Source organism: Eleutherodactylus coqui, chromosome 11 (assembly GCF_035609145.1).
Source record: "Eleutherodactylus coqui strain aEleCoq1 chromosome 11, aEleCoq1.hap1, whole genome shotgun sequence".
In the NCBI taxonomy this organism is placed as follows: domain Eukaryota; kingdom Metazoa; phylum Chordata; class Amphibia; order Anura; family Eleutherodactylidae; genus Eleutherodactylus; species Eleutherodactylus coqui.
In genome coordinates this window covers 121552685-121696863 of record NC_089847.1, presented here as the reverse complement: position 1 = coordinate 121696863, position 144179 = coordinate 121552685, and the positions used below count along the sequence as shown (strand labels likewise).

Here is a 144179-nt window from a genome sequence, read left to right as displayed (position 1 = left end):
TAGCGCTGTCACCCGTGTGAAGGAGGGCTTACTGCATGGAGATAATCCTAAGGAATGTTCTCAGTTTGTTTAGTGGCTCAGATATGTCGCCTTGTGATACGTCTGCAATATATAATGATCCTGTTATCTCTACGGAGGTCAGTGAGAGGGAAAACGTCATGTACCAAGCAGAAAGCATGCAACAGTAGCAAATGAAAGTGTCAAGGATCGGACTTTATATCTCACAGGAGGTACGAGGGATTAGGAATATCGGGCAGGGAAATCTATCTGGCATAACATGTTCAACAATGTGTTCAGATCAACAAGCTGAGTACCTGAGGAGTAGTATTATAGTAGTTATATTCTTGTACGTAGGGGGCAGTATTATAGTAGTTATATTCTTGTACATAGGGAGCAGTATTATAGTAGTTATATTCTTGTACATAGCAGTATTATAGTAGTTATATTCTTGTACATAGGGGGCAGTATTATAGTAGTTATATTCTTGTACATAGGGGGCAGTATTATAGTAGTTATATTCTTGTATATGGGGTCAGTATTATAGTAGTTATATTCTTGTACATAGGAGGCAGTATTATAGTAATTATATTCTTGTATATAGGAGGCAGTATTATAGTAGTTATATTCTTGTATATGGGGTCAGTATTATAGTAGTTATATTCTTGTACATAGGAGGCAGTATTATAGTAGTTATATTCTTGTACATAGGGGGCAGTATTATAGTAGTTATATTCTTGTATATGGGGTCAGTATTATAGTAGTTATATTCTTGTACATAGGAGGCAGTATTATAGTAGTTATATTCTTGTATATAGGAGGCAGTATTATAGTAGTTATATTCTTGTATATGGGGTCAGTATTATAGTAGTTATATTCTTGTACATAGGAGGCAGTATTATAGTAGTTATATTCTTGTACATAGGAGGCAGTATTATAGTAGTTACATTCTTGTGCATAGGGGGCAGTATTATAGTAGTTATATTCTTGTACATAGGGGGCAGTATTATAGTAGTTACATTCTTGTACATAGGGAGCAGTATTATAGTAGTTATATTCTTGTACATAGGAGGCAGTATTATAGTAGTTATATTCTTGTACATAGGAGCAGTATTATAGTAGTTATATTCCTGTACATAGGGGGCAGTATTATAGTAGTTATATTCTTGTACATAGGGGGCAGTATTATAGTAGTTATATTCTTGTACATAGGAGGCAGTATTATAGTAGTTATATTCTTGTACATAGGAGCAGTATTATAGTAGTTATATTCCTGTACATAGGGGGCAGTATTATAGTAGTTATATTCTTGTACATAGGGGGCAGTATTATAGTAGTTATATTCTTGTACATAGGGGGCAGTATTATAGTAGTTATATTCTTGTACATAGGAGGCAGTATTATAGTAGTTATATTCTTGTACATAGGGGGCAGTATTATAGTAGTTATATTCTTGTACATAGGGGGCAGTATTATAGTAGTTATATTCTTGTACATAGGGGGCAGTATTATAGTAGTTATATTCTTATATATAGGGGGCAGTATTATAGTAGTTATATTCTTGTACATAGGGGGCAGTATTATAGTAGTTATATTCTTGTACATAGGGGGCAGTATTATAGTAGTTATATTCTTGTACATAGGGGGCAGTATTATAGTAGTTATATTCTTTTACACAGGGGGCAGTATTATAGTAGTTATATTCTGGTACATAGGGGCAGTATTATAGTAGTTATATTCTTGTACATAGGGGGCAGTATTATAGTAGTTATATTCTTGTACACAGGGGGGCAGTATTATAGTAGTTATATTCTTGTACACAGGGGGGCAGTATTATAGTAGTTATATTCTTGTACATAGGTGCAATATTACGGTATTTATATGTTTGTCCAGAGGCCATATGATAAAAAGATTTTTTTCGGTAGGTTTACAGCACAAGCTATTGGGGTGGTGAGAGAAGTAAGTTGGATTTAATGATAAGCAGTGCGCAACGCATCACGTAACACAACAGTATGTATGTGGTTGGGTGGAACTAGGATTGCAGAATGTGAATAGCGTATTGTAGCTGACACCAGGTCATTGGCATTTATAGCGTGTTAAAGAGACAGCTGCACAATTCAAACTGTGTGACACAACCCATTGTGTTGTCTGCGTCAACGGATGACCGTGAGGACCGTGGAGCAGGACACAGCTAGCCTGCGAATTCATTCTGCTAGATAATATGCTGGAGGAAACCACAATGAACAGAATACTTCCTGAGTCAGCTAGGTGTCACCCGTAGCTCTGACTTCACTTTCACACCTCCAGTACCCGGGTAGGGGCATGTAGTCACCATAATAAAGAGAGTAATAAAAGTAGTAATACTGGGGCATTATTGGAGCTGCTGGCAGTTCTAATATTGGACTTTGCTGATCACAAATTCATATGGTCACCATAATTGTCTACAGCTCAGATTGCCCATTTTTGCTGGCACCTTAAGCAGCTCCCCCATATCAGAGGGAACATTAACCTGTTGGCATTCCTGCGATTCCCTCTGCTTTTGGACACCACTCAGTCAGGATGTTGCTTATGGCAGTGCCCAAGCCTGGAGGAGGTGCAGGTACAGGGAGAAGTGAGTATCTGGGGCCTCCAGAAGATATTCGGATTCTCCCAGGCTATCTCATTTTCTAGGATTCTTCCAAACAATCAAGGAGTCTTGGTAGAATGTTGACTGATTTAGACGATGTTCCTGGAACTACTTCAATGGGAAACCACAGTTCCAAGTTTTACATATGGTTTTATCTCAGTCGGGAAGGGAGGGGGCGCTACTAAAACAACAGAAATTTGGCATATTTTAATCATTTTGATTTTTCCTTTGACTACAAAAAAATATCTGTCCACTGCCGATGTCACAAAGCTGATAATATAAGACAAAATCCAGGATCAATGATGCGTGCAGAAATCCGGATAATCAGATACATTGAACTGCTGGATGGTCATTGAAAAAGTACACTACCCTACCAGTAACTGGATACCTGAGCAAGAATCAAAAGTAGTATTTATTTCTATATGTTAATACTTAGTGGGGCTCTTTTGGCCCTAATGACATCAGATACTCTCCGTGGGATACTTTCTACTAATGTCTGATACATTTCAGCTGGTATTTCCCTCCATTTACCCTGCAAATGCCTGATGAAGTTCTCTCAAAGAAGATGGACTCTGTTCTGTTCTGTGCTGACTTCCCAGTTTGTCCCAGAAACGTTCAGTAGCTTTCAGGTCCGGACTCTGTGCAGCCAGTCCAATCGTGGGACATCCATATCCTCAAATCAAGGCAGAACAGCATTGGATTTGTTGCAAGGCACGTTGTCTTGTTGGAACTATGGCCGACCATTACCGGAGTATCACCACATTGTCAGCAGCACATTATGGTCTAGAATGTCAGGGTCACCTCCGTGTTCATGGTTCTTGTCACTACAACTAACAGCCCGAGTCCATGCCACGTAAAACATCTCCAGACCATAACAGAACCTCCGCCGTACTTACCTGTTGGCATAACACACTCCAGTAAGAGGTGTTCCCCGGGATCCTCCACACCCAGGTACAGCCATCTGATGTGAAGCTGGAGTAGTATGATGCATCACGCCATTGAACAGCCAACTGTCAAGTAACAAAGCTCCTTGCACCATTGTAGACAGGTCCATGCATCTTCTTTGAGAGAACTCACCAGATATTTGAAGGATGAATGGAAGGAAATACCAGCTGAAGTGTATTAGATATTAGTATAAAGTATGCCGCAGGCGTATCCAATGCCAATGGAGTCCCACTAAGTATTGACTTATGGAAATCAATACTACTTGCTTTATTCTTGCTCAGGTGTCCTATTCCTTTGGGTCGGATGGTGTATATACAATTACAAGGGGTCAGATGTTGCGCTAGGACTCATTTACGCCAGTTTTACACATCCATAGAACAGCCACAATATCTAAACAGTCATGCTAAAAATGAAGCTGCATTATCGCCATCTTTAGATGGCCTTATACAGAGGGGACATTAGCGCCCCCTCATGGCACTACTTTATACAACCATATCCTTAGTAATTCTTTTGTGCACATAAAGAAAGCAAGATGCTGCAAGTTTCAGCCTTTCTGAGCAGCGCCCCCCTCCTTCCACAGGCTGCATAGCACATATATGTTCTCCGCTTCTGAGAATTGGCGGCAGACAGATTGTATATAGGAGTCATGTCGGATCTGGGCTGCACTGCAAGCATCGCAACACGATGCGATTCAACATTCAACCAGAACCCATCGGTGGTGTATAATAGCATTTATTACAGAGCTGATATATCTGGATTACGGCACAACCCGGCTTTATCCATTCATCTGGAGCAGGATGAATGGGCTCCGTGCCCTGGATAACCACATGGTACCATCAATCTTGGCTGGTGCCACTCTTCCGTATTTTGGCCCGTTTTTGTACGTAATACAGAAATGCACCCCGGGCTGACCACAGGGCTCCTGGCCCGAACTCTGAATAACATAGGAATGCTTGATGCTCGGAGTTTGGATCAGGAGACTCGATCAGGCAGGGACACAACTCTGTATTACAGACGCAAAAGGGGGGCCAAAATATGGTCGTGTGTCACCAGCCTAAGGCCCAATGCCCACGTCTGTATTTGCACTGCTGCATCCAGAGTGAGCTTTGACCTCTGGATCCCGCAGCCAACACTCCCCATAGCACATGCAAGGAAAACGCTTTTCCACACCCACGAGCGGAAATCAAATGCGATTTTCCACTTGCATGGGAAAATCGCAGCATGTCCTATTCTAGGGCGAGGCTCGCACGGACACCTTCCATTGCACGTGTGGCGCCACACCAGCTGGCATATCCGCAGAGCAGAGAGAGAAAACATCGCACATGGTACGAGGTGGTCAATGTCGGGGCACAGCGTCTGATTCCGCTGCGGGATTTCGAAGTTGGAATCTGACCTGGCCGTGGGCCTCAGGCCTCATGTCCACGGGGAAAATCAGGCCAGCTACGGATTCTTCATGTAGAATCTGCAGCGGGTCCCTCCGGCCCCGCGGACATGAGGGCTGAAAAATAAGAATAAACTCACCTGCTGCGGCCGGTGCAGGTCTTTCCTTCTTCGCGGCCGGATCTTCTTTCTTCGGCCCCGCGGTTGTGCTCGGCCCACCGGCTGTGGGCCACGCGCAGGGCCGAAGAAGAAGATCCGGCCGCGAAGAAGGGAAGAACCGCACCGTCCGGAGCAGGTGAGTTTAATTCTGCCGCGGGTCTCCCGTGGATCTGGACGGCTTCCATAGGCTTCAATAGAAGCCTGCGGGAGACCCGCACGAAAATGGAGCATGTCCAGATTTTTTCCTGAACGCGGGATCCGCGCCTGACGGGAAAAATGACATCCGCACGTATTTATCTACTGCGGGTGTCTAATGCATCCCTATGGGGCGCGGATCCGCGTGCGGGAGAACTGCTCCGGATTTTAGTTCTTAATTTCCCCGTGGCCACGAGGCCTTATTATAGTTACATTTTCTTGTAAGTGAAGCCTTTGGAAGCATCTGAAATTCTGCAGTGATTACTAATAAATTGTGTTCCAAGTCACAATTATAGATAAACACAATCTAAATTAGTGACACAAAAACATTTATACTGTTCATGTCTTTTTACTAAGCATGCTGAGTAATCATCCACAGCGCAGAGAGAAGTAAGTGAACCTCTACACTAATGACTTCTCCAAGGACTAACTGGGAAAAGGTGGTTCAATGAAGGACATGAGATTAGAGATGTGAAATTCACAGGTGCTTTGCCCGTTAAATAAAGGCATATAAAGCCTGGTTACTAACAAACCTGTTCTCAAGAAAGCTTGTTTAGCTTTAACCATGTCTATTCACACCGTAGCTGTGTTGTTACACCTGTAAAAGTCAGGCTCAGAACTATCTGGACTCTGGTCTTGTGCTCTCTGATGGTCACAGAGGCCCACTGCCGTATGCCCTATTCTTGTCGATGGAAACAGATGAGAATAGGGCATGGTGTGATTTTTTTTTTTCACAGAGATCATCAGGCCATGTGAAAAATCACCTATTTCAGTAGCTTTATTGATAATCAATGGGAACCACCACTGATTGTGAGCCAAGTAAAAAAAAATTGCACTTTATTATTTATTTTTATGCCTTTGTTTTAAACAATAAAAGACAATTTTTACTGGAAATGTACTTGGCATTACTATCTCTGGGACCATAGGAGTAGCACCTCGATTAGTGGTTCCCATGGCTGCTCCATGGTGCCACTTTAAAAAGTCACTTATTCTTTGTTACAATGGAAGCCAGCAATAACAGTGGAAGAAGCATCAGAGATGATCTTACTGGCCGGGTGACTACTGTGGGAAGGTGACCAGCATTAGCCTGTAATCACCTGCACACAATGCAATCAGGAAATGACTCCTTCTCATCCAAGAACCAAGTATGTGCAGGATTAATGAAATAGGACGGTGCGGCCAATGTACATATTGACTCAGGTTGTAAGAAATTGTACCTACATTGTGTCTAAGGAATGATAAGCTCATACCGGCATGAAGCCTCCTTGCCAACAGCCACAGACTCCATCGGTATTATTTAAAGGGGAGTTGGCAGAATGCACTACCAGTAGATGATATTGGCAACTGATCACTCAACCCACAACCCCTTACCTATCAGGGCCTAATTAATATCTTAGCCAATATAAACTAAAGGCTGCAAACTGCAGTGCCATCTGGTGTTTGCAACTGAAACTGCACGTAGGAGCAGATTTGGCTCTACTTCTGTTTGGGGTGAAATCACGTTCAGTGGAATCCACATACGGAATTCTGTTGAGTTGTGTATTTAATGTGTGGCCCGAGAAAAAACTGTTTTTCTGCCACTATGGGCCAGATACTCCAAAAGGTTGGACATTTCTGCTCTAGACAATATGTTGCCATCACTGTTGCAATACTTTGGGAATGGTCGGCCATACTTTCAAGAAGACACTGCAAGTTACCTCAAATCCAACACTATTTGACATTGGTTTGAGGATAATGGTCCATGATTGGACCGGCTGCACAGAGTCCGACCCGAACTCTACTGAACGCCTCTGGGACAAACTGGAACGTTGGGTCAGGAAATATGAACAGCATCCATCTACTAGTCTACTTTGATAGATCGCACCAGACGTTTGCAGGATGAATGGAGGGAAATGGCAGCTGAAATTTATCAGAAGGCAGTAGAAAGTATCTGACGGGGAGTATCTGATGTCATTAGGGCCAAATGAGCCCCACTAACTATTACCATTTGAAAAGAAATACTACTTTTGGTAGGATAGTGCATTTCTCCCATGAAGTTAAAAGTCTATGCAGCCACTTGTTATAAGATTCTAGGACAGCTGGGTGACAACTAATGCGCCAATCAGCACAGCTTCCATAGAGCTACCCAACTTTCCTAACAAGTAAAGCTGCCTCATTATCTAGTGAAAACGAGCGAGATATATGGGAGCGGTGAGGATTTTCATACGAGATGTCACCCAGACTCTCTATGGGCCTGGAGGGCAAATCCTGCCTCATCAACACATGACACATGTGCAAAGGATGTGGAAGCAGTAATGGTGGCTGTATTGGTACCTAAAGCAGGACGAATCAAGACACTTAAAAAAAAAATTGGACTCAAAAACAATGATTTAAAAGGGAATCTGATTGCCATAGTGACCACCACCTTTTTGGGTCAGAGCAGAGACCATCTGAATGACAGGTATGTAATGCTACATTTTACCTCTAGGGGCCACAGCGGGGAAAATAAGCCACTTAAAGGGGTTGTCTGAAACTTTTACCATTGATGACCTATTGATCAGAGGGGTCCGCCGCTCACGCTCCCTTTTGATCAGCTAATCCTTCGGCCCGCTGTCACTGTGGGCAGCACTGGAAGTACAGTGCACCGTCCCCAATGCAACAGGCTGGTTTGGTACTCCAGGCACAGCTGCCATTGAATTCAAAGTTGACAGTGTTATCTGCTTCCAGGGCTGTCCACTTTGACAGCAGGACTGAGGATCAGGTGATTGGCAGGGATCCTAAAGCAGTAGATCCCCAAAGCTCATTAAAGGGGTTTTGCAGGGTTAGAAAAAACCATGGCTGCCCCCTTCCAAACACAGCTCCACCCTTGTCTGTGGGCTAGGACTGGTATTGCAGCTCAGCTCCTACTCACTTCAATAGAGCAGAGTAATAGCACACCCTATAGTGAACAGTAATAAGAGGATTGTTACACTTGTCACTTACGGGTTAATACAACTTTAAAGCTGAAACTTTTACAGCAGCAGATCCTGACAGCTCCTCTTGGTGGAGACCATACTTGGTCATTGTGTCCACATGTCTGTGGGCAACGGGTCACAGAATTCTTCATTAAAGGGTTATGATTTAAGTTCAGGAAGCTGGCCCACCACGACAGGCCGCTGGACTTTATAATGTGAGCAAGCTTAAAACTGGGCTGGACTCTTTAGAACGCGCCCAGCAGTGACTGCATCCTGCGGATGGCGCTGGCTCCCTCTCCGATGAGAGAACTCAGATCCTAGTAACCTCATTAGCAAGTCTAAATTTAAAGGGTTACTCCAACACTATGGACAAGGGTGGTGCTGTGTTTAGAACAAAGCAGCCATGTTTTTCTAACATTAGATAACCTCTTAATTTTAACCATTCCCTGCCCCCTCTAACTTTTTCGTTTCTTTAAACTCAACGCTGTTTGCAGGCTTGGAAGCGTCGGCTCATATTAAAGTGACGAGATAACCCCTTTAACCCATTCCCGCTGCAGGGCGTAAGTTTACGTCCTGGGAGCGGGGTACTTCCCGCAACAGGGCGTAAACTTACGTCCTGGAGATAGCGCGGGATCACATATGATCCAGCGGTATCCCGCAGCGGGAGCCGGCTGTCAGTCACAGCCGGCGTCTCGCTGCAGCAGCGGGGGGGGCATCGGAGATGCGCCCGCCACTTTTAACCCCTTCCCTGCCGCGATCTAAGTAGATCGCGGCAGGGGAAGAGTTCACAGCGGGAGCGCGGCTCCCTCTGTGTCTCCGGCCGGAACTCGCGATGTCATCGCGAGAGCCCGGCCTGTCACCATGGCAACAGGACGCCAGACACTGGCGTCCTGTATTGCCTATGCCTGAGATCGCTGTATGAGCGATAAGGCATGGGAGAGCAGTAGCTCTGCCATGCCTTATGACAGCGATCATCAGGGCAGTGGTTAAAGTCCCTCCGAGGGACGCAAACAGTGTAAAAAAAAGAAAGATTTAAAACATGAATTAAAAAAAAAATGTAAAAAAAAAAAAGAGTAAAAAAACCATTTTTTATGTTTTTTCTCAGATTAGCATAAAAAAAAGGTAAAAAAAAAATAAAACCCCACATATTTGGTATTGTCGCGTCCGTAACGATGCGTACAATAAGTTGCACATGCTTTTGACTGTGCACCGAAAAAACGCTAAAAAAAAAAAAGCTAAAAAACTGAGGCAAAATGCTCATTTTTAGCATTTTGCCTCACTAAAAACGCAATAAAAGTGATCAAAAAAGTCGTATGTACGCCAAAATGGTACCAATAAAATCTACAGCTCGTCTCGCAAAAAATAAGCCCTCATAGAGCACCGTACATCAAAAAATAAAAAAGTTACGTGACTTTGAATGCAGCAATTTAGAATAGAAAAAAGGTTTCCAAAAAAAAGGGTTTTTATTGCAGAAAAGTGGGAAAACCTAAAAAAATGTTAGAATTTTGGCATCGTTGTAACCGTACCGGTCTGCAGAAAAAATGGAAAGTCTCATTTATGCTGCATGATTAACGGTGTAAAAAAAAAAATAAAAAAATCTATGGCAGAATTGATGCGTTTTCTCTCTCTGCTATCATTAAAAAAAAAAAAAATTTTACGATATTGTCTATGTACCCAAAATTGGCACCGAGAAAAACTACAGTTCGCCACGCAAAAAACAAGCCCTCATACGGCCGCGTCCACGGAAAAATAAAAAAGTTATGGCTTTTGAAAAATGGAGATGGAAAAATACCAAAAAAAAAAAAAAAAAAATCGCTTGGTCCTCAACGCCAAAATAGGCCGTGTCATGTAGGGGTTAAAGAAGAACTACAAGTATCTAGAGTACCGTGCAAACGTTTTAGGAAATTGTTTGCGATAAAAACGCTGCAAAGTAAGAATGCTTTCAAAAATAGAAGTTCTCTGAACAGTAAGATGGGTACCCGGGTCCCACTGGTCTGACTGTTCGGATGGCACATATGGCCCTCAACGTTTTTGTGTTCCTTCAAAAAGGAACTTGAACAGCACATTGTGAAACCGTAGTCTACTTTGAAATCTTTGCCTAGACCTCATTGATACAATACAACTACCTTGTGTCTTATTGTTGTGCTCAGTCTTGCCATGGTGTATGACCTGTGACATAGAACTGTCTTCCACAACCTCACCACCAGTTTTAAGCCTCCTACACAGCTGTTTCAGCCAACATATGAAAATGATAGATATATTAACCCAGAGATAAAGGGTTAATCATACACCTGACTATAATCCTACAAGATCCCTGACTTTGCCTTGAGAACAGCATCAGTTCTTCTAGGTACACCTGCGCAAAGGGCGTCAGATTGGATTTACATTTCTCTTTTGTTCACTTTGCATTTCTTCCACGACAGCCTAAGACTTTTGCACAGTTCTGTACATTTCTCAGATTTTACTACTAAATAATTGTGAATCACAGACAGATCAGAAGGTTGAGTCATTTTTCGTTTTCGCCTTTATTAATATCTTGATGTTTGTCCTTGAAAAACAAAAGTGAGAAATTCTAAAAACACAAAAAGACGTAAGAAACTGACGGATCAATAAATAACAAAGCCAACAGAAAACGGCAGATTCTAACCCAGGATACTGGACATAAACATTACTTTAGCAGGAGCTGAAGACCCCTTCTAGTGGCCAACTGCCCGACACATACAATGTATGATGAATTGAAACGCCATCATCTCCAGAAGGCTAAAGCAATGCCGGAAGAGTTATTGCATAAAACGATGAAACCCCATCAGTGACCTGCAGCCAATAACCCCACAGGGAAGCGGACGGCTGGGTGACATCCCAAAATGTGCCGCATCAGCCGGAGTTCCTTGTATTGGCACCAAGAGTGGTTCAGACAGGTGTGCACCTACTTTAACCCTTTATGGGCGGCTTATACAAACCATAAATGGCTAAAGCATCAGTGTTTTATTCACAGTCGCACTGAATCTTCTGCAAAGTCTCAAACAAGGAACCGAGGTTGCAGCTCTATTTGCATCTCATAGAAGTCAATGGAAACCACCTGCACCCTGTTATAGTGGAGTCGGCTTCTCTTGACTTCCATGGCATGTAAAGAAAATGTGCAAATCAAAACTGGAAACCGGTTGCATTGGCTTGTTCACCCTAGGCATCTTATAAAAGCTGCAGTCCTCAGGACATTGGGGTGCTTCTTATACCGGATGACTGTCAGACACAGGGCGCTGGAGAGCTTTCAGCTGCCCACTTCCATTCACAGTAAACAGGCAGTTGTTCATAGCCGAGTTGACCATTTACAAGGGCCAATAGTGGCTTGGTTTTTAGGCGAGCCAAGAACCAAGCAACTCCAGCAAGTAGGCCATTCTCGCTCACTTGACCTGTCGGGTTTCATGTTTAAAAGGAGACCATCGGCCCATGTCGACTTACCCTTACTCTTGCCCTCTACGGGTTTTTTTTCTGTCCTAAGCTTCCATTCTTAGTCAGTGTATACATACATCTTAATTAAAAGGGGTTGCACCAGAATCCACTTTTAGCACCCATCTCTAGGATAGGGGATAAATCAGATTGGTGGGGGTCTCACTGCCAAGACCCCCACCGATCTGAGAATAGGGATCCTGTGTTTCCTCTCCTCACTGCTCAATGAGAAGACTGCATGAACCAATGATTGGTGCCACTCCATTAATTCTCAATGGGAATGCTAGAGATATCAGAATACAAGCACTCCGCCCCAATCAAATGAACAGAGCAGCGGCAGTGCATGCGCAGCCGCTGCTCCGTTCAATCTAACATTACTACGTGCGGATGAAGCAACCCTACAGTGATTAGAAGAGTGTGAGATGGGACCTGTTCTCTGGATTGGTGGGGGTCTCAAGGGCAAGACCCCCACCGATTATGCTCTTCTCACCTATTCAACAGATATGTGATAAAAGTGGATTCTGGTACATGCCCTTTCAGTGGGCAGCGCTGAAAAAGATTCCTCCTCCCTCTATGAAGCAGCATTACTCATGTCCATGGCTGTTTAACTTTGCAGCTCAGTTCCATTTACTGCAGAACAAGGTAGCAATACGAGCCCCAACCCATGGGCAGACGTGGCAAGGTCTCCGCGCAAAATAAAGCCGATCATTTTCTCAGGAGCCAGAAGAGCCCCTTTAAAAACACCGCACTGGGCTAGATGGCCCAGGATGGAATTCTGGAGAGCCACCCGCTGGTACACCAAGTCAACAGAAGACTGCATGTAGAAAGAGAAGAGGATGTGCGATAGTCTGCAGGCCATTTCCCCTCTATGTAACAGCGACTATAAATATCTGTATGTGGAAAGTTCAGTCATTCCGTATTTTATTGCGTCTTAAATACACTGTACAATTTAAATAAGTAGAACATCTATAAACCTTAAAGTTTTCACCTTCAGACATCTGCAATTCATATCTGTGCGCCATGTTTACACCCGATAGAGGAAGCCATTTACGTGGACTTCAAGGAATAAACCGCCTGCCCCGATTTAGAAGTGTCCTGCACAGGAACAGTAGCTTCATTGGGAATACAGCAGTGGTGGAGCAGTTGCTTTATTCATGCACAGGCCGTGTCTAAGGGTATTCCGGATTTGTATTTTGGCCACAACCCCTCTAGGGATCAAAGAGCAGGATAGGGCACTCCATTTATCAATACTATATCCCATGAACTGGGAATTCCCACTGCCTATGAACTGGGAATTCGCACTGCCTATTAAGGTTGGTTGGGTCATGATTAGGACCCTCTTGGTATGCAAATGATGGGTTCATGCCCATAGATGCAGTTATAAAGGGGCCCTACGGGCTGAGCAAACAAGGATAACCGTACCGCCTCTCTGACTACCTGATGCACGGTGGGCATTAGTATGCATCATTAGTCTAAGAGGCTACACCTGCTTTAATTGACCAGTGCTAGCCAGTCAGATCAGCATTTAGGGTCTTAGACTATTGATACATAACGTATAGCATACATCAGGTAGTCAAAAAAGTGGTGCGGCCATCTTTGTTTGTCCAGGCCCGGCGGGTTGCTTTAAGCAAATTAGGAGAATTGATTATTTGCATGCCATGAATGAAAATATTGAGAAGTCCAAAACTTCAAGTATCAGAACCAGAGAACTCCTTAAAAGTTACAATGAACAAACTAGGAAAAAAGAAACAATCTGAACAAAATCAAGAACCAATAAACAAACTTCCCATTTTGCAAACAGCCAGTGACGTTACTGAGACAAGAGGTACTCTGCGCCTCTGCAAGGTCAATAGTATCGAGTGAACACTAAAATAGACACCTCCATGGTGTAAAGTCAATGATTCGCAAACTCATGAAAACTACAACTCCCAGCATGCCCTGACACATACTAGGGGCTGCTGTCTCAACAGCTGGAGGGCTGCAGACCTGCAGACCAGTGGTGGAAACATTAACTGCTCAACTTTTTTTTTGTCTTAGTTGCATTTGGTTAGTTCATAAAGTAGCTGCATATTCCAATGAAGAAAAAAAACTAAAGAAAAAACACACACAGCGTGTAGCCTTAGACTGTGCTTCTGCTCCACCTGCACCCAACACCAAAGAGTTCTAAGAACACATCTGTAGAAATCGGGCTAAAAAAGTGGGGGAAAATGAAAAGAAAGAAAGAAAAAAAAAACAAAAAAAAAAAAACGAGAAGAGGGTGGAGGAAAAAAAAAAAAAAAAAAAAAGTGTAAAAGTCGTGCATAAAAAAAAAGTTAAGCCTTGACATAAAAATCTGCTGCAGCACGGTAGAATCCTGAATATTTGGAAAGGTTTTGCTCTAGAAACGCATCCGGCTCCCGTCACTGCTGTTTGCACTCGGCAGGCTGGACTGCTTCTTTCTGCCCAGAAGAAAAGGATAAACATGGAGACATTAGAGACATTAACAGATACAATGGTGACACAAAAAAGTTACCTAAGGGGGCGCAAGTAACTCTGGCCATAGTAGTCTGCCAACATACTTCCATCAGTCTTTACAGGAAGCACTACTGTTCTCTACAAGGCCTAAGGCCCATTTACATGGAACGACGATCGCTCAAAATTCGTTCCAAGACAGTTTGAGTGACTGTTTTGAGCGATCATCTTTGCATAACGCTAAGTAGCTAATTAGCTACTTAAGACTTCATGCAAGCGGAACGGGATACCGCTGTGATAGCTCCGAGAACAATGCAACTGTTTTGTACATGCTCTAGGCGCTTTCAGCTAGTGTCCCGCTGAGAACTGCCAGAGGGATGCCAGCTGAAAGAATGCTATCAGCACCACCTGCTGAGATATCAGCATGCGGTTCTGATAAGGCTCATCGCTCATTTCTAGCTGGCTAGAAATGAGCGATGAACGAATAGTGCACGATGGCCGCGCTTAGACGCAACTATCGCTTAAAAGTTGCCTATTGAGCAATAATCGTGTCTAAATTGGCCTAGATGTTGACGCTCTAGAGGCTCCTGTCACACAGTTATAATGGAGATCAAAAGCTCTTTCTCCTAACTGTATATTCATCTAAATAAGTTAGACCATAATTATACAGGAGTAGTGATAATCCGTGTTCTCTCTGCAGGCAGGGATGGTACTGGCTCTAGCTGGTCATGGGATGCTGTGCTGATGCGGATTGACAGCACAGAATAGTAAAAAAAGACCACAGGAGAAATCTCCACATCAAGATGATGCCTGATAAGCATCAGTCTATAGGCTACACTGCATGGAAGTGACTAGAATATACATAGGAGACCCCCAGAGTATGACAGGCAACCGGGTGATGGGGCAGGAACCGAAAAAGAGCAACTTTTTAAAATGTAACTGAGGTAAACTTCTAATTTTGTCTGCAATTCCAACATTAAACATTATCCGCCTCCCCAAAGTTTACACTCCCTTCTAGGATTCTAAAGACGGAGGCATCAACAATGAAGAAAGCGGCAGGCCTGTAACTGAGAAGAATCCACGGAATTTTACAATTCTTCACAAAAAGTGTTTTAATGGAGAAACGGTTTTAGATTATAAGTATTGTGAGTATTTTTCTACATTTGGTGTTAAAAGGGATCATGTGACCAGGTTCATGAAGTTTGTCTCGGAGCTGAGCTCCAGGGGTCACTGGGGTGGGCTGTGCTGGCTTCTTCCCACCTCCATCATGCAAACTGACAGCTCTTCCCTTTTCTGTCCCTGCATGCTGTGGGTGGGGAGGGGCCGGTGCGGACCACCTCGGAGCATAGCTTCGACTCCAACTTCATGAACCCGGTCACATAATCTCTTTCGGCTTCATCTAGTTCTGCTACTTGATATGGCCAGCCGAATTGTGATCACAGTGGAGTTACAAGTAAATTAATTCAGCATGTGAACAGCCATATGGTGCAAAACTGAAGACGAGGCAAGAACACAGCGCGCGGCATGATAAGCACGTGTTACGTGAAGGGCATGATCATTTACAAGCCAAAATTAAAATCTGTTAATTTTACAGCACAGCAATTAATAGGCTGGAGAGGTGGTATGTACAAGCGGGGCCACTTCCCAAACATTTCCTATGCTAAGCGGACCATTAAATGTCTTGGTGCAACTAATTCAGCTGCTCAACAAGTACGAGGTCTGATAAAAGTATGCCAGCCACCCATGGATAAGGCTGACCACATATGGCCTCACATAATGGGGAGGTGAGGGGGAAGGGGTGTCAAGAGTCCATTTAAAAGGCGGGGGGAGCTTACGGTTTTTGCAGATCATAAATTTCCCAGTGCTGCGCACCCAAGGATTTAAAGCAGACACCTGTGTGGGGCCGACTTTAAAAAGGCTTGTCTGAGTGTTTCTTCCCAACCCCTGCCCTCTTAAAAATTCATGCACCTCATAGCCCCCCCAAAAATTTGAGCACCAAAGCCTGCGATTGGCTGCAGCAGCCTGTTAAAAAACAAAAACCACCACCAGCTACTCAGAAAACCGCTTTAAGGTTATGTCCAGACGCAGCTCAATATTGTTACATACAGATTCTGCTATGGACTCACCGCGGATTTTACCTCCACTTCATTGAAAGTGTGAAATCTGTGGTAAATATCCACAGCGTTTAGGCAAAAGAACGAGCATGCGGCTGGAAATCCCGAAGCATGAATGGTTGGAGGCGCTGCCGTACAGGGAAAGACCATGAACGCAACTAAAGCGGCGCTGTTCTTCCCTCACAACTTCTGGATATATAGTCATGACTAGTGAGATACCAACACTGCATAAGATGGGAGCACCCACTTAAAAGGGGTTGTCCAAATTAGAAAAACATGGTTGCTATAATTTAACACAAAATGGCCCACATGTTCATAGGTTGGGTCTAGTATTAAAGGGAATGGGCAAAAGTGATGGGCCACGTCTCACGTAACCTACGGACCGGGGTGGCGCTTCTGTTTTTTTTGGGTAGAAAGAAGCATTCTTTGGTACAACCCCTTAAAATGGGGTTTCTGGAGTTGTATAAATACTGTTCTCCAATCAAATATATAAAATTACTACAAAAGTAACACAAATTATTCAACATTGAAAGATTTCAGTGAAAAGCAGCAGACATGGAAAGAAAAAAAAAAAAAAAAAAAAAGTAAAGTGTTTCCCGCTATAAAGCCCCGCACAAGTAGGATACGTGATCATGACGAGTAAGAGGAAACAAACTGAAGAAAGAAATTACACGGGGGGAAGGGAGTTGACACGAATGGCGATCCACCTTACCTAGGATTGTATGAATGACAAACAAGAAAAAAAAAAAATTACACCTAAACAGAAAAAAAAAAATGGAAGAGATCAATCAAAGCGAACATGGAGTGGGAAAAAAAATGTGATCACATGATTCAAGTCAAATGGATGGAGCTACACCAAGCAAAAAAATATATTCTATTGGTATGCATATTGAGAGTTTCCCTTTAAACCTGGCAGAGGCGGAGTTCATGGAGCGCACTGCAATACTACCACTAGAGGCCCCCATACACATTAGCATTTGGTCATCTGACCCCACCCAGGGTTCGAACGACTCAAGTCCCCCCCCCCCCCCCCACACACCCACAGATGAGGGGAAGAACAAATCGACATTCAATTTCAAAGCCTGACCCTTTCGTTCCCTGGGGTATAAGCTGTTGTCAGAGCTGTCCGACTGCAGCTTATCTCCCTAAAATATATGAATGTCCAGCCAAGCTGAACATTCCTGTGTGAGGAGGGAGGTGAAAGGGGGGTGTGGAAAAAAAAAAAAAAAAAAAAAAGTCAAATAAACGATTGCTCAAACAGTTATGGAAGGCGTTATCTTTGCTAATTCTTTACATGCAACAGCTTGTGCATAAATCAAGATAGATTCCCCAAACGGCAGTCCTCACGATCCCCCAACAGGTTATGATTTTAGGAGAGAGATCTATGGCAATGACAATTACATCACCTGTGAAAATCCTGAAAACATGACCTGTTGGGGGGTCGTGAGGACTTGGGGAAACACTGGGACAGATGTTAGGTTGGGCATTCAGAGCTGAAATCCTACAGCATCTCCTCCTATTTCACTGTCTGCATTGTACAGGTTGATGCATGAAGAACTGTCGTCCTGTATGATGGGAGCTCAACTACACTGTTAGAGGAGACTTGCTGACTGTTTCCAACAAATCAGAAGCAGTGTGACCGTACATAAATGCATTTATGTGATAGATGTCCAGATCTGAATGGCCGTGACCCACAGAAAGCAATCTATAGAGCCACGCCCGCTCCCGCAGCAATGCTCTGTGGTTAGTCCTTAGGTTTTGGGTGTTTTTAACTGGAGTCATATTTTTTTCTTAAAGTATAGTTCCACCCTACAGACTGAAAAAGTTTGTTGTAAATCAAGAGTTCATGATTTCAGACAGCGCCACCTTATGGGCAAAGCGGTAAACAGCTCACAGGTAGGCCGCTCATGCAGTACAAAGCATATGCCAATGTTTAAAAGAAGTTGTCCAGTTGTAAACTACTGATGGCCTATTCTCAGGCTAGGACACCAATAGTAGAGCACCAGGGGTCTGTCACACAGGACTCCCACCAATCAAGCAGTTTGCTTGGCCAATGTGTTCGTGCATTGAATTGATTTCTGCAGGAAGCAAGTGGCTCCGTTTATACTGCAGTGGCCTTGTTGGGCATTGTATGCCGAGTTACCATTCACATCAAATAGGGAACTTTGCCTGCAATTCCAATTCAGGCCACTATAGAAAGCACAGAGCTGCGAGTTTCCTGTAACACATCGCCAGCAGTCAGATGACTGGCCAGGATGCAGGTTGGCAGACCCTAGCTGATCTACTACTGATAGCTCATCAATGGTTCAGATGTGGAAAACCCCTTTAACATATCAAAGCCAATTAGTTGGATTAGAAAATTACCATTGGCAGAAACAGCCATTTATGACAAATACACACTGCAGACTAATGCGGTTTGGTGCAAAGTGGTCTACAAAGAACCAAAAAGGTATATTGGAGTCTATAAATTATGTGTAGCGCTATGACAAGTTGTACTGAGCAGCTAGAGAGACATCATAGTGTGGGGGGTTGGGGGGGGATGTCACAAATATAATGTGCACTACAGGCACCATTCACTGATGACCAGATCTGTTGATGGATGTGGTGCATTATATTCGGAGTTCCCCCCACCTCAGCGTATGTTATGCCGTCTGTCCCGTAACATCGTGTGTAATAATCCCCGCGGGAATTAAAAACCTTACAAATGCTGAAGGAAGCAATGATACGATCGCCGATCGGCAGAACCTACTTTGTCAGCGTTTGGCTCATCATCTTCTTCCTCACATTCCTCTTCACCTTCCATTTCCTAAATGCAGAAGACACATGAAAACCAACGTCTTGAACATAAAGTATTGCTATAGTTACACGCTGCAGAAACCGCGGATAATTCCCTTACTGAAGTCCGGAAACTCTCCAACTATTACCAGAATCAGGAAATCACATTCAAACTCCCCCTCTAACTTCAATAAGGACATAAATGTCTTATTACTGGAGGTCCAACCGTGGGACCCCCCGCAATCCCAAGCCGGCACAATAGCCCATGTAAATGAAGCAGTGGTGCGCAGGCTCAGCCTCCACTTCATTCACTTCTATGGGACTGAGGGAGATTGCCAAGTGTATCCAACTCTGCCTGTCCTAAAGAAGTGAATGGAGCAGCGGTTCAGCATGTGCAGCACCACCCCATTCATATGGGGCATTTAGATACTCGGGTCTCAAGATGGATGGGGGTCCCAGCATTTGGATCAGGCCCCACTTTTTACCCAAAAGGAGGCCAACAAGTGCCCTTTCGGCCTCCGGACGGCGGGTTTCTTTTTTCAGTTTGCATTATATGCAGCAGTGTAGTTGACTCTGCTGTTCTATACACTGGTTCCAGTGAAAGTTAAAGTGTGGCGCGCACTACACACTTAGCGTATGGGTGAATGCCCACAGATGGATTTGCACTGCGTTTCCCACGGTGGAAATCCACACGTGAATTCCGCAGTGGCGAGGTTCTATTGAAGCTGATCGCTTTCTGCCCTTAAGGGACATTGCTATGGAAAGCACCGGCACCTGTCCACGTGCGGAGAATCATTGCGATTCGCCGCTCGCGGCGGGCAATGCGCACCCCGATTCTCCGCGGTCAGCCTATCAATTAGATAGGACTGACCGGCAGAGATTTGGCGGCGAATCCTGCGGTGGAGCTTCGCCGCGGGATACCGCATCGCCCGTGGACAGCTGGCCTTCGTGTGCAAAACTAATGTGAAATGTGAACTCACCTCCTCTTCTCCTTCCTCGCCCTCTTCAAACTGTAAAAGAAATAAAATAATGTAATAGTAATTTAGACAGAAAACTAACCTGGGCGATCGCCGAGGTATTAAACATGTTCTGAGATGCAGGACACCATTAACCTACGGGATGCTAGCTCTACCACACAGACAGAATAGTCATGGCTGTTCTTTAAAGGGGTTGTCCCATGGCTTACAACTGCTTCACAACCACTCCTGTCCTTCCTAATTGCTGCTGACCAGGACATGTGACCGCTGCAGCCAATCACTAGCCACGACAGAAACCTGCAACAGTCTCATGTCCTGTCGGCAGGGGAAAAAGACAAAAAAAACCCACACACCTTTCTTCCTCTACTAAAAAATAATAGTTTCACATGTGGTATTGCTGCATTTGTAATGACGGAGAAAAACAAAACAAAAAAATGCCCGGGGGCCTTTGAATGCAGCGATTCAGACCCTTTTGCACAAAATAAATAAATTTCAATCTGGTATTGACATAAAAATCGTACTGAACTGCAGAATTAAGCTCACATGTAGGGCTTATTCAGACGAACGCATATCGGCCAGGTATTCACGCCGGCTGTTTTACGGCGTCCCTCTCTGCAGGGGGAGGAGTCTGGAAGAGTCGGGAGCAGTACACTGAGCTCCTGCCCCCTCTCCGCCCCTCACCACTATTTGCAATGAGAGGAGGCGGGACAGGGGCTAAGTTCAGTGACTTAGGTCCGCCCCTTCCCATTGCAAATAGTGCCAAGGGGTGGAGAGGCTAGGCTGCAGCAGGGAGAAGGAATTTCCCTGCAGATGCTGAGGTTCCCATGTAGGGGAGAAGGAATTCCTCCGTAATGGGGGAGAACGGGGTCCCCCTGCAGAGGAGAAAGAGGAATTCCCCAGCAGCAGGGAGAAAGTGGTCCCCCAACCCCCCCCCCCCCCCCCCCCACTACGGAGGAATTCCTTCTCTCCTGCTTGGGAACCCCAGCATCTGCACTGCTGCGGAATTACATTACCCTTTGCTGTCCGCCTCGCATAGACTCCCATTCTGCAATTTTTTGCAACAAGATCGGTTAAGACCTATTTTTTTCCGCAGCAGGAAGTTTCAGTGGCCGAATTCTGCTGCTGATGTCCTGCCCTTTTTGGTGCAATTTTTTGGCACAGCTACCAAAACAAAAAAAATAAATAAATCGCTCATCTGAAGATTTCCATCGGAGACCACTGCTTTTATTAGACGCGATTTTTTTGACGCAAGTAACTTTGCTGCAGAGAATCATACATGTGAAGGAGGCCTCCGGGACTAATTGGAAACGCTGGAATATTTTCTTGTGGCGTTTAAAGCAGTGGCTCTCTGCTTCGGTGCACTTAGTGGGATTAATTAAGCGGGCGATGGGTGAGCTGACATTTCCTTGGTGTGTAGAATTAGAAGTTGTAAGGTTTAATTCACGATATCAAAGGGTATGCTAACTAGCAATAACTTCTGGCAACATGCCCTGTTAGGGCACAGACAGTAAAGAGTGAGGTAAGCACTCCATCTATAAGAGCAGCTCCCATTCTAGTGTCCTTTCATTACATGATTAACCATTCAGTTGAGTGGACATCATTCAGTCCTACATTGTCCAGGAAACGCCTGGCTACTAGTAGCCATTAGCCAGAGGTGCCGGGAGCAGCGGTCATATTCAGACTAATTTGGCCTCTGGTGACGTAAAACCAATAAGGGGGTTAGGGCCAGGATCACATGCTTCTTTTTAAAAGCCCTTCATATCCTTAACCCATTACAGCACACGGTCACATTTCCCGATGATGCAATTTCCTGTGTTTCTGGTTTCACCAAACTTCCTTTCTTGCTCAGCGAACAAGCTGAGCGGATTCTCATTTTATGCATTTAAACTACACTTACCACCGCCTACGTTTTTGCCCCGACAGTTGGCACCGTTGGTTGGTCTAGGGTAAATACAGGGGAGAGGCTTGCAGAAAGACAGTGTTCTTCCCTGCACACGCTTGGCCTGTTCAGTGACAACGATACGGTATATGCGTAGATGCGAGCTAGCGCTACCACGATAAGTAGTAGACACAACTGCTCATGCCCGTGCCAAGGGAAGGATGTTTCTAGTAGCAATGAGTTTGGAATGTGGCATTTAAAAAAAGATGGTTACTAAGACAATACATTACAGAAGATGGCTTGCCTTTGCAGAGACTATAGTTTGGGCACATAGGACACAATGAACCATCGGTGATATCTTGCTATACCCTTTTAATAAATACTTCACAGTAGTAAATGGAGAAACATTTGGTACACATCAACATACGCTATCCTCATCCTCAATGGCTTCTCCGGTGAAATACAGAACGGCTCGCGGAACTATTCTTTCCCGGAAAAAGTGGCCAAGCTCAAAGTCAGCTGCTAAGGAATTCTCCATCTCTTCATCCTGCAAAGAAAAGCAACGGTTGACATGTTGGCAGTAAAAAAAAAAAACAAAAAAAAAACAACCCAATAATTTAAAAAAAAAATTAAAGACTGTTCTCATTTGCATATACTACATCCACTTTTAACCCAATATACGGGAAAAAAAAACCAGACAAACTGCTCCCCTCCAGAGAGAGGCTTAAGCTCTGGGACAGTTAGATTACAACTACAGATCCATTTCATTCATCTACATCACACAACATGCATATTCCTCACTTACCAATTCTTCTCCATCTCCCGATACTGAGGGAAAAAGGAAAAAAAAACAGATGAAACACATGTACATGCAGACTGGAGTTTGACATGTTTGAGCAGCATGGTGCTCTTAAAGGACAGTAAGGTAAGTTTACTTTAGCCACTGCCAGTGCAAGAGGAGAACAGAGCAAGCAAACCGTATTCAGTAATAAGATGGTTGACAATAAGGAGTCTCAGTACAGTCAGGTTTAGGTCTGCACTACTGAAACATCAGATTTCTAGTAGGTGCAGAAATAAAACAGTCCACCAGAAGGGTATAAGCCAAGAACAGAGGTGGAGGGGAGATAACTTGGCGATTCACCTTTGATTGGACTGAAGAAGTTGAAGAAGGACTCATTAGGAACCTGCTTTGTTATAGTCCGTACGGTGCCCCGTCCCTTGTGCTTCTGCTTCTTTTTTATGGTTTTGACTGTAACATTCTTGCCTTTTTTCCAGTCGATAGTGCACCTATTATCAGAAGAGAGAATTGGGTAAAACGCTTCCCACCTATAGTGATATAATAACCGATGTGAACGGCTAAACAGAAGACGCTTCTAGGAACTACAGAAACAGCAGTCGGCTCGGCTGTTTCCATAATGGCAACATCCTTTATTTTACCAGCAACTACCTCAATAAGCAGAATGGGGGTCAGGGAACCCCTATTCTGGAGATAAAGGTTTATTAGGGACCCACATCTATTGCAGATCTTGTGAATAGGCTATTGGAATATAATACTTCGAGTTTGGGTCCAGACACCTGCAGTCAGGCCAGGACACAGTTCGGTTTTCCGTGCATTAAGCAGATGAGAATACCCCTTTAAGAATCCACTCAGGAATGAAGGGAGAAGCAGCTGCTGCCAAGCCTGCCTGACTTCGCCATATTAGCAAGATTTGGCCATGTGCATGCTCTCTATTATAGGGAACCTGTTACTAGGTCCATGCTACCCAAACCACAGACAGTATAAACAGTGGATATGTACAGTATGTACATTGCAGACACGTAGGTCTCAGAGACACTGTGGCGTTTCAGAACACTTTGAGGATCTAGTCTGAATGGAGCTTGGCGTCATGGGGCAGGTGCCGTGCCAGCCTCTACCTGGTCGCATTATCTGGAGTGACAGAGCTGTCACTTAGAAGGGATAAATATCACTTCACCTTGGGGGGGGGGGGGGGGGGGGGAAGAGAGAAAAAAGAAAAAAAAACAACAAAAAAAAAAAACACTTGCCATAAAACATCTTACCCCTCACAATCAACAATTTCAGGGCCTTCGAATGAAAAAGGATCGGTAGAGTCCGGCTCAGACTTCATCTTGTAGGTTTTCGTCAGGACGATGTTTGTGAAATATTCATTAGCTTCGAAGTGAAACTCTAATGTGAAAGACTGTAAAGTAAATAAGGTGAAAAATCTGAATTGGTAATCTTACAGACCTGCGAAACGGCACGGGGTAGATGGGGCATCTGTCAGATGCAATCTAATGCACTGCAGCCTTCGACATGGAAGGCTTTTTAGGGCCCAAGGATTCTGTTACTAATATCAATACCCCATGTACTAGAAATCAGTTGAGAGAAGGTCAAGAAACTCCCAATCTACTCACCATCGGCTGCCCTGGCTCAGAGAACTTCACTTTTACATCCTGCAAGTGCTTTAATATTGGCTCGTCATATTCCTGTAAGAACAACAAGTCTGTAAATAACTACAATGAAGGTAAACAAATCATTAACGGTGTTGTGTAGTTGTAAATTACTAATTGCCTTTCCTTAGGCTAGGCCATTAATAGCAGATTTGGCGGGTGTTTGCCATCCAGGACCCCCAGCAATCAGCTGCTCACTGAGCCGATTTCTGACAGCTTTATTACTACTACAAAAGGCCAGGTGTGGTATTGCAGGCCAAGTTACCATTCATTACAATTCAAGCTGGGCCTGCAATACCAAGTCTGGCCACTGAAGTGGGAACGGGGCTGTCTGCTTCTTGCAGAAGTCAGCTCAGTGAATGAGCGCAGCACCATAGAGAACAGCTGATCACTGGAGGTCCAAGGCAGCGGACCTCACCGATTTCCTATTGATGGCCTATCATGTAGGTGAACAATCAATACTTTACAGCTAGATGACACCTTTAAAAGGGATTAAATGCTGCTAGCCATTTTAAAATTAACTCAGCATTTACAATTATAAATTTGGATTAACTCATTCACGGTGGCTATGGGAAGAGGGACTGAGCATGTGTGTCCTCCAGCACTCCACTCATCAGATGCATGTGCACACAACTATATGCTGTTACCACTAAGAGGTGCTATATTATGCAAGAAAATGGCAGAACTAGTCAGATAGCAAGTCCTCTTTTACGATCTACACAACATATAGGGGCAAATTACTAAACCTCGTCTCCCCTGATTGCAGGTGAATGTGTCAGAAGTTGCCATCTGCGGTCTATGAGCTCGAGCCGCTACCAATTCTCAAAACAATGGTGTCACAGCGACAAAGCCCAAAGATCACCGATTGAACAATATGAACCGCAAACGTCATATAAAGTGTGCAGATCTATTTGTGGACTTCTTACCTGCAAAGATATATTAATCATGTCTACATTCCTAAATATTGTGAGCCAGAAGTCTGGGATTCCCGTGGGCTCTTCTGTATTTGGGGCGTCCGATATGGTCATTTTCTTTTTTACATCTTCCTAAAAAGACAATAGAGATTTAGGCCACCGAGTCAAACAGATAACATTGTTATAGTCATACTGAAGTCTCTGTAATGTGTTCATAAATATGCAAGCCTCAAAAGAGCAACTTCTCAATGAACATTGAGCCAGCCAGGAGTACTGGGAGATTTCAGCTCTGAAGGCCACAGAATTGTAAATGCAGCTCTGTAGCATAATACAGGCTATAACTGACAATCAGTATATAGGATAAGTAATGTATGTACACAGTGACCCCTACCAGCAGAATAGAGAGTGCAGCTCTGGAGTATAATACAGGGTGTAACTCAGGGTCAGTACAGGATAAGTAACGTATGTACACAGTGACTCCACCAGCAGAATACTGAGTACAGCTCTGGAGTATAATACAGGATGTAACTCAGGATCAGTACAGGATAAGTAATGTTTGTACACAGTGACTCCACCAGCATTTTTTACTTCAACATATTTATATATTTTTGTTTAAGCACAAAGAAAATCACTTTTGGAAAATGGAATTTCATGGGTTTGTTTTGAAGAAGCCCCACACAAACCCTAAAAACATAAAAGGCTGTGTGAAGGAAGCCTTAAGGCCCATTTAGATGGGATGAATGTCAGACAAACAATGCGGGACACTCGTCCCCGCACATACTGCACAGGAGCTTGTATTGCTGGCTCACACCAGGGAGGCTGCAGATTTCTTTCCTTGCGCTCCCCCGTCCCTCTCCATTCACTTAACATAGCGGCCGTTCAATACTGAACAGCTGCTATTTACACTGAGCGATCTCCTCATCGTCCATGCTGTATAAACAATGAGCTGAACGCTGATCATTCAGTGTAAATAGCAGACTTCAGTACTGAACGGCCGCTATATTAAGTGAATGGAGAGGAGCGCGAGAAGAGAACTCTCCTGCACTGCCCCGCCCCCTGCTGGCCGCTCTGTGAGCGAGCCAGCGATACTAGCTCCCGTGAGTGAGTGTAGGCAGGGACGAGTGTCGGGCATTTATCCTAGTAGAACATAAGCAAGATACAAGACATACTACATTCAGGGTTTGTACAGGAAGTTTACACTTTGTACTTCTATACTTAAATACAAATATCTCGTTACTTACTGATAATTTGTCTTTGTCTTCCTCCTCACCAGCGCTGTGCCATTCGCACTCTGCGTCTGACGGCTCTTCTGTTCCGGTAACAACGAGTCTCCTCTGGAAAGAAGTTCACAGGATCAGTGCCGAAAATGTTTTTAAAGAGTACCATTTGAAAAACTTCTCATAGTGACATAAGAGACGTTTTGATCAGTGGTGGCACAAATACCAAGAGCTCCTTTGGCTGTGATTGGCTCTACTTTGAGCCCTATTTAGATCCATAGGAGGACACCACTTTGTGTACCTCTACCAGGAGAGCCAAGCAAAAGGTGATCAGAGCAGCAGTCACTCTTCAGCCCTTGTTTTATTAGTCAATTGATATCTTGGCACTGGGACCCACACTGATCAAAACTTCTGACATGTCGCCAAGATATGTCAGAACTTTTCAAAATGCCCCAGAAATGCAGGCATTGCAAGGACACTTGTCTGTGCCGTCTGACCTGCCCGGACGATGCCCACTGCATGCGCTATTCCTGTTTGAAGATGAAGGAGAATAGGACATGACTTTTCTTTTAACGCGATCAAACAGTATGTGGAAAATAAATGCCGCGCACGCGAATAGCCTAATACGCCATAACGAGGTCGTGTTGTGAACTACATCTCGCATTGGACAGCACAGACAACCATTTGTGTGCTGTCCGGTCTACACGGCCCCCGCACACCGCTTGTACCATTCTTGGTCATGAAAGAATGCAATTTGTTTTATTTGTATTGCTCCAAAGTGGTGGTGGGCATCCAATCCGATTGTTCCGTAATTTGCTGCATATTCGCAGTGTGGAATCCGCACCATAAATTTAGAATGTGTAGATTTCCCCAAGTGTACTAAAATCTTTCCTTTTTAGTCATTTAAAGCCAGTCTGTACCCAGTGTTGGGAGAGGAGAACCCTCTTAAACACACCGACATGTAACCAGGGCTTCAATGCTCGTCGGCCGTACAGTAGAGCGTAACGCACGCTGCATACCTTCTCAAACAGGGGGTAGTACAGGGCTGCATATTTTCTCTCCAGCTCATGCACCTCCTCGTAGAATTTCGCTTCTATGTGCGCACATTTCTCCTGGAGTTGCTTCAAAGCATTGATTCTTCTCTTCACTGCCTTCGGTAAACTGTTTGGGAGAAGATGAAACCCATTTAGTTGTACTTCATCTCACATTTATCCAAACACCCCAATGAGAGGTCGTGTGAAGCATTTTACTGCACAGTTCTCATGGATGGGTTTCTGGGAAAGGTGTGTGACAACTTTAATGTCTGTGGTCACCCAAGTTTCCCAACTTCACATACAGCAAGTCAGCAGAACTTCTGTAGCCATGGCAACGGCACAACATCTCTTGTTCAACAAGGATCTCAATACCACAAGCTATATTTGCCATTCAGTCACCTGCATGTCTTCTGGAAGAGGTTGGGAGACCGGCACGCGCCACCGCCAGACATCCGGGAGACCGGCACGCGCCACCGCCAGACAGCCGGGAGACCGGCACGCGCCACCGCCAGACAGCCGGGAGACCGGCACGCGCCACCGCCAGACAGCCGGGAGACCGGCACGCGCCACCGCCAGACAGCCGGGAGACCGGCACGCGCCACCGCCAGACAGCCGGGAGACCGGCACGCGCCACCGTCAGACAGCCGGGAGACCGGCACGCGCCACCGCCAGACAGCCGGGAGACCGGCACGCGCCACCGCCAGACATCCGGGAGACCGGCACGCGCCACCGCCAGACATCCGGGAGACCGGCACGCGCCACCGCCAGACATCCGGGAGACCGGCACGCGCCACCGCTAGAGATTTGGGGATTGTCGCTAAGCTTTTCCAATTTTTAACTTGATATTAAACTGTGAGCTCCTGGGGCAAGCAATGATTCCAATCTGTGACAGCGCTGCAGAACACATGGGTGCTATATGGGTAAACTAAAGCTTAACTCCCTCCGTACTTGTCAGTCGTGTTCTCCTCCGCAGCTCCTTGCTCACGGTTCTGGGTAACTTACGTTTCAATATAACTTGATGGTGTCTGAGAGACGCTGTCAAGCCTTTCCTGAAGGGCAGCGAGAACCTGAGGATTCTGCATTATCTGATCTGCCAGTTTTTCTGGGGACACAAAGAGACACATCAGTAAATATGGCTGCAATATTACATGTTCGTAGCAACCAAGTCCATCCCCACCTCAAGGGGGTTTAGATTAGTAGTCAAAACTAGAAATGGAACCAAAAAAAAAACCAAAAAACTTTTAGTTATACTTTCTCCATTTTCAAAACAGTCCTTTTCCCTCCAAACGCTCATCCGCAATCAGTACATGGAAAAGGCCCAGGGATCGTTCGTCATCTGATCACTACTCGCCGATTGGCTGCACCCACACCGTGCGAACAGGGAGATGCACAGCCAGTCTAAGGGGTCGGACAGTCGTAGTAGCAATCGTCATCCCCATTGGCAGATTTACCACCTGCCAAGAAGTAAAACGACCACCAACAGACACGCATGTAACTGCAAGATGTGAACTGGGCCAACGGGATATTAAATCATATGCACTGGGAAACAAAGAGAGACCAAGCGGTGCGCCTGGTAAACGGTTTGGGGCTTATTCACACGGGTGAGAATCTCTTGAGAGTTTCGCACGACTATGAATTCCGGTCTTTTGAACGGACTTCTTCACATGAGCGACTGCAGCCATACTGCGAGGATGAAAAGGTCAGCATGTTCTCTCTCAACGCCTCGCCCATTGTTTTCAATGGGATCCTAAAAGACGTCACATGACGCGCGAAGTGCATGCAAGTGAAACGCGATTCTTCTCAATGGGAAACCTTTGATTTTTTAAAAACAAATTAAAAATACTACATAAAATTTGGCGCCATGAAACAAAGTGGATGTTATTTTTACTGCACTGTTAACGCTGTAAAAACTAAATTCACCAGAAATGGCGCAATTTAGTTTTTCCTCTCTGTTTCTCCCCATTTAAGTGTTTAAAAAGTTTTTCGGTACATTAAATAATAAGGCTCATCCCACACGGAAAAAGCCCTCATACGGCTATATCAAATGGAAAAGTTCAGAAGTTGTGGCCCCTGGAGGGCGGAGATGAAACATCTCTGGTCTTTCAGTGGTAGAACGAGGCGACGTCTTCAGACACCGATGAGGTCGTTCAGTCCTTTCTGTAAGCTAATCTCCTTGCTTGTTGTGCGTCTCTCTTCATAGGGTACATAATATTAAATGTCGACGTAGCGTAAGGCCTCCTGCATTGCGGGCAAATACCGCTCATAGCATGCTATGGAAAAGCGGTTTTCCCTGCTCACGGGCGGAATCAATAGCGATTTTTCACTCGCGGAGGTGGAGGAGGAAATCACAGCATGCTCTATTTTGAGGCGGATTCTGTGCGGACGGCTTCCACTGAAGTCAATGGAAGCCGTCCGACCCGCGACCCTTCCTCGATCATTGTGGGAAGTCTGCGAGATCAGCGGCATAATCTGCACTGCGCACGTGCCCCGGAGCGACGGCCGGCACATCCGCAGTGCAGATGAAGACGACTGCGGACAAATACGTGGGGGTCACCGTCCATGTACAGGCGGCCTTAAAGGGGTTGTCCCGCGCCGAAACTGTTTTTTTTTTTATTCAATAGGCCCCCCAACGGCGCGAGACAAACCCAATGCATGTGTTAAAAAAAAACAAAAACGTTTAGTACTTACCCGAATCCCCGCGCTGCGGCGACTTCTTCCTTACCTTAGCAAGATGGCCGCCGGGATCTTCACCCACGATGCACCGTGGGCTCTGTGCGGTCCATTGCCGATTCCAGCCTCCTGATTGGCTGGAATCGGCACACGTGACGGGGCGGAGCTACGAGGACCAGCTCTCCGGCACGAGCGGCCCCATTCACCAGGGAGAAGACCGGACTGCGCAAGCGCGTCTAATTGGGCGATTAGACGCTGAAATTAGACGGCACCATGGAGACGAGGACGCCAGCAACGGAACAGGTAAGTGAATAACTTCTGTATGGCTCATAATTAATGCACGATGTACATTACAAAGTGCATTAATATGGCCATACAGAAGTGTATACCCCCACTTGCTTTCGCGGGACAACCCCTTTAAGCAATTCTGGATCCACACTAATAACTAAGACAGTCCATGATCCTCCCCTGCGGCGCTCACCTTTCTTATCACCTGCATGTTTATTCCCGTCCATGGGCGCTCCGGTTGTCAGCCTCGCTGCAGAACAGAAAGAGGTCAGTTTTCATACAAACACACCAACTTGCAACACTAATAACCCCTGAGAGCGAAGGGACACTGTTGGCATCTACTGAGCCCGTTGGCATATGCCAACACTGAATCCTGTCAATGCAGAAGCATTGTGCAGCACCCTGCAGTGAATGGATGTGATGTGACCAACCATAGACTGAGGGACTTTGCTGTAGCGCTCCGTGGGGTCACGCCATCAATGAGAGGTCACTTTAAGACTACACCGAGTATTAGAAGGGTTCGTTCTATTAGAGGTTATGAAACAAGGCGGCTCCCAGAGGCGCAGCACCCTGAATCCAGCGCAGAGAGGAGTGCGGCACACGGAGGGGGAGCTGTTCAGACCTGTAGGGAGTCATGTACACAGCGTGTGCCGAGGACAAACCTGTCCGACCCGTTTGGGAGCCTGACCTGAAAACCACTCATCTCTTCACGTGACCCCGGACTTACCCTGCACCGCAGAGCCGCCACGGAGCAGCTTACTAACATACTTGGAGGGTATGCAGACGTTGGCAGCTTCGCTCTCGTTTCAACATATTGAAGAGTAGAAATTGAAACAACTTTGCAAAAAGTAGCCATTATGTTGACCAACCCAACTTCTCTGCACAGCTATGAATCTCCATGGCAACAGACTACGACCAAACTCCCTGTAGTCAGCTCCTGGGAGAGGAAGGAGGAGGTCGGGAGTCAAAAGGGGGCTGTGTTGTATTATATATATCACATGCAGCTGATATCACTGACGCACCAGGGGCATTATACGGAGCGAGAAAGGTGACCAAGACACCGTTCTCAGGATCATGGGGGTCTCATGCACGAGACCCCCACCAGTCAGCAAGTTGTCCCCTACCTTCTGATTGGGGGTAAATTGTAATTGTGGAAGAACCGCTCAAAGAATATTTATCTGCTCAAAATCATAAACCGACCTGGAAAGGCACTGAACCCTCCTCCCAGTTATATGGGGTCCTCCAGTAACCACTCCTGGCAGAACCCTGACCCAGCTTGCCACAGAAGTAGCATGGTATGTACATATGTAATTGCAGCCATCCGCTTCCCACTTCTACTATTACTTAGCATGTGTGTCAGTCTTCACTTTCATTCTAGCATGTTATTCATGCAACAGGAGTTCTTGGGTGTGCCGTTCCCTTCCGTATAGCGCAGGAGATTGTGGAAGGAAAGGATAAAAGTCAAGTGGGAGGTCCTACAAAAACGTGTCCCCACCTAATCACACACTGCACAAAGTAACAGCGGGGCTCGGGAACATCCAGAACCATCGCCCCGGGTGGGGGAAACACGCTGGGACATACAGAGGGGCCTCATAGGATAACACTAAGGGTGCGAGGCGCATCCGCACAAAAAAAAGACCCCATCGGCAGCTGAAGATGGATGCATAGAAGTCAGCAGACAGATATGGTCGTCTTCAGCTGCCAAGAAGAGACGACAAGAAGCTGGGGCAGCTGAGAGGGCACAGCGCTCAGGTGGGCACGGTAGCCCCTTCATTTCAGCATGCAGACCCCGCTGATCAAGATTTTTGAAGAGTCACTCTGCCATGTCAAAAGTTTCTTACAAGTGCGGGGGTAACTCTCCAGGGATTCAGGCGCCTTTTATGCCACGAGGTTGAGAACTGATAAAAAACCTCGCCGGCCCGAGCCGCGCGGCCGGAAAACTCATAAAAACTGCAGCATCTCCCTGTAAAACCCCGTGCAGCCGCTCCCCACACGCTACATATATGGAGAACGTCATGTCAATCACATCCATGTAGAGGACAACGCTGTGAGCGAACCGCTGATACATTGTAGCAAACCATCAGGACGGGAGACAGTACCCTGCTCATCTCAGAGGATGGGCCATGTCTGATACATTGTAACAAACCCCCAGCTGTGAGACTTCTAGGCCTGAACAGGTTTCTGGGTGTAAATATGACAGCAAGCAGAGATCCTGAAACATTGAGGACCCAGTCCACCGCGTGCAGCAGAAAGTTGTACAAAATGGTTAAACTTTATTTATAGTAGAAGCAGGAACACGGCGGAGTGACCGCAGCGGGGAATCCGGACTCCGACAAACATCTCTATATACGGCGTTCGGCTACAGAGAGGCTTTCAATGCAGACAAAGGAGCAGTGTTACCCGCAGGCGGCGCCGCGTGTCTGTAGTCAGGGGGCCGCCTCTGATGGAGGGTCTGCGCTCCGCCGATGGCCAGCTGTTCCACTGCTACAGCTCCAAGCACGATGGGAGTTATGGGTCCCAACAGCTGAAGGCACTAAGGGGAGTCTATGCTATAGGCTGGGTCGGCCGCGGCGCACGCGCTAACGCAGCGTTACGTGCGGACCCTCCACCAACATATTACATTACAGACCTGGCAGATCTCGCGCCCACGCTGCAGGGGAAAATACACGGCGGAAACTGACCGTCAAATACGGACGTATTTACAGAGCCAATAAAATTGCGCAAGTTCTGTGCGTTTGCACGATGCACAGAACTCGCACATCGTTCTCAGTGGGTTAATTACAGAATGGTGCGAGACGGATAAACGGAGGCATGTCCCATTTCCGTGCGATTCACGTAAGATAATAGGACATATAATGTTCAGCGTCTCGCACAACGCACGGACGGCGTGTCCGACTGCTGTACAATGCAAGTCTCAGTCACAACTCGCTAGTGGCCACGTTCATGCGGCCTGAGGCCGGTCTCACATGATGGGATTTCTATTGCGGACTTCACAATAGCGAGCCGCGGTATTCCGCACACATCGCGAGAACAGAACATTGGCGCGTCCCCTCAGCTGAGCGGATTGAGATTTCCGTGAGCGGTCAGTCAGTCCAACCTGGAAAGAGGCTAAGGTAATAGTCGCTCAGAAGAATGATTATAGGTGGCAGTCGCCCGCGTACACAACCCCGACGGGGCAGCAAGTCAGAAGTCCCTCAGTAGTCCCCTTACAGCTCAATAAAACGGACCGACTACTCGGCGGCTTCTCGCTCCCTCTCCAAGCGTCTGCCGGTCCGCAGTGAACGGAGGCGGCCGAGGAGATGCCCGCTGCACTCCGTCTCCGTTCCCTGACGGGCTACCGCTCCTATAGTCGCTGGAACGGCTGGCGAGCGCTCGCGCATCTGACAGTTCTACCGTGTAAACAGGCCAGCAACTGAGTGATGCGCTACAGTTTGCCTACACGCCGCTAGTTGCTGCAGCTCACCTGGTTCTCTAAAGTAGTCTGCTGTGAAGTCGCAGGCGTTCACACGCAACTGACTTGCGGAGGAGTTGGCATGGGCACCCCTCTACGTACGACGGGTCAGCAGACAACCAATGAACAGTCAGCGCTTCGTGTAAAAGCAAATGACTCTCGTTGGTAGACTTGAACTACTTCCGGGGTGACAGCTGCTCCGTGAATAGTCGTGTTCTTCAACGGGCCACTCTATCGGAACGTAATCGTTTCCCCCGGGTGTAATTGGCACTCGGGGCACATCAGGGCAAATAACTTTGGGTACTTTTACGCAGGACAACTTTTGGCAGCTGAAGCACCCGACAGCCGGCCCTGCGATGACTCCTGCGCCGTCACATGGTAGCGGTAACCGCTCGCCAATGGAAGCGGAGCGCGCTGGTGATCTCTTCCGGCTGTTCGCCTCCAATCAGACTAAGGCTGCCCGCCTCCAGATTCCGCAGCAAATATGGCATCACGCGGTTTCCTGCACACGAGCGGAAATAGAATGCGATTTTCCGCTCGCAGAGAAGAATCCGCAGCATGGACGGATTAAACTGAAGTCAATGGAAGCCGTCCGATCTGCGACCCTTCCGTAATTCCATCGCACATTCAACAGCTCGCCGTGCGGACGATCCGCAGTATAGAGACTTCAGGACTGGCACGGGTGGATGCCCGCTGGGCACAGGGTCGGATTCCACATGGTCAGAGATGACCAACTGCCCGATTAAATGGCCGACAGCCGCTTGGTGGTCGGGCGTGATCCTCCCTCTCGCCCCATTGGGTCCTGTGTTCACGCAGAACGACAGCCGCCCGTAATCGCTCTTTCCAGGCGCCTCTCGGGCACGTAAAAAGTGCGCTTACTTACCGATCGCTTGATTACTAGAGCGGCTCCGATGCCCGCTGTCACATCCTCCAGCAGACCGGCGGAATCCACCCTGGATTTTGCCTCAAACTGTGGATCTCCGCCCGGCTTGGCACGCAGGTAAGCCCTCGCCTGTGGGGCATATCGGGCGCAGGTTGTGACCCGGATCGTCCAGCCCAGTCAGATCCGCAACATCGCAGACTGAAGGCGCTAGTCAAGGGTGAAGGTCATGGAGGACGACCGGGGGGGGCCGCAGCGGCTCAAAGCAATATGCCCTGGATGCCAACTGCAACCCGGGCAAACAAACCCCCCCATCCTTCATGATAGCACCCCCAGCACTTGTTCCGGCTGCAGCAGTCACCCAGCTTTCCCAGAGTCACCTAATCCTGGAGGAGTGGATTAGTGGCCATGCAGGAATCTGGGCGAGCAGAGAGTGGCACTGGCTATAACAGATGCCACCCAGCTTTCCTGGGCGCAGATACAGTAACCAAGAAAGGCCGACACGAGGTAAGAGGTGACTGCAGCTCCTCCGGGCACTCAAATGTTTCAGGTTGGCATCAGAGGCACAAATCGGCATCACCACTCATAGCGATGCCAGTCATCGGCCTGTAGTACCACATGGCCGCTGTTGTAAATGCCATGTGTGCCCGCTGTGCCAGTACAGCTCTATTAATAACTCCACACACTTCCGCCTGCAGCATATGTAGGATTCCAGGGGTCACCAACATGACAGCTGCCAGCGCGGGCATACAGGAAGCTGCAACCAGGGCTGCCCGACGGGCACGGTGAGGAAAGGGCTGCTGTGCCATGCTGGATCAACACTTAATAAGTGGGTGCGATGGCATGATGGGCACACTGTGTCACCTCGCCCTGCTAGCAAGGCCTAGGATGGCTCCATACTACCCACTGCATGCCAGCTCTATAAGGATAAAGCATGGTAACATTGTGGATCCCACTGGGTACCGTGCCACCTCTCCTGCCCAGGAGTGTGCCCACAACTACAGCATAGTCCCTGTGCCAGGCATGGGCACAGACAAGGGGGTCAGAGAAGTGGGCACGTGTCACGCAGGAGGCCCCCGTGCCAGCCTGACACATGGGTGCACATTAGAAGGCCCCCGTGCCAGCTGTGGGCAGGAGGAGGCCTTGTGGGCACATGTCAGGAAGGCACACTCACTAGCTCCCCCGAGTGGCCGGCTCCAGTGTGGCAGCCTGCAGTCGGGACTCCGTGGAGTTGGCAGGAGAGTCCCGCGTGACGCCCGGCTCCGGCCTACACATGACGCCGCCGTCACCCCTCACACACCCGGTCCGTCCCGCCGGACACCCCGGCTCGCCCGGCAACAACCGCCGCCCGTTACCTTCCTCTCCCCACAGCCGCCGTCCGCTTACCAGCCGCCTCAGATAGCCGCACTCCGCTCTACAGCCCTCGCCAGGCACGGCTCAACCACCGCCTCACTGATTGGTTTAAGCTGCAATGACGCAGGCACGTAGCTTCTATCTGATTGGCGCAGGCAACGTCACTCTGTGCAATCACGTGACCAGTAGTCTGACAGCCGCTGCCCATGCTGGAGTGCTGGTCGTGTCCATGCGGCCGTCTATACAGATACCGTCATGTATTATATACTAGAGCGTAATATGTCAGTACTGCAATACTGCTGTAATATATACTATATGTTATATACAGTACTACACTGCAATACTGCTATAATATATACTATATGTTATATACAATACTACACTGCAATACTGCTGTAATATATACTATATGTTATATACAGTACTACACTGCAATACTGCTATAATATATACTATATGTTATATACAGTACTACACTGCAATACTGCTGTAATATATACTATATGTTATATACAGTACTACACTGCAATACTGCTGTAATATATAATGTTATATACAGTACTACACTGCAATACTGCTTTACTATATACTATATGTTATATACAATACTACACTGCAATACTGCTGTAATATATACTGTTATATACAGTACTACACTACAATACTGCTTTACTATATACTATATCTTATATACAATACTACACTGCAATACTGCTTTACTATATACTATATGTTATATGCAATACTGCTGTGATATATACTGTTATATACAGTACTACACTACAATACTGCTTTACTATATACTATATCTTATATACAATACTACACTGCAATACTGCTTTACTATATACTATATGTTATATACAATACTACACTGCAATACTGCTGTAATATATACTGTTATATACAGTACTACACTACAATACTGCTTTACTATATACTATATGTTATATACAATACTACACTGCAATACTGCTGTGATATATACTGTTATATACAGTACTACACTACAATACTACTTTACTATATACTATATCTTATATACAATACTACACTGCAATACTGCTTTACTATATACTATATGTTATATACAGTACTACACTACAATACTGCTTTACTATATACTATATGTTATATACTGTACTACACTGCAATACTGCTTTACTATATACTATATGTTATATACAATACTACACTGCAATACTGCTGTAATATATACTGTTGTATACAGTACAATACTGCTTTACTATATACTATATGTTATATACAATACTACACTGCAATACTGCTGTAATATATACTATATGTTATATACAATACTACACTGCAATACTGCTGTAATATATACTATATGTTATATACAATACTACACTGCAATACTGCTGTAATATATACTGTTATATATAGTACAATACTGCTTTACTATATACTATATGTTATATACAATACTACACTGCAATACTGCTGTAATATATACTATATGTTATATACAGTACTACACTGCAATACTGCTATAATATATACTATATGTTATATACAATACTACACTGCAATACTGCTATAATATATACTATATGTTATATACAATACTACACTGCAATACTGCTATAATATATACTATATGTTATATACAATACTACACTGCAATACTGCTATAATATATACTATATGTTATATACAGTACTACACTGCAATACTGCTATAATATATACTATATGTTATATACAATACTACACTGCAATACTGCTATAATATATACTATATGTTATATACAATACTACACTGCAATACTGCTATAATATATACTATATGTTATATACAATACTACACTGCAATACTGCTGTAATATATACTATATGTTATATACAGTACTACACTGCAATACTGCCGTAATATATAATGTTATATACAGTACTACACTGCAATACTGCTTTACTATATACTATACTATAATATATACTATATGTTATATACAGTACTACACTGCAATACTGCTGTAATATATAAGGGGGGGGGGTAATAAATAAGTTACCTGAAAGCGCTGTGGAATAAGTTGGCACTATACAAGCCGGTCAGCCCCCGCGTCGCCGCCGCCACTGTTGTGCAGTACTCAGCGATCCGTGGGGATGAAGTAACAAGCGCCAGCGCTCAGCGGTGCAGCCCACTGCAGCGGCGTTTACGGAACTGCGAAGCTCACCACTCCGGCCCACTGCATAGCTTTGTGCAGTTCGCAATGGGCGGCGGTCACCGCTCCCTCTCACGTTTGCGCTGCAGAGTCTACACCGACTGCTCTCTGTTTCCTCTGGGCCCCTACAATGCCCCTCCAGGGCCTCGTCCGATAACCCCCAGCGCTTATATCTCCGGAGCGCCGCATCTGACCTTCGTCCACCGCGGCCGACTGTGGCTACAGGACCTGTGTGAGGTCGAGCACACCCACAATGCTGGACACTAGAGATGAGCGAGCGTACTCCCTAAGGGCAAATACTTGAGCGAGTAGTGCCTTATGCGAGTACCTGCCCGCTCGTCTCAAAAGATTCAGGTGCCAACAGGATCTCTCTCTCACTCCCGCAACTCACCGCTCTCCCCCGCCGGCACTCGAATCCTTTGAGACGAGCGGGCAGGTACTCGCATAAGGCACTACTCGCTCGAGTATTTGCCCTTAGGGAGTACGCTCGCTCATCTCTACTGGACACCCAATCAGTAATAGGGGACGTCAACCCCCCTGTCAAAGTCCTTCTATCCTGACTCCACCTGTACTTATGGTGGCGTCAAGATACAGTAATACCATATTGCTCTACTATATACTATACCGTAATATATATACGATACTGGAGTTCAAACTCTGGGATCCATGGACAACATTTGCCAGCATTGTAAGGCCATGCACTTTCAGGCTGAATGGAACCGTGAATCAGTCAGAATCAAATGAACCTTTCTCTATGTGATTACAATATCAGAGCAAAGGCATCATTTATTGTGGAGAACCGACCCCTTGTAGGGAGGCTCTAGTACCCTGTTGTACCGCCTCTAGCTTGGATACAAGATGTGATACAGGTGGGCATGGAGGCTCTAGTACCCTGTTGTACCGCCTCTAGCTTGGATACAAGATGTGATACAGGTGGGCATGGAGGCTCTAGTACCCTGTTGTACCACCTCTAGCTTGGACACAAGATGTGATACAGGTGGGCATGGAGGCTCTAGTACCCTGTTGTACCGCCTCTAGCTTGGATACAAGATGTGATACAGGTGGGCATGGAGGCTCTAGTACCCTGTTGTACCGCCTCTAGCTTGGACACAAGATGTGATACAGGTGGGCATGGAGGCTCTAGTACCCTGTTGTACCGCCTCTAGCTTGGATACAAGATGTGATACAGGTGGGCATGGAGGCTCTAGTACCCTGTTGTACCGCCTCTAGCTTGGATACAAGATGTGATACAGGTGGGCATGGAGGCTCTAGTACCCTGTTGTACCGCCTCTAGCTTGGACACAAGATGTGATACAGGTGGGCATGGAGGCTCTAGTACCCTGTTGTACCGCCTCTAGCTTGGATACAAGATGTGATACAGGTGGGCATGGAGGCTCTAGTACCCTGTTGTACCGCCTCTAGCTTGGACACAAGATGTGATACAGGTGGGCATGGAGGCTCTAGTACCCTGTTGTACCACCTCTAGCTTGGATACAAGGTGTGACACGGGCGGCATGGTGGCTCTAGTACCCCGTTGTACTGCCTCTAGCTTGGATACAAGATGTGATACAGGCAGGCATAGAGGCCCTAGTACCCTGTTGTACCGCCTCTAGCTTAGATACAAGATGTGATACAGGCGGGCATGCAGGCTCTAGTACCCTGTTGTATGGCCTCTAGCTTGGATACAAGATGTGATACAATGGGCATGGATGCCCTAGTACCCTGTTGTACCTCCTCTAGCTTGGATACAAGATGTGATACAGGCGGACATGGAGGCTCTAGTACCCTGTTGTACCGTCTCTAGCTTGGATACAAGATGTGATACAATGGGCATGGATGCCCTAGTACCCTGTTGTACCTCCTCTAGCTTGGATACAAGGTGTGACACGGGCGGGCATGGTGGCTCTAGTACCCCATTGTACTGCCTTCAGCTTAAGTAAAAGGTGTGATACGGGCGGGCATGGAGACCCTAGTACCCTGTTGTACAACCTCTAGCTTGGATACAAGATGTGATACAGGCAGGTATGGAGGCTCTAGTACCCTGTTGTACTGCCTCTAGCTTGGATACAAGTTGTGATACGGGCGGGCGTGGAGGCTCTAGTACCCTGTTGTGCTGCTCCTAGCTTGGATACAAGTTGTGATACGGGCGGGCGTGGAGGCTCTAGTACCCTGCTGTACCGCCTCTAGCTTGGATACAAGATGTGATACAGACAGGCATGGAGGCTCTAGTACCCTGTTGTACTGACTCTAGCTTGGATACAAAGTGTGATACGGGCAGGCATGGAGGCTCTAGTACCCTGTTGTACACCCTCTAGCTTGGATACAAGCTGTGATATAGGTGGGCATGGAGGCTCTAATACCCTGTTGTACCACCTCTAGCTTGGATACAAGATGTGATACAGGCGGGCATGGAGGCTCTAGTACCCTGTTGTACCACCTCTAGCTTGGATACAAGATGTGATACAGGCGGGCATGGAGGCTCTAGTACCCTGCTGTACCGCCCCTAGCTTGGATACAAGATGTGATACGGACCGGCATGGAGACATACAGGATTCATATGGTATCCTGCAGCATATTAGTCCACATTTGCTGTAACTGAGCCTCTGGATCCTGCAAACTCGTTGGCTGTCGAAGTTGGTGTCCCATACATGTTCTATTGGTGATAATTCTGCTGACTGGGCAGCCACAGAGGAAGGGTGACAATGTTGTGGGGGATTCCTGTGACCCCCTTGTGTGTGCGGCCGGGCATTATCCTGCTGGAAGCCGCCATGAGAGGAACACATGTGGCTGCAGGATGTCCTGAACATATCGCTGAGCTGTCATTGTCCCTCGTACCTCTACTAGGGGACACCGACTGTCATATGTGATGGTCCCCAGACCATCACAGCAGCAGGGGGCAGTGTGCTGCTCCTCAGCAAAGGCGGGATTAAGACACTCAACCCCAGGTCTCCGGCCACAGGCTGTCTTCAGCACCCAAACTAAACCCGGATCAATCACTGAAGACAACCCGGTTCCACTCTTTAGCGTCCAGTTTCATTGTTTACGACACCAGTGCAAACAGAGGCTGAACTCATGTTCCGTCTATGATCTATTAGTATACCCAAGTCGTTTTCACATGTGCCGCTACTTAGCCCAATCCCTCCCATTCTGTATGTACTTTCTTCATTTTTCTTGCCCAGATGTAGGACTTTGCATTTCTCCTTATTAAATATCATTCTGTTAGTCGTCGCCCGCTGTCCACGCTTGTCTAGATCCTTTTGAATCCTCACTCTCTTCCCTAGTGTTAGCTATCCCTCCTAGCTTTATGTCATCAGCAAATTTGATCCGTTTCCCATCAATTTCCTCCTACAAATAATTTATAAAAACGTTGACCACCACTGGGCCTAGGACAGTCCTTGTGGTCCCCACGTGATACATTCTCCCACTTGGATGTGCAGACATTTATGACCACTCTTTGAGTACGATCACTCAGCCAGTTGTGAATCCACCTAACAGTTGCCTTGTTAATCCCATAGTTGGTCATTGTTTCAATAAGTATGGTATGAGATACTTTGTCGAATGCTTTACTAGGTCAAGATAAACTATATCCACACATTTCCCAGTCAGTGATTCTGTCATAGAAGGAAATTAGATTAGTCTGGCATGTGGCTAATTACTCCATTCTCATCTAAGTTCTTGCATAAAGGTAAAGTCCCATGGTGCAAGCACCGAGTCATGACCGACTCCTCGAATCGTGTTACTATGTGATGTTTTCTCAGCAGACTGTTTTTGCGTGGTGGTTTGCTATTGCCTTCCCAGTCATATTTACCCCCCCAGCAAGCTGGGTACTTATTTTACCGACCTCAGAAGGGTGGAAGAGGGAGTCAACCTTGAGCCGCCTACCTGAACCATGCAAGGATTTAACTCACAACCTTCAGGTCTTGGGACTGCATTTCTGCTTCCTTAGCACATTGTGCCACTTGCATTCATGCTGTTTAATAATTTGCTCAAATATCTTTCGTGGTATAGAAGTCAGGCTCACAGGCCTGTAGTTTCCTTGTCTCACCTCCTTCCCTTTTTTGAAGATAGGGACAACATTTGCCTTTTTCCAATCTTCTGGGACTTCTCCTGTTCTCAGAGATTATGGCAAGTGGTTCTGCAATTACTTCTGTGGCTTCCTTCAGTATCCTAGGATGTAATTCATCTGGACCTGAGGACTTGAATTCATTTAAGTTAGCCAAGTGTTCTCTCACCATCTCTCTGCTTATAAATACCCTGCATGCTTTTATTCCCCCAATAGCGCAGGGAAGATCAGTTGATGTTCCATCTACTTTCTGAGAGAAAACAGATACAAAATAGGAATTTAAAAGTTCACCTTTCTCAATATCATTTTTAACCAATTCGCCTTTTTCTTTCTATAAACATCCTATACCATCTTTGACATGCCCCCCAAATCCTTTATTGCATTTGGCCTCTCTTACAAGGCCCAATTCATTATTAGCTTTTCTGACACTTCCCCTACAGTTTCTGTAGACTGCGTTATATTCTTTAGATATTCCCTGCTTTTTCCATTTGATAAACATTTTTTTTTCCTTTTTAGTGTGCATTCTGTGTTCATCCATCCTGGTATCCTTAAATGCTTTACATTCCTCCTTTTAGGGATTGTTAACGATTGTGCTTTGAGAATCTCATTTCGCAATATTTCCAACCTTCTTAGGGACTCCATAAAGACCGGGGTTGTCCAACTGAATAGGCGCATTGCCAATGTGGTTGCAGTATACAAAAAGGTGTCAAGAAGCAAGCCTGGTAACTACAGGCCGGTAAGTCTCATTTCAATAATTGGAAAAATATTCGAGGGGTTTCTGAGAGACACTATCCTAGAATACCTCAAGAACAACGGCATAACTCCTCATTAGCATGGGTTCATGAAGGGTCGATCATGTCAGACTAATTTGATCAGCTTCTACAATGAAGTAAGTTCTAGGCTGGACCTGGGAGAGTCTATTGATCTTGTATATCTGGATTTCTCTAAAGCATTTGACACCGTGCCACATAATAGGCTGATATATAAAATGAGACAGCTCGGTCTGGGGGGAAACGTGTGTAATTGGGTAAAGAACTGGCTCTGAGATAGAAGGCAGACGGTGGTAATAAATGGCTCATACTCTGATTGGGCCACAGTCACTAGTGGGGGGCCACAGGGTTCAGTATTGGGCCCCATTCTGCTCAATATATTTATCAATGACCTGATAGAGGGGCTGCACAGCAAAATATCAATATTTGCAGATGAAACAAAATTATACAAGATAATTATTACAATGGAGGACAATGTGCGGCTACAAACGGACCTGGATAAGACGGGGGCTTGGGGAGAAAAATGGCAAATGAAGTTCAATATTGATAAATGTAAGGTTATACACATGGGCAGGAGAAACGGATGTCACCAATATACACTAAATGGGGTACTGCTAGGGAAAAGTGAGATGGAAAAAGCCCAGGGGGTACTAGTGGATTGTAGACTAAACTGGAGCAACCAATGCCAGTCAGCTGCTGCAAAGGTAAATAAAGTCTTGGGGTGCATTAAAAGAGGTATAGGGGCGAGGGACGAGAACATTATCCTCCCACTATATAAGGCTTACATGGAATACTGTGTACAGTTCTGGTCACCAGTGCTCAGGAAAGATGTTAAAGCGCTTGAGGGGGTTCAAAGAAGGGCAACTACATTAATAAATGCAATGAGAGGACTGGAATACCCAGAGAGGCTGTCAAAATTGGGATTATTCACCCTAGTAAAAAGGCTAAGGGGCGACCAAATAACAATGTATAACACATTAGGGGACAATACAAGGTTCTCTCCCATGATCTGTTTATGCGACGGTAACAAGAGGGCGTCCGCTACGTCTAGAAGAAAGCAGGTTTCATCACCAACATAGAAGGGGGTTCTTTACTGTAAAAGCAGTGAAACTGTGGCACTCTCAGCCTGAGGACAAGGCAAAAATCGATAGCATTTAACTCTTTCCAATCCACTGTCTGACGTCTAAAGACATTCTGATTGAAGGCTGTACAGCCGGAAGACGTCCAGCAGGGTATTCTTACTGTATATTACTGGCCGCTCTGTTGTCGGGGGCCTCTCCAGCATGTCACATACCACAGTACTGGCTCTAGCCAGCAGATGGTGCCATTGTATAATGGCGGAAAGAGAAAGCACCCTAGGAAACCGTGAATCCAAAATTGGATTGCAAAGGGTTAAGAGGGGACTAGACACATTTTTAGAGCGCTACGACATTACAGGATATGGACATTAAATAATCAGAAGGGTTGTAGATCCGGGGATCTTCTGAGTGCCAGACTTGGAGTTATGGATTTACAGGAGAGCACCTTGCAATGAATTGCATATCAGGTATATAGAAACCATGGACTCCACTCACCTGGTGCTCAGCAGGTCTCCTACCAGGGAAGAAACGTGCTTGCAACGATGATCCAGGTAAACCTTTCAAGGTTTCTTTAGAGGTCCCCCATAATCCATAGAGTTTGGAGAGCTGCAGTCCGAAGATACCCCAAATTGATAGACAAAGTGGAGAAAAAGATGTACTGAAGAAAACTTCCTGCGCTTGGGCATCTTTGCGTTACTCTATGAGGTATCACCATACGAGCGCAGGAAGTTTTCTTTAGTACAGACTTGGAGTTAGGAAGGAACTTTTCAAATGTTGATCCAGGGATTATTCTGGCTGCCATTATGGAAATTTTTCCCCCCAAAAAGTGTAAATTGGCTTCCGCCTCATGGTTTTTGTTTTTTTTGCCTTTCTCTGGATCAACAAGCAGGGGGTGAAACAGGCTGAACTGGATGGACATTTGTCTTTTTTCAGTCTAGCATACTAGGTTTTTGGATATTTCTGAACATTGGATCCTTCCTACTCTCCTAGTCCATTAAATCAGGTCTTCCTCTCCTTGTTATCCAAAATTCAAGGATAGCAACTACGTAGTGATGAGGAGAAGAGGGAGACACAGGACCCCCATCCTTAGGATCAGTGGGTATTTCAGTGGTGAGCCCCCCATGATCATAAAGTTATTCCCTATCCACAGGGGGTCTCATGTTCGCCTATCCTCCTCCTCCCTGCATTCTCCATAGTGAAAAGGAGTGACTGCCACACAAGCTCGCCATTCATTTTCAATGGGACTGCTGGAGATACCCGAGCACTAACCAACTGGTTATATAAATCAGCCCCATTAAAATTAACGGAGTGCCGACTGCGTATACTCGGCCACTGCTCCATTCATTCTGGCTTCATCGCAGGGGAAGAAGCAGCCCTGCAGTGATAGGCAGAGGGGAACACAGAAGTCCTATTCTCAAGAGCGGTGGGGGTCTCAGCAGTAAGACCCCCACTGATCAGCAAGTTAGCCCCTTTAACAATATATGATTGTCTATGGGAAGAAAGAATAATAAAAAAGAAAAAAAGACCAAAAACAAAAGATGATATTCAGAATTTAATTTGGTGTAATTGGCAGTATACAACTGGTGGTGAGATCCACGCTGCTGATGATTGCACAGTGATAACAGTCAGGCTGGTAGATATACAACGCGAGGACCCACAGTGAGCCATACAATTATTGGTCATGGACCCCTGGAAGCCGTTCTGGCGGTGTTACATCATGGCTACTGGCAGTGAGCGCGCAGGAATAAATAGTTTGTTCGCTTCCGTCGCGGGTTTATCCATTAAGCGTTGCCATTTTGAACCATCTGCAGATATTCGCTGTATAGTTTCTCTTGAGCTTCATAGAACTTCCTGAGTTTTTTGCTCTGACCTTTGCTCAGCTCCTTCCCCTCAGCATCATGCGTTGGGAATCCCTGGAAAGGAACGAAAAGGGAAACGTACACACAGATCAATTTCTTTAATCCGGGATCCGATAATCCAGAAAGTATAATAATGTGCCATCTACTCACATTTTCATCAAATTTGGAGTATTTGTCAGTTTCCGTCTTGAACATTTCACTTGGAGAAATCTTCATCTTTGCAAGTTTTGCAGCCTGAAGGGAAAAACAAAAGAAGAGTCTGAGGTTCTGATTACTGATCAGATTAAACCGGGGAGAAAAGTTAGAGAGGTTGTACCCGGCAGGAGTAAAAGGGGTATTCTGGGCATGTAAACCCCTGGCTGTATTGATGACCTATTCTCAGGATAAGTCAGCAATAGTTGATCAGTGGAGTCTACTGCATGAGCCCCCCAGCGATCAGCTGATCTCAGCCCCCACACTCGCTCCAGTGGGTCAGACTTCCACATTCGGGAATCCCACTGAAATCACAGAGGGTTCCAAGTGGTGGACCGCTGCCGATCAACTATTTTTGACCTATTCTGAGGACAGGTCAAGAATACCCCAAGGGGTTAAATGTTCAGAATACCCCTTTAATAAAGTTATTCCCTGTCCCCTGGACAGGGAATAACTTTCAGATTGGTGGAGTATTCCAACTACTGGGACCCCATTGATCCCAAGAACAGGAGTCCCGAAGGTCCGCATATGAGTTAAGCTACAGATGAACATGCACACTGCCACCCCATTAATTTCGATGCGACTGCCAGAGATAGGGAAGCGCTTGAACTCAGTTACTTTCAGTAGTCCCATTGACATAAAAGGAGGTGCACATGCTCAGCTGCTGCTCACTCATCTGGGGGCCTTCGGGACCCCCAGTGGACTGTGAATAGGGAATAATTTTTAATCCTGGCACAGCCCCTTTAACCAGCTTTCATTAAATTACATCGATAGTCCCTGTAAATGCTAAAGGCCCTTTTACACGCAATGATTATTGCTCAAAATTCGTTTAAGCTATGGCTTTAGAGCGATAATAGTTGTGTGTAAATGCTACCATTGTGCACTTTTCGTTTGAACGATAATTTTTAGTTCAGCATAAAAACCATCATTCAGACCGCACACTGGCAGCAAGAGATAACATTGTATTCTCTGTGCAACCCATGGCTGAAAACAACCAGAAAGGCTGCTATCTACACGGGAGCTACAAAATACATGGTTTTCTCTTAGTAGCCCCATGGCTGAACCAATATACTGTAGCTAATAACAGAGCTCAGACCACCTGCTGAGTTCTGCAACAGATCCTGGAGGCTGCAAATGAAGCTGATAAAGTACTAATGAGAATTAGTGCCCATGAGTACTTTAGACTAAATGATTGCTCATTCTCCCTAGCTCTTGAATGAGTTTTGAGCGATCATCTTTGCGTGTAAATGGGGCTTTATTCTTATATAGTGAAATATTTTGCAGCTTTCTAATACACTTTATATATCAATTTGTCTCAATTTTCAAGATCTTTTCTTGCTGTCAGTGAAAGAAAATGGTCTTATTTATTGTAAGAGTCTGAGAACCCGTCCTGATCAGGAGGAGGGATCACCACCGTGCATCAGAGCTTCATCTTGGGATGAGCCAGGACAGATTGAGGCTGTAAATGTATCAGCAGTGTTCACATTCACTGACGCCAGCAGCAATTTAGGAAATGGTAAAAAATTGAAAGAAAAGTACATCAAAAAGTTGCAGAACTCTTAATTTCACAAAGATTAAGCTTCATATAAGGACAGCCGTTCGTTATTCACACGACTCTTTCTGATCTGCAACTTAAAAAAGCAAGACTGAAGTCTATTCCTTGGCAGCTTCACACGTATGAGGTTACTAGCTGTGATGATATGAAGAGATAGAGAACAGGATTTCCTCCCATTGTATGGGACAACAGCCATCTCCTAATGAGATTTACAGATTTCTAGAGACATAATCTTATAAAACCCAGATCTACTTGGATCACCAATTTACAGTTTATATACAAATATATTCTACATAAAAAGTTGCAACTACGTAAATACGTATGGTCCTAAGTTACATCCAGTATTATACTCCAGAGCTGCACTCACTATTCTGCTGGTGGAGTCACTGTGTACATACATTACTTATCCTGTACTGATCCCGAGTTACATCCTGTATTATACTCCAGAGCTGCACTCACTATTCTGCTGGTGGAGTCACCGTGTACATACATTACTTATCCTGTACTGATCTTGGGTTATATCCAGTATTGTACTCCAGAGCTGCACTCACTATTCTGCTGCTGGAGTCACTGTGTACATACATTACTTATCCTGTACTGATCCCGAGTTACATCTTGTATTACAATGTACTCCAGAGCTGCACTCTCCATTCTGTTTCTTTTAAACAGAAATTTCACAGCATTCTCTACTTGTTCGGGGTCTACACAAAGCTTTTACTGGTTGCATCCTGGGAAGTGCACTGATTTAGGAAAAAATGAACTGCAACCAATTTGCTTTATAGGATCTCAGCTAATATCCAAGTTTACAGTAACAAGCAGAATTTTGAATGCAGCTCTGTGGTATAAAATAGGCTGCAACATGAACTGGACAGGTTGAATATGAACTTGCCTGATCTATGTTTGTCTCTTCAGACCAGGCAACAACTGACACCGAAAAACCATTGGTCCGACTACTATATTATATCTGTGGTCAGCAAAATAAAAGTATGATCCCAACCTGACCACCCCTGACAGGCACCACTTGGGGGAATGATGGGGGGTGGAAAGGGGTTTTAATCATCCTGGAAAACTTATAAAAAGTTATGACCAGTTCCCTGGAGGGGCCGGGAAACCGTACCTCCTGCTCCTGTTTCTTCCTTGCAGCTTCTTCCTTTTTCCTTCTCTTTTCTTCTTCAGCCTAGAAAACCGTAATACATTATTTATTATCATTCCACTGGCTTTCTACTCTCTAATGGAAGATTATTATTTTTGGATGGGTAGGGCACAACGAGACACAATTACATCCAGCTACTGCTGGAAAGATGTGGCATTACACGGTGGCCATTCACGGCCATCCATGGGTCACGGATTGGGGTCCCGAGTGGAGGCCCCCCCTCTATCCATATGCTGTAATAATCCATATGGACAGAGGTTGCCTCATGAATCATGAACGTGATAAACTTACCCTTTTCTTTTCCTCCTTCTCCTTCAGTAACGTCTCTTTATCCACAAGTTTCACCACAGTGGGAAGTCCTGGAGAGGACAAATAAATAAAAATCAGAGTAGCCATTATCCAGGTATGAAGCCGGTGGGAGATTGTCCTATAGTTAGAGATCACTGGGGTTTTCTGATCTTCTAAAGTGTGGGATATGACTAGGATATATCATCACAGTGGTCAATGGTGGTCTGAGCTCCGGGGCACCCAGCGATCCTGAGAACGAAGAGGCTACAGCGCTGTGCCACCTTCCCCAGCATGGGCGCAGCCACGGCCACCTATCTGTACAGGGATCTGTAGCCGCCCCCATTCTTTTAAAAAGAGCCATGCTGCAGTTCCCTGTACTGTGGGTGAAGGGATGTAGCGCAACACAAGTGCTGTATGTCCTTCATTTCCAGGATTGGGGGGTATTCCCGCATATCGTGATGTGATAGGGATATTATAAAGCGATGGGATATTGTAAGGATATGCCATCAGCAGAATATCTGGACACGGACTTGTAATCATGTGTGTAAAGCAAGTGAATCTGGAGCTCCCTGGATGTTGGTGAACATCACTATCCCATAAGGTGGTACTTGTCATGCAATGTACTAAGTAGTAACCAGTCCGTCTCGATGCTGCGCGAAGAGGAAGAGCAGCCCGAGAGTGGTTACACCATTCTATACACCATCCTAAATTTCATTCAATATTTACATGGCAAACACCCTTTAAATGGCCTTTTTAATATTTTTTATACCTCTGCATCAAAGAAACCATCCATTACCTTCATGGTCTTCCAATCGAACACCGAGCTCTGGCAGTACATCGTCCCGAAGAGAGTCGCACAGCTGCAGAACTCCCAACACTGTGAAGGAGCAAATAGAATTTACCCAACTTATATCATTTAAAGGGGTTCTACCACAATTGCACGTTATTCCCTATCTACAGGATAGGGGATAACTTGCTGATCGGTGAGGGTCTCATCACTTAGACCCCAGCCGATCTCGAGATCAGGGGTGACGTGTCCACCGTCCTTCTCACTGTGGGGTTTCTGAACCCCCTGCAGTGATGGAGACTGAATGGAGTGCTGGTCAAGCAAGCATACCAGCACTCCACTCACCTTGAGGGCTCAGTCACACAGGCGCCCGTGTTACTGCACGATAAGATGGCCACACCGGGTGCGGACGTCTCTCTGCATGACCGGCTCCATTGCCGGCCATGTGTTCGATCTGCCGGCCGGTGCGGAGAGTCGTCTGCACTGGCAGTGCAGCGGACTTATCCTGCAGAAACACGGGCCCATCGGCGCCCGTGTGACTGAGCCCTGAATTGGACAGCCAAGCAGCACCGATTCAGGCGTTTCCGTGAGCCCCATTGCAATGAATGGAGCGCTGGCCAAGCTTGCGTGGTCAGCGCTTCATTCATGCTGACGTCATTGCGGGAGAAGCAACTCCCCCACAGTGACAGACCGAACCGGACATGGGATTCCCATTCTGCAGGGGGTCTAAGTGATGAGATCCCCACCGATCAGCAACAGAATAGAGTATAACTTGTCATTTTGGTACAAGCTGTATAATTAAAGAAGTGTCAACCTCTGTGAATAGAACATATAGGGTGAAATGGCACAAAGCCCATGGGAACAGGAAAATGTTATATGGAGGACCGCAGGGTTATAGTAGGGGTGAAAGGTTACAAATCTCAGGATAACCTGGCTCATCTCACCTTTGTTCTCTCTGGCAATCTGCCGAACCCCCTCCCTGAACAGGGAGAGCACCTGAAGGTAAGGCATCACTGTGGACTCCAGCTACAAGAAAAAAACCATGAGGACAGTCCGTTGCAATTAACACTCACTTATTAGCATCCTACACCAATCCTAAGAATATGCAAATGACTAACTGTAAAGGCCCATTTAGACACGATTATCATTTAAAATTCGCTCAAAAGACCGCTTTTGAGCGATAATCGTGTATAACTGCACTGACATCGTGCAGTTTTCGTTAAGCAGTTGCTGATCGTTGTCTTTCATCAGCCTCATCAGGGATTCACAGCGGGATACCGCTGATACTATTGCTTTAGCTGTATCCCGCTCCCTGAACACAGGCGGGGTATGAAGAACACAGCAGTCCAGTTGCGTTCTTCATACCCTACTCGGAGCGCTCGGCTGTATAAAGGACGGGCGCTCCGAGCAGAGAACAGCTGAATGCAGAAGACAAGCAGCCCCGCTTGTCTTCTGCATCCACCGCTCGGAGCACAAGGTGATCGCTCAACGTTTGAGCGATCACCTTGCGCTTAAAGGCACACAACGATTATCGCTCAGAAGAGGTCTTTTGAGCGATAATCGTTGTGTCTAAGGGGGCCTTAACATTTCTTCCCTTCATAGGGACTCAAATTCCCCCAAATCGCCATTTTCGAGAGGTGCACATGGTATGCAAATTAGTTGCAACTGGTATATGATGGACGACACAACTGCAGGACTTGTTACCCCTCCGGTGGTACAAACCATGTCCCTTGGCTCTTGAGTGACACTTCAGATCCCCTGAACAGGAGAAGGCATGTGATACATATACCTCATATACTGCAGTTACGAGTCAGCGACAGGCATGACATCAGCGAACCACATGGCTGCAATAGGGAATGTCATTGTGCATGCACCGATTCCAGAAGTAGGGTGCAAGCACAGCATGTATGGAACGCATGGTGCCTCCAGCTCAATGGAGCTGGAGAGGTTAATCCAGAGCCAAAGGGTGTTGTTCGTGTTGATGGCGAGGAAGAGAGTCAGACCAGTCCGGAGTCTGAATCGCCAATAGGGAAAGTTGCAACTAATTTGAATACTGCAAAATCAGGGGATTGAAGTCACTGTGAAGAGAAGAAATCTGACAGCTGGAATGGTCTGCATATCCCACATCTTCAGGCAGGATGGGTTCGGGATGCAAATTGTAGAAGACAGACCTCCTTTATCACCATTTAGCCTCAGAAGAGCACCAAAGAGCACATTATTAGGTTTGCAAGTGCAAAAGAAACCATAATCAGTAAAGGCTTACATTAAGGTTTTGCGCATTTCTTCCAACAGGGAATCCAATGGGTTCCTCGCCCTCAATAGCCCCAAATATCTAGAAAACAAAGGAAAACATTGTGTTAACGGTATTATTAAGTAGTCCCATCATCAATTCGATTCATTTAAAGGTTTTTAACTTAAGATACCTTTTACACGGGGCTGGAAATGGCGAATTCCAGCTACAGTCATGCCGTGTACATGCAGCCGCCGACATGGCACTGAGCGAGAAATCGCTTAAATTGTCAGAGTCGCCTAGTTATCAACAGGGCTAAAACCAAGTGACCATCAGGCTGTGTGAACAGGCAGTCCTTCATCCATAAAAGACTGCCTGTTTGCAGTGAATGGAGGGGGGCGGCTGGAAGAAATTTATGATCGCCCTGCCTCCATTCTCTAAATGGCTATCACTCCTGTGTGAAAGCTCAAGAGTGATAGTCTGTGGCACGGCTTATGCGCCCAAGAGTCGTCGCGTGTAAATGTACCTTTAGACTCCACCCCGATAAAACGTTTACCTGCACAGCGACGCTCTCGGACACCCAGATGTGCAGGAAACTGCAGCACAGCCAAATTCACTTCAGTGTGTAATTCCAGCCATGGCCACTGCACACTGTATGGAGCTGTCTGCTACCAGCGAGAAACACAGCTCCGTACTGACAGGGACCGGCTATAGGAATCAGTTGATTGGTAGGAATCCCAAACAGTTGAATCCCTGCCGACCTGATATTGATGACCTAACCTAAGGATAGGTCGTCAATAGTAAACAGTGGGACAACTCTGTTAAGAGTTCCAATAGTTCTAAAATAAAAAAATGACAATAGCAAATAGTCTCTAAAACTCCTTTTCCTTTGGGTCTCCAGCTCGAAGGGGCCGCAGCGCCGGTGAGAGGGACTGTGCCGCAGTTCCCTGCATACCCTATCTCCAGCAGAGCCGCTGTGCAGGAAAAACGTGGTTGTGACGATAGAAATACACCTTAACCCTTTCCAATCCACTGTCTGATGTCTGAAGACATTCTGACTGAAGGCTGTACAGCTCCGATGTCAGAAGACGTCTGGCAGGGTATTCTTACTGTATATTAGTGACCACTCTGTTGTTGGGGGCCTCTCCAGCATGTCCCATACCGCAGTACTGGCTCTAGCAAGCAGATGGCGCCATTGTATAAACGCAGAAAGAAAAAGCCCCCTAGGAAACCCTGAATCGAAATTTGGATTGCAAAGGGTTAACAAGACAAAGAGCGCAAAAAGTAATGAACCAACTAAATGGGAGAAGCAACGTACCTTGAGCATGTTTGTCAGGTAGAGGCCGATACTCTCCAGTAGCATCCTATTGGGGGTCTGTTTAGCCACCTTCCTTCCTGCAACGTACGAGTTGCACTGACTGACCAGCGCCCGCATGTCCTCCATGACAGTCCGGGTGTCGATGTTGTCACACAGGGCGGCATGTATAGTGGCCTTCTTGTTGTAGAAGCTGGGGGAGTAGAGAGCAGACATCACTAAGACAAAGCCAACATGGGAGCTGCAGAACAAGTGAAGTAGGGCCGGCGCGGGTGACTCACCTGCTGTTGAGTTCAATCTCTGGAGATTCCCATTTTACATACTGACCGGTGATGTCTGTAGGAGCCCTCAGAATGTCCTTCACATTTAAAAAGAATTCCTAGAAGACAGAAAGACTCATCCAATTAACCCCTTCATGACCGCCATATAAATATGTGGTCGTGAGGGTTGTATGGAACGGGCTCGGGAACAAAGTCTGCTCTATAGCCGGTGGCCATCAGCCGTTTATGACAGCTGCTGGGAACCAACGTGATCACAGCTAGGTCAGATCGCAGCATTGAACTCTTTCTATGCCACAAAGTTGACTACGTGTCTAAAACAGCTGGCTGGAAAAAGGGCCCCCTACGTGATGCATTTGAAGAGTACCAATGAGTTAGCATGGCAGCCTGGAGGCTAGCGCAGGCTCCCGAGGCTGCCATGCATAGATGCCTATTAAGCTGGGCTCGTAACAGGGAACAATAAAAATCACTACATACTGCAATACTGAAGTGTTACAGTATACACTACAAGTGATCGAGTGATTGCAAGTTCAAGTCCCCTGCGGGAACTAAGTAAAAATTTGGAAACAAGTTTAATATCATTCATAAAACATGAAGAAAAAATGTAAAAGTAAGAAAAAAAACAAAAAAAAAACTTCCTATTTTTCTTATAAAAAAATCAAAACAATGGAAAAAAAAACACATTTGCTTTTACAGTGGAGAAAAAGAAAAAAGAACGGAAAGCCACAATTGTTTTTTTTTATGCTACTCTCAAAAAAAGTAACGCCTCCCCAAAAAAGTACAAATGGAATTTTTTTCATTTCACCCCATTTAAAAATGTTTAAAAGTTTTTCAGTCTGTTAATATCTAGGATACATATACACAACACACGGCCCGCTCACATTCAGGAACTTCTCGTACTGGACGGCCGACTCCATCGTGTTGTTGGAATAATCCAGGGTGTCCTTCCAGGAGTGCATGAGGAAAGCCAGACGCAGCTGCCGCGCTGCAGGGACAAAGCGTTAGCGGGAGACATTACGGAATGAACTGTTCTGCAAATACATCCGCTGTGCTGTCATTTCTCAGATCTCTGCTTGCTGTCAGTAAACTAGTAGGTCCCATAGATGAGAGTTGGGTAACTTCTACTGTGAGCCACGTCAGCCACCCACATAGTCCAGTCCTGTCTTGGCGATTGTCCCGGCTTTTTAGTATGGGGCCAAGGATGTTTAGCCGTTCACTGACAGAAAGCAGAGATGTTACATCCTTGAGTGATTTAATCACAAAGTATTAAAAAGTTGAAAAAAGTTCCATTATGTGTTGGTGAACATTTATTTTCATAGAGCCAGGCTCTTTCCTGATCACATAACCTCACGTGGTCACAAAGCGTGGGGAGCCATGGTCTGCTTCATACCCAGGGGGTCTCATCTGTTAATGACAGCTGCCGGAAACGGCCGAGATCAGAGTTAGCTCCGATCGCATCCATTAACTATTTAGTTGCTACGTTCAAAGCTGACTGCACCTCAACCAAAGGGGGTCCCCGGAACATGATCACAAAGTGCCGATGGGTTAGCACAGTAGCCGGACCCAGTGAAGGCTCCTAGGTCTGCCATGCATGGGTGCTTATTAAGCCCTGCCTGTGGCATGACTATATACTGCAAAACTGAAGAAGCGCAGTATATAGTTCAAACAATTAAATAATTGCCCGACCCCTACAGGGACTTTAGAAAGAGAAACTAGAAAAAGGCTTAAATCATATTAACCCCTTGGTGACAAAGCCTGTTTGCACCTTAATGACCAACTAGTTTTTCAGTTTTTTTTCCACTGTCTCATTCCTAGAGCCAAAAGTTTTTTTATTTTTGGCCGTATGAGGGCTTGTTTTTTTGCGGGACAAGTTGTATATATTTTTTTTTTTTAACGGCGTCATTTTTGGGTACATTTAGTATATTGCATAAATTTGCTCCGCGAACGCAATAAGACTGAGTGCCCCCTTTAATTCGAATCACTCATTCCCGCCTCCAACACTTCTCCAGAGCAGCACCGGTCCTCTGACATGTGCTACCCTAAAACAGCCGGGCAATCCAGGACTCGCAAAACGTCAGTCGTGCCCTAAAACCGCACCTCTTCAGGGAGGCATACCATATCCCCTGAACCAAACCTCTCTGTACTCGGCCTGATAACATGCTCCCTGTCCTACTGACTGCTCCCCCTTGTGGTGACTGCAGGAAGCAGGAATTTAACCTTTACCAATCTGTGCAGGGAATTCAGAGCTCTGTATCAAAAAAAAAAATCCCTGACCAATATAAAAACAAAGAAATTTAGATTAGACAAACAAAAAAAAAAAAAGTTGACAAATGTCGTGTGAACTTAGTCTGCCAAGTACCTGTATTTTTCTGCAGTGCATCTTTAATGGTAATAAAGTTCTTCAGTGATTTGGACATCTTGCAGCCAGCGATGGTCAGGTGACCAGTGTGGAGAAAATAGCGCACCCAGTGGTCATTGTCAAAGTAAGCCTAAAATATGGGAGAAGCAGGGTGAAACTTCTGCAGGTTCAATACAAGGCAATCTAAAGACAAGGCTTCCCCGTACCTCAGACTGAGCCAGCTCATTGTCATGATGGGGAAAACGCAGATCGAACCCCCCTCCGTGAATATCCATGGATTCTCCCAGGATGGAGCCAGCCATCGCTGAGCACTCGATGTGCCAACCGGGGCGACCCTTCAAACAGAGCAATAATACACAATTAGGGTCAAGTACTCTCTAAACAAGCTATACAATCAAAAGGAACTTTGAGAAGAAATCTGCATGGACTTACCTTTCCCCATGGAGAGTCCCATGATGGTTCTCCAGGCTTAGATGCTTTCCACAGGGCAAAGTCATTGGGTGACTGCTTCTCACTTAGCCGATCGGCAGAGATGCTCAAGTCACCTGGATGGAAGTCAGTAAAGGGAGCGGTCAGGACTAGGACAGTAGGACGTCACAAGGTCAAGGATGGTGGTTCCCAACTTCTTGCTCTCAAGCGACTGCCCACATGCAGTTCCATGCAGTCCTGATATCCACAGGCTACCGAAGCATGCTGGGAAATGTAGTTTTACGGAACTGGAGAGCCAGAGGTTGGAGAGCGTTGCTCTTGGAGAGAAGACCCCACTCACCTTCTCCTTCCTGAAGAGCTTTTTGATCTCCTACGGCTTCTGGAACCAACTTAGCGTAGTAATGTTTGTCACTTGCATGAAACTTTGCTGTACTGAAGTAAACCGAGCCATTGGACACATAGCTGCAAGGAAATACTCTGTTATAAAGGGTTGTTCCTACGAAGGAGCGCCGATGGCCGCAGCCAGAAAAATGTGATTGGCTATAAATGTACGGGGGCGTCCAAAGCTATGGAGGCACCTGAACAAATAGAAAAAGGTAGTTAGAATGCCATCTTGTGTGCAGCTTATTGCTAAGGGGAAGGGGGTAAATCTGTGAAGTGTGGTGTTCAACATGGCGGCCAATTTAAAAGCTGCCATCTTGGAATCAAGTTGGTATTTTCAAATCGGATGGGGTACATGTGACATGTGTATCCAATAGAGAATTCGATGAGGAATCCAAATCTGTGATGAAATGTGATGTACCTTTATTCCTGCCAACGGTATTACCAATTTTCTCTTTGTTACAGACACAGATATGGCTGTGAGATTAGCATGCGAGGAGAGGACAGAGAGCGCTGATCTTCGGGGAGCTGTGCCAGAGTCACTGCAGCGGATGTCTATGGTTGGCACTCTATCAGACCACTCATCTGCCATGGCACAGTTGGCAAATTTCTTTCTTGTAACATTTCACCAAACAGGTTCTGTGTTGGACCCGCCAAAAAGTGGACGTATCAAAAACCGCCACAGACAAAGCAACAACAGTTGCCGTTCTGAGGTGGTGCATTCCCAGTGTTCTTGCAGGATGTTAAATCACCCCCCCCCCCCCATCTACATCATAGGCATGACGTCCACGAGTTCTTGGGTCAGCAGTTTACGGGGAAGCGGATTTGGCGTTGTGGCCCCCCAAGCTTGCCGGATCTCCCCCCTTGGACTTCTACCTGTGGGGTGATCTTAAGTCCAGTGTTTACGCAGTGAAAATCCAAAGTGTCAGCGGATCCTGGACGCCTGTGAAAACATATCTGCTGAGGTGCTGCTCTAAGTTTATCATGAATGGGAGGATAGCCGTGGCGATCTGAAACAAAGGGGAGTACAGCGAGCATATCCTGTAGTGGACCGTCGTTGTGTTCCATGTCACGGACATTGTTAATATCTTTGGCAGGAATTAAGGTACATGATATTTAAGCACAGGGCTGGAATCTTCATCAAATTCCCTATCTGATACATATGTCACACATGCCCCCTCCCATTTAAAAATATCGACTTGGTTCCAGGTCAGTGGCTTTCAATATGACCGCCATATTGGACACCGCCCCTCTCAGATTTGCCCCCTTCCTCTTAGCAACATGCCACACACAGGATGGCATTCCTAACCACTGTTTCCCATCTATTCAGGTGTCTCCATACCTTTGGACCGCCTTGTACAGCAAAGACTCACCCATAGCCATTATCCACTATTCTCTGCACGAACTCTACGATTTCTGGCACGTACTCGCTGACCCGCGTGAGAACATCTGGAGGTAGAACCTGTCAAAGAGAAATATCCAACAATCTGATCAGACTTCAGATGTCCCAAAAGGCCTTAGATGCCCCCCCCTCCGCCACCCCCCCCAAAAGAAATGGCAAAACTGTGTGTGTGTGGGGGGGTTCCCACATTTCTCCCAACTTTTAAAAGTTTTCCAATCCATTATATGGGAGGTTAACTGCTACCACTGAAAAATACAAGTCGTCCTGCAGAAAACAAGCCCTCATGTAGCCGTGCTGTCAAAAAGATTATGATTTTTTTTTTTTTTTTTTTTTAAAGTAGGGAGGAAAATATGAAAACGCAAAAACAAAAGAGGGCTGCAGGAGGAAGGGGTTAAAAAGGGAATTTAAAAGAAAGCGGGTGGACAGGAGGAGAAACTCTACCCCAGCCGCCCTGGGTAACCCAGCACCTCGCACATGTGATCCCTCCTGATTTGTCACATGATCGACTTCCGATAACCATCATGACTCACGTTCAGGGCTTCCATGTCCATGTGATACTCTCCTTCCCAATATTTGGGGAGCTGCGAGAAGATGGAGTTGTCGGTCACCTCGGCTCCTTTCTTCGCATCCAGCCAGTCTGACAGCAGATCTGCGGATTCCTGCAGCAACGTCTAGACAAAGCAAAGCTTTTATATATTGACTGTGAGCCGGCGGTCCGCTGGGATGGGGGACGGGTGAGGATCGGTTCTCCGGCTACCTGCGCATGTCTCCCAACTTCCTCGGCACCTGCAGATTTATTCATGGCCTCCTCAAGGGGGTGGATGGCGGCCATTACAGCGGCCTGAATCTTTTCAAGCATCTGCTTCTTATCCGGATCGGTTGTCTCGCTGACCTTGATTAAAAATGGCTGAAAGGAAGAACACATCAGTTATGTCAACTTCAAGAGGCGCAAACGACAGGGTATAAACACGGATGTCCGGCAGACGTTTGTGTATGTGAGCTGCTATAATATAGGGGGAGTCAGGTTATTTCAACAGTGAAAAGTGTAAGGAGGAAACTTCCAAGAACGCAAATCACCAATATGTGCCGATACTGAACAAGGAGGGAATGCTGTGAGTTTCAGCTCTGAAACCTGCAGAATAGTGAGTTCAGCTCTGGAGTACAATACAGGGTGTAACTCAGGAACAGTACAGTAATATATGTATATGGTGACTCCACCAGCAGAATAGTGAGTGCAGCTCTGGAGTATAATACAGGCTGTAACTCAGGATCAGTACAGGATAAGTAATGTATGTACACAGTGACTCCACCAGCAGAATAGTGAGTGCAGCTCTGGAGGATAATACAGGCTGTAACTCAGGATCAGTACAGGATAAGTAATGTATGTACACAGTGACTCCACCAGCAGAATAGTGAGTGCAGCTCTGGAGTATAATATAGGATGTAACTCCGGATCAGTACAGGATAAGTAATGTATGTACACAGTGACTCCACCAGCAGAATAGTGAGTGCAGCTGTGCAGTATAATACAGGATGTAATTCCGGATCAGTACAAGATAAGTAATGTACGTACACAGTGACTCCACCAGCAGAATAGTGAGTGCAGCTCTGGGGTATAATACAGCATGTAACTCAGGATCAGTACAGGATAAGTAATGTATGTACACAGTGACTCCACCAGCAGAATAGTGAGTGCAGCTCTGGTACAGGATAAGTAATGTATGTACACAGTGACTCCACCAGCAGAATAGTGAGTGCAGCTCTGCAGTATAATACAGGATGTAACTCAGGATCAGTACAGGATAAGTAATATAATGTACACAGTGACTCCACCTGCAGAATAGTGAGTGCAGCTCTGGAGTATAATACAGGATGTAACTCAGGATCAGTACAGGATAAGTAATGTAATGTACACAGTGACTCCACCTGCAGAATAGTGAGTGCAGCTCTGGAGTATAATATAGGATGTAACTCAGGATCAGTACAGGATAAGTAATGTATGTACACAGTGACTCCACCAGCAGAATAGTGAGTGCCGCTCTGGAGTATAATACAGGATGTAACTCAGGATCAGTATAGGATAAGTAATGTATGTACACAGTGACTCCACCAGCAGAATAGTGAGTGCAGCTGTGCAGTATAATACAGGATGTAACTCAGGATCAGTACAGGATAAGTAATGTATGTACACAGTGACTCCTCCAGCAGAATAGTGAGTGCAGCTCTGCAGTATAATACAGGATGTAACTCAGGATCAGTACAGGATAAGTAATGTATGTACACAGTGACTCCACCAGCAGAATAGTGAGTGCAGCTCTGGGGTATAATACAGCATGTAACTCAGGATCAGTACAGGATAAGTAATGTATGTACACAGTGACTCCACCAGCAGAATAGTGAGTGCAGCTCTGGTACAGGATAAGTAATGTATGTACACAGTGACTCCACCAGCAGAATAGTGAGTGCAGCTCTGGTACAGGATAAGTAATGTATGTACACAGTGACTCCACCAGCAGAATAGTGAGTGCAGCTCTGCAGTATAATACAGGATGTAACTCAGGATCAGTACAGGATAAGTAATGTAATGTACACAGTGACTCCACCTGCAGAATAGTGAGTGCAGCTCTGGAGTATAATATAGGATGTAACTCAGGATCAGTACAGGATAAGTAATGTATGTACACAGTGACTCCACCAGCAGGATAGTGAGTGCAGCTCTGGAGTATAATACAGGATGTAACTCAGGATCAGTACAGGATAAGTAATGTATGTACACAGTGACTCCACCAGCAGAATAGTGAATGCCGCTCTGGAGTATAATACAGGATGTAACTCAGGATCAGTATAGGATAAGTAATGTATGTACACAGTGACTCCACCAGCAGAATAGTGAGTGCAGCTGTGCAGTATAATACAGGATGTAACTCAGGATCAGTACAGGATAAGTAATGTATGTACACAGTGACTCCTCCAGCAGAATAGTGAGTGCAGCTCTGCAGTATAATACAGGATGTAACTCAGGATCAGTACAGGATAAGTAATGTATGTACACAGTGACTCCTCCAGCAGAATAGTGAGTGCAGCTCTGCAGTATAATACAGGATGTAACTCAGGATCAGTACAGGATAAGTAATGTATGTACACAGTGACTCCACCAGCAGAATAGTGAGTACATCCTAAAGATAAGCCATCAGTTTTAGAGAACTGGATAACCATTTTAGGTCTGCCTCACGCCGGTGTTTGGCCCTCTCCTGGGTCGGACATACCGTCAGTGCAGTCTTTACGTCATTGAGCACCGCGGCGGCCTCAGGCTGGCTCTCTTTGTATTGCTGGAACAAATAGTTCTGTCTGGCCCGCTTTATAATCTAGATAGGAGGTAGGGAAACAACTGAGATCTATAGAACTGCAGCAGGAACAGAGCATAGCAAAGTAGTGAGGCGGGAGGCCCTCACCTTGTCGTCAATGTCCGTGATGTTCATGCAGTAAAACACGTCATATTTAAAGTAGTCCTTTAAGACTCTTCTGAGGATGTCGAAGGAGATATAGGACCTGAAGATGCAGAAAGGGAAACATGAGCTTGGAAAACGAATCCTTAGAAACGCACAGTCACAATTTACACAATCCCACCAAAACTACTTGTACCCCCCTATAAGTAGAACAGATCGCATCTTTTTATAAGGTTGTGTCCTAAATAGAGATGAGCGAACGTGCTCGGCCACGCCCCTTTTTCGCCCGAATACCGCGATTTCCGAGTACTTCCGTACTCGGGCGAAAAAATTCGGGGGGCGCCGTGGCGGCACGGGGGGTAGCAGTGGGGAGTGGGGGGGGGGGGGGGGGGAAGAGGGAGAGGGCTCCCCCCTGTTCCCCGCTGCTACCCCCCGCACCGCCACGCCTCTCCCCGCCCCCTGAATCTTTTCACCCGAGTACTGAAGTACTCGAAAATGGCGGTACTCGGGTGCGTAAGTACTCGAAACGAGTACGTTCGCTCATCTCTAGTCCTAAACCATGGTACATAAGGTGCGGACCTTCAGAGATATCTTGGATTATGCCGCTGCACACAGGCCGTCCATCACAAAGCGCAATGCATCGGCCCGTCTACAATGGTGCAAGGAGCGTCGTGATTGGGTGATTGCACAGTTGAGCAATGGAACAATGTCTTATGAAGTCATGAATCGCACTACCACATCTTCACATCAGATGGAGGCACCTGGTGTGAAGGTTCCTGAGGATTGCCTTCTGCCTGAGTGTGTTGTACGGCGGAGGTTCTGCTATGGTCTGGGGATGTTTTATGTGATATGGTCTCAGTCCGTTGGTTGTAGTGAGAAGAACCCTGAACACGGAGGTGACCCTGACATTGTAGACAATAACCTGCTGCTGACAATGTGGTGATACTCTGGGAATGGTCGGCCATACTTCCAACCAGACAACGTGCCGCGTCACACATCCAACACTGTTTTACATTGGTTTGAGGATATGGATGTACAGAGTCCAACCTGAACCCTACTGGACATTATTGGGGCAGGCTGAAATGTCGGGTCAGGAAATATGAACATTGTTCATCTTCTTAGAGAGAACTGGCCAGATGTTTGCAGGATGAATGGAGGGAAGTGGCAGCTGAAGTGTATTAGATGTTAGTAGAAAGTATCCGATGTCATTAGAGCCAGAGGAGCCCCACTAAGTATCAACATATGGAAATAAATACTCCTCCTGATTCTTTCTCCTGTATCCGATTATGTTTGGTAGGAGAGTGTATACACAACATGGACATTGAGAACAAGTGGATTTAATGTAACTGTGGCGAGACCTGCATATTACAATATCCATGTGACAGTCTGGGCATTCTGGGAGATACCAGCTTTATACACACCTGGCATGTCCCATGTGCGATGCATCATATACAGTTGGTCCACAGCAATACCACGTGACTTTTTTACCGTTCTGCGGTACAAACACCTCCTAAAGAAAAGAAGACAAAAACTTGGGTCAAATTTAAGTCACTTCTAGGAGGATACCTGTAAAAAAAAACAAAAAAAAAATTAAAGAGTGTGCCCAGCCTGAATAAGAACTTAGTGTAATTATGCTTTTTAGAAACTTTTGACATGTCAAAAATTTTGATCACTGGTGTTCGGCTGCTGAGACCCCACCATTGGCTAGAATGAGCCATCTGAAGCACTAGGTGGGTGCAGTCACCGCTCGCTAGCTGAAGGCAGACTCAATAAGAAGTCTGTGGCCTGTCTCCTGCCAGTGACCAGTGAGTGTGTTTCAGCTGGCACATTCTGGCAATCGTTGGAGGTCCAGCAGCTGGACCCCCAGCAGTCAGAACTTTTGACATGTCCCTACGACACGTCAAAAGTATTAGGAGCGCAGTTACACTTTAACCCCTTCCCATTATAGGACATACAGTTATATCCTGCGGTGTCAGGGTATGTATGAAGGGAGATAGCAGCGCAACCTCCCTTCATACAGCGCGGGCATCGGCTGTTTATTACAGCTAACACCCGGCAGCAACAACCCTGCTCAACTGAGCAAAGCTATTAACCATTTAAATGCCGTTGTCAATCCTGACAGCGGCATTTAAATCCCCCGAACGATTTTCAGGGGTCCCGTACGGCCCACTGCGAGTGGATCAAAGCATTGCTAGTGGTTGTCCCCTCTGAAGACTTATAAAAAAAAAAAAGTAAAATTGAAAATAAAGTATTACTAATTGTTAAAAAAAAGTAAAAATAACATTTTTCCATATTTACAATAAAAATCTAAATTATAAAACAAAAGTCAATGTTTGGTATCGCTGCTTCCCTAAAAGTCTGATCTATCAAAGTCATGCATTTTTTTACTCGCACGGTGAACGTCGTCAGAAGAAAAAAAATAAAGAACACCAGAAATGCGCTTTTTTGGTCACCCTGTCTCCAAGAAAAAATGTAATAAAAAGCGATCAAAAAGTGCTAAGTATTGCAAAATTGTACCAACTTAAACTACCGGACGTCCCGCCGATGGAAAAACAAAAATGTTATTGTGCGCAGAAGATGGTGGCAGAAATGTAAAAAAATAAATAAATAAAAAAAAAAAGGCTTTGAAAAAAAAAAAAAATAAAAGTAGTACAGGAAAAGAACAAAAAAACGATGTTTGGAATCGTAATAATCGTACCGACCCGTAGAATAAAGTTATCAGGTCATTTTTGTTGCAGTTTGTGCGCCATAGAAGCAAAACGCACCGAAAGATGGCGAAGTTCGTTTTTTCTTTTTCTTTTACTCCACTTAGAATTCTTTAAAAGCTTTTCAGTACAATCTGTGGGCCGTCAAATAGTATCAATGAAGAATACAACCCGTCCCGCAAAAAACAACAAGCCCTCACACAGCGACATTGATGGATAAATAAAGCAGTTCCGATTTTTTTTAAAGGGGGGAGGAAAAAAAACAAAAATGTTCGACAGATCATAAGCGTTCAGGTGCTGAAAACTCTGCTGATCGCGGGTACAATGGAGCAGAAGTGCTGCGCTGAGTGTTGTGTCCACTCAGCTGCGATCGACTCTACTTAGGCCTCATGTCCACGGTAAAAAGAAGATTTAAAATCCGCAGCGTTTCTCCCGCGCGCGGATCCGCGCCCCATAGGGATGCATTGGACACCCGCAGGTAGTTCAATACCTGCCGATGTCATTTTCCCCTTGAGGCGCGGATTGCATGTGCGGGAAAAATACCGCGGCATGCTCCATTTTAGTGCGGGTGTCCCGCTGGCTTCTATTGAAGCCTATGGAAGCTGTCCGGATCCATGGTACACCCGCACCTGAATTTCTGCTCTCCACACGTGGGAGAGCAGGAATTTGAAAAAAAATGGACCGCCCGGCACATGCCGGCGTGCCGAGCACATTCGCCGGGCCGAAGAAAGAAGATCCGGCCACGACGGAGGGAAGATCCGCAGCGTCCGGACAGGTGAGTAAATTCTTCTTTTTAGCCTCATGTCTGCGGGAAAGGAGGGGCCCGCTGCGGGATTCTGCATGTAGAATCTGCGGCAGGCCTGATTTTCCCCGTGGACATGAGGCCTTAGAGAGGCAGGGTTAGCGGCGTTTGGACTGATAGACTTTTAGGAGTCTGTACGTTGCTAACAGCTTCTACCCGAGAGGAAGTGGTCCCAGTTGAAGGGGCGCAGTACTCAGCGATCAGTGGGGGTCTGCACAACCGGACCTTCTCCATTCAAAACGTCTGACAAAACTTTATTTGCATTTCAATGCAGCATCAAATCCAGAACCTATAAAAAGTATGTGAACCCTAGACAACACTGAATGGCAGTCGTGTAGGCGTCGTACAAATGCCGCATGTAACACTCTAGATCCTTCTCGCAGTCTATGACATCTTGAGGGTTATGATCAAAGGGGAGGGAAGGAAATGGTTTTGTAACCACTTATTTTGCCGTCACCTTGTTGCGTGTTAGACTGTTGTAGAGGCGCAGTTGGGGTTGTTCTTTTGCTTCTGGGGGTGTCCATGGCGGTTGTGTGCGTCTGCCCTTACCTGGATAGAACATAGAGCAGGTGGGGTTAGTTAAACGACCACAATTACAAAGTAACACATATTCTTCATATATTCTGATAGTAGCAAAAAAACTTAAATCTAAAGGGGTTGTACCAAAATCTGCTATTATTATTAGTGGGGGTCTCATCAGTGAGGGTCTTACCCCCCACTGATCCCGAGCACAGGCGTGTCATATCCCCCTCTCCTCCCCACTGTGGGCTCGCTGCACCCCCACAGTGAGGAGGAGACTGAACGGATCGGCCGTCTTACAGTCTCAGCGCCGCTCCAGCCATCTTTACTGGGACTGCCGGGGATGGCCGAGCATTTGTATTGGGCTAAGGAAATGAATGGAGCGTCACGTTGCATGCAGGACCGCCACTCAATCTCTACATCACTGCGGGTGCAGCCAGCCAACGGTAATGGAAAGAGGTGGTCCCTGGACCCCGTTCTTGGGATCAGTGGTGGTCTCAGCGGTAAAACCCCCACCGCTTAGATGTTTATCACCCATTTTATGGATAGGTAATAAAAGCTGATTTTAGTACATCCCCTTTAAAGGGGTTTTCCAAGACACTTTTTTTCAGCCGCTGATTCGCCAGTCGCACTTAGAATTCTGATGGCTGCCACTGCTGGTATTGCGGTGATCAGAATGACACTCGGGTTGCAGTGTATTATGGCAATTTATTTTAAACCCCAGGTCTTCTACGATCAGCAGAACATGGCTGAACTATTATGACACCTCTACTGTTGACCCAGACACAGAGACCCCCCAATCATGTGGCTGGATCTGGTACTACACCTCAGCCCTAGTCATGAAAGTAGTCACTTTACTCTACTGACTGGTTAGGGGTCAGGGGGCCGAACCCCGGATCATAAAAACGGGTTTTGGTCATTACAACAAAATCCCTCGTACGCTCCAACGATTTTTTTTTAGCAACAATCATTCCGTGCAAAAGGGCCCAAAATCCTTAATCTCCCACAATCCCATACAGTGAACCCTCGGGCAGTAAAAAGCTCATAACTCTGCTGTTTAACCCAGTAAATGCCATAATGACAACAGCATCTAATAGCAGATCCCCTTTAATGTCAGTGAAAACCTCAAAAAGAGCAAGTTCTATCCAGATACTGAACAAGCAGGGAATGCAGGGAGATTTTAGCTCTGAAGCCTGCATGATTGTGAATGCAGCTCTGGAGTAGAATGCCGGCTGTAAGGCATTATGAATGTGGGTGATGACACTTGTGCATTACACAATGGACGCATTTCATCGTAATGGACAATCATGCAACAGTAAACCATTTCCAGGCATGTTCACAGGAGGACTACTCACATGGCTGTGCATTATGTGAGTTGCTTTGCATTGCAGGGTCTGATGATATTGCCGCTATGTGCCTGTACCATCGCACCACATGGAAGTAATGATCAGGAGGGGGCGCCGCCAGCTGCCTGAACACCTCTACATCGGCCTGAGAAAAAGTGTAGCCGTGGATGTAACTACGAGAGCTGAGGAAGTCATGTAAGGCGGACAGCCGGGCCTTCTCATCACTAATGCTCAGGACAGACTGGTAGTCCACAGCTGCAAGAGAGGATCACATAGAGGGTTCAGAAGGGTGAGAAGTGCCATGCTGGCATGCAGTGGGCAACATGCAACACAATGGGGTGCAGGAACCATAGGATCAGGGTAAGTAGTTGTCTCAGTCCACCAGGCGCTACTATCCACTATAGCCATCGATGGCGATCAGCCTAACGGTTACACTATACAGTATATTTACATCAAATGTTAAAAAGTTACTGCGCTTTTAAAAAACTTTTGACATGTCAGAGCAAAGCGTCAAAACTTTTGATCAGTGGGTGAGCGGTGCGCCCCTCCGACTGTCATCGCTGCCTGTCAGCTCCTCTTGGTTGCTGAAGACACATAGATGCCTATAGACATCCATGCGTCCGTCTCCAGCTGCCGAGAGATGCTGGCAGGCGAGAATGACAGCCGAAGAGGCACAACACTTGGGCGAGCGCTGCAGCCCCTTTTTTCAGCAATCACGGAGGGGGGCTCGGCAGCCAAACCCCCACTGATGTGGAGTTTTGACATGTAAAAAGTTTTTTTCTAAAAGTGCAGTAACTCTTTAAAAAAAACTTTGCAAATTCACCAATCACACCCAGAATGCTGATGGCTGCCACTGCCAGTACTGCGGTGATCGGAATGACACTCGGGTTGCAGTGTATTATGGCAATTCCTTTTAGCATTCTGTATAATGGTGTTACATCCGCAAGGGACGTACTTTCTGTAGCGAAAGATTAGCTGCGGATTTTGGTACCAATTCTCCATTGATTTCACCCCTCATTTGAAGAAGTGAAATCCACTCTGAAAATCCACCTTAAAGGGGTTCTCTGCGCCCTTTAGTACTGATGTCCTGTCCTCAGGATAAGTTATCAATAGTTGATCAATGGGAGTTCATCACTTGTGATCCACACCAATCCGCTGATCCTTGGCCTACCATCAGTGGGGACAGTGTTGCAAGCAAACAGCGCTGACCATAGTGCAGAGGCCCAGTTTGGTACTGCGTGCATAGGTCTCATTGAAGTCAATGGGTCTGTAGTAACAACCAGGCCTTTGCAATGCCGACAGCGCTATCTGCTTCCAGCGCTGAATAGTCTGATTGCAGGGATCCCAAGTGGTGGAGTCCCACTGATCAACTATTAATGACCTATCCTGAGGACAGGACATCAGTACTCAAATTTCCCGCAGAAGCCCTTTAACTATTTAGCAGAAAATGCCCAGAACCAGTCATTAATTTTTCTTTCCCTTTTAAACATCGTGGTCAATGGCCGATGTATGCCGTGGCTGTATAGCGGCATACATTGGAGATATACCTCCCATATACAGCCGTGGTGTGTACAGCGCCATACCTACACGCTCGCACTCTGCTTTTACAGATGTATTTCTGCATGAAATAACCTCCACCTAGATTATTATCACTGAAGATAATGAGCCGGGCTGACGGGTATGACGCAATATACTCCAGATATTACAGGGCATCCAAAGCCTGAAGTTCCTGAAGTAGTCACAAAGCCGCTCTATGCATCAACAACTGGCAGTGGTGCCACTCTGCGCCAACCACCTATTAACTGTGATGGAAGGTGGAGCTCGACGCCCTGGAGAACTGCCAATGGCCATTGAGACCAGCGGATTCTGTGTTCTAATACTGTATTGTTCCTGCAGAGGAGCTAAAGAGACAGCAGTGGACTGTGCCACAAACCCCTCTCATTACTGATGATGAAGCTCCTGTCACACAGTTAGAATGAAGGAGATCACAGCTTATCCTCCTGACTGTATAATTATGGTCTGTAGCTAGGTGAATACAGAAGGTAACGGCAGTGTCCTCCTAGCAGACAAAGATGGTACAGGTTCTAGCTGGTCATGTGATGAAATAGCGATACAGATGGAGCTCGCACATGAAAATAACACATTGATTTTAATGTGCTTATTCAGATGAGTGATTTTTTCTCGGGCGGGGGATCAATCCGGCCACCCGCCTCCATGCACAGTAAACAGGCAGTCCTTCATAAGTGATACTGCCTGTTCACACGGGCCGGCTGTCGTTCAGTTTTCGGTATGCAGTAACTGAACGACGAACGAGCAGTGAGTGAATTCTCATTCATCATTCAGTCGGGGTGTGCCTTTACACTGAATGATAATCACTGGATGCGGGAATCTGAACGATTTATCGGCCCATGTCAAAGGGCCTTTAAATTCCAATACACTATACCTGCTCTCTGATTGGTCAGTGGTAAACACATCTGGCCAATCAGAGAGCAGTGATGAATATTAGGCCTGGGGGAAAAAAAAAAATAGGACCCGAGACTAAAGAGGAGAACAACTACAAGTAACATACCGTCCGACCGTTCCTGAAACTGGAGGGTCGCTTTAACCCTTTCATATCCGGGTAGGCCCCATGTGGAATCATTAATGAGACATCAGATGACCTACGGTTGGCCAGTTGCTCCCCATAAGTCGGACCAGCGCTGCCATTTGCATCATCCGACCCCGACTACTCAGGGGTTACATAAGAGGATGGATGAAAGTGGGTTGTAAAGTCCAATTAATCAGATCGCTGATTTCTCTCCAGTTGTTGGACGACTCCCACAAGGCTTGCTGGGAGTTGTGGTTTCCCAGGGAAGACAAACTCCGGACAAGTAGAGGATCCTGGGTGTCTCTGAATCCACAAAAAGCCCCCGTGCTATCATGTTAATGAAGGGAGCAGCAATTTTTGATCCCCCAAAACTTAAAGGGGTTGTACTAAGATCCCGCACTAAGATCCTGTTGATAGGGGATAACTTACTGACCGGTGGGCTCTCACTGCTGAGACCCCTGCAGATCTCAATAAGGGTGGTCCCGTGTCCCATTAGGCTATCACTATGGGGGCTCTCTTCTACAGCGGCAGTGACATCAGCATGAAGGGAGCGCTTCTGAGCATGTGCAGTTGACGCTCCATTCATTTCAATGGGGCTGATGAAAACACCCGAATGCTCAGGTACCCCGGCAGCCCCCACCCCAGCGCTCCATCAGTCTCCTCCTCACTGCGGGGGGCTGCAGTAACCCCACAGTGAAGAGGGCAGGGAAACCCCATCCACCAGATTGGCAGGGGTCCCAACAGTGAGACCCCCACTGATCAGAAAGTTATCCCCTATCCTGTGGATGGAGGATAACTTCTAATCTTGGTACAACTACTTTAACCCCTTAAGGACACTTTTTAGGGATGTTACCCATATGCTTGTTTAACTGCCCTATTTTTTTTTCCTTCAGATACCAAAATTATTTTTGCTGTGTTTTTTCCGTGACATATAGGGCGAGTTTTTAAAATATCTTTTTCACTGACTTATTTTTCCGCTTTTTAGTTTTAATGGGGTAAAAAGCTAAAAAAAAATGATTCTTTTTTATGCATATATTTTTATTTTATTCTGTAATTATGTTTTCACTATCTGTGTCCCCCGTAACGTCATAAGACCCCCGGGGGTCATTCACATGCTTTTTTAATTTGACACTTCCCACTGTAGCTGGGGCGTCCATAGGAGCCCCAGTTACAGGGAAAACATCCCCTGTAGTGACATTAGTCACTGGCAGAGCTGATCAGGGGCTGCTAGGACTCTGCACTGATGCTGTAACAGGGGATCCCAGCGGTCACGTGATCGCCGGGTCTCATAGTGGAAGCTATGCTTCCCCCTTCACTTTTTAGTACATAGCGCTGTGTACTCAGGAAAGGAGAAGGCAGAAAGGGTTAAAACCCCTTCTCCCTTCTCCTCTGGGTTATCAGCTGTGACTGACAGCTGACAAGCAGACATGCACCCCAATCCATAGGCGGTAGGATTCTGCAGATCAAGCTGTGTCTTTCAGCGTATCTTGCGTAATAATTCCGCTCGTGTGACAGCGCTCTACGCCGGCTCCTCCACCCTACAGGACTGCCAGATCCTGCAACACGCACCTACTTAAAGGGGTTGTCCAGGATTAGAAAAACGTGACTACGTTCTTCCAGAAATAGCGCCACAACTGTCCGTGGGCGACTTTGGTACTGCAGCTCAGTAACATGACAGTGAATGGCGCTGAGCAGCAATACCACATGTGTGCACAGGCGTGGCGCGGTTTACGGAAGAAAGCGGGTGTATTTTACTAATTTTAAAGGGCTTTTGTGATGGTATATCATCAGGATGTGACGCCCGACATCTGGGACCCCACAACGCAGGGGGAACAGATCTAGTAATGTGCGGGCCAGCAGGACTTGGCTGCAGTTCCCTCCACAACCTACAACCAGTGGGGGCGCTGTGCAGAAGTTGTCACAGCCCCAGATATCAGTAACATATGGCAGCTCCAAGTATAGCCTGCGGGGGAAACCCCTTATATGCCGTATATTATGGCTGCCTGTCCCTATAGATATATATTATGCATGCATGTATCACATATGTTGCAGCTGAGTAACATTATACTGTATACATGATCTGTCAGTGGTAGTGGCGCCCCCTACAGCCCGCACAGTGCAGGGCTCTGGAGTCACTGACAGCAGGTAGAGCGGTCACAGGAGGCTGCTGGCCGCACATCACTATACACCCCGGGGTGACAGCGCCCCCACACTCACCCTGCTCCCCGGCCGCCGCTGCCATTCCGATACCTGCTCAGATTCTGATGCAACCCATCAACAAAACGTGTCCGGAAGTCCCGCCCGCGCTCACTTCCGGTACAGCCCGTTGCCAGGCAACCGCAGCGCTGCGGCCTACAGAGCGGGGGGAGAGTCTGAGTGTGGAGCTGAGAGGGCTCGTCTATAGGGGGCGCTGCAGCCTACAGAGGGTGGGGAAAGGCTGAGTGTGGAGCTGAGGGGGCTGGCAGGAGTCTGCTGCCTTATAGGGGGCTGGCAGGTGTCTGTTGCCCTATAGGGGGCGCTACAGCCTACAGAGGGGTGGAGAGCCTGAGTGTGGAGCTGAGGGGACTGGCAGATGTCTGCTTCCCTATAGGGGGCGCTGCGGCCTGCTGAGGGGGCTGGCAGGTGTGTGTTGCCCTATAGGGGGCGCTACAGCCTACAGAGGGGTGGAGAGCCTGAGTGTGGAGCTGAGGGGGCTGGCAGGTGTCTGTTGCCCTATAGGGGGTGCTACAGCCTGCAGAAGGGTAGAGAGCCTCAGTGTGGAGCTGAGGGGGCTGACAGGTATCTGCTTCCCTATAGGGGGCCGTGCAGCCTGCTGAGGGGGCTGGTAGGTGTCTGCTTCCCTATAGGGGGCGCTGCGGCCTGCTGAGGGGGCTGACAGGTGTCTGCTGCCATATAGGGGGTGCTACGGCCTAAAGAGGGGGGAGAGCCTGAGTATGGAGCTGAGGGGGCTGGCAGGTGTTTGTTGCCATATAGGGGGCACTGCGACCTACAGGGGAGGGGGAAAGAGTGAGTGTGGAGCTGAGGGTGCTGGTCTGTAGGGGGCACTGCAGCCTAAAGAGGGGGGAGAGCCTGAGTGTGGAGCTGAGGGGGCTGGCAGGTATCTGCTGCCCTATGGGGGGTGCTACAGCCTACAGAGGGGGATAGAGCCTGAGTGTGGAGCTGAGGGGGCTGGTAGGTATCTCCTTCCCTATAGGGGGCGCTGCGGCCTGCTGAGGGGGCTGGCAGGTGTCTGCTGCCCTATAGGGGGCGCTACAGCCTACAGAGGGGTGGAGAGCCTGAGTGTGGAGCTGAGGGGACTAGCTCTTGTCTGCTTCCCTATAGTGGGCTGGCAGGTGTCTGCTACCCTATAGGAGTCGCTATGGCCTACAGAGGGGGGGAGAGCCTGAATGTGGAGCTGAGGGGACTGGCATGTGTCTGCTGCCCTATAGGGGGCACTGTGGCCTACAGAGGGGGGAGTCTGACTGTGAAGCTGAGGGGGCGCTGCAGCCTACAGAGGGGGGAGAGCCTAAGTGTGGAGCTGAGGGGGCCGGCAGGTGTCTGCTTCCCTATAGGGGGCGCTGTAGCTCAGCTTATCCCCAGTGAAAGTTTTACAGTCTTGGGAATTGATTAAAAACAATCTGTTGCCATGCTTTAGGACGCGTTCACATGACGGCACAAAACCTCTTCCGCATCGCGAGGTTGATTTGCGCACATGTCCGCACACAGTACTGTAGTTTTTGCGCACGCAGGGCCAGTTCGCACAGATGCAAGACACGCCCCTTCCGTGGATAAAAAGGCTAATGAGGTCCAAATGTGTTCTGTTTTTCTCGGAAATGCGCAGCGTTCTGCACATTTACGCACCTCCCATAGACTTCTATTGGGGCCTTTGCTGCATAATAAGCAGAAAGATAGAACGGGTCGTATTTTTTTGCGCACCCACAACACACGTTCATGAGGATGAACTCGTGGACACCGATGGGTTCTATGTGCGCTGCCTGCATATATTTTAGTCTAGCAAAAACACGTGCAAATATGTTCGTCTGAAGAAGCTCTAAAATGCGGATTTTGATGTGGAATCGCCCGCAGAATTAAGTCATTTTCAAATCCATGTCAAAATCTGCATGTTAGACATATGACTTGTGGCACGGATTTTTTTTTTTCGCACAGCTTATTGCGGAACTTTCCAGTATTCGTGAAAACGCCCTAAAGAGTAGTATTCTCACAATGTAAAGCTTTATCACTGTAACACCCAGAGTAAATATTTGGCCACCAGCATGAAGCACAGAAGTTCTCTGACGGGGTTGACACCTGCAAATTCCCCCCTCCTTCCCGTATAGGGAGAGGCCAACTAAGAACATTGTCGGTATCTGAGAAGTAAATATACGTATATTAGCACCAGGCTCAGGGAGGGGGCTATGTTGGTATCTGCTGGACAGGATGACCTATTGGGCACAGATGCAGTTCTTGTACTTTTACACAGGAACGATCATCACTGAGAGAGAATGGAAGTGGAGTGGTCCAGGGATCGTTCCGGCCCGCCAGCCTCCATTAACTGTAAACAGGCAGTCCTTCATAAGTGATACTGCCTGTTTACACGGGACTATCCCCGTTCAGTTTTTATGCATTTATAAATTGAACAGCAAACGATGGCGCCCCCTGTCTCTAGATGACTGACAACAAAACAGTTAAATCTGTTCGTGCTTGTTGGACAATATGACGCTCCTCTCAACTGCTGGTCGGAAGGTCCTGAGCCCGGTCACCTTGTGTTCCCTCACACATCCACTGGTCCCAACACCTCCTAACAGTCTGGTCAGACGCTCCTCTCTACTGGTAGTCTGTAGGGGGCGTCCTGAGCCCGGTCATCTTGTGTGCCCTCACACATCCACTGGTCCCAACACCTTCTAGCAGTCTGGTCAGACACTCCTCTCTACTGGTGGTTTGTAGGGGGCGTCCTGAGCCTGATCAGCTTGTGTACCCTCACACATCCACTGGTCCCAACACCTCCTAACAGTCTGGTCAGACACTCCTCTCTACTGGTGGTCTGTAGGGGGCATCCTGAGCCCGGTCACCTTGTGTGCCCTCACACATCCACTGGTCCCAACACCTCCTAACAGTCTGGTCAGAACAGCCGGTGAGGGAAAATTCATCGATACGACCATCCAGCTTCTCACATCCCAATAATGGGCCCCTCTCAGACTCGGGTAACGGGTGAAATCTCTTCTTTGCATCGTAGAGGCGTCTAGTGGCCAACAAGCTCTACACAAGAGGAAGAAGAGGTCACTACATACAAGGAGCCTCCGAGAGCCTTTTAGAGGCTTAGGGGGGAACCAGTTTTAGGGCTACAGATGACAAGACCGTCCATCTAATCACCACAACTCTCATCATTTACAGAGATGGAACTGAATGCCGTGTTTTGCAGAAAAGCTTCTTCTAGGGGTGGGATTTTTTTTGACTAAGGGCTTACTCACATGACCGTATTTGCGCAGGTATTTAGCCATGTAAAAAAAAATATTGCCCAAAAATCGCTACCAGGCGACGCATTGGACTCCAATGTATTCATTCAGATGAACGACTTTTGGTCACGTTAAAAAAATGCGCTGCGACAAAAAAAAAAAAGGACATTCGCGACCGTTTTCGGTTACCAATTTTATTTACTGTGTCAAAAGATGGGTGTTGCCCTATTTTTTGTAGAAATACACAGCAAGCTCTCATATACTACTATGTTAGCAGGAAAAAAGGGAGGGGAGGGAATTAACCTGCGTACAACGCTGGGAAAAGAAGACAGCTCGCCCAATTAAAGCATTATTAGTCAGTCCAAGGATTTCTGCCGACCACTGGTTTTCCTCACTTCATCATATCTTTTGCCTATCCACAGCAGCTCGCCTCGTGAAAGCCATGAAATACGCTAATTAAGATCGGGACTCGATTGTGGCCAATTTTCCTTCACATGATTATACGGTGCATACGAGCGAATGTATAAATGCATATGCGTACGGTGTGAACGAGGCCTAAGAGTGTATATTGGCTAGTCATTGAAAGACAAACTATTGCCTGTGTTAGCGAAAATATTTGCTAATTGGTATGTTTTCAAGCACCAAATTAACAGTGAATGCTTGAGCATCGAGGAAGTTTACAAATCACCCACACATTGGATGTGATTGGAAGTCATCTGGTTTTATTCCACAAACCGCAAATATATTTTATACAAAGACATGCGAAACGAGTCTAGAACACACCTCATTTGCAATAATTATAATTTATTCTAAGTCATTTATCATCATTGGTTATTAAAAACTCAACAAGAACAATGATGTCTTAGTTAGAGGTAGGACTTCCCTCAGGCTGATTGAAACTATTTCTCATAAGACTTCTGCAAAATGGCCTTGAAGATGGCCTTGCATTCGTATAACAGAACAGTAGTATGACCTAAAGAAAGACAGTAACATAGTATGTTAGGCTGAAGGGAGACAATGTTCATCTAGTTCCGGCTGTTTCTACTCTCTACTTGTTGATCCAGAGGAAGGCAAAAAAAATCCCAATGAGGCAGAAGCCAATTAGCCCACTTGGGAGAAAAAATTCCTTCCCGACTCCATAGTGGCAGTCAGAATAATCCCTGGATCAACGTTTTGATAGTTCCTACCTGAGTCCAAGACCTGGATCAATAACCCGCTGATCACCTAATGTCTATATCCTGTAATATTCTTCCCCTCCAGAAAGACATCTAGTCCTTTTTAAACTCCTCTATGGATTTTGCCATCACCACGTCCTCAGGCAGAGAGTTCCACAGTCTCACTGCTCTTACAGTAAAGAACCCCCTTCTGTGTTGGTGATGGAACCTGCTTTCTTCTAGACGTAGCGGATGCCCTCTTGTTACCGTCGCAGTCCTGGGTATAAACAGATCATGGGAGAGATCCTTGTATTGTCCCCTCATGTATTTATAGTGAATAGCTGTAATAAGAGCAGGTTACAAGACATAAAACGGAGGACAGCAAATCTTATAGCTTCCCTCACACCTGTTTACACCAGACGATAATCAACCAGTGACTATTTTTAAGTGAAATGAAAGGAAACAAGATAGTCACGGTGTTAGTAACAACTATCCCTTGGATTCACTTTTTTTTTGGATTATAGTTCTGTCTAAAACCACTCTTAGGTCGGCTTCACAAGAGTTGTGTGTTGCGAGACACACAAATCTTGCACAAATATGAACCCCATTCTTTGGAATGGTGTTATACACTTGAGCAATGTTTTCATGCATGGCACCGTGATGCGATGCTATACGGGAAACAAATCGTGGCATGTTCTATCATGCTGCGTGCTCTCGCATTGCAGAGTCCATTATTTTCAATGGAGTCGGTGGCAGCATCACACCGCGTGCTATGTCCTGCATACAGAGAGGGGAGATCCTTATTGGCCACAACATGTGTCATTAGAGTCTGGAGGCCCCCCCATACACATTAGATGACTGAAATCAGTGGGTTCAGCTGAAATCTCTCTAATGTGTATGGTCTCCTTTAAGCTAACTCCTAAAGAGCTGCTCACTGAAGGACCTTGAGGGTGCTTTCACATGGATAGAATATTAGCACCCTGAAACCTACTAGCTTTGGAAATATAGCAAGTGCCAGAGCATTTTAGGCTATGGGTATTCTTTTACCCTTTAAAGCTTCTTCAATCCTATATCTACAGTCTGGCAGTTTCATAACCTTCAGTACATCATAAATGGCGCCCACTGTTGCTCGCCGTCCCTCTTGCTTCCTCCATGCCAAGAGCATTTGATAGTTTTGTTCAGATACATCATTTTGGTAATCCATACTGATAGTTTCAATGTTGACATCTGCCAGTCCCAGAAGCCTAATTAGTTCCTTCCATCTACTGGGTGGGACAGTTTCCTTCAGACAAATGTAGACATGTGACCAGCCTGCAAATAGAAAGCAGAGGAGCAACAAGTAAATGAATGTCGGTGGGGAGATTTATCGATATAGTCAGAGAATACAAAGTTTTATGTGATGGGGAACACAATAGTTCAAAATGGCACAAGTGACACAATAACATTGGTATGGCTCACTAGCTGTAGTGGACACTTTACTTTACTACATGCCACCTCCTTGAGGCTGTCATACTTGCATCAGTATTTTACACCAAAAAATAGTCCCAACCATGGCAGATTATTGGAACTTTACACATAATGATTTGGTATACACTACCGTTCAAAAGTCTCAAAACACCTCAATTTTTCCAATTATTTTTGACAATAACACAGATGAAATCAAGCAAATAATGTGAAATGATTCAAAAGTAAATTAAAAACAAATATTGTAATTAAATTTTAACCTGAAATGTAACAATAGTCTGAATTTATTATGTTGACCAAATTGATTTTTTTTAGGGAACACATGAAGGACAGTTGCTCTGTAGCACAGAAAGCAAATTATGGTTTGAAATTGGCTGAAAACTATTCCTACAGGCGTCTCAACCCTTGTAGATTACTTTCAAACCATCCTATTTTACATAACCAGTGTTGGAACAGATTGCATTACAAAAACTTTCCAGGGCAGGATTTGGACAGTTTCTCTTTTCAGGACAGAACGTATTGCTGTCGAAATGACAAGAGAAAGGTAATTAACCAAATAAGACAGGTAATTATAGCCCTTAGAAATGTAGGTCTGCCCTACAGAGAAATTACCAAGAAAGCCAAGGTGGCAGTCGGTACAGTTTCCAATCCCATCAAGAGCCACTTGGAAAATAGACAAAACTCTGACAGGAAGAAGGCCACTACAGAATCAGATGACAAGTTTTTGAGAGTCAACAGTTTGCATGATTGGTGCCTCACAAGATAAGACTTCGATCTGCAGGTTTAAGAGGTAGAGTAAGAAAGTCACTGCTAAGATTGCAAAATAAAAAACAACTCGCCTGGGCCAAGCAGCACCTCCAGTGGACTACGGAAAAGTGGAAGAAGGTCTTATGGAATGATGAACTAAAATTTTACATCTTTGGTAAATCATGCAGGGTTTTTGTACACCTTTGAGTAGGTTAAAGGATGGTTACTGAGTGTGTAACACAAACTGTCAAATGTGGTGGAGGAAGTGTGAGGGTCTGGGCTCTTATGCTGGTTCCAGAGTTGGCAAGTTGCACAGGGTGACTGGCATGCTGGACAAAAAATACTATGCTATCACAGCATTTTGATATGCCATGCAATACCCTATGGTGTACACCTAGTTGGTCAGAAGTTCATAGTATAGCAAGACAATGATCCAAAACATACTTCTAGGTTATATCAGAACTGCTTAAGAAAACAAGAAGGAAGCAGTAGGCTTCAAAGAATGGAATGGCCTGCACAGTCTCCAGACTCAAAACCCATTGAGTTTGTTTTGGATAAACTGGACAGATGGGTGAAGGCAAAGCAAACTACAAGTGCAGCACATTTATGGGAACTTCTGCAACAATATTGGGAAGACATTTCCGAACAATATCTGAATGCTCTTATAGAAAGAATGCCTCTATTGTGCAAACTGTTAGTCAGCTAGAGATGGATACTTTGAAGTGTCAAAAATCTAGATTTAGGCCGCCTGCAGACGGGCGGGTTGGATCCTGCGGCGAGGATTCTCGCGGCGGGACCCGACCTGAGCGCCTGCAGGGACCAGCGCATACTTACCCGCGCCCCGCAGTTCCGGCTCTTTCACGTGACGGCGCATGCGCAGACCAGAGCCGGCGCCAGGTGAGTGACGTTTCTGTGCGGGGCTCGCACAGAAATAGGACATGCCACGGTTAGTTTGCTGCGCGAGATTTTGCACGGCCAAACCGCGGCCGTCTACATAGGATTGCGTGTGCAGGGGGCCTAAATTTGATGAAACAAAGTTAAACCACTATTTTTATTTATTTTAACTTGTTTATTTGTTCTATGCTTTTATTTCAAACTACATTTGAGACATTAAACTGTATAAATATCAATAAAATCTGGAAAAATTGAGGTGCTGTAGAACTTTTGACCAGTAGTGTATCCTTATTCTTTAGTAGCTCCAGACCCCTGAGGCCTGGGTCACACGGGCGTTTTCTTCCCGTGATTTGCGCATGCACATGTGATTCGCGTAGATATAGAGCCAATGCTTCGCAATGGGATCGGTCACATGTCTGCTTTTTATGCAGATGTGCGATAAATTATAGGACACACCGATTCGCAGAACGCGCCTATCTGCGTTCTGCGCATCGTTGTGTTCCATATATGTGCTCAATGGGGCCGGCGGCAGCAGCGCCGACCCCATTGAGAACATATACTTAAAGATCGTTCTCCTCTGCCACAGCTGTAACAGCTGTGGCAGAGAAGAACGATGTTCGCCCGTTGAATTCAATGGAACCGGCAATACAGCCTGCTCCATAGAAAGCAATGGGCTGCCGGCGAGCGCTGGATGAATTTTCGGGAAGGTCTTAAAAATATAAGCTCTTCCCTGAAAACCATCCTAAAATGTGTAAAAGTGAAAAAAAAAGTATACTCACCTTTTTGAATGACAGCTGAGAGCTGCCTCTGATTGGTCCCTGTGCTCAGCCAATCAGAGGCAGCACTCACTCACCCATTCATGAATTCATGAATGGGTAAGTGAGAGCTGCCTCTGATTGGTGAAGGCTGTGACCAATCAGAGGCAGCCCATTCAGCAGGCGGGGATTTTAAATCACCGCCTGCTGAATACTACACAGAGCAGTTCAGGAGAACTGCCGGCCGGACGCGGCTGAACTCCGGCTGCAAGAAAAAGGTGAGTATACTTTTTTTTTACTTTAACACATTTTCAGCATGGTTTTCAGGGAAGGGCTTATATTTTAAGCCCTTCCCCGAAAATTCATCCAGCGCTTGCCGGCAGCCCATTGCTTTCAATGGAGTTGGCTGTATTACCGGCTCCATTGAATTCAACGGGCGAACATCGTTCTCCTCTATCACAGCTGTGGCAGAGGATAGCGGGCAGCGCTGGGCCGTTTCGCTGAAAACGCTGCTAGCTGCAGATTTTTCGGCGAATCGTCGGCCCCAGTCACGCGATTTGCGGATGCGCATCCATCATGCGATGCGCAAATCGTGCGAAAAAACGCCCGTGTGACTGAGGCCTGAGGATGCTCTACATTGGCGAAACATGTTGTTTTTTTTTCGATGTTTCTTTTAGTTCAAACACGCAGACCTGGCAACATTATTTAGACAGTCATTAGTCTGCAGCAGTGACCTGCTTGATATATAGTTACTAGCTATCTAGGAGAGCGCTATAAGGCCCAATATACAGCATACTGCAGCAGCACTGAATGATATATATTAGAGGTGGCTCAGCACTCCCAGGTTTTCTAGGCAGGATTTTGTATTTTTAATTTCTATGCCTCTTAGTATTTCACTTAGTTCAATAAAAGTTAGATTTTAATAATAGTTTTGTACCAAGGTGTTTCTTGCCCTTTGGGCAATGTTGGTGTTTATTATTGGTAATACGCCAGGTGTACACCTTAAGGCCGCCTGCACACGGGCGGAAATCCCGCTGCGGGATTTCCCGTGGGATTTCCGCCACTGAAAGTTTGTATAGGAGTGCATTACAATACGCACTCCTATGCAGACGGCCGCGGTTTGGCCGCGCGAAATCTCGAGCGGCAAACAAACCGCGACATGTCCTATTTTTGTGCGGGGCTCGCACTCACCCGGCCGCCGGCTTCGGTCTGCGCATGCGCCGGCTGCGCCGCAGCCGGCACATGAAAGAGCTGGGGCCGCCAGGCGCGGGAGAGTACGCGCTCGTCCCTGCAGGCTCTCGGGTCGGGTCCCGCGGCGAGAATTCTCGCTGCCGGATCCGACCCGCTCGTGTGCAGGCGGCCTAAGGGACATTTTTAATACTTTATGGATAATCCTTACCCTTGTCATCCATCTCCGCCGGCAACGCCTCACATTGGTCATCACACTGGAACGGCAAACAAAAAACAATATATAATTTAAAATTACTAAGTATAAAATGTCTTGACTTCTTAATACCTTCCCTACCCCCATATGGCTATAGAACTGTCTATGCACCATGCAGTTAGGACGTATATAAATATATATGCGGTGGAAGCCAAGCCTGCTCCATACTCCTTTTCATTTTTCTGTTGATGGATGAGTCAGAGGGCTTGTTCTTTGTGGATCTATCTATCTATCTATCTAATATCTATCTATCTATCTATCTATCTATCTATCTATCTATCTATCTATCTATCTAATATCTCTCTCATATCTATCTATCTATCTATCTATCTAATATCTCTCATATCTATCTATCTATCTATCTAATATCTCTCTCTCTCTATCTATCTCATATCTATCTATCTATCTCATATCTATCTATCTATCTATCTATTTATCTCATATCTATCTACATGTCTATCTATCTCATATCTATCTATCTAATAACTCTCTCATATCTATCTAATATCTATCGCTCTCATATCTATCTATCTAATATCTCTCATATCTATCTATATCTCATATCTATCTCTCATATCTATCTATCTCATATATATATCTCATATCTATCTCATATCTATCTCTCATATTTATCTATCTCATATATATCTCTCATATCTATCTATCTATATGTCTATCTATCTCCTATCTATCTATCTATAATCTATCTATCTATCTATCTCATATCTATCTATCTGTCTATCTATCTCATATCTATCTCATATCTATCTATCTATCTCATATGTCTATCTATCTAATATCTCTCATATCTATCTATCTATCTCATATCTATTTCTCATATCTGTCTATCTATCTATAATCTATCTCATATCTATCTATCTATCTATCTATCTATCTATCTATCTATCTCCTATCTATCTCATATCTGTCTATCTATCTATAATCTATCTCATATCTATCTATCTATCTCATATCTATCTCATATCTATCTCCTATCTGTCTATCTATCTATCTATCTATCTATCTATCTCCTATCTATCTCATATCTGTCTATCTATCTATAATCTATCTCATATCTATCTATCTATCTCATATCTATCTCATATCTATCTCCTATCTATCTATCTATCTATCTATCTATCTATCTATCTATCTATCTATCTATCTATCTATCTATCTAATATCTATCTATCTATCTATCTATCTATCTATCTATCTATCTATCTATCTATCTCACAACTGTCTATCTGTCTCACATCCATCTCTCTGGCTCATGTCTGTCTGTTTTATTAAATGCATGTATAATAATGTCCCACATGGCTGTTCTATTAACCTACCTTAGTGGCTTCAGAGTTAATCTCTGGATCCGTTTCTGCTGGCAATAAAATATTGGCATATTTGTTACTCCATTTTAGAACTTCAGAATCACTTCTCACTATTTTGTCAAACGGTTGGATCTGCAAAGAATATCATATCATAATTTTAATAAGCACTATCGCCATTGAATTACTTATCATCACTAAAGTTACAATATGTATAAGACTGCATGTATGCCAATTCTGCTTTCCCTTGCTGTTACTCTTAACCCAAAAACACACCAACACCGAAATTGGGTCCTATGGACATGCAGTGGCTGTTTATCATTCCACTGGTGTGCTCCATATGGGGAACTATTGTTTATGTTAATTAGCTCTCTGCCATTTACCCTCAGAGGATTAGTGAATAGAGATAAGGGCCCCAGCAATATTGACAGGGCCCCCATCCTTCCTCCTCTGTTTTATTCTTTCTTGGACTTTTTGACATTTTGTCAAAATCTACCTCTATTGTCACTTGTTTTTCTGTTGGTTTCTTGGTCCTTTTTTGTTGATTCTATAATAGAATATTAATTAAATCTATTATAAAAGTTATATTTTAAGAGGTCCTACCCAGTGATTACATTGAAGCATGACATGAATACCAAAACCACACCATTGTAACCGTCCATAATGGAGCGAACCCTCCGAAAGCCCCGCTTTAACCAGAGGCTTGAGTTCACTGGAAAATTAATGCTGGCATGGAAACCTTCCACCATGAAGGATGCAGCGTAAACCTATGCTGCACTCCGCCCCACCCCACTTGCCAGCACCTAAGCCTTTTATAGTCCGTCTTTCAGGTGAACTCCATCCCTCGGCAACAAATTTTCGTTGTCCCTTTCCAGCTCCTTGTGGCTAATTGCCATTCTTTCCACAGTGTGTACAACTTTGGAGACTCAAAAGTTTGTCTTCCTAACATATTCTATAGCTGTGGGATTTCTTGCAGCTTGCCACCACATCGGACCAGATCAAGGTCACATTGGTAAAAAATTCACACAAGCATCCCAAGTCCTGCTTGATCACAGTGATCAACTCCACAACTTTAACCATACCTAGTATGTTTCCCCGAAAATAGGCAAAAGAGGCACAGGGTTGTATTTTCAGGGGGTCTCTTATACTCACCTAGCAGGCGACATCCGGGTCCCTCCCGCTGGTCTCCAACAGGCTTCCTTGTAGTCCTCAGCACCGATGAATGGCTGTGATTGATCAATAAATGGCTGTGATTGGTTTATCGATCGCCGGCTCTAATTGGTGGTGTTTGCGAACCAATTAGAGCAATTTCTTGCTGGAGGCAGGATATTTAAGCGCCGTTACCAGCAAGAAGTGCTCTGTCGGTGCTGAGGACTACACAGAAGCCTGCCAGAGTACCGGAGAGCAGCAACCTGAGTATTGCCTTTTTTTCATGTAGTGTAACTAGGGCTTATTTTCTGGGTAGGACTTACAGTTCAATATAGCCCGAAAATCAGGGTAGAGCTTATTATCGGGGTAGGTATTATTTTCGGGGAAACATGGTAGAGCGTTTCCTCTTGCATGAAGCAACACAATCACAGGGCCTTGTGCAGACATACTTATCTGTATCAACTCAGGCAACATCATCAACCACTGGAGAACTGTAACTCCACATGGACCTTCCTTCACTCTCTGCTCAGCCTAATATACATAAGAATAGCCAACAATCCACTCAACTGGAGATTTTGAAAAAACAAGAAACCTGTGTTTCTGCTAATATAGGTTATTCCCAAAATATGCAAACGAAAAACTCAGCACGTCATTAGATCCAGCCTGACATAGGAACGATAACAGTGTGATTTCCACCAGCCTACGTGTTTAACCGCCTCTGCATCGAGACCACAAGCATCCACTGTGGTTGCTGTCCCAATCCTGAATGAGTGTGTTCCAAATTCCCAAGGGTTTACACCCAACTCTCGCCAGCAGGAACAAAAAACAGTACTGAACTAAAAACACAAGAGCACTACCTCTATCACTGCAAACAAGCGATTTAAGAGCCAGAAGGACACCGGCCGCCATCCGTCAAACCCATTTTTTATTTTTTACAACCCTTCATTACCTGGCGTATGACAAAAACCAACGCGTTTGCTGGACTGGCTGTGTTTCACATTGAAACACAGCCAGCCCAGGATCTGTGCTTGATAAAGGAGCGCCTTTGGCTCCGAAATGCGTCACACCATGTATTGTTTGTTAATGCATAGTCTCTCTATTTAAATACTAAGGATTCCCCTCCTTCCTATTACTATCATTTATTGACTACACAAGAAGGTTCTCTTAGATGTAATTCCCTTTACATTACTAAATATTTGGTGTTTTTGGTGTTCTCTGGGTACCCTAAGCACAGGAGACTTGTTTTTCCAGAAAATGGTATCTATGGTACCAAGAAGTCAACACACTTTGTGGTTGAAGCTGATACAGGACATATGCCAGTGCCAAAAATGCCTGCAGCCAATTGCTGAACATCTTGGCAACCTTGGGCTTCTTATCTGCACCCCTCTCAAAATTGAGCTCTTTGTCAACCGTTATGTGGGACCAGATGTCAACATATTCTCCTTTTTTTATTTTTTCCTTTATGTCCTCTGTTAAACCAACACCGAGTGGAGCTACCTCCCAGAACATTGTGTCCCGGAAAGATAGGCCCCATGTCTCCGATTCCCGATCCGGTGGGTGACCCACGCCTCCCGGTGACACCATGGTGAAAACAACTTCTTTAACCTTCTCCAAATGTGCCAACATCGCTTTTAATACTGACCGTAAATCACCCTGCACACCAAAATTAGACCACACACGCTGTCAGCTCAACTCACCGTCCCTCCTGTCCTCCGTTGTCCTCTTGGAACGACTTGATCTCGACGGCAATCTGCTTCCATGGCGACGGCGTCCGCCCTCACATGATGAGCATGACGATTACGTGGAATGTGTTGCCCTGTGCTGAGAATGGTAGGATCGGCAGCCACGTCTGTCATACTTGTCATGCCGACCGGAACCATGTCCTCTTTTCTCTTTGCCCAGCTCATATTGTATGCTCGAGCACCGTTCTCCCTCCTGCATTCAAATTCTTTTGGCGGGCAGGCCTGCCACCCACAGCTCCCTGTGCTGAACTACCACACTGTTGTGCACGCACCTGTCCCCAGCTCTGACCGGCCACGGGTGCCTCTGTGCCCGCGCCAGGAAATATCAATGGTGAGGCCAAATATGACTGGCCAGTTGGAAGGTGGGCCTGGCTACTGTGATCCGCACACAACTCCATGCCACTCTGTTCAGTGTTCCCTTACCTGACAGCCCGACCATCCATGGCATCTCCAGACCACCCAGCAGGACCTTCGCTCGCACCTCCGCTCCACCTTGGTAGCGGTGGACAGCCCTGCCAGGCAACGGGACTCCAGCAGATGCTAGCGGTTGCCGATACTCGTGGTCCTCCACTTCTACTGTCCCAGATATTCCCCCTCCCAACAGGCTGGGGCTCAGCTGTCCAGGTTACTGTTGGCACCACTGAGGCCTACCTTGTTTGCCATCTTCTCCTTCTGCCTTCCCCAATGATCGAGGACCTTCAGCTCCGGAGGGAATGGGTGGCTGGCAGCTCCTCTAAATTTCATCCAGCCAACCATGACCAACCTGTGCCACTTTCTCTAAGCTGCTGTGGGGACTCCATTATAGCAACAGCAAGAAAGCTGTTCTGTCTTGTACCCCATCCTTGGCAGAAGTATACCACCCCTTCCCCACTATTTAACTCTGCGGATAATGCCCATCAGACTGCAAGTTCAGCCAGCAGTCACAGCCTTACCATCTCACATCCTTAAAAGGTACAGTGCTTCTTGCAGTCAATGGCCACTGTTATTTACTATGCTGCCTACCAAGTCTACAATATACTAGAGGTATATGGGACTCCATTCAGGGAACAGGAAGCCACAACCCCTAACCGAACTGAACCATTATATGACAGAACCGAGTGGCGCAGAATGGACCCCATTAGCTTTAATGGGGTCTGTTAGGTTTTCGTCTGGCATTTTGTAGGATTTGACTGGATAAAATAGCGCAGCATGATTGTCATTTTTGGCAATCAAATCAGTGACAGAGGTTCCATTATTTTGATCCCCTCATTTTCCATGATATTTGGATTACAATTTAAAACTTAAGTATCTATAGTCTAGGATCTATATTTTACTGGAGGCAGCAAATTCAGTTGCCTTTTTTAATACATGTTGAAGTCTAAACCAGCGGACTGCAGCCTACGGATCCCCAGCTGTTGTCAAACTACTAGTATGGAACTACAACTCCCAGCCAGCGGCTGCCAGGAGGACATAGTGAAAGTTGTAGTCTCACAACAGCTTGAGAGCCACAGGTTGCTGAGCACTTATTTCCCCACACAGGACAAACATACATGTAATTCGGGCTCACCTCGGCATCTTCTGGTTTTATTTCATCTACAAAAGAAAACTTAAGTAACTCACTTTTAGATCTTCAAGACGGACATTTCTATGTTGTATCTTCTTAAATTGGTTGTGTGTGGAGGATCGTTCCTTAAAGGAGTTGTCTGGTTACTGGATAACATTTCCCCTATACTACCAACTGTGCTAAAATAACAAATGGAACAGTACTTACTCCTCCTCTGCCGCTGCAATCCAGCACTGCAGCCCCGCTGTGGTCCCGTTATTTGTTGTGGAAGATGATGTCAGTGGAATCACCTGACTCCTGCGACTAATCAGAGGAGCTGCAGCAGTTAGGTGATTTCTGCTGACATCATCTTCCACAACAAACACCGGGACCACAGTGGGACTGCAGTGCTTGATCACGGCAGCAGAGAAGGGGTAAGTAAAGCTCCTTCTGTTATTTTATGGTAGTATAGGGGGATTGTTGTCCAGTAACTGAACAGCGCCTTTAAGGAGCCCGTGCACATTCAGCAGCTGTCGACCAATTGCTTGTTTGGCCAACAAATCTTTCTTCCAGCTGCCCCATACACATGAACACTCAATTCAGCCCAAGTATATGGTGGCAGCTTATCTCCAGGGGGGAAGAAAAGGATTGCCTGCTGAAATTAAACATGGTCGACCCTTCTTTCCTTCAACATCATCTGTTAGGGGGCCTCCATACACATAGAGTTGTCCAGTCCCACCAAATATGTTGGGTTCAAATGACTTTGTTGACTAATGTATGTGAAGGCCTTAATAGGGCATATCGTAGACATCATGGGGGAGGATCTGCAAGGACCAGAATGGATAGCTGCTGCAAAGAGTGGCTCTTGCACTTTAAGACTCGGGCCTATTCAATTGAATGGGAACCATGTAGTACCATATTTTACCTGCAGGAGGTGACAGCTTCCTGCAGATTCTTCTGTTTTGGGATTTTGAACATCCCCAGTGGTTTGGTGAGAACTTACATTTGGTTCTTCCTTCTACTGTATGTACCCTAATTAGAAAACAAGGGTGAAAAAATAGACAAAGGGGCAAGAGATGGGAGGGAAATGAGGGCCATTCAAGGCCCAAGACCACTGATGTCCTAGACGGATGGGTTTGTGATGATGTGAATATGGGGATTTTTGCTATGGGGATCTTTTTTTAAAAAAAAAAAAAAATCAGATCATTTAATTGAAATTATTTTTTTGAATGCAATTTCTCCTTAATTTCTGTGAAGTATTTATGGCACATCCTGTGGATATGCTATAGACGCCTATGGTTATACCATTTTAATACACAAGTTAAGTAAGATTTAAATAATTCATTTTACCTTTCTTTCTTTTGTAACAGAAGAAGAAAAAAACCAAAATGCAGATGACGACAATGCAGATGCCTACGAAGACTGATAGTACCACTGCAAATTAACAGAAGACAGGATCAATTCTGTGCTCCATCCTGAGGTATGATGGGACAAAAATCCAGAACAAAACCATCTATCAAGGTGTTAAGTAACTTAATATGTCTCTGCCAATCAATGGGGTGTCCTATAAGTGATTAACAAAATATAGAAGATATATAACATTACAAAAAGTCATGTGCCTACATGCTAATTTTTGAGAAGTGACGCAGTAAGATTTTTAACATAAGTTTTTCAATTATACAGCAACGGTTGCATGATAAATTCTGGCTTCCTGCAGCCACCACTAGAGGGAGCTCACAGCATTTAGATCTTTATTGCTCCCACCATACTTCTTACTATCTGTATTAAATCGGGTATTCCGGGCGTTTTAAACTGATGACCTATTCTCTAAATAAGGCACAAGTAGTTGATCGACGAGGCCGGGAACCCTATCCATCAGCTGATCGTCCGCCCCTTTATCAGTGCAGTGTCATCAGCAGTCACTGCAGGAAGTGGAGTAGAGGCTTCACTCTCATTGAAATCAACAGGAATGCTGTGCTTCTCAGAGACTTCCGGTTTCTCTAATGGTTAGGACAACATGTCCTGTCCTGACTATAAGTGAAGCAGGAAGGGTAAGAGAAGCGCAGCGTTCCCGTTGATTTCAATAGGAGTGAAGCTCCCTATGACTCTTCTACCTCCAACCCCAATGACGAAGTCCAACCCCACTGCACTGACAGCCGGAGTGACGATCAGTTGACCGTGGGTGATCCCTGAGCGGTGGCTTCTCAGCGATCAACTAGGGATGACCTATACTGAGGATAGGTCATCAATAGTATTTGCCTAAAAAAACCTTTAAACTTTATGGCTGAGTAGCTGCTTCTCCAGAGAGGGGCTTTTGTGTACCGGGACGCCCTCATCTAGGTGCACTCAATGAATAATTTACCATCATCTCTGCGTGTCAAGCTTCTATCCAATTCATTGGGAGCTTCTGTGAAGTCTTCACAATTTCTGCAAGGGTCCCAGGATGACAAGTCATGACTTGTAGTACAAACTCCCGAGGCGTGGGTCCCTAAAATGAGACATCACAGGTAACATTCCTAAAAGCATGTTCATGATTAACTCCACCTATGCAGCAGGTGATCCACTTGTCAACATAGTAATCTGCACACCCTAAAACTAATACTTTGTTGATGTCTCCTTTGACTTTATGATGGCATTCAGTTACTTTTGGTCGGTGTCTATCAACATGGCACGTCTTTACCCACTCTTCCACGCAGAAGCTCTCCAAATCTGTCAGATTACGAGGGCATCTTGTGTGTAGCGCCCTCTTCAGGTCACCCATGAACCTACAATGGGATTCAGGTCTGGGCTCTGGCTCCAAAACTTTGATCTTCTTCCGGTGAAGCCATTCTCTTGGTGATCTGAAGGTCTGATTTGGGTCGTCGTTGTGCTGAAAGGTGAAATTCCTCTTCATCTTTTTAGCCGAGACCTGAAGGTTTTGTGGGAAAATGGACTGATATTTGGATTTGTTCATTATTTCCTCCACTTTGACTAAAGCTGCAGATCCATCAGCAGAAAAACACCCCAAGAACATAATGCTGCCCCCACCATCTTTACTGTGGGTTGGGGGTCTTCTGGTGATACGTAGTATTGGCTTTGTGCCAAGCATAACTTTTGGAATTGTGTCCAAAATGTTCCCCCGCGGTCTCATCAGACCATCATACATTCTCCCACAGACTTTTGGTGGACTTGATGGAGATTTTGGCAAAACACAGCCGGGCTTGGATATTTTTCTTTGTTAGAAAAGGCTTCCATCTTGCACCCCTACCCAACAGCCCAGACATATGAAGAATATGCGAGAGGGCTGTGTAGTGGCCCAGTACTGGCACTACTGCTTGATATTAACATCTCAGAGAAACTGTGTCACCATATGCATTTTTATTGTTCTGTGTTTTACTATATGTTTGTATCTCCAATACCTCTGCCTTGTGTGTCCCACCACAACCCCCATCATCCACTAGTTCATCTTTCCCTTGTAGCATAGCAGATGGGAGTCAGAATATTAGGCTACCGTAAACCTAAGCTAACATCCCCAACTCCCGCTGGCTACAGTTGTCACATGCACTACACAACCAGTACTTGCCAGAAATGCCTGCAGCTCCTTTAGTGTTGCTGTCGGCCTCTTGGCAGCCTTCTGTACCAATTCTCTTCTGGTCTTTTTATCAATTTTCATCAATTTTTGAGGGGCATCCAGTAATGTCACTGTTGTGGAAACTTTAGTTCACTTCTTGATGACCGACTTCACTGTGTCCCATGCTATATGTAATCTCTTGGAGATGTCTTGGTCTCCTTCTCCTGACTGACACCTTTCAACAATCAGATCTCTTTGACGTTATGTAAACTCTTTATGGACCAACTAAGGCAATGTCAGGAAAATCCTTCTAGAAGAGCTGAACTTTTTTTATGGAGGAAACCAGAATCCCAGTAAATAATGGCGGCAGAGTGCTGACTACTATCCAACATTGTGATTGGCTAATTCTAAACACAACCACATCCCCGAATATAAGAGGGTGTGAACACTTATGCAACCACATTATTTTAGTTTCTTTTTTTTTTTCTCCACCCAATAAGATTTTAGTTTGTATGTCAATGGAATTGTACAGATGACGGGTCACAGTGAAAGTGGAAATAAATCTGAAATGATTCACAATGACAAAAACCTGGCATTTTACAAGGGGTGTGCAGACTTTTTATATCCATTGTGAGTGCAGCTCTGGAGTATAATACAGGATGTAACCCATGATCAGTACAGGATAAGTAATGTATGTACACAGTGACTCCACCAGCAGAATAGTGAGTGCAGCTCTGGAGTATAATACAGGATCAGTACAGGATAAGTAATGTATGTACACAGTGACTCCAGCAGCAGAATAGTGAGTGCAGCTCTGGGGTATAATGTAGGATGTAACTCAGGATCAGTACAGGATAAGTAATGTATGTACACAGTGACTCCACCAGCAGAATAGTGAGTGGAGCTCTGGAGGATAATACAGGATGTAACTCAGGAGCAGTTCAGGATAAGTAATGTATGTACACAGTGACTCTACCAGCAGAATAGTGAGTGCAGCTCTGGAGTATAATACAGGATGTAACTCAGGATCAGTACAGGATAAGTAATGTATGTACACAGTGACTCCACCAGCAGAATAGTGAGTGCATCTCTGGAGAAGGGTGTGTGCTGGTGAGCTCTGCTGAGATCCAGAGGGTGTGGTCATCTCAGGCACAGCATCAGAGTTTGGTCCAGCAAGGCATGCTGTTTCTGGGGCTTCCAGCAGCAATGGAGCCCCTGACCTCCTCCCTCTGGCTTTGGTCAGGTGGAGGGAGGGTTGAATCCCAGGAGGAAGAAGAAAGTTAGTCGGGGCAGCAGCAATGTCACCGCGACTCCCCAGGTGGATACAGAGTCCAGGAGGACAAGAAGCCAGGCTAAAGGAAAGCAGGTCAGTGCCAAAAGAGAGCCTGTAAGTTGGGGCGAACGCCAAAAGGGAGAGTCCGTGGAGGAGCTGGCATCCCGTATCGCCACACATATGCGGGACTATGAAGAGGCCGGGAGGGAGCTAGTGAAGCAGCGCAGAGAGCTACAAGCTGCCCGCTGTGACATGGAACGAGCCTCCCGTGGCAGGAAAATGGCAATTAGACAGAAAATTAAAGCCTGTGAAGAGGCGATCGAAATGTACAAGGAGGAAAGGGAGAGGATCCTGAAGACCAGCGGTCCCTTTAGAGAAAAGTTGCTAAATAACAGGTGGTTCTCCCAGATGGCGGCCAGAGCCCTGGCAGCAGAGAAACTGGGGGTGAATACCAGCACAGCAGCACAGAAGAATCGGAAGCTTTGTAGGGGCAGGCGGCATGCTCTGCTGAGCAGCAGTCCTCGCTGCAAACGGGCACGGGCACCATCGTGGTTACATCGTTTATGTAACCAAGCACCCTGGCCTGGCTGCAAAGTCAGGCCGGGGCGGCTAGCCCTGGGCTCCTAGACCTGGCCTCTGTTGTGAGTCCGGTGCAGGGGACCAGGGAAGAGAGGGTTAATGCGACCCAAAACTTCAAGCCCGCTTGTGCCAGTAGTGGGACTGGAGGAGTTAAGGAGGCAGAGAAGGTGGGTGAAAAGGTTAAAATGAAGGGTCGTGGCCAGACCAGAGGCACTGGTGCTGTTGGTCGCAACCCAGTGGGAGGGGGAGACGATTCGGTCCCAGGTGCCGTCAAAAAAGATGGCGGCTTGGCTGTCCCCCCTGTGTCCCTGAGGTGCCTGTCGGGGACTGAGGGGCTGCGGTGGGTGGTGGTCGGGTCGGCCAATCCTCCCACCCATCCTGGATGTCCCGCTGCAGATCCCAGAGCCGCTGTTGTGGGCGGAGCTTCAGCAACAAAAAGTCCTATGAAATTATGCACAGCGGATGTGGTTTTGCATCCTCAGTTGGTTGCTGAGGTTGGGGACTTGCCCTCTGGGAAAAAAATAAATAAGCAAAAGGCAGGTACTGGTCAGGAGAAGGATGTAAAAGCTGTGAAGAATGTGAATGTGAGTACCCCTGTTACCCCTACTACTGCTGTTTCTATACCTCCAAAGGTCCCCAATACCCCAGGCTCATTGCCTGCTGAACAAGCAGGTATGGTTTCAGTAGATGGTCGGGGGGTGGGACAGGATCCAGTTGGCCCTCCAGCGGCGACAACATCTGGCAGAAATTATGCCAGTGTCGCCGCTGGGGGGAGGGGAGAGGTATCCTCCTTGTCTTCGGGCTCCGGGGACGGTGTCTTACAGAAGCGTCTCCTTGAGGCTTTGAGGAGAGGGGAGAGCTCAATGACTGTAGGAGGTAGAGTTGTGGACTTGTCTCTTTGGGTACAGAGACATGGACTTGGAGCCTTCCGAGAGCAAAGGGGGGAGACTGTATGGTCCCTTCCGACACTCGGGCAGGACATTGGCCGTAGGAACGTGGCCTGTCTTCAGTGGAGAGGCAGTGATGCATGGGGGGGCAAAGTGGTTGAGCTTCTGCTGAAGATGGGTTTTAGGGCGCAGGACATCTATGCCCTTATCCATCCCTACGGCTCGTCTGAGTTTGACATCAGCTTTGCTCGCCCGGAGGGCCTTGAGCTCTTCTGGGGGAACTATGAGTTGATGAAGGACGAGCCCGGCTGGCATGGTTTTGCTGCGCAAGTGGTAACCCGCCAAACTGGAGTTTAGAGAGTGACCGTTTTGACCCGTAATGAGTCACTCTCTTGTTATGACATCATGACTTGGCTCAGTCGATACGGTGAGGTAGTGGATATGCCAAAAAAAAAAAAAAACAGAGATGAACACGGCATCTGGTCCGGAGCCTGGACATTCATGGTAAAACTAAAGCGTTCGGGAAACTCGGTGGCCCACATACCATCTGCGGCTTTCCTCGGTAGGGATCGCATTCTGGTCTTCTACCAGGGGCAACCGAAGCTCTGTCACAAGTGCCGCCTGTAATGTCATCAAGTGCACTCTGTGGGGCGAGGTAGGTCATCTTGCGGCATCCTGTGCGGAGATTAGGTGTCACCTGTGTGGTGACCTCGGTCACCCATTCAGCCGCTGTCCACACTCTTTCGCCAATGTGGTCATGGCCCCAATGGAGGAGAGCCATGAGGTTGCCTCTGCGGGGGAAGGGACCAGCAGAGGCGGAGGAGTCCAGGAGCCTGTGAAGAACAAACATGTTGGGGCTGCTGCACTCACTAAGGCGCCAAGAGAAGCGCAGAAGGAGCAGAGAACTGGTGGAGACACATGTGGCAGGTGGGTCAATGCTGGCACCTGCTCTAGATGCGACTCATGTGGCTGAGGCTCCAGGGGAGGGCGAGTTGGATGAGGAGGTCAGAAGGATCCAGAGGGAGGAGGCTGCCACTTCTTCAAATTCCTCCTACTATGAAAGTGTGGATGAGGATGGCAAGGTGTGGCGACAGAAAAAAGCGAAAGCAGGGCACCGGGGGAAAAAAGAAAAAAATGCGGGTAAGAAGATCTTCCTCTATACTGGCCCAGGCGCAGGAAGGTAAACCAAACTCGCCTCTTGTTGAGCTCTCCAACAGGTTCCAAGCTCTCTCTTCTTCTTCAGAGGAGGTGGAGGGTGAGGATTCTGGGACAAGTGTGTGGACTACAGGGGGCGCAGAGTCTTCCTCTTGTGAGGGTACAGTAACCTCCAGGGGAAGGGCTGGCCTGGGGCCCAGTGACAAGGACGACGAGGTTGAGGAGCCCCTTGCCTTGGACCTTTCGGTGTCAAAAAAACGTGGCAAGGGGTCTTCGTCAGACCCTGAAGAGAAAAGGGGTGGAAAGAAGAAAGCCATCTAACTCAATCATCAAAGATGGCGACACCCGCTCCATTGACGCTGCCATCAATTAACGTTGCCAGCATTAAGTCTTGATTTTCTCGGCCGTGTTGCAGCCGACATTTTGTTTTTGTAAGAGACCAGGCTGCCAAATTTAGCAGCAATACATAAAGCAAAGAGGGAGTGGAGTTCCGGGCCATCCTACTGGTCTCTTGCGACCGAGCCATATAGAGGAGTGGCGGTTCTTTTTACCCCAGCGGTTCAATGCCGACGGGTAATTGAGTTAGAAATAGGGAGGTGCCTGATTTTAGATGTCCTCATGAAGGGAAAAGAGCTACGGTTGGTTAACATCTATGGTCCCCAAAACCCACAGGACCGCAAGGATCTCTTTATGAGGATCAAGCCATACCTTTTTACCAGCCGTCAGGTGATCTTTGGGGGTGACTATAATACCATCACGAGGACCCGTGACAGGGAAGGCTCCCTAGATCGGCTGGCTTACGATAGCGTCGCACTTAAAGGGGTTGTCCCGCGCCGAAACGGGTTTTTTTTTTTTCAATAGCCCCCCCCGTTCGGCGCGAGACAAACCCGATGCAGGGGTTTTAAAAAAAAAAACGGATAGTGCTTACCTGAATCCCCGCGCTCCGGTGACTTCTTACTTACCTTGCGAAGATGGCCGCCGGGATCTTCACCCTCGGTGGACCGCAGGTCTTCTGTGCGGTCCATTGCCGATTCCAGCCTCCTGATTGGCTGGAATCGGCACACGTGACGGGGCGGAGCTACGAGGAGCCGCTCTCTGGCACGAGCGGCCCCATTCAGAAGAAAGAAGACCGGACTGCGCAAGCGCGTCTAATCAGGCGATTAGCCGCTGAAAATTAGACGGCACCATGGAGACGGGGACGCCAGCAACGGAACAGGTAAGTGAATAACTTCTGTATGGCTCATGTTTAATGCACAATGTACATAACAAAGTGCATTAATATGGCCATACAGAAGTGTATACCCCAACTTTGTTTCGCGGGACAACCCCTTTAATAGCATATATGCAACAAAAAATAAACTGTCCCACCTTGCTTTCTTGCGTTGCAGTCTTGGTCCCATAAGCAGGTATACTCACAAGCCTTCACATTGCCATCCGGCTACTTTGGCTTTAGTTAGACACATATATTTCAAATGCAGGAGTCCGGCTATAAAGAGGTGAACCAAAACGCGTACTCTGTTTGTCTGTATGAGCACGAAGTTATTGGAATAAAAGCAAGGTTCTTCACAATAGCTGGACTCCTGCATTTGAAATATATGCCTTTAATAGCATAGCTAGCGAAGCTCGCCTGGTGGATGTCCACATCCGGCACACCCCAGGCCACGCGCGTTTCACCTATTATAGAGGTGAGTGCAGGTCTAGAATAGACAGGTTTTATTTGAAGGAGGAAGCCATCTCTTCACCAGTGTCTGTTGTTGAGGTGGAATTCTCTGACCACTGTCTGATTTTGTTTTCCCTGAATGTTGCAGAGACCCCCCAGATGGGCAGAGGCTTATGGAGGCTAAATTCGTCACTCCTGGAGGAAACAGAGATAAGACAGTCCTTTGAGGATTTTCTGCAGAGCCAGGTACCATTACTGGATCTTTGTAGCAGTAAGTCAGAGTGGTGGGAGATGTTCAAGATCAGGGCGGCCAGGTTCTTCCGCCAGCTCTCTAGCCTCAGGAGCCTGAGTAAGTATCATCTTTATCAGGGCCTGAGGAGGAAACTCGAACGTCTTGTCTTGACTGGAGGTAGCCGCGAGGAGATCTCCAAAATGAAGTCTTTGCTCAAAGGGGGCCAGTATAATAGGCATGCATCTTTGGTTTTTGAGAGGGATTTCGGGAAGTACCACTTGCCCGACCCCTACAGAAACTGCAAGATGTCAGTGAATCGTAAAGTTGTCACTGGACTGATCGACGGTACGGGATCCCTGAACAGGTCCAGATCAGGGATTCTGGAAGTCGTCAAATCCTTCTACTCGCGCCTTTTGAGAAAGAGAGATCTAGATCGAGATGTGATGTTGGCTTTCCTGGATGAAGCTGTTCCTGAGACAGGTGATGACATCTCCCTTAATGTTTTGATGGAGGAGATCAACGTAGAGGAAGTTAAACTGGCGATTGATGAGCTTGGGCTCAAAAAATCGCCAGGCCGGATGGCTTAACATCTGAGTACTATAAGACCTTTAAGGACATCTTGAGTCCCCTCTTGACTGAGGTTTTCAATGAGTGTCTTTCCTCGGACACTCTCCCAAAGTCAATGAGGAGGTCAGCCTTGATCATTCTGTCAAAGGGTAAAGATTCAAGCCATATTGAGAGCTGGCGTCCCATAGCGTTTCTCAATACAGACAGGAAGGTTCTGCCAAAAGTGCTGTTTAATCGGCTGGTCAAGTTTGCACCAGCAAACCAGCATTGCTCTGTTCCAGGCCACAGCACCTTTAGTGCTGTTCTCGGTGTCCGTGAGGCAGTGGAGCAGGGTATGGCTGGTCACTGGAAGGGGTACTTGCTGTCCTTGGATCAGGCCAAAGCGTTTGATCGGGTTAACCGCGAGTAACTCTGGTCTGTTCTTCTGAGGTATGACCTGCCGGTTTGTCAATTGGCTCAGGACATTGTATGCGGGAGCTGAGACTTTCCCGCTAGTGAATGGTTGGGTCGGCCACCCATTCGAGGTTGGGTCTGGCGTCCGTCAGGGTTGTCCTCTGAGCCCCTTGCTTTACATGTTTGCCATTGATTCTTTCCTTAGGAGGATGGATGGTGGACCTATGGCGGGGGTCGGGATAGATCAGGCGGTACCGGAAGCCACCCTCAGGGTGGCAGCGTACGCTGATGATGTCACTGTCTTTGTGTTTTCGAGTGGGGAGGCAGAGTAGGGGATGGCAGAGGTGGATCGATACTCGGAAGCATTTGGGTCCGGCATCCGCTGGGATAAGTGTGAAAGTCTCTGGTTAGCAAGGGGAGATCCTACTTTTGGTCTCCCGGACACCCTTCCAGCACCCCAGGACTCGGCTAAAGTTCTCGACATCAAATTTGGCCGGGGAGATTATCCCCAGCAAAATTGGGTGGTCAGGCTTGATGGTGCCACTCAGAAGGTGGCCCAGTGGAAGGGTTGGTCTTTGACCCTTTGGCAAAGGGTTAATCTGATTAAAACATACCTGCTCCCTGTATTTATCTACCTGGGCAGTGTATGCATTTTGCCAGAGCCTCTCTGGACTTGGGTCTACAACTTGTTCTTCCTAATGTTGTGGGGGAATAGGTTGAACCTAATTAGGAGAGATGTTATGTACCGCATGAGGAGACTAGGGGGGTTATCTATGGTCAACCCCGTGGTGTTTCTCGTAAACACTTTTGTTAAGATCAACATAGGCAACCTCTGGCAGGAAAGGGCTCCTCCGTGGGTATTCTCCTGTAGGGGATAGCTTCAGCCATTCTTCCAGGAATGGGAGACAGGAGGGCGAGTAAGGGACCTTCGCACGCTGCACGGGCATCTTCTGGCTTATGCTACCTTGGCTCTGAAGGTGATCGCCGGTGGGGTCTGGGGATGTGGGAGATCAGGACTCTGTCGAGGAAGCTCCTTGACAAGAGGGTTCTGTTGACCCATTTCCAGAAGCCCCTGGCACTCAAGTCAGGACCTGGTGGTAGGGTTGCGTTTATTAAATTCTGACAGGATTCCCTTGAAGTTTTGGGACTTGACTTGGCGCTGTTTCCACGGGAGACTGTATGTAACTTGAAGAGCAGGCCACTGGTGGATAGGGTTTGTCCGCCCCTAGGAGTGCAGCAACGTGCTGGAAAGCATTGGGCATTTCCTGCTTCAGTGCCCCTTCAATACAGAGGTGTACAATTGGGTGGGAGCCTCCATTGGTTGGCCTAGGCTGGCATGCCTTTCCTACGCGGAATGGATTTATGGGGCATTCAGAGACCTTGGTGGCAGGGACCGGTGCACTTTACACTTAGTCAGCTTAGTGGTCAGGTTTCACGTTTGGAATGCACAGTGTTTCGTGTCCCCCCCGTGGATACGGTCTGTAGGAACATCCTGGGTGACCTGGTGAAGGTGTGCTCTCTGGATTATGAGAGGTTGGGCACGACTAAAGCCTCTCTCCTATGGAGAGGGTTTGTCTTTTGTTAGGGACAGATTCTTTTTCTATTGTTAGGGTCATTTTAGGGGCAGAATAGGGAGAGCTAGGGCCAGTTTTTTCTGAGGGCAAGCTTAAGGGAAGAAGTAGGGAAATGTTAGGGATAGAGTAATCCTAGGGATAGATTTCTTTATTTATCGGTGCCCGGCTTATCATATCCAGTCCTGGTAGAGGGCTCTGTGTGACACTAGTAGAGTTTTGTTTTCGATGAAGTAGTACGGCTGCAGGTAACTGAGCTTAGGCTTTCAGGTGGTATTGTGTGTTTTTGCTTAGTTCTTGTTGTGAGGTACTGTATTATAAGCTTGGTATAGGAGGTTATAGATAGGTTGGGGGAGGGGGGATTTATAACTCAGCCATAGCTTGACACGTCCCGGACAATGATCACTGGGCACAGACTTTTGGTGCGGGCGTGGCCCGCAGGCTGCGGTGAGCAGGGTGTGTGTATGTGGTGCAGCTTGGACATAGACATTGAGCATGGACTTAGGATGCAGGTGTGGCTCCCAGGCTGCACCTTAGGGGGTTGTTTGGGGTGTGTGGTGGTTTGTATATAAAAAAAATAAATAAAAATAATTAAAACAAAAACAAAACTGGTTTATTATTATTGTCAGGTAATTGCTATTGGAGTTTCATTTGTTTCTTGGGTCCTTGTTTCATTTCTGACTGGATCCTGTGGGTTGTGTTTATGGTTCTGTATATATTATTTCTGTCATGGGGTGTTATATTATGTGTATTGCTAAGTGTGAGTGAATGCAGTCTATCTGTAGTGTGCTGTGGAGATTAGTTTGGACCAGATGGACCCTTTTGTTTTCCCTGAATTAAGGCGGGTTTCAGTTTGGTTTTGTCATATGTTTATGTTTTCTGAGCGATATTTGTGCTCTTATGTTTTTTTAATTTTATAATTAAAAAAAAGATCTACAGGATGTAACTCAGGAGCAGTACAGGATAAGTAATGTATGTACACAGTGACTCCACCAGCAGAATAGTGAGTGCAGCTCTGGAGTATAATACAGGATGTAACTCAGGAGCAGTACAGGATAAGTAATGTATGTACACAGTGACTCCACCAGCAGAATAGTGAGTGCAGCTCTGGAGTATAATACAAGATGTAACTCAGGATCAGTACAGGATAAGTGATGTATGTACACAGTGACTACCAGCAGAATAGTGAGTGCAGCTCTGGAGTATAATACAGGATGTAACTCAGGATCAGTACAGGATAAGTGATGTATGTACACAGTGACTACCAGCAGAATAGTGAGTGCATCTCTGGAGGAAGGTTGTGTGTCTGAGAGCTCTGCTGGTTCCAGGGTGTGGTCTGCTTCTAGGGTGGAGACCTTGCTGAGAGCCCAGAAACAAGTGCACGTTTCTGGGCTACATTTGCCATGGAGTGCCGTGCTTCCCCCCTCCGGCTTCGGTCGGGAGGGGGGAGGAATGAACCCCAGGAGGGGAGAGGATCCAGTCGGGGTCCACGCAGCGTCACCCAGACTCCCCGGGAGGATGTGGATTATAGGAAAACCCGAAGCCAAACTAAAGCCAAGGTAAGTGCTGCAAAGGCACCTACAAGTGTCAGCTGGGGAGAGCGCAGCAAAGGTGAATCTGTTACTGCTATGGCATCTCGGATAGCTGCCAACATAAAGGACTATAAGGAGGTTGGTAGGCAGCTGCAGAAGTATCGCAGGGAACTGCAGACTGCCCTGAGCGATCTAGACAAAGCCCCACAGGGAAGAAAAAAGATCGCTGCAGCAGAAAAAGTTAAAGCCTGCAAGGAGGCTGTGGACTTCTACAAGGAGGAGAGATATAGAATACTCCAAGCCAGCGGCCCATTTAAAGAGAAGCTCCTAAATGATGAGCGATTTGCTGGAATGGTGCACGTGAGCAGCGACAGCAGCTCAGACGAGTCGGAGGATCCACAGGAGGGGATGGCGATATGCTCTGGGGAGCAGCCGTCCCTACAGCAGGGGGGAACTGCAGGGAGCAGCATTCCTGCTGAGCAGGTTAGCCTGCCCCCCACATCGGAGGAGTCCAGTGCTGAGGACGCGGACGACGACAGCGACAGCAGCAGCGGTGAGGGGGCCCTCATCATGCAGCAAATCATGCTGCAGGAGTCCCCAGAAAGAATGCACAATATGTACTTTGGTGACGACATGCCTGAAACATCGGCAAGCAAAAAGAAACAGAAAAAAAAGATGAAGACCACCGTGCAGGAGAGGTTTGTGTACGTCACCAAGCACTCCGGTCCGGCTGCAAAGTCAGATCGGGGTGCTAGCCCTGGTATACCCCTAGTCCCGGGCTCTGCAGTGGGTCCGGTGCAGGGGACTGGGGAAGAGAGGGTTAATGCGGCCCAAAACTCCATTTCTGCTTGTGCCAGTAGTGGGAATGGAGGCCATAAGGAGGCAGAGAAGGTCCGTGGGAAAGATGGAATGAGGGGTCGCGGCCAATCCGGAGGTGCTGGTGCTGATGGTTGCCCTCCAGTGGGAGGGGGGGGCAGTCTGGCATCAGGTTCCACCAGTGGCGGCTTGGCTGTCCCTCCTGTGTCCCTAAAACGCCTGTCAGGTGTAGAGGGGGCGCAGTGGGTGGTGGCCAAGTCTGCCGATCCTCCCACCCATCATGATGGTAACGTAATAGCAAATAAGCAGGTAAAAAGAACTGCAAGTCCCAGAATGGCCGGAAAAATGGGCGGAGCTAGAGCTGCAGAGACAGCTCCTACAGAGCATAATGCTGGACTTAAGGCTAACTCTTTCAGTGCTGGTCTCCAGCCTCATCCAGCTGGAAAGTGTAACATTAAGAAAAAAGGTGAAGCAGGTCCTGGTCCAACAAAAGGAAAATGTATGAATGATGTGAATGGGACAACCGTTAGTGCTACCGCTGCCCCTGCTCCCGCTTCCGCTCCCGCAGAGGCTTTGGGAGCTCAGGATGCCCCCAATCCCCCGGGAGGTATGACATGGGCTGTACAGGAGGGTGGGGCTTCAGGTAGTAGTCAGGGGATGGGCCAGGATCCAGTCACCCCTCCGGCGGCGACAACAGCTGGTAGAAGTTATGCCAGTGTCGCCGCTGGAGGGAGGGGGGATGCGTCCTCCTCGTCTTTGGGCTCTGGGGACGGCGTTTTGCAACAGCGCCTCCTGGAGGCCTTGAGGAGGGGGGAGAGCTCGATGAATGTAGGGGGCAGAGTTGTGGATTTGTCTCTCTGGGTGGAGAGACATGGTCTTGGTGCCTTCCGAGAACAAAGGGGGGAGACCGTCTGGTCCCTGCCGACAACCGGGCAGGACATTGGCCGTAGGAATGTGGCCCGTCCTCAGTGGAGAGGCAATGACGCATGCCCATCCAGGAGTAAGGTGGTGGAGCTTCTGCTGAAGATGGGTTTCAGGGCAAATGACATCTATGCCCTGATCCATCCTTATGGCACGTCTGAGTTCGACATCAGCTTTGCTCGCCCGGAGGGCCTGGAGCTCTTCTGGGGGAATTATGAGCTGATGAAGGACGAGCCCGGCTGGCGCGGTTTCGCTGCACAAGTGGTAACCCGCCAGACTGGAGTCAAGAGAGTGACCGTTTTGACTCGTAACGAATCCCTCTCTTGTTACGATATCATGACTTGGATAAGTCGGTACGGAGAGGTGGTGGATATGCCCAATAAGAACCGGGACGAGCACGGCATCTGGTCCGGAGCCTGGACGTTTATGGTAAAACTTAAGCGTTCAGGGAATTCGGTGGCCCACATACCATCCGCAGCCTTCCTTGGCAGGGATCGTATCTTGGCCTTCTACCAGGGGCAGCCGAAGCTCTGTCACAAGTGCGGCGACCCCACACATTTGAGTGCAGCCTGTAACGTCATCAAGTGCGCTCTGTGTGGCGAGGTAGGTCATCTTGCGGCATCTTGTACAGAGATTAGGTGTCACCTGTGTGGTGACCTCGGTCACCCATTCAGTCGCTGTCCGCGCTCTTTCGCCAATGCGGTCATGGCCCCAGCGGAGGAGAGCTGTGAGGTTGCTTCTGCAGGGGAGGGGACCAGCAGAGGCGAGGGAGCCCAGGAGCCAAGGAAGAACAAACATGCTGGGGCAGCCAAGCTAAGGCGCCAAGAGAAGCGCGGAAGGGGCAGGGAGCTGGTGGAAACCCAGGTGGCAGGTGGGTCAATGCTGGCCCCTGCTCCGGACGCAAATCATGTGGCTGAGGCTCCAGGGGACAGGGAGCTGGATGAGGAGGTCAGGAGGATCCAAAGGGAGGAGGCTGCCACTTATTCAGATTCTTCCCACTATGAAAGTGTGGGTGAGGGCAAGGATGAGTGGCAAAAGAAAAAGCGCAAGCAGGGCTCCAAGAAAATGAAAAAAAGGGAAGGGAAATCTTCCCCTGCAACGGGCCAGGTGCAGGAAGGCAATCCAAACTCTCCTCTTGTTGGGCTCTCCAACAGGTACCAAGCTCTCTCGTCCTCGGAGGAGGCAGAGGTGGCCAGGACAAGCGTGGGGCCTACAGGGGGTGCTGAGCCTTCCTCTTGTGGGGGTTTGGTGACCTCCAGGGGGAGGGCTGGCCCAGAGCCCAGTGGCAAGGAGGACGAGGTTGAGGAGCCCCTTGCCATGGACCTTTCAGTGTCCAAGAAACGTGGCAAGGGGTCATCCTCAGACCCTGATGAGAAGGGGGGTGGGAAGAAGAAAGCCATCTAACTCGATCACCAATGATGGCGGCACCCACTCCGTTGACGCTGGCATCCATTAATGTTGCCAGCATTAAATCTGATATGGCTAGATTTGCGGCCTTTGATTTTCTCGGCCGCGTTGAAGCCGACATTTTGTTTTTACAAGAGACCAGGCTGCCAAATTTGGCAGCTGTGCATAAGGCAAGGAGGGAATGGAGGTCTGGTCCATCTTACTGGTCTCTTGCGGCCGAGCCATATAGCGGAGTGGCGGTACTTTTTACTGCAGCGGTTGAATGCCGACGGGTTATCGAGTTAGAAATAGGGAGGTGCCTGATCCTGGATGTTCTCATGAAGGGACAAGAGCTTCGGCTAATCAACATCTACGGTCCCCAAACCAAGCGGGACCGCAAGGATCTCTTTATGAGGATCAAGCCGTACCTTTTTTCCAGTCGGCAGGTGATCTTTGGGGGTGACTTTAACGCAGTCACGAGGACCCGTGACAGGGGAGGCTCCCTAGGCAAGCTGACTTATGATAGCGTCGCGCTTAATAGCATAGCTAGCGAAGCTCGCCTGGTGGATGTCCACATCCGGCACACCCCAGGCCACGCGGGTTTCACCTATTATAGAGGCGAGTGCAGGTCTAGAATAGACAGGTTTTATTTGAAGGAGGAAGCCATCTCTTCACCAGTTTCTGTTGTTGAGGTGGAATTCTCCGACCACTGTCTGATTTTGTTTTCCCTGAATGTTGCAGAGACCCCCCGGATGGGTAGAGGCTTATGGAGGCTGAATTCATCACTCCTGGAGGAAGCAGAGATAAGACAGTCCTTTGAGGATTTTCTGCAGAGCCAGGTACCATTACTGGATCTTTGTAGCAGTAAGTCAGAGTGGTGGGAGATGCTCAAGATCAGGGCGGCGAGGTTCTTCCGCCAGCTCTCTAGCCTCAGGAGCCTGAGTAAGTACCGTCTTTATCAGGGCCTGAGGAGGAAACTCGAGCATCTCGTCTCGACTGGAGGTAGCCGCGAGGAGATCTCCAGAGTGAAGTCTTTGCTCAAAGGGTGCCAGTATAATAGGCACGCATCTTTGGTTTTTGAGAGGGACTTCGGGAAGTACCACTCACCTGACCCTTACAGAAACTGCAAGATGTCAGTGAATCGTAAAGTTGTCACTGGACTGATCGACGGTACGGGATCTCTGAACAGGTCCAGATCAGGGATTCTGGAAGTCATCAGATCCTTCTACTCGCACCTTTTGAGAAAGAGGGATCTAGATCGAGATGTGATGTCGGCTTTCCTGGCTGAAGCTGTTCCTGAGCCAGGGGATGACATCTCCCTTAATGTTTTGACAGAGGAGATCAACATAGAGGAAGTTAAACTGGCGATTGATGGGCTTGCGCTCAAAAAATCGCCAGGACCGGATGGCTTAACATCTGAGTACTATAAGACCTTTAAGGACCTCTTGAGTCCCCTCTTGACTGAGGTTTTCAATGAGTGTCTTTCCTCGGACACTCTCCCAAAGTCAATGAGGAGGTCGGCTTTGATCCTTCTGTCAAAGGGTAAAGACTCGAGCCGTATTGAGAACTGGCGTCCCATAGCGCTTCTCAATACGGACAGGAAGGTTCTGGCAAAAGTGCTGTTTAATCGGTTGGTCAAGTTTGCACCCCGGCTCCTCTCGGGCGCCCAGCATTGCTCTGTTCCAGGTCGTAGCACCTTTAGTGCTGTTCTAGGTGTCCGGGAAGCAGTGGAGCAGGGTAGGGCTGGTCACTGGGAGGGGTACCTGCTGTCCTTGGATCAGGCCAAAGCGTTTGATCGGGTTAATCACGAGTACCTCTGGTCTGTTCTTCTGAGATATGGCCTGCCAGTGGGGTTTGTCAATTGGCTCAAGACATTGTATGCGGGGGCTGAGACTTTCCCGCTAGTGAACGGTTGGGTCGGCCACCCATTTGAGGTTGGGTCTGGCGTCCGTCAGGGTTGTCCTCTGAGCCCCTTGCTGTACGTGTTTGCCATTGATCCTTTCCTTAGGATGATTGATGGTGGGCCTATGGCAGGGGTCGGGATGGATCGGGCGGTGCCGGAAGCCGCCCTCAGGGTGGCAGCGTACGCTGATGACGTCACCGTCTTTGTGTCCTCGAGGGGGGAGGCAGAGTACGTGATGGCAGAGGTGGATCGCTACTCGGAAGCATCTGGGTCCGGCATCAACTGGGATAAGTGCGAAAGTCTCTGGTTAGGGAGGGGAGATCCTACATTTAGTCTCCCGGACACCCTTCCAGTGCCCCAGGACTCGGCTAAAGTTCTTGGCATCAAATTTGGCCGGGGAGATTACCCCATGCAAAATTGGGTGGTCAGGCTCGATGGTGCCACTCAGAAGGTGGCCCAGTGGAAGGGTTGGTCTTTGACCCTTCGGGAAAGGGTTAACCTGATCAAAACATACCTGCTCCCTTTATTCATCTACCTGGGCAGCGTATGCATTTTGCCAGAGCCTCTCTGGACCCGGGTCTACAACCTGTTCTTCCTAATGTTGTGGGGGAACAGGTTGAACCTAATTAGGAGAGATGTCACATATCGCACGAGGAGACTAGGGGGGTTATCTATGGTCAACCCTGTGGTGTTTCTCGTAAACACATTTGTTAAGATCAATATAGGCAACCTCTGGCAAGAGAGGGCTCCTCCGTGGGTATTCTCCTGTTGGGGATGGCTTCGGCCTTTCTTCCAGGAATGGGAGACTGGAGGGCGAGTGAAGGATCTTCGCACGCCGCACGGGCATCTTCCGGCTTACGCTACCGTGGTTCTGAAGATGATACGTCGGTGGGGTCTGGGGATGTGGGAGATCAGAACTCTGTCGAGGAAACTCCTCGATAAGAGGGTTCTGTTGACCCATTTCCAGAAGCCCCTGGCGCTCAAGGACTGCCCAAGTCGGGACCTGGAGGGAGGGTTACGTTTATTGAATTCTGACAGGATCCCCTTGAAGTTTTGGGACTTGACTTGGCGCTGTTTCCACGGGAGACTGTATGTAAGGGGCAACTTGAAGAGCAGGCCTCTGGTGGATAGGGGTTGCCCCCGCCAGGAGTGCAGCAACGTACTGGAAAGCATGGAGCATTTCCTGCTTCAGTGTCCCTTTAATACAGAGGTGTACAAACGGGTGGGAGCCTCCATTGGTTGGCCCAGGTTGGCACGCCTCTCGTATGCGGAATGGGTCTATGGGGCATTCGGGGACCTTGGTGGCAGGGACCGGTGCACTTTATTCTTAGTCAGCCTAGTGGTCAGGTTTCACATTTGGAACGCACGGTGTCTAGTTTCGATGGAAGAGAAAATCCTCCCCGTGGATGAGGTGAATAGAAACATCCTGGGTGACCTGGTGAAGGTGCGCTCTCTGGATTATGAGAGGTTGGGCACGACTAAGGCCTCTCTCCTATGGAGAGGGTTTGTATTTCGTTAGGGACAGTTTTCTTATTGTTAGGGTCTTTGTAGGGACAGAATAGGGAGAGGTAGGGACAGTTTCTCTGAGGGTAAGTTTTAGGGAAGGAGTAGGGACATTGTAGGGACAGATTAACTATAGGGATAGTTTTTCTCTATCTGGTCGGTGCCCGGCTTATCATATCCAGTCCTTGTGGAGGGCTGAGTGTGCCACTAGTAGAGTTTTTGTTTTCGGTCAAAGATCAGGTATGTACGGCTGCAGGTAACTGAACCTTAGGCTTTCGGGTACTAATATGTAGTGTTGGTTTGTAGTTCTGTAGTATAAGATATGTTATATGTTATGTTATGTTTTGTTTTGTATATAGGGTTAGGGGTTCTAGATAGGTTGGGTGGGGGTTTATTGGGGGGAGGGGGGGGGGGGGATTTATGCCTCAGCCGTAGCTTGACACGTCCCGGACAATGAACACTGGGCACGGACTGTTGGTGCGGGCGTGGCCCTCAGGCTGCGGCGGGCAGGGTGTGTGTATGCGGTGCAGCTCGGCTCGTCCTGGACATAGACATTGAGCACGGACTTGGGATGCAGGCGTGGCTCCCAGGCTGCACCGTAGGAGGTTGTTTGGGGTGTGTGGTGGTTTGGTCTGGATATAGGGTTAGTTTAGGATTATGTAAGGTTTTATTTTTTAGGTGGTGGGCATTAAAAAAAAAAAAAAAAAAATTAAAAAATTTATAAAAAAAAAAAAAACTTGCAAAAAATATAAAAAAAAAAAAAAAAAAGGTATTGGGTTGTTCTTATTGTTACTACTTTTGTTATTTGCATTATTGTTATTATATAATTGCTTTGGTTATTAGTCGTTTTCTTTCTTCTTTTTTTGGGATTTCAGGCTGGATCCTGTGAGCTAGGGATGTTTTCTTACATGTGTGTATATTGTTATATGTAGTATGTAGTGTATATGTATTGGTGAGGATGAGTGAGTGTAGTTTTGGAGTGCAGGTTGGTGTAGTGTGCTGTGTGTATTGTTTGGACCAGATGGACCTTTTGCTTTTGTCACTTTTAAGGCAAAGTCCAGTTAACACAAGTGATGATTTGGTTTTGCTTTATGTTTGTCTTATGCCAAGTGAGCGATATTTATGTTCTGTTTATTGTTATGTTTTTCACTTTTATAATAAAAAGATCTACAGGATGTAACTCAGGGTCAGTACAGGATAAGTAATGTATGTACACAGTGACTCCACCAGCACAATAGTGAGTGCAGCTCTGGGGTATAATACAGGATGTAACTCAGGATCAGTACAGGATAAGTAATGTATGTACACAGTGACTCCACCAGCAGAATAGTGAGTGCAGCTCTGGAGTATAATACAGGATGTAACTCAGGATCCATATAGGATAAGTAATGTATGTAGACAGTGACTCCAGCAGCAGAATAGGGAGTGCAGCTCTGGAGTATAATACAGGATGTAACTCAGGATCAGTACAGGATAAGTAATGTATGTACACAGTGACTCCACCAGCAGAATAGTGAGTGCAGCTTCTGGAGTTGGGTGTGTGCTGGTTAAGCGCTGCAACTTCCAGGGTGTGGTCAGAGAAGGAGGTTTTGCTGAATTTGGATCCCAGAGAAGGTGCCCTTTTCTGGGCTTTGTTGGATATGGAGTCCCGCACCTCCTCCCCCTGGGGCCACTCGGAGGGAGGGAGGGAAGTGATGGCAGTGGCGGCATCAGAGTCTTCCGAAAAAACTTTGCCATGGGTGCCAGAAAAGGCAGCAGCCCGCAAGAAGACAGGAGCCGCTGGTGGAGGTAAGAAGAGACTGGGTCCGGGTCGTGGCTGCAGCAGCGTGGCACCGTTTGTCTGCACAGCAGCTTCCGATAGCCCCGGGAGCGAGATTGTTACCCGCAGCCAGACCCGCAGGAGAGCAGGTGAGCCGCAGATACCGGTAAGCACGGGAATGTGGAGTGAGAAAAAGGAGGAATCCGTGATTGAACTGGCCTCCAGGCTGGCTAAGAACATCACCGACTATAACTTTGCAGGGAAAATGTTGGTGGTACAAAAAGGGAAGCTCCGTGACGCCAAAATGTTAATGGAGCAAAAAGCTTCCAAAGACAAACAAGCAGAAGCCAGGAGGGCAATAAAAAAGTGCAAAGACTGCATTAAGGTGTGGGAAGCCGCGAGGGCCAAGATCCTGGAGGAGAGCGGGCCCTTTAAGGAAAAAATACTGAACGACGACCGATTTGCTAAGATGGCGGCAAGGTGCAGTGACCATGAGTCAAGTGATGGTGAAGCCTCAGATGAAGAGTTGTTTGAGGATGTGCAGGAGACCCTGGAGCAGCCTGTGTGCTCTCAAGAGCTAACACCAATTCCCAGAGGCACTACAAGTCCCAGAGACAAGCTGCCTGAAGAGATTGCGCTGCCATCTACCTCAGGGGAATCTGAGGTAGAGGGAAGAACGGGATAGCTACAGATCAAGATGACCCCACAGCCCGAAGCCTCCGTGCACATGGGGGGGGCTTCATGTTTGGCGACGAGTTGCCAGAGCAGGACATGGAGATAAAGAAAAAGAAACCAGAGAAGCTGAAGGAAAAGCTTGTGTTTGTTCCTGGGAGCTCTGGTCTGGCTGCAAAGTCGGATCAGAGTTCTGACCCCCAAAACCCCCCTGGCTCGGACTCTGTGCTGGGCCTGGAGCAGGGAGTTGGGGAGAAAAGGGTCGGGCTGGTCAGACCCCCTGTCCCTGTGTTAGTTTGTAACAGGAGCATGGAGGTCAGTAAGAAAGGCGCAGTAAAGGCCAGTACAGCTGGAGGTCGCGGTAACGGCAAGAAGGGTGGCAGCGGTGCCACTAATGCAGCAAGTGCTACCTGTGATGCGGAGGGGGCTGCGAACCTGAAATCTGGTGTCTCCCACAATCTGGGAGCAAGTCAGGCCGGATCCTGCGCCTCCAGTGATGCGGAGGCAAAAAAGAAAAAAGGAAAAAGTAAAAATACAAGCAAAAATCCAGAGGTGTTACCATCTACCTCTGGAGAGGCCAGGACCCATGGACCACATGATCCGAGAAAAAAAGTGGTAGATCTGGGTATGGATGTGCGAGAGCGTGTGGTGGATGTGAGGGACAACGCCGAGAGTACACGTTTCTCTGCAGTTTCTGGGCCTTCGGGCACCTCGGGTCCCCCTGGCAGCCAGGGATCTGGAGGCCCAGGGGATAAGGTGGTTAGGCCAGAGGGGTCACAGGTTCCAGTCGCCCCTCCAGTGGCGACAACAAGTGGCAGGAGTTATGCCAGTGTCGCAGCTGGAGGGGAGGGGTCCTCCTTGTCTCCAGGCACTAGGGAGGGCGTTTTGCAACAGCGTCTCCTGGAGGCTTTACGGAAGGGGGAGAGTACAATCACAGTTGGAGGAAGAGAGGTGGACCTATCTCTCTGGAAAGAGAGACATGGCTTGGGTGCCTTCCGAGAGCAAAGGGGGGAGACCGTATGGTCCCTACCGACACCCGGGCAGGACGCAGATCGTAGGAATGTGGTCTGTCTTCGTTGGAGAGGCAATGATACATGCCCCCCGAGGGCAAGGGTAGTGGAGCTTCTGCTGAAGATGGGCTTCAGGGCAGTTGACATCTTTGCCCTGATCCATCCTTACGGCACGTCTGAGTTTGATATCAGCTGCGTCCGCCCAAAGGGCCTGGAAATCTTCTGGTGGAATTACGAGCTAGTGAAAAACGAGCCCGGCTGGCGAGACTTTGCCATCCAGGTGGTGTCTCGCCAGAACGGTATCAAGAAGGTGACCGTTTTGACTCGTAACGAGTCACTTTCTTGCTTTGACATCATGACGTGGCTCAGTAGGTACGGAGAGGTGACGGAGATGCCAAAAAAGAACAGGGATGAGCACGGCATATGGTCTGGGGCCTGGACGTTCATGGTTAAGCTGAAGCGTTCAGGTAACTCAGTGGCACACATACCTTGCGCAGCCTTCCTCGGCAGGGATCGTACCTTGGACTTTTACCAGGGGCAGCCGAAGCTCTGCCACAGGTGCGGCGACCCCTCACACTTGAGCGCCGCTTGTAAGACCTTGAAGTGCGCTCTGTGTGGGGGTCTGGGTCATCTAGCCGCCTCCTGTGCGGAGATTAGGTGTAACCTGTGTGGTGACCTTGGTCACCCATTTAGTCGCTGTCCGCGCTCCTTTGCCAATGCGATCTCAGCACCTACGGATGGGGGTCATGATGTGGCCTCCGGGGGTGAGGGGACTAGCAGAGGTGGAGGAGCTCAGGAGCCAGGGAAGAACCGGCAAAAGACGCCTGCGGAGCAGAGGCGTCAGGAGAAACGCAGACGGAGCAGGGAGCAAACAGGAGCACCCACAGCAGGTGGGTCGATGGTGGCCCCGGTTCCAGAAGCAAATCTCGTGGCTGAGGCTTTGAGGGACAGCGAGTTAGATGAAGAGGACAGAAGGATCTAGAGGGAGGGGACCAACTCTGCAGATTCCTCCCACTGTGAAAGTGTGGATGTGGAAGGCAAGAGGTGGCTAGAGAAAAGGCATAAGCTAGGTGCCACGAGGAGGAAACGAAGAGGGGATTCAAGATCTTCTCCCACCCCGGGCCAAGTACTGGAAGGAAAAGCCTGCTCACCTCCAGTTGGACTCTCCAATAGGTTCCGAGCCCTCCGAGACATCTCTTCCTCCTCTTCTGAGGGGGAGGCGGAGGGCAAGGTTCCTAGGGCAAAGGAAGGGTCAACAGGGGGAGCTGAGTCTCCACCTCGTGAAGGCATAGTTCCTTCCGGGGTGGAGGCTACTCTGGAACCTGGAAACAAGGACGACGGGGTCAGGGGATCCCCTGCTATGGACACATCTGTGTCCAAAAAAAGAGGCAAGGGGCTTTCCTCTGACCCCGAGGAAGCGGTTGTGAGGAAGAAAGCCATCTAATTTAATCACTCATGATGGCGGCACCCACTCCGCTGACTCTGGCATCAATTAACGTTGCCAGCATTAAGTCGGATACGGCTAGATTTGCGGCTTTTGATTTTCTCGGCCGCGTTGAAGCCGACATTTTATTTTTGCAGGAGACCAGGCTGTCTGATTTGGCAGCCATACATAAGGCAAAAAGGGAGTGGAGGTCAGGCCCTTCTACTGGTCTCTTGCGGCCGTGCCATATAGCGGAGTTGCGGTCCTTTTTACCGCAGCAGTTCAATGCCGACGAGTTATTGAATTAGAAATGGGAAGGTGCCTGATCTTGGATGTCCTCATGAAGGGACAAGAATTAAGACTTGTCAACATCTATGGTCCCCAGTCAAAAAAGGACAGGAAGAGTCTCTTTATGAGGATCAAGGCCTACCTTTTTACCAGCCGCCAAGTTGTCTTTGGGGGTGACTTTAATGCAGTCACAAGAGCCCGCGATAGGAGAGGCTCTGGAGACAGGCGGTTGACTTTTGACAGCGTCACACTTAATAGCGTAGCTAGCGAGGCTCGCCTGGTGGATGTCCACATCCGGCACATCCCAGGCCACGAGGGATTCACCTTTTATAGAGGTCAGAGCAGGTCTAGAATAGACAGGTTTTATTTGAAGGAGGAAGCCATCTCTTCACCAGTGTCCGTTGTTGAGGTGGAATTCTCCGACCACTGTCTAATATTGTTTTCTCTGAATGTTGCAGAGACCCCCCGGATGGGCAGAGGTTTTTGGAGACTGAATTCATCACTTCTGGAGGAAGCAGAGATAAGACAGTCCTTTGAGGATTTTCTGCAGAGCCAGGTACCATTACTGGATCTCTGTAGCAGTAAGTCAGAGTGGTGGGAGATGTTCAAAAGGAGGGCAGCGAGGTTCTTCCGAGAGCTCTCCAACCTCAGATGCCTGGACAGGTACCGCCTGTACAACGGCCTGAGGAGGAAACTCGAACATCTCGTTTCGACTGGAGGTAGCCGCGAGGAGATCTCCAGAGTGAAATCTTTGCTCAAGAAGTGCCAGTACGATAGACACGCATCCTTGGTTTTTGAGAGGGGTTTCGGGAAGTACCGCTCGCCCGACCCTTACAGAAACTGTAAGATGTCAGTGAATAGTAAAGTGGTCACTGGACTGATCGATAGTACAGGATCCCTGAATCGATCCAGATCAGGGATTCTGGAGGTCGTCAGATCCTACTACTCGCAACTCTTGGGAAAGAGGGATCTAGATTCGGAAGTGATGTCGGCTTTCCTGGCTGAAACTCTCCCTGAGCCGGGGGTAGACACCTCTCTTGATGTTTTGATGGAGAGATCAGAATAGAGGAAGTTAAACTGGCGATTGATGGGCTCCGGCCCAAAAAGTTGCCAGGTCCGGATGGATTAACATCCGAGTATTATAAGACCTTCAAGGACCTCTTGAGTCCCCTCTTGACGGAGGTATTAAATGAGTGTCTTTCCTCGGGCACTCTGCCAAAGTCAATGAGGAGGTCGGCCTTGATCATTCTGTCAAAAGGTAAAGACTCGAGCCGTATTGAGAACTGGCGTCCCATAGCGCTTCTCAATACGGACAGGAAGGTTCTGGCAAAAGTGCTGTTTAATCGGCTGGTCAAGTTTGCACCCCGGCTCCTCTCGGGGGCCCAGCATTGCTCTGTTCCAGGCCGTAGCACCTTTAGCGCTGTTCTCGGTGTCCGGGAGGCAGTGGAGCAGGGTAGGGCTGGTCACTGGGAGGGGTACCTGCTGTCCTTGGATCAGGCCAAAGCGTTTGATCGGGTTAATCACGAGTACCTCTGGTCAGTCCTTCTGAGATACGGCCTGCCAGTGGGGTTTGTTGATTGGCTGCAAACATTGTATGCAGGGGCTGAGACTTTCCCGCTGGTGAACGGTTGGCCTGGTCGCCCTTTTGAGGTGGGGTCCGGCGTCCGTCAGGGCTGTCCTCTAAGTCCCCTGTTGTATGCGTTTGTGATAGATCCCTTCCTTAGGAGGGTTGATTGTGGACCTATAGCAGGGGTCAGGATGGACCGGGCGGTGCCGGAGGCTACCCTGAGGGCAGTGGCATACGCCGATGATGTCACGCTCTTCGTGTCCTCGAGAGAGGAGACGGAGTTTGTGGTGTCGGAGGTGGACCGCTACTCGGAAGCTTCCGGGTCTATGGTCAACTGGGATAAGTGTGAAAGTCTCTGGTTAGGAAGGGGGGATCCTACGTTTGATCTCCCGGACACCCTTCCGGTGCCCCAAACTTCAGCAAAAGTACTTGGCATCAAATTCGGCCAGGGGGATTACCCCATGCAAAATTGGGTGGACAGGCTGGATGGTGCAACTCACAAGGTAAACCAGTGGAAGGGTTGGTCTTTGACCCTTTGGGAAAGAATTAGCCTGCTCAAAACATACCTGCTCCCGTTATTCATCTACCTGGGCAGCGCATGCATTTTGCCAGAACCTCTCTGGACTCAGGTCTACAACCTGTTCTTCCTAATGTTGTGGGGGAACAGGTTGAACCTGATCAGGAGAGATGTTACATACCGCACGAGGAGACTAGGGGGGTTATCTATGGTCAACCCCGTGGTGTTTCTTGTAAACACTTTTTTTAAGATCAACATAGGCAACCTCTGGCAAGAGAGGGCTCCTCCGTGGGTCTACTCCTGCTGGGGATGGCTTCAGCCTTTCTTCCAGGGGTAAGGGGTAACTTGAAGAGCAGGCCTCTGATTGACAGGGGTTGCCCCCGTCAGGAGTGCAGCGACGTGCTGGAAAGCATGGAGCATTTCCTGCTTCAGTGCCCCTTTAATACAGAGGTATACCAACGGGTAGGGGTCTCCATAGGCTGGCCTCAGCTGGCACACCTCTCCTATGCGGAGTGGGCTTATGGAGCCTTCAGAGGCCTTGGTGGCAGGGACCGCTGCACTTTATTCCTAGTTAGCCTAGTGGTCAGGTTCCACGTCTGGAGTGCACGGTGTTTAATCTCGACGGAGATGAAAGTCCCCCCCGTGGATACGGTCTGTAGGAACATCCTGGGTGACCTGGTGAAGGTGCGTTCTGTGGAGTATGGGAGGCTGGGCACATCTAAAGCTTCTCTCCTATGGAGAGGGCTTGTATTTCATTAGGGACAGTTTTTTTCTTAATTTTCTAGGGGCAGAGTAGGGAGAGAGGAGGGACAGGATAGGGAGAGAGGAGGGATAGGGCAGGGACAGTTCTATGAAGGGTCAGACTGAGGGGCAGACTAAGGACAGTCTAGGGCAAATTAGGGAAAGAATAGGGAGAAAATGCAAGGGATAGTACATTAAGATATCTGTGCCCGGCTTATCACCTCCAATCCTGGTGGGGGGCTGTGAGTGCACCATAAAGCTTTTTGTTTTGATTTGGGCAAGATGGAGTGAAGTAGGGCTGCAGGTGAGCCGACCTTAGGCTTTCGGTTTATATTAATGTATATCGTGTATGTCATGTATAATGGTTAATGTATGTTAATATGTATATATTCACGTTCTGGGTGGTAATTAGGTTGGGTGGGGGGTTGGGGGGAGTGGTTTCACGCCTTGAGCCGTAGCCTGGCACGTCCCGAACATTGAACTCTGGGCACGGACTGGTGGAGCGGGCATGGCCCCCAGGCTGCGGCAGGCAGAGTGTTGTACAGTTTATATATATATAAACCCCCCCCCCCCTGGTGTGGCTTGGCACGTCCTGAACTTTAGAACTCTGAGCACGGACTGATGGAGCAGGCATGGCCCCCGAGCTGCACTGGGGACCCAAAAAAAAAATAAATTGAAAAACAATTTCTTTAGTTATTTTTGTATGCCGGTTGGCTTGGTCTTTATTTTCATATTTAGTTAATTATTGGTATATATATATATGTTATGTTTACGTTATTGCCTAATTTTGTTTATGATGGGGTTTCAGTGCGGTACGGCTGGACCTGGAGTTTTAGTTTTAGTTTTCTCTTCTGGATAGCTGGATGCTCTTCTTTTAGGTATATTGTGTTTTGTTTCGAGTGTGTGTGCGAGTGTACGGCAGGGGGGAGGGGAGTCCAGACATGGGTTTTCTTTTGTTTGCGGACCATAAACTCTGGGTGAAGGGCCTTATCTCTGTATACGGTTGTATTATTATTATTTACTATTGTTATGTTTCATACTTTTATAATAAAAGATCTACAGGATCAGTTCAGGATAAGTAATGTATGTACACAGTGACTCCACCAGCACAATAGTGAGTGCAGCTCTGGGGTATAATACAGGATGTAACTCAGGATCAGTACAGGATAAGTAATGTATGTACACAGTGACTCCACCAGCAGAATAGTGAGTGCAGCTCTGGAGTATAATACAGGATGTAATTCAGGATCAGTACAAGATAAGTAATGTATGTACACAGTGACTCCACCAGCAGAATAGTGAGTGCAGCTCTGGAGTATAATACAGGATGTAACTCAGGATCAGTACAGGATAAGTAATGTATGTACACAGTGACTCCCCACAGAATAGTGAGTGCAGCTCTGGAGTATAATACAGGATGTAACTCAGGATCAGTACAGGATAAGTAATGTATGTACACAGTGACTCCACCAGCAGAATAGTGAGTGCAGCTCTGGAGTATAATACAGGATGTAACTCAGGATCAGTACAGGATAAGCAATGTATGTACACAGTGACTCCACCAGCAGAATAGTGAGTGCAGCTCTGGAGTATAATATAGGTAGCAGTTCAGGATAAGTAAAGTATGCACTGTATATGTTACATACATTTATATACGTTTCTTACCTGCTGCACATTTCTGACAACAGCGGTATTTTGAAAGGTATTCATTCTCATGACTGATTTTGCTCCCAGCGGATCCTTTGTATAGTGACTGGCCCTTAAGGTTCTTTGTTTTCTCGTCTTTTTCTGGCATGACCTATAAAATCAGGAGTTAATACATAATATTCAAAACACAATGAAGCATGCAAGGGATATTGAGTAATGGCTCCTGCACACTGGCAAGAACGATATCAAACTGTGATTCACGGCCCGATATCACCCTCGTGATCCTTCTGAAAACCCCTGGATGTGAAATTTTCACATGGAAACAGCATGCCTGGCATCGCCAGGGTAGGTCATCAATAGTTGATTGATGGGGTCTTGCTGCTCGGGATCCTCACTGATCAGCCAATTGTTCGGCCTGCTGTCAGTACAGTGGGTTGGATGTCATTATATGTAGACAGGGGAGAAAGTGTAAGGGTCAGCTTCAATTCTGTTGAAATCAATGGGAGCGTTGCTCCCTATTACACTTCCAGCTCTTTATTGTATTCAGGATCGGAAGTCCAACCCTGACCGAAGGGGAGCAGTGGGCCCTATTTGATCAACTTTTGATGACCTATGCTGAGGTTAGGTCATCATCAGTAGTTAAAGTCTAGGAATACCCCTTTAGAGCTAATGCCCACAGACAGATTTGTGCCACGTTTCATGCGGCGGAATTCCATAGCTATTAGGTTCTATTGAACGTAACAGCTTTCTGCCTTGCAATGCTCATGCTGGAAAATTCTACTGTGGATTTCCACAGCGTGGAAGAAATCACGGTATATCCTATTTAACACGGAAATACGTGCAGACTGCTTCCATTGTAGTTAATGGAAGCCGTGCATCACGCGATACTTTCGCTGTGAGCACAGCGGAGGTATCTGATCGGCCTCCCCTGCACCAGACTCTACCCTCTCCAATCCATCCTGAATGCGGCAGCCAGGCTCATCTTCCTGTCCAGCCGGTACTCGGATGCCTCTGCCCTGTGCCAGTCACTGCACTGGCTGCCCGTTAAATACAGAATTCAATTTAAACTCACTACCTTCATCCACAAAGCCCTCCACAGTGCAGCGCCCCCCTATATCTCCTCCCTCATCTCAATCCATCACCCAGCCCGGGCTCTCCGCTCTGCTAACAAAACCCCTCTAATTCAAACTTCTCATTCCCACCCCCAAGACTTTTCCAGAGCAGCACCGGTCCTCTGGAACGCACTACCAAAGGCTACCCGGGCAATCCAGGACTCGCAGAACTTCAGGCGTGCTCTAAAAACGCACCTCTTCAGGGAGGCATACCGCATTCCCTAAACAAACCCCTCTGTACGCCGCCTGATAACATGCTCCCTGACCTACTGACTGCAATCCCTGCTAGCCATCATAAACCGCTCCTGCAGTCATACCGATTCTGCCATCACACGGCTAAATGTCTGACCATTGTCTATGTGTATAGAATCCCACACTCTCCACCTCGCCATACTGTGCACATCTCCAACCCTTTACCTTCTGTATCCCCCCATTACTTGTAGTATGTAAGCTCGTTGGAGCAGGACCCTCACCCCTATTGTTTCCATCAACTGATTACTACCCTGTTTCCCTGAAAATAAGACAGTGTCTTATATTAATTTTTGCTCCAAAAGATTTCACTTTTTTACATGTATAGCTGCCTGGACTCTATTTAAATTTCCTTTTCTTATTAACTGTAACTAGGGCTTAATTTTGGAGCAGGGCTTATATTTCAAGCATACTCAAAAAGCCTGAAAAATCATTCTGCATCCTCAAAAATCCTGACAAATCACGATAGGTCTTATTTTCGGGGTGGGTCTTATTTTCTGGGAAACAGGGTATGTAACCGCGGTTCTGTAATTTTTGTACTTTTGTCTTTTTGTATTCCCCCTGTCTATGTAAGCGCTGCAGAATATGTTGGCGCTATACAAATGAAGATCATTATTATCGCGAGAATACACATCACTGCGCATGCGTGCCAGCTCGCCAGATGGGATTCTCGCAGCAGATCCGGAGAGGTGAGTATAGGGTCTCTGTGAAGCGCCTGGTCTGATTCCGCTGTGGGATTCCGCAGTCAGAATACGACCTGGCCGTGGGCATGAGCCCTTAGGACTTAAAATGATGCCAGCAAATGTCCAATATAAAAGCATTGCAGTTTATTGTGCAATTGATCACAAGTTCAAGTCCATAAGCTTAAAGGGGTTGTCTCGCGAAACCAAGTGGGGGTATACACTTCCGTATGGCCATATTAATGCACTTTGTAATATACATCGTGCATTAAATATGAGCCATACAGAAGTTATTCCACTTACCTGCTCCGTTGCTAGCGTCCTCGTCTCCATGGTTCCGTCTAAATTCGCTGGCAGCTTGCTTTTTTAGACGCGCTTGCGCAGTCCGGTCTTCTCCTTTCAGCACGAGCCGCTTCAGTGTGCTCGCCGCTACAGCTCTTCTGCGCATGCGGGGGGGGGGGCTGTCGCTGTGCCGGGGGGGGCTGTCGCTGTGTCGAGGGGTCTGTCGCTGTGTCGGGGGCTGTCGCTGTGCCGGGGGGGGGCTGTCGCTGTGCCGGGGGGGGGGGGCTGTCGCTGTGTCGGGGGGTCTGTCGCTGTGCCGGGGGGGTCTGTCGCTGTGCCGGGGGGGTCTGTCGCTGTGCCGGGGGGGGGCTGTCGCTGTGCCGGGGGGGGGGTCTGTCGCTGTGCCGGGGGGGGCTGTCGCTGTGCCGGGGGGGGGGGGGGGGGCTGTGCCGGTTACCTGCTGCCTGGCGGTGGGTGACTGTGTGCCGTGGTCGGCCGCGTTCAATCCAGGGGTCCGGTCGGCAGGTGCGGGGCGTCTGGTTGTCAGGAAGACACAGCTGGTAGCGTCTCGGGAGCGCGCACGTCGGGCTACAGCAAGCGATGGGAAAAGAGCCGGCGGCCATCTTGGGAAAATTTTTATAAGTTGCTGAAACGCTGGAACTGTAAGTACAAACCAGCTAGAAAAGTCATTTACAGGGGGGCTTAGTAATGTATGCTTAATAAGGGGGACTGGGCAAAAAAAAAAAATTCACTGCTTCCTCGAGACAACCCCTTTAAGAACGGCTTTTTCTTTTAAGTATCTAAAAAAGATTATAAAGATGGGGAAAAAAACACCTTATCCGATTATATGCATTAAAATGCGTACGCAATTAAAATAACATAATTGGTATCAAAGTGTCCGTAAAAGTTTGATTTATTAAAATAACTTGGTATTTATCCCACGAGGTGCATGTAGTCAAAATGAAAAGTACGCAAAGCTAGAATTGTGCTTTTTTTTGCTCAACCCGTCTCCCAAAAAGAATGGAATAAAAATTAATCAAAAAGTCCTATGTGCCTATTGTATGATGCCAATAGAAACTACAGCTCGCCTTGCAAAAAAACAAGCCCTCTTGCAACCCCATGGGTATGTTTCTGAACACAGGACAAACAAGGGTATCCATTTTGGGTTGTATATCCTCATTTTCATGTGCATTATAGAAAAAAAAACTGGCTATAAAATGACGTATTTGCAAAAATGTGAAATTTTATTTTTTTCTCCTCTAAATTGCATTAATTTCTGGAAAAAAAAAACTGTGGGGTAAAAATACTCTTGACACCCCACAGTCAATACATGGGGTTATTTGTGGGGGGGGATCTATCATTCTGACACCTATGAGCCTTTGCAATCCTGGCTTGATGTAGGAAAACAACGTGTTCCGCAAAATGTTGATAATCAATCTTAAATTCGTACGTCTCCTAAATGGTTAATAAAAAATGCATTTTTCAAATGTGTGCCCAAAATAAAGTAAACAGATGGAAATATATATTTTAACAAAAATTTGTACAGTATGTTTGTACATGAGATATTGCAATTGAAAGTGTGAAAAAAATTGATAATTTTTTCAAAATTTTCCCCAATTTTGGCGCTTTTAACAAATATACATAAATTCTATTGCTATACGCATGAGCTAACTGGTAGTCCCACCATGAGGATATTTGCATAAAGGACAGTCAGGCTTTTCCCAATGTAGTACGGACATTACCTCTATTACAGTAGTACCCAAATTTTGCACTTCTATATCCTGGGTTTTGATATCTCCCCACGATCGCTCCCTAGTAGAACGGTGGATAAACTTTCAATAGCCAATGGTTCTTGCTTTCTGAATTTATAGTTTTGGCTACATGAGTACAATACATGTAGCAGCCTTAGCAAAAACCCGTAACTGTAGCTATTGACAATCAAAGACGTCATATAGGTTTAACACATAAACCAAAGAGAACAAGCTTAATGTCCCTGAAGCGTCTGCATAGTGACATCTAATATCACATGCGTATCTGGCTTCAGAAAATCCACTGTACACTAATGCCCTATGTGGCGTTCATATTTAAAGGAGCATATAGTGCAACAATAAGAACATTACCTGTTAGGATATCTATAGGTGACTACTGTACTTAACAGAGAAATAGGTGGGAGCTATATCTCCAATAGGAGCCACATATCCAGAGTCTTGTTATCCAGACCACCACTACTCACTCTGTTAAGGACCCGCTCTACGTTAGTACGGTATCTATAGGATACCAATCTGGGTATCAGTTGTCCAGATTTTGTGTAAGTTTGTTGTCTATGTTTAGTTAGCGGTCCCTATTAATTTTAATATTCTCAATAAGTTATATTTTATATTATCTAGTTTAGAAGGTTCTCAGCAGTGACTAGTTCATCCAGGAGAACCGATCTGTCTCTGTGACTTACATAAATTCTATCGGTCTATTTTTACCACCTGAAGTACAATATGTGGCGAAAAAACACTGTCAGAATCACTTGGATATGCAAAACCTTTACGGAGTTATTCTATGTTAAAGTGACACGCCAGATTTCCAAAATTTGGCTTGGTCACTAAGGCGCAAACAGGGTTGGTCACTTATGGGCTTAAGCCTTGGTCACTTAAGCGCCTTAAGAGAATTGAAAAGAACAACTGTGAATCTAATGAGTCAGTAAACTGCATTGGACTGGATTTCGGGACTTCAGCTTGGATGACATTCACCATTTATTACTTGAAAAGGAGAAAAGCTGTTGCCGTTGTGACAAACAAAAAGATCGTGAGACCCCCAAATACATCAATTGTAGGGTCATCTCCATCCGCATCAGAGGAAAACCTCTGAAAGCAACCATCATCCAAGTCTATGCACAAACAGGAGATGCTTCAGAGCAGGACATTGGGGACTTCTATGCCCAAGTCGAGTGCAACAAAAGCCCAAGAAAGGACATTATCTACATCATGGGTGATATCAACGACAAAGTCTGAGGAGGAGAGGATGCAGAAGTGGTTGGCAAACTTGGCTTAGAGGAGAAGAAAAATGCTGGGGATCGCCTTGTGCAGTTCTGCCAGCCAAACAACATTTGAATCACTTGCACTTTTACTCAGCTGAAACGATGCCTCTACACTTGTAAGTCCCCAAATGGGCAGCATTGAAACAAAATCATCGTCTATATCCTCTGCCAGCAGAAATGGAAAGGTTCAGTCTTCTTTGCAAAAACACTATCAGGTGCAGACTATGGGCCCAATCACCAATGCCTTATAGCTAAAGTCAGGGTCAGACTATGCAAGCTCAAGCGTCCTGCCATATAGAGAAAATTTGATGCGAGTTGAAGGCAGCAGAATGGGTTAATGCAGCTGCCAGGGACTGTAGGACAGGTTTTAGAATAGATTAGGGGGGGGGGGGGCAACGGCCCATAGTTGGAAGAGGTGGAGCTAGTGCAGGAAAAGGTGAGGCTAGCCAGAAAGAAAGAGAAGAAGTAAGAAGAGGAAGGCAGCGGTGGAGCAGGATCAAGTGGAAGACAGAAGAAGGGAAAGTGAGAGGGAAGAGCGATGGTGGACTTACAGGAGAAGATCCAGGAAATCATAGAATCATAGAATGGTAGAGTTGGAAGGGACCTCCAGGGTCATCGGGTCCAACTCCCGGCTCAATGCAGGATCACTAAGTCATCTCAGACAGATATCTGTCCAGCCTTTGTTGGAACACTTCCATTGAAGGAGAACTCACCATCTCCTATGGTAATCTGTTCCACTCATTGATCACCCTCACAATCAGAATGTTTTTCCTAATATCTAATCTGTGTCTCCTCCCTTTTAGTTTCATCCCATTGCTTCTAGTCTTTCTTTGTGCAAATGGGAATAGGGCTGATCCCTCTGCACTGTGACAGCCCTTCAGATATTTGTAGACAGCTACTAAGTCTCCTCTCAGCCTTCTTTTTTGCAAGCTAAACATTCCCAGATCCTTTAACCGTTCCTCATAGGGCATGATTTGCAGACCGCTCTCCATCTTGGTAACTCACCTCTGAATTTGCTCCACTTTGTCTATGTCTTTTCTGAAGTGGGGTGCCCAGAACTGGACACAGTATTCCAGATGAGGTCTGACTAATGAAGAGTAGAGGGGGATAATGACCTCACGTGATCTAGACTCTATGCTTCTCTTAATACATCCCAGAATTGTGTTTGCCTTTTTGGCTGCTGCATCACATTGTTGACTAGTGTTCAGTCTATGATCTATTAGTATACCCAAGTTTTTGACATGTGCTGCTCAGCCCAATTCCTTCCATTCTGTGTGTGCTTTTTTCATTTTCCTTGCCCAGATGTAGGACTTTGCATTTCTCCTTTTTAAAATATCATTTTGTTAGTCGCCGCCCACTGTTCAAGCTTTTGTAGATCTTTTTGAATACTTTCACTCTCTTCCCTAGTGTTTGCTATCCCTCCTAGCTTTGTGTCGTCCACAAATGTGATCAGTTTCCCATCAATTCCCTTCTCCAGATCATTTATAAAATGTTGAACAACACTGGGCCTAGGACAGTCCTTGTGGTTCCCCACGTGATACATTCTTCCACTTGGATGTGCAGCCATTTATGACCACTCTTTAAGTACGATCATTCAGCCAGTTGTGAATCCACCTAACAGTTGCCTTGTTACTCCCATATTTGGTCATTTTTTTCATTAAGTATGGTATGAGATACTTTGTCAAATGCTTTAGGAAAGTCAACATATATATTACATCCACTGCATTTCCCTGATCAACCCAGTCAGTTATTCTGTCTTAGAAGAAAATTACATCCGTCTGACATGACTTGTTTGTTACAAATCCATGCTGGCTCTGGTTAATTACTCCATTTTCATCCAAGTACTTGCATGCATGCTGTTTAATAATTTGTTCAAGGATCTTTCCCAGTATAGAAGTCAGGATCACTGGCCTGTAGTTTCCTGGATCCACCTTCTTCCCTTTTTTGAAGATAGGGATAACATTTGCCCTTTTTCAATCTTCTGAGACTTCTCCTGTTCTCCAGGAATTTTCAGATTATGGCGAGTGGTTCAGCAATTACCTCCGCTGCTTCCTCCAGTATCCGAGGATGTAATTCATCTGGACCTTGACACTTGAATTAATTTAAGTTAGCTATGTGTTCCCTCACCATCTCTCTGCTTATAGATAGTCTGCGTTCTTTTATTCCCCAAATAGCACAGGGAAGATCAATTGATGTTCCATCTACCTTCTGAGAGAAAACAGATAGAAAATAGGAATTTAAAAGTTCGGTCTTCTGAACATCATTATTAACCAATTCCCTGTTTTTCATCTTGTAAGCATCCAATAGCATCTTTGACTTTTCTTTTGCTTTTGACATACCCCCCCCCCCCAAATCCTTTTTTTAATTGTTTTTGGCCTCTGTTCTGGCAGTGCGTTTTAATAGGGCCCTTAGTCACATCATACACGCTGATCAATCACGATTTATGCCAGGCAAGAGTACAACTATGAATATCAGAAGACTCTTCACTAACCTCGCGCTGTCTCATTCCAACCAAGGGAAGCGTACCTTGGTCTTTATTGATCAGGCTAAGGCCTTTGTCTCGGTGGAATGGAGATATCTGTGTAAAGTGATGGCTTGTTTTGGGTTCAGGACAACCTTTACTATGTGGGTGCAGGTGTTGTATCATTTTCTAGTGGCCTGGTTGCGGACGAACACCCATATGTCTAAGCAGTTTTTCCTTTGTAGAGGAATGCGTCATGGCTGTCCTTTGTCCCCAGCCCTCTTTGCTATCACGATTGAGCCGCTTGCAATACAGATTAGAGTGTCAACGATGATCACAGGGTTTCAATTGAGAACTTAAGAGCAAGTGGCATTGTATGCAGATGATACTCTTCTGTTCCTACAAGATCCAGAATCCTCTTTGGCCTCAGTGATCTCAATTTTTAACAGTTACAGAGAGTACTCCGGGGTAAGGGTTAACTGGGATAAAACTGGCCTGCTGGCGGTCGATGCCACTGTGGCAACATTAGCCCTACCTGCCCCCCCCCCTGGAGTGGACAGATAGCGTCACCTATTTAGGAATAGTGGTGCGGAGATCTATTGATCATTTTTACACAGATAATCTTGTTTCACTTTTGGACTGGGCAAGAGACATAGCGACGCGGTGGGCTTCACTCCCATTGACTCTAGTTGTCGTATAAACCTAATTAAAATCAAGTTATTACCCAAATTTTTGTATGCATTTCAGAAGACCCCTATTCTGATCTCTAAAAGATTCTTTACAATTCTCAGTAAAATACTCCTTCGCATATTGTGGTGGGGCTGCACCCCAAGAATCAAGTTGGAAACTCTCTGCCTGCTCACAGATGAAGAGGGGTTGGCCCTTCCCCACTTCTACTGTTACTACTTGGCTAGTCAGTTGCTATGTATGGAGTGGTGGCTGTCATCCACCGATTATAATCCAGTGGTGGGACTCGAACGCAGAGTGGTGGACTCAGAACAAAGTTTGAGAGGCTTATTACTAAGGGGTCCCACCTTGTGTGTGGCTGACCTACCTGCGCCCATAGGGGTAACTCTCAAAATCTGGAACGCCACCCTTCATTTGATACCTGATGAGGCAACCAAATGGTCTCCTCATATCCCTCTATGGTGTAACCCCAACCTCTCACACTTGCAATGCATGCCTGATATAGTCTTCTGGAGACACCATGGGATCACTTACCTCTCAGATGTTGTCAAAGGTGGCATTTTCTGTACTTTTTCTCACAACTGCAGACACATTTTGTCCTCCCTAGTAGCTCCCTTTTAGGCATTTCTAACTTTGAACCCGGCCTCAGAGCCAAATTTGAGGGCCTGAGTATCCCCCTTGTCTTGACTCGGCTGGAGGAGTTGGCACAGATGGCTAATATCTTGAAGCCACTCACCTGTTTCTATAGACAGCTGATGCGTTGCCTTGCTTCACTGGGAGATAGGGCTCTTGAAAAATGGGGCTTGGATATAGCGTTTCTGGACTCGGATGACTGGAGAGGCCTTTTGGCAGGCTCTGGGCCTCCCATAATAAGTACTAGAGACAGGCTAATACAAATCAAGTTTCTTCATAGAATCTATTATACTCCCAGCCATCTAAACGCTATGGGCTTATCTTCCAGTTCAGACTGCCCAATGTGCTTGATGGATACAGGCACAATTATGCATATGTTATGGGAGTATCATGTTTTACAAGCTTATTGGAGGGATGTTCTTGAGTTCATGGAGACACATCTTGGTGTACAGTGTATCCTACACCCCTAAGGTCTGTCTCTTTGGCCTTGTGGAGGACATTCTGGTCGATGCGACAGCATGGACCCTATACAAATTGCTTTTTTTCTATGCTAAAAAGGTAATATTACTTAATTGGAAACATCCCCCCAAAAAAACACTAGGGCTGCCTGGCTACGTGAGTTAAATAGTGTTGCCCGTCTATATAAATTGACATATATGGCTTGGGGATGCCCTGCAAAGTCCACCAAGATATGGAGTCTGTGGGTTGGCTGCCCCAATACTGTGCTGGACGTGCCTGGCTAACTCCTCTTTTTTGGGAAAACTGAAGGTCTTTTCTCTATTGGTTGTTGTGACTTACATGGACAATAGGTATACGCAATATTGGTAGTGGAGCTGTGGGTTTAAGTTGTAGTTATATGTTCTATTTGTTATGATTCCCCAGGTTGGGAGTCTTGGTCTCCTTTGTTATAATGGTCAAAGTTGTTTAAAATAAAAAAAAAAAAAAAGTATTATAAACTACCGTATTTTTCGCCTTATAAGACACACCCCCAATTAGAGCGGGAAAATCGGGGAAAAAAATAATTACTCATCCCCCCCCCCCCGGCGTTCGGCAGCGGCGCGTTCAGTGGTGGTGGCGCTGCTGCAGGCTGTCGCTCCCTCCTGGTTCCCGGCAGAGCATTGCTTTCTGGACGCAGGGCTTAAAAATCCCCGCCTCCAGAAAGCTAATACTGTGATTGGCTAACATACACCATCAGCCAATCACGGCCATTCAATGACATCATTGAATGGCTGTGATTGGCTGAAGGCGCACGTGTGTTAGCCAATCACAGCCATTCAATGATGTCATTGAATGGCTGTGATTGGCTGACGGCGTGTGTTAGCTAACACAGTATTAGCTTTCTGGAGGTGGGGATTTCAAGCCCCGCGTCCAGAAAGCAATGCTCTGCCGGGGACCAGGAGGGAGCGACAGCCTGCAGCAGCGCCGCAGAATGCCGGGGGAGGTGAGTAATGATTTTTTTTTTTTTGACAGGTGAATCTAACTGATCGCACATTTGTTTGTGCGATCGCGAATTTAACGCACAATTGCGGTAAATAAATCGCGGCCGCACATTAAATTCGCGATCGCGCTAAAAATGGCGATCGAAACGAATATTCGGCACATTCACTTTATAAGACGCAGGAACTCCCCCCCCCCCCCACTTTGCAGGCAGAAAAAGTGCGTCTTATAAAGCGAAAAATACGGTATTAAGGGAGTGAGAAAACTGTAATGTTCTAATTTTGTGAAGTATTCTTAATGATTCTCCCTTGTTGTTTTGTATCGTGATATATGACATATATGCCCAATAAACGTTCCTTAAAAAAAAAAAAAAGATACCAGATCCTCCTGTTTTCTCTTCGACCTTTTGGAAGATAAAGTTGTCAGCAAGAGCGGATAAGAACTTGTGGAATCCATTACTTTTACCTGAGAGAGATTCCCAACAAATGTCTGGATCGGTAAAATCTCCCATAATCACTATTTCATGCTTTTTTGAGAGCTTGGCCATCTGATGTAGAAAGAGTTCATCCATATCTTCTGCTTGTCCAAGCGGCCTATAGTAAATGCCTACAATAGTGTCCTTTCTGTTGTTCTCTCCTTGTATTCTTACCCAAACAGTTTCTACAGAACTCCCAGCTCTGAAGCTTGAATCTCTGTGGAGATGAATGTTTTCCTAACATACAACACAACACCTCCTCCCCTGTTATTAGGTCTGTTTCTTATATATAAATTGTATCCTTCAAGCCTTGTGTTCCAATCATGTGTATAATTCCACCAAGTTTCTGTGTTGTCTATGACATCATATTTCTCTTCCTGTGTTAGGAGCTCCAATTCTCCTTGTTTCCCATGCTCTGTGCATTTGTGTGGAAATATGTTAGTTTGTGATCGGTGTCTCTTGCTCCTCTACTTGCCTTCTGAATTTTTTGTCTTTGTTCTTTCTTTCCACTTCTGTAGATTTTTACCTGGCCTTTCACATGCCTTCCCGCATTGTTCTACTTTAAAGCTCTCCTAATGAGTGAAGCAAGGCGCCCACCAAATATATGCTTACCTGTTTATGTAAGGTGCAGCCCGTCTCTAGCAAGAAGTCTATCATATAGGTAATTCACTCCATGGTCTAGGAATCCAAATCTTTGCTGACGGCACCATCTACGTAGCCAGTTGTTCACCTCTAGAATCCTGTTCCATCTCCTTATTCCATGGCCATCCACTGGGAGGATGGATGAGAGCCGACCACCTGTATTTCTAGTTCCTTCACCTTCTTTACGAGATCTTCAAAGTCTCTGCAGATAGTTGCAAGGTCCTTTTTTGCAGTGTAATTTGTCCCTATATGTATTAGTAGGAATGGGTGGTGCAGAAGTAGAGGAATGGAAGCATGTGACCCAAAGAAGCAGGAAGATCAGGAGTCAGTCAGCACTCATACTGCTCAGGAACCAGTGCCAGGTTTTCATGCAGGGCGGCCTCGTACTAGTACCTGAGCAGAAGGAGAAAGCGGTACAGCAAGAAATGAATCTACCCACAAAGAACAGAGCAGAGGAGAAAGAGGTACAGCAAGAAATGACTCTACCCACAAAGAAGAGAGCAGACGAGAAAGAGGACTGAAGAGTCTTGACAGCCTATCAGACACATCTTTGAATTGTGCACCTGGAAGACAGCACACCTCTAGTGAGGTGTTAGGTCTGCAGACAGCGGCCTCTGTTCCTCTGAATCCCCCACAACCACCGCTCTCCTTTTCTTTTTCACCATGACACTTCTTTTTCTCCATTCAAGAGGACTCTGTGTGCTTACTACACAGTTCTTTGTGTGTAGAGTCATTTCTTGTTGTACCTCTTTCTCCTCTGCTCTGTTTTGTTGGTAATTTTCTGCTGTACCTCTTTCTCCTCTGCTCTGTTCTTGGTGGGTAGAGTCATTTCTTGCTGTACTTCTTTCTCCTCTGCTCTCTTTTGTGGGTAGAGTAATTTCTTGCTGCACCTCTTTCCCCCTTTGCTGTTTTTGGTGGGTAGAGTCATTTCTTGTAGTACCTCCTTCTCCTTCTGCTCAGGAACCAGTACCAGGCCGTCCTTCGTGAGAACCTTGTACTGGTTGCTAAGCAGTATGGGTGCTGACTGACTCCTGATTCTCCTGCTTATTTGGGTCGCATGCTTCCATTCCTCTACTTTTCCAAGTACACTGGACATTTCTTTTCCTTCAACATGGAATATGCAAATAATCTTCCTGCAGCTCCAATCTCTGGTCTCAAATGGACAGCAGGACGGGACCGGTTGACTGGAGCAGCTGCTGCAATCATGCAGATCATCGAGGTTAGCAGAGATGGTGGACCAGGTACAGTGGGCGGTGGATGGCAGCACACATAGGACACTACACTGTTAACACACACTGATCACAGAATAGGACTGCACACAGAGCACATGTCTGGCCATTTGCATAGAAATAACACACACGTCACTGTTCACACCAACATACCAGGTTATGCATACAACATATAACGGGAACCCCACCCAGAGCTCACATGCATACAGATGGTAAACCCTAGCTAGTCCAAGTATCCTCACACCAGGGCAATAGAGAGAGTCAGCTACTGTGCTGACATAGGGAGCAGTGTCAGGCATCACCCATCTGACACACACATAAGACATCAGATGTCTGGTGATCGCACTTGTTAAACGGAAGGGAAGAGGGTGGTCTACATATGATAAAAACAAGGACTACAGGTGTCCAGACCGTCTTCAGGAAAGAGAGACACTTCAGACAAGCATGCATAACACCAGTTCTGAGTGTTGTCAACACAAAGTAAAGCACTAAAATGACCAGCCATCTCTCACCAGTTGTAAACATATATATGCAGCAGACGAGAGGATTTGCTGGCGGAGAATACCACACCTAGCCAGATCAATTAACCCTCACCTGTGAAGCTGTGCTCATGGAAACCTGTAAAACCACAGGTCCCAGACATACAACCTTAAGAAGAACTAGTTGTTTGCTCAGGTGGGCGTGTGCAGGAGATTATCGGGCCTGCAGGATTCCATTGTCTTCTCCCTGCAGAGTAAACAATGTACTCATTGTGTATGTTTACTTCCCTCAAGTTGACAAGCTGCTCAAATAGAATTTTGAACTGCCTGATAACTATTTTTATGCCAGCTAAAAAACAATGCTAAGCAACAAGTGAACGAATAGTGCATGACTGCCCACGTTTACATGTAACAATCATCGTTCACTTTCGGACATTTGAATGAATTTTGGGTGATAATCGTTGCATGTAAATGGGCCTTAAGGGAAGGCTGGATGAGGCAATGCGACTCAATGCCAAATTCCAAAGAGGAGCCAGGAAAGACAAGAACAACCTCCTGAACTCCTGATGCACGAGCCTTGAATTAGTCTAAAAAAGGGTCACATCAGGGAATTATTTGTCACTGGGAAATAGGTGAGGAAGCCTTTCTCCACCCACCAAGCAGCCATTAAGGACCATGACATGAATTAAATCGGCGACCAGCAGGACATCAAGAAAAGATGGAAAGAACATACAGAAGCACTATACCCTGGCACAAGCAGTGACTACCCAGAGGAACATACATCTCCTGTATATAGTTATATAGACCATGCTGCTATAACCTGGGTATCTTCTGTATACAATTTTATATGCACAACTGGTAGAAGTTATACATCTCCCTGTATATAGTGATATGGAGTATGCTGGTATAACCTGGGTACCTCCCGTATATACTTACACATGTGCAGTTGGTATGCATTATACATTGCCTGTATTTAGTGATATGGACTGCTGTTATAACCTGGGTATCTTCTGTATACAATTATATATGTGTGGCTGCTGTAAGTTATACATCTTGAAGATAGTGCTATGGAGCATGCGGGTATAACCTGGGTATCACCTGCATATAATTATATATGTACAGCTGGTATAAATTACATATCCTGTTTATAGTGATATGGAGCATTCTGGTATAACCTGGGTATCTTCTTTATATAATTATATAGCATATTTTTAGAAATATAAGACCCCCCACCTCACCCGCCTCAGGTTTAGATAACAGAAAAAAATATTTCATACTAATTTAGACCTCTCAGGGGGGTCTAACAATGCGGAGGGGCTACCATCATTACCTTTGGTGTTCTAGTATAGAAAAGGGGGTTAACAGTGAACAGTCAGCTCCTATTAAACATAATGCTTCCATTCAAACAATGGCACAAGCACATAAGTTCACATTATACACATACATACCACTGCTGCACACACATTGTACATGCACACAACACACATAGCTCTACAGGACATTCAACTCTGCTTTACACGCACAGCTCTGCAGCATTCACATACAAACAGCTCTGCTACATGCACACACACATACTTTGTATAGCTCTGCTACATCTACACACACACATGCAGCTGACATGTTAAACACTGGTTTTATTAACACTAAATCCCCACATACAAGTGTAGTCATACATGATCCCTCCAGCTGCTTGCTGGTCACATGGTTATGCCATCATCTACGATCCTGCTGATCTTTGATCTTTGTCCTTGTCTGTCCCTGTGTGTACAGAGGAGCAACAGCACCTTGGGGTAAATATGTGAGTGATCTCCAGCATTATCTGCTGTAGGAGACTGATCAGCAGGGAGAGGGAGGACTGCGCTGCCGCCGAATGTATGGCTGCAGAGTTCTCTCGATCTTGAGATCGATCAGTGCACTGCGAATGAGTAAGTCAGTGGTCATGGGGGTCTGGATCTGACAGACCCCCACCCTCCTGGCTCTGGACAATAAGAACTGCATCTTATAGAAAGAAAAATATAGACTATACATAGTCCGTATAAGTTATACATCCTGTATATAGTGATATGAAGCATGCTGGTATAACCTGGGTATCTCCTGTACACAATTATATATGTACAGCTGGTATGAGTTATACATCCTATATATATTTATATGGAGCATGCTGGTATAACCTGGGTATCTCCTGTATACAATTATATATGTACAGCTGGTATACGTTATACATTTCCTGTATATAGTGATATGGAGCATGCCGGTATAACCTGGGGATCTCCTGTATATAGTTATATATGTACAGCTGGTATAAGTTATACATCTTGTATATATTTATATGGAGCATGCTGGTATAACCTGGGGATCTCCTGAATATAATTATATATATGTACAGCTGGTATACGTTATACATCTCCCTGTATATAGTGATATGAAGCATGCTGGTATAACCTAGGGATCTCCTGTATATAATCCTATTGAGAGGTATGGTGGGGGAATGGGATGAATGGTGTTGAGCCACTTCCATATAATGATAAAGTATACTTTTCTACATACAAATGACACACTGATCTCTATGTACACTGCTGATGTTACATGTGATACACGCTCCTCCTTAGACATGTACAAGCTGTGCCTCCCAGTTCAACATACAGAAGAGTAATGTATCAACTGCTTTGTGATATTTTGGCATAAAAAGGTTTAATATTTTGTGGTACGCCATTTTTGGAAAAAAATTGCCAGTTTTGAAAAATGGTGAACAAAGTGTCAATGTTGACTGGGAAGGGGCGTGGCCAATAACTTTCTGACAGATTTACCAATTCTATAGTCAAAAAATAGCACATATTGCCATTGACACATAACGCCATTCTTTTAATTTCCTGACTTTAGAACAGATCAAAATGCTCCAGATTTAAGAGTCCCGGATAGTTAACAAAGTTCGGTTTTAGACCGGTGTACGAAACGCCATTCTTGGTAAACCTCCCGTACAGCCAAGTTCCAGCACATTTACGTGTTTCTAGCACACCTGTCTGTGATGCAGGAAGGTTGACTTACCGTAGCTGACAGCAGTCCGAGGATGAGCAGCTGCTGCATACATGCCATTGTGTATCTTCTGTCTGATGTCCGGGATCTCTACCTGTTGACTGACAACACCTGTTGGCTGCGCGGAGAGATACCTGCAGGGAAATCTATTGGCTGGTTTCCTAGAAATGACGTAACATCTTCTGCTCAGCTGGTTTGGCAGATAAAATATACAAGGATACTAGAAAAGAGACAGAAACTTTTATAGAAACCAAAGCAGTATAGATACAGCCAGTGAGGGGTTAAAGGGTCTTCTGGGACTTTAAAAAAAAATTACAAGCTTAAAAAGGTGTAACATAAAGAAACTCTGCCCGGATAATTTTCCTCTGTGCAGCAGGTGTGCCAGCCGGCGCAGTGCAGGGAATGCTGCGCCGTTGCTAGGTGATGACGCGGATGCTGCGGCGATTTTGAAATGGACATTCCGGAATCGCCGCAGGTCAGACGGCTTCCATTGACTACAATGGAAGCCATCCATGCAAGTCCGTGGCCAGATGCCCGCCACAAATTCTGCAGCAAAAATGCGCCTGTGTGCATTGGGCCAAATACTAATGAATAAGAGCTGTAAATATGGTGTAAGGCTGGATTCACATGAACGTATATCGGCTGGGTTTTCATGCCCAGCCAATATACTTCGTCTCTCTCTGCAGAGGGGAGGCTGGAAGAGCCAGGAGCAGTGCTCTGATCTCCCACCCCCTCTCTGCCTCCTCTCCGCCCCTCTGCACTATTTGCAATGGGGAGAGGCGGGATGGGGCGGGGCTAATTCTCAGAACTTAGCCCCGCCCCCGTCCGGCCTCCTTTCATCCTCCCCCCCCCCCCCCCCTGCAGATGAGGACACTGTATATCGGCTCGGCGTGAAAACCCAGCCAATATACGGTCGTCTGAATCCACCCTAAAAGTGTATATAATTATTCAGGTCTAAACAAGGGAAAGGTGAATGATGTCAAACTTAACACATAACCTTTAGTAAGATATGATTAAAATATATGAGGCCTCAATAATTCACAAATCAATTTATACAATACATGCAATATGATCATAGATTGCACATAATCACGGCACACATATATTTACTGGAGTTTAACGAATTTATTTTGGTGCATAACTTTTTTTTGTTTGACTCACAAGTACATCTTCAGACGAGGGGCACCGCCATGGGCACACGGTTTTCCCCTAGATTCATGAATTTGTTTATGGGGCAATTTGAGGAATTTTTTATTTACCCCCGTCCTGGATGAAACACATCCTTGGTTATTATAGGTATGTTGATGAGGTTTTTTTTTATTTGGAATGGTTCTTTGGAATGTTTAAATTCTTTTATCAGCTATTTTAACCCCTTAAGGACCAGGCTGTTTTGTACCTTAAGGACCAGACACTTTTTAGGGATTTTACCCATGTGGTGGTTTTACTACCCTATTTTTTTAACTTTAGCTATAAAAATTATTTTTGCTGTGTTTTTTTCTGTGACATATAGGGCAATTTTTTAAATATCTTTTTTACTGACTTTTCCCCCCGTTTTTTTAGTTTTATTGGGGGGTAAAAAGCTAAACAAAATGATTCTTTTTAAACATTTCTAGCTATTTTTTAAATTAGTATATTTACACTAAAATAAAGTAAGGGAATGATTTTGTTTTGAATGTTTTGATATATAGTATGTATGGTTTTGGATCACAGGGTGCTTATAGCGACGTTTTAGGTTGGCGTTGGTTTTGGGTTATTTTCTTTCTTATGTATGTATTGTTGTTTTATTCTGTAATTTTGTCTTACTTATGTATGGAACTATATATGTCCCCCCATGATGTCATGTAAGACCTCTGGGGGACATTCACATGTTTTTTTTTTATTTTGACACTTTCCCACTGTAGCTGGGGCAGCCATAGGAGTTACAGTTACAGGGAAAACACCCCCTGTAGTGACATTAGTTACTGGCAGAGCTGGCGAGGGTCTAGTATGACCCTCCAGCTCTGCTGTAGCAGGGAACCCCGGCGGTCACATAACCCCTGGGCTCCCATAGTGGAAGTTACACTTTACTTTCACTTTCTAGTACACAGTGCTCATTGAGCACTGTGCACTCGGGGAAGCAGAAGACAGAAAGGGTTAAATACCCCTCATGCCTTCTCCTCTGGGTTATCAGCTTTTACTAACAGCTGATGATAACCTCTCCTGGAGGCTTAAAGCGCCGCCGTAATTTTACATACGGCTAAGCTTTAAGCCCAGGACCAGGTGCTGTAAATTGACAGTGCCTGGTCCTAAAGGGGTTAAGTCCAATGATTTGGGTTTGAAGTTTACGATTACAGTATCCCCTAATATCACTATTTACTTGGTTTTAAACATATTTGTAAAACAGGAGAAGTAGCACTTCAAAGTAGTTTTCTTGATTTCCACAGCTGCCACTAAAAGAATTAGAAGACTTAAAGGGGTTCTCTCACGCCGAAACGGTTTTTTTTTTTATTCAATAGGCCCCCCGTTTGGCGCGAGACAAACCCAAGGGATGGGTTAAAAAAAAAAAAAGTTTATTACTTACCCGAATCCCCGCGCTGCGGCGACTTCTTTTTTCCTTTACCAAGATGGCCGCCGGGATCTTCACCCACGATGCACCACGGGTCTTCTCCCATGGTGCACCGTGGGCTCTGTGCGGTCCATTGCCGATTCCAGCCTCCTGATTGGCTGGAATCGGCACACGTGACGGGGCGGAGCTAAGAGGACCAGCTCTCCGGCACGAGCGGCCCCATTCACCAGGGAGAAGACTGGACTGCGCAAGCGCGTCTAAAAACACCAGAAGACAGCGAATTTAGACGGATCCATGGCGACGGGGACGCTAGCAACGGAGCAGGTAAGTGAATAACGTCTGTATGGCTCATATTTAATGCACGATGTACATTACAAAGTGCATTAATATGGCCATACAGAAGTGTATACCCCCACTTGATTTCACGAGACAACCCCTTTAAATCCCACAGTTGAAACGCATACGTCATAACTGCACTAATCCTTCTAATTTGATTGAACACAGCCACATTTTGAAGAGTCGTTTCAGTGAGAAGCATTATCCAAAGTCTCTGATTAAGGCCTCCTTTGATAAGGTGAAAAAACTAACATACTCCAATTGTTTAAAATGGTGGTTTCCTGTAGGAGTGGGGCCATAATCTGTTCACATACCGAAATTAGAAAAATTCTTTAGAAATATTGGCCCATTATTTTAGATGACCCTTTTTTGGAAACTACAATTCCTGATGCACCTAAAATTATTTTTGCAGAGTAAAAACAATTAAAAACTATATAGCCCCCAGTGGTTGGCACGCGATTGGGCGTCAGAATCCCCGAAATACGTCACAGCTGGGTATTGTTGGATGCTATAGACATAATCTTCCACGATGTAAATATCTCATCAGTATATGTAATAAGGCCGCTGAAATACACAGTACTTCCCGGTATCTGTTACCCCATTATTCTTTTTGTAAACCTCTCTCTCAGTTTGTGGTATACGTTCTCGGGTGTGATTGTGGTCTCCACAATGAATGTACATATACATAATAACAAAAAGAGGTCTAATGTACAAAATGGATATTTAAAACAATGTTTCGCGGCATGCAGCTCGGGCACATAATAAGAATTTTGGTTGTTCTCCATTTTATATCTTCTTTTTATACAGCTGCTACTTTTGTTTTTTGTTCTGCCTGGCAATTGTCAGGAAAACGTGAGTGCTATTGGCAGGCGCTGTCGCTCATGTAATAAGGTGCAGTTATCAGTGTGTTCTGACTACTTGGCATTGCACGGCTTTCAGCTGCACTACCGCCCCCAGTTGTCGCAGGGCCGTTTAGGGTATAACAGGCTGTCGGCTCTACTTGTATATAAGGAAACTCTACCTACAATCCAGTGGAACAGCAGAAATAGCGGTTTCTTATTTAGCTCTGTGGGAAACCAACATTGTATGACCCGGAAGTATATAGAGGAAATACTGAAACGGGTGACTTTCTAGGAGGGCTCATATAGCCTGTGTGGGGGCAGGACGACTACATTGTGTATTCTTGTGGGGCAAGATATTGAAAGAGACGAAAATAGACAAAGAAAGCAGAAGTCATACTTTATAACTTCCCAGATTCTTCTGTGACTCATAGTAAGTAGGCTGGATGCATAGATTGTGTATAGTGTGTTACGCAATACCTGCAAAGTAGTGCTTGACGCGGTCTAGTCTGGTCTAATCGTGTATCCCCATCAGACTGTGGCCAACACCCCTTCCTTTTCCCCCGTCCCAAAACTATATTGTAACTTGAACCCCTATTACCCAATAACAATACCAATACTTGCATTTTAGATTAGGCCTTTGTCACACGAGCAACAGTGATATCGCCAAAAGAAAATCGCAGCGATATCCCAACTGTGTTCCTGTGATTTTTCTGCGATATCGCTGCATTTTCTCGCGGCAATACCGCAATTTTGTTATTTTGCCCGAAAATAAGACTTACCCCAAACATAAACCCTACTCTAATGTATCAGGATTTTGGGGGGAAGTGCTTAAAAGATTAGCTCTACCCCGAAAATAACCCCTAGCTGCACTACTTAAAATGTTATTAAAATATATATATATATATACATGCATTACCTAACAGACACGGATCCGGTCATCCTGCTTATCTCCGGCACTTTGGCAGACAAGCTGGATGTCCTCTCTTGCCGGCACAAGTTCGCTTCCTGGTTACGGGGTTCATGAATCCCGCCAGAAGGTAACGAAGGCTCTGATTGGCTCTCGAGCGCCACTGCTCAGCCAATCAGATCAGCGCTCCATGAACCAATGAGAGGGTTGTGATTGGTTCATGGAGCGCTGCACTGATTGGCTGAACCACGGCAATGCAATGCTACTAAAGCAAAGGGCTACTAAACCACTGAATACTAAATGATATCTTTCTATCAACCTGTCTATCAGCTCAGCCAGCCTTTCAGTTTCTCTGTAAGGATATTTGAACTGACTCCTTTTTAAAAATGATGGCAGTTATACTTCTAGTGTTCTGGTCAGCACTCAGTGGTTCTGTGCTTACTATTCTATACTCCGAACTTAGTTCTCTAGTTCTCTGTAGTTTCACATTCAACAGTCGAAGCCGCTTGTTTCTTTCTGACTTAGGACTTGGCTTCTCTCCTGCAGCAGGGTCACCCTTTTCAGGGTGGGTGCTCCGCTTGAGTTACCAATCCAGTTTGGGCGGTTCAGGAGGTAACTTGTCACTATTACCACTGTCCTTTATCAAAGTCCTTTCTAGTCAGCTGCATTTGATAATAGGTATGTATGGAGCACTGTATGATTTGAGCATAGCATTAGACCTTAGATATCCCGCTATCCCATCGCCTGGTCCATCCCGTTGCATAGCTACAGGTGAATTGTCCTCAGTTGCACCAGCAAATCTAAACATATGTGACACATACTCACAATGACTACGCCCCTACTAATTTAGGACCAACTCCGACTCCCCCCGCCCACCAACAACTGCCATGACACTGTATATTGCCAACTTCACTACTCCTCAGATCCTGGACCAGTATCATGTTCTCCTCATGATAAACATTGCCAGAACCCCTAAAAATAAAAAAAAAGATTAAAAAGGGGGAGGGATGGCGATTTTTGACTTGTGGCATGTTCCAACTTTTCACGTTCCTCGGAACGCATTGCACATTGTTTTCAATGGGACCGGAAAACATCACACGGCTTGCGGGGTGCATGCGAATGTGATGCGAGGTTTCCCATTGAAGACAATGGGAAATACTTGCCGAGCCTCCAGTGCGGTATTGGACCAAGGTTCACGGCCAGATATCGCAATCACCTGTGTGCAGGTAGCCTAAAGCCCCATTTACACACAATGATTATCACTCAAAATTCGTTCAAACCATCACTGGTCATTGCGATATTGCTGCAGTTTACCACGCTTTTTTAGCACTATATAGTAGCATATGGTGCTACAAAGTCGCGCGACTCTGTAGCACAACATGCGAGGATTTCAGAGGGGGGAGACTTTAAATATAAGCCCTACCCTGAAAATAAGCCCTAGCTGCAGAAAAAAAAAGTTTGCATCACCTTAGAAGCGCTATTCGGGCTCCGCTGCTGCTTCTTCTCGGTCCCCGGCACTGTTTTTTATCTACTCTGACTGGGGATTGAAAAATCCCTGCCTCCTGGAAGCACTGTCTATGATTGGCTAACTCCTAACCAATCAGAGCCAGCGCTCAATGAATGGCTGTGATTGGTTCATCGAGCACTGGCTGTGATTGGCTATGCATCAGCCAATCAGAGGCAGCGCTTCCAGGAGGCGGGGATTTTTCAATCTCCAGCCAGAAGAGATGAAGGAGAATAGTGTCGGGGAAAAGATGCGGCCGGCTGACAGCGCTTCTAAGGTGATGTATATTTTAAAAAAAAATAATTTATTGCAGCCAGGGCTTAGGTTATGGCTATGATAGTAGGATTTCCTTCTGTCAAAGTTGCATCGCAGCGCACGAAAATCGCGGTTTAGTGCGATGCAATAGACAGGAAGACTCCATAGGGAGACATGGGCTACAAAACTTCATGACTCGCAGGCATATTACGGTACCCGCGAGGCTTTTGTGTCGGGATGTCGCTTGCTGCAAAACATTGCTCATGTGAATTAACCAATAGGAAAGCATGGGCTTCACATACACGCGATTTGTAGCATTGTAGCAATACGACTTTGTTGCTCATGTGAACGAGGCCTAAAATCCATCCTTCAGCCTGAGTGTAGGTAACACAGACTGCATGCTGTGTTCTGCACGAGAGCGGCTGATTACATTGTATTCATGCTGACAGCCTGTGCATGACCCGGGGAGGCCATAACAACCTCCGCCGTAGCCAATACCCCCCATTCCAAATAAATACGCCACTACTTCTTTTTGGATGAAATGGCCACAGCAGCCAATTTATTTTAACAGCAACAATACATAAAATTAAAATACAATATACGAGGGGGAGTCCTTGGAGCCACAAAATCTGGTGCAACCATAACCTGAACAGAAACATGCCCCCCCCCCCCTCCTATCCCGGGCAACACAAGCCTCCCAAAGGGTGGCTACTACTGTTAAGACTTACGGCCGGAGGGAGTCAACCACCGCCCCCCTCACCAGCCAAGTCACCTGCACCAGATCACATAAAAAATTACCACGGAGGGATTCCCCCCTACACAATTTCCACCGACTCCAAGGACCCCCCACCCGCCAAGCTGCCATGACAGCAAACATTACTTACCCTAATTCCTACCACCAAAACTTTCGGGCGGGTGGGACTCACAAAATGTCCCCAGCCAAAGATGGTGCTGACCCCCACCCCTCTCTTAAATAACTCCCCGCCTCCTCCCAAAGCCACCAATCCCCATTGTCCCCCCTTTTCTTCTGGAATTTTCCCCACTAACTAAGAAAAAATTAACCCTTCACCTGCCCGAACCTTCCCTCCGGTTATATACCCCCCGCGTCATGACTGGCTTCCATTCTAAGGGGGCCCTGTCCCCCCCCCATTACAGCCCTATCCTAGAACAAAGGAGCTGATTGCAGAGCTCAGACCACCTGCTGTGTTCTGCTAGCAGCTCCCAGAGGCTCATTTACAGGCAAATGAAGCAGATAAAGTGCTAATGGACATTAGATGGCTCTGTCTGTCACACTATTGGCTCCCCGTCACATCATCACAGGGTGATTATGGGTGATCACTGGCGTCTAGTGATGGTAAATACTCATTCGACCAACAGCCAGCCTAGAAGATTGCTTGTGAGTATATCACTATCAATGTTTTCCATAGCATTATGCATGGAGTCAAGTGGTTGCAGGAGGTGCTGCATGGCTCCGCTACATAGCGCTGTAGTTGCAGACAATGATTATGTTGCACGCCCGTTTTCTGATATCTTTTGAGACCGTGTTATAATTGGCGCCAGGATTGCACAATTACAGCCATAATGCAGGAAGTTTCTATAATAGTCACTTTTCTCGCCAACTCTGTGCAAAACATCCTTAAAATAACCCGACAGAAGTCATCTGCCTGCAGCGGGGTGCGGAGGGTTAATCATTAGCATGTTCTGTGCTATGCTGTTCATAGCCTGAGTCACCGCTGAGTCGTCACATTGTGGCATCACGAGACGGGCGTCCACCGGTGACAGCTTCACCGTAGGAGATGTACTGTCACGTAGCAAACAGCACAGCAGAAACATAAAGACGAAATTCTTTCATCATAGCGGTTTAGTAAAGTTCCCCCGACTCATCAAGGGCGAGATTTAGGTTTTTTTTTTCATTTTTTATTTTTAGTCATCTCCTTCCAAGACCATCATTTTTTCCCAACAACAGAGCTGTATGAAACCTTGCTTTTTGCCGGACGAGTTGTATTTTTCGGCGGTACCATGTAATGTACTGAAAAACCGTAAAAAATTTCTAATTGGGTTGAAGCGAAGGGGAAAAAAACACCATTCTTGCCGAGGAAACTGTGTTTCCCTGAAAATACGACACTGCCTTATAAAATTTTTTGCCCCAAATGAGGCACTAGGTCTTATTTTCAGAGATGTCTTATTTTACTTACCCAGCAGGCTCGGTCCAGGTCCCTCCTGCTGCTCTCCCGAGCCCCAACACGGTTCCCACAGTCGTTGGCTGCCCACGCAAGATCACTTTCTGGTTACGGAATTCATAAATCCCGCCTCCAGGAAGCAAAGGATGTGATTGGTTCTCCGAGCGCTGCATTGATTGGCTGAGCCGCGGTGCTCAAAGAACCAATCACAGCTATCACAATTTTTTTCAAGTATATATGACAACAATTCCCTCAGAGGGAACCAATGCAAGATAAACTTTGGTTGTAATTCCGGACAGGTAACATTGGTGGAATGACCCGCTATTTGCCCTCCACCCGCGTGTTGGCAGTAACCAACCCGGCTCACCATTATACTCCAGGAGATCCCAGAGCAAACTGGTTTGCATTATTTTTTTTAACAATTAGAATAGAAGGGGAAAGGAAGCGCACATCAAACGGCGCACTATGTGACTATGTGAACATTAGAGCATCGGATATATAATGACTCTATGATTGTTTTTTCATTCCATTTTTGGGAAACATGAGGTGACCAAAAAAATGCAATTCTGGTGTTGTGTGTTGCTTGTATCCCATACGGGATAAATAATTCAGCGTTTTAATAGGTCGGAGATTTACAGACATGATGATCCAATTATGTACATTTTTTTCATAGTGTTGATTTTTTTTATGCATACACTTGGTGATTTTTGAACTTTTTTGGTGCATTCTCACATAGTGGAGTTATGTGGATTCCCTGCGGGTGAACAATCCAAACCAACATCTGCCGTATTTGCTGTGGATCTTCACACCTCCAGCAAACATTTGTGGATGTTCACAAAATGGAATTCACAGCGGGATTTTCTTCCTAAATTGCATCTCTAAAAAACATATAAAAATTTATGCAGATCCGGACTTGAACTCATGCCTGTCCACCGTCAAAAGGCACTTGAGGGAGACCATCGCGGACACACATCAGTTCGGCACATGGATTTTGCCCATGGACAGGGCTTAATCTCCGCACGGATCTGCGGCAAAAACCTAGGCAAAAAGATGCAGATTCTGCCATGGTTTTTAAGGGCGGAATTCACACAGAAAAGCCTGTGCTGAATGCCGCCGTGTGATCATACCCTCAGGGCTCAGCCACACTAGATAGGACCAATGCTTTTCAATAGCAGCGGTCACATGTGCGAAATTTAGGCCCCCTGTCCACGGGCAAGATTCTGCGAGCACGTAAATCACGTGAATCACGCCGGCGTGATTCCGCCTGTCTACGAGCGGAGAATCATTGCGATTCCCCTCTCGTGGCCGGCATTGCCGCGATTCTCCGCGGTCAGCCTAGCTGTCAGAATGTTGGCATTAGCCCTTTTAGTAGCTCCAGGTAAGTTGGCATTAAATGACCATTTTATAATTCTGCGTACTATACTAGTCCAAAACAATGCAATGCTGCCTCACACGACTCTATAGTAAATGGTTCAATTCATATGAAGTTTTCTCTGCACAGGTATCTGCATAGTTAGATGCTGTAAGAATGAACATCCAGCATGCTTCACCAGGCACAGTCTTTAGAGTTCTCCATAGAGGTGAATGAAGACTGAAAATGATCACATCAGTTAGGAAAAAAATGTTTTATATTCGAATTGGATCCGTATTCCATTGGTTGGGGCAATAGATGTAATACACACCTGCTTATAGAACTCCGTACGGATGAAAATATAGCCGTTTACTACCATGTATGTACATGCAATACAGTCTTTTTTTCTTACGGTCATGTGAATTAGCCCTTAGGGTGCCTTCACATGGTATGTAAGGCTGAGAAGAGACCCGTGTCCATCACGTTCTGCCTATAACCGCCTGTAACGGGATATTTGATTATGGATAATTTACATAAATATATTGTATGAATTTAAACTGCGCAATAACAGACACCATCGAATATACCAGAAAAACAACTTAAATGAACGTGTTTATGTAGCTTGTGTATGTATCGAGAGACATATGTCAGGATAAGATAAGAATATCAAGAAGGTTCCACATTTGGCTTGGAAGCTGTACCAAGAATATCAAGATATAGCCTTTTTCCCCGAAAATAAGACAGTGCCTTATATTAATTTTTGCTTCCAAAGATGTGCTAGGTCTTATTCTC

General features: G+C 46.5%; 3 protein-coding genes across 8 annotated transcripts; all 3 read right to left on the bottom strand.

Annotated features, from left to right (window-relative positions):
- Positions 1-10741: 10741 nt before the first annotated feature.
- NAP1L4 (nucleosome assembly protein 1 like 4) lies at positions 10742-36242 on the bottom strand. 3 transcript variants are annotated; one of them, XM_066583457.1, is made up of 15 exons: positions 36167-36242; positions 30643-30699; positions 28494-28593; positions 27477-27618; positions 26482-26574; positions 25253-25372; positions 24291-24362; positions 23937-24076; positions 23020-23165; positions 22684-22706; positions 22306-22425; positions 20003-20032; positions 18997-19053; positions 16960-17003; positions 10742-14120 (listed from the first exon to the last, which is right to left on the bottom strand). In XM_066583457.1, exons 2-14 carry the CDS (start codon positions 30674-30676, stop codon positions 16998-17000), a joined length of 1083 nt encoding a protein of 360 aa, XP_066439554.1. In that variant the 5' UTR covers positions 30677-30699; positions 36167-36242; the 3' UTR covers positions 10742-14120; positions 16960-16997. The 3 variants fall into 3 exon arrangements, with proteins under 3 accessions (XP_066439554.1, XP_066439552.1, XP_066439553.1); XM_066583455.1 differs by lacking the exon at positions 16960-17003; XM_066583456.1 differs by lacking the exons at positions 16960-17003; positions 36167-36242 and adding an exon at positions 36136-36160.
- Positions 36243-45769: 9527 nt separating this feature from the next.
- Positions 45770-72195, bottom strand: CARS1 (cysteinyl-tRNA synthetase 1). 3 transcript variants are annotated; one of them, XM_066583451.1, is made up of 23 exons: positions 72081-72195; positions 67286-67531; positions 65869-65960; positions 63326-63414; positions 61911-62007; positions 61725-61823; positions 59216-59365; positions 58989-59129; positions 58430-58518; positions 57016-57137; positions 56679-56791; positions 56453-56581; positions 56247-56376; positions 54769-54872; positions 53891-53988; positions 53613-53802; positions 52328-52396; positions 51009-51090; positions 50074-50154; positions 49281-49348; positions 48954-49013; positions 46240-46323; positions 45770-46143 (listed from the first exon to the last, which is right to left on the bottom strand). In XM_066583451.1, exons 1-23 carry the CDS (start codon positions 72103-72105, stop codon positions 46012-46014), a joined length of 2490 nt encoding a protein of 829 aa, XP_066439548.1. In that variant the 5' UTR covers positions 72106-72195; the 3' UTR covers positions 45770-46011. The 3 variants fall into 3 exon arrangements, with proteins under 3 accessions (XP_066439548.1, XP_066439549.1, XP_066439550.1); XM_066583452.1 differs by having other exon boundaries at positions 72114-72130; XM_066583453.1 differs by lacking the exon at positions 67286-67531 and having other exon boundaries at positions 72081-72178.
- Positions 72196-75995: 3800 nt separating this feature from the next.
- On the bottom strand, positions 75996-133581 carry LOC136582414 (tumor necrosis factor receptor superfamily member 10B-like). 2 transcript variants are annotated; one of them, XM_066583449.1, is made up of 8 exons: positions 133480-133581; positions 117059-117191; positions 89851-89976; positions 88839-88922; positions 87513-87538; positions 83091-83210; positions 81709-81754; positions 75996-77760 (listed from the first exon to the last, which is right to left on the bottom strand). In XM_066583449.1, exons 1-8 carry the CDS (start codon positions 133525-133527, stop codon positions 77474-77476), a joined length of 870 nt encoding a protein of 289 aa, XP_066439546.1. In that variant the 5' UTR covers positions 133528-133581; the 3' UTR covers positions 75996-77473. The 2 variants fall into 2 exon arrangements, with proteins under 2 accessions (XP_066439546.1, XP_066439547.1); XM_066583450.1 differs by lacking the exon at positions 133480-133581 and adding an exon at positions 117272-117351.
- Between the last annotated feature and the right edge of the window lie 10598 nt (positions 133582-144179).

Bases quoted from the DNA above. Each gene is read 5' to 3' on its own strand.
- NAP1L4 (XM_066583455.1), bottom strand. From the start codon at position 30,676: ATGGACGGGAATAAACATGCAGGTGATAAGAAAG. The intron at 27,619-28,493 runs GTAAGTTACCCA...TCTCCCAAACAG, and splicing joins CCATCAAGTTATATTGAAAC to TTTACCGAAGGCAGTGAAGA. The intron at 19,054-20,002 runs GTGAGTTCACAT...TTCTGCATTTAG, and splicing joins GCGAGGAAGGAGAAGAGGAG to GAAATGGAAGGTGAAGAGGA.
- CARS1 (XM_066583451.1), bottom strand. From the start codon at position 72,105: ATGGCAGCGGCGGCCGGGGAGCAGG. The intron at 51,091-52,327 runs GTAAGCCTTTAC...TTTTTCTTGTAG, and splicing joins GAAATGCGCAAAACCTTAAT to CTGGAGTCCACAGTGATGCC. The intron at 49,349-50,073 runs GTAATGGATGGT...TGTCCTCTCCAG, and splicing joins TCGATTGGAAGACCATGAAG to GACTTCCCACTGTGGTGAAA.
- LOC136582414 (XM_066583449.1), bottom strand. From the start codon at position 133,527: ATGGCATGTATGCAGCAGCTGCTCATCCTCGGACTGCTGTCAGCTACG. The intron at 89,977-117,058 runs GTAAGAAACGTA...GTCTCATTTTAG, and splicing joins TTGTCAGAAATGTGCAGCAG to GGACCCACGCCTCGGGAGTT. The intron at 81,755-83,090 runs GTAGGTTAATAG...TTGCCGTTCCAG, and splicing joins TTAACTCTGAAGCCACTAAG to TGTGATGACCAATGTGAGGC.